The sequence below is a fragment of the Furipterus horrens genome, unplaced genomic scaffold (genome assembly GCF_987537825.1).
Source record: "Furipterus horrens unplaced genomic scaffold, mFurHor1.1.pri manual_scaffold_11, whole genome shotgun sequence".
Classification (NCBI taxonomy): domain Eukaryota; kingdom Metazoa; phylum Chordata; class Mammalia; order Chiroptera; family Furipteridae; genus Furipterus; species Furipterus horrens.
The window spans coordinates 50,015,626-50,122,602 of NW_028327181.1; the positions used below are offsets into that span (position 1 = coordinate 50,015,626).

A 106,977-nucleotide genomic window follows, 5' to 3' on the forward strand; every position below is an offset into this window, starting at 1 on the left:
TCCTCCCTTGTACTCGAGTGAGGATAAAAAAAGTTAAGTTGACAAAAATAAACAAATAAAAGAATTCAGGTGTTAGAGTCAGAGATCCAGGGCTTAAGTTTCTGCTCTGACTCCTCCATCCCGAGCAAGATTCTGAGCCTCAGTTTTGTCATCTGAAATGGGAGTAACAATAGTGTCTACTTCATAGAATTGCCTTGAGGGTGAAAGAAGAATAAAGAAATGCACTTAGCACACACATCGTGGGCAGATGTAAGCTGTTGTATCCATGAACATGAAGTGTCAGGCATTGTGACAGGTACTGACAGACAATTGTGGCAAGACGATCTAAATTGGAAGACTTGTTTCTAAGTGTTTCTCTTTCCCCAGTCTTTCCCATACTTTCAATTTAGTTTTCCTAAAAATAACAACTCTTGCTCCTCCCCCCCCCATATTTCACTGGTAAAGGACATGACTTCAGTCCCCTACCTGCAGTAACAAACACTACTGGCATGAACAGGCTTGGAAACAAACACTTCTGACACTTGGGAAACAAACAACCCAACTAGGGGACCCAGGTGAACAGGCAAACTAGAGCGGTGAGCCATTGTAAAATCCATGTAGTAAATTGTCACCCGCATTTTTTAAAAAATAGATAAAATATCAAAGGACATTACACATAGTCAAGTATTGTTTCAGGAAACGTTTGTTTCCATTACGTATACGAGTATGTGTGTGTGCTGGGGTCTTACTTGGGTACTGATTCCCCTGAACATGATATTCACTGTGCAAGAAGTCCCCCCCACACACACATATACACACACAGGCACACACTCAAACACACACATGCTTTACTTGGTTAATTCATTCTCTAGGTATCAGCTTTAAATGACTATTTTTGTTTCATAATTTTCTTGGATTAATTCATTATTGGTACCTTGATTCGTTAATATCCATCTCTCCCCACACACTAGATTTGAGCTCCAGGAGGTTAAGGACGCATCTGCTCTGTTGACTTCCATGACTCATTTTTAGCACAGTGTTTCATCTATCAGACACCAGTAGGTATTTGGAAAGATCCGAGAGGGAACATGGAGAAGGAGGCGGGCCAGGAGAGACCAGGGTGATGTTTGTTGGGGTGTTGATTTAGGTGGTGCAGAGCGCAGGAGGAGCTGGGCGGCCAGGAAGTGGTTAAACACACCTGTCTGGGAGAGGTGCAGGCTGAGCGGAGGCAGTGAGGTGCAGTGGTGAGAGGCATGGACCCTGGGCCCAGAGTGGCAGGTTTGTGTACACATACTAACTGCTACATAATGACTGTGGCAAACTGGGAACAAACACAACCTCTGCATACCCGAGTCTCCTCATCTAGTCTTAGGCTGCAAGGAGAGTCAAATGAGTTCATAATAATAAGGTGCTTGACTCAGGTTCTTGGTGCATGTAACTTGTCCCATGTGTGTTCAGGATTCTCACCATCCCGCGTGTGTTGGGGGCGCGGGGGGAGGTGGGGGCTGTAACCGAGGCCAGAGGGGTGGGTGTGATCACCCAGAGATGAAGAGGAGACTAAGGACAGAGCTTCGAGGAGCCCCTCAGCAACGGTGGCTGGAGGTTGGGGTGGGGCGGGCCAAACCAGATGAAGTTGGCACCAAGGAAACCGAGGGATGGAGTTCAAAAGAACTGAGTGGCCAGCGCGGCTCTGAGATCCAATAAAGGAGGGACAGGGAGCGGGGTGCTTTCTAAATGTCATAATTTTCCGCTCGTTTGGATGCTAAGGGGAGGGAGGCATTCGACTGGAGAGAGGGAAGAGGTCAATGAGCTGAGGGAGCGGAGGTGTGCTCCCAACTGTCCGCTCTTCCAGGATGCATTTTTAGGGGGTAGAACGGGGGGCGGCGAGCATGGGGAACATGAGCGCAAAGCTTTGTCTCAGGAAGGCAGAGGGTCAAGAGGGAAGTTTGAAACAAAACCTCCACGGGAACTCAGGCCCCCAGTTCTTTGTGACAAAACCTCTGAGACCTCCAAGCTGGGTGGGAGGGGTTCCCGAAGCGCCCGGAGCTGAGCAGAGAGGCGGCCCAAGTCCACTCAGCTGATGGAAGCCCAGGGCATGACCAAGTGCCACCAAGAGGGCAGGTCTGCCTGCCTCGTGGCCAGTGCAGTCACCAAGTGCCCCGGGCTTGGTCCATTAGCAGAGCCAGGCTGAGGCCACCATGGGCAGGACTTTCGACTATGACTCTTCATTTGCTATGTGACACTCGGCTTCAGGGCCTGCCACTGTGCACCACTGGTAAGTCACTCTCAAGTAGCAGTCACACAGAGGGACACTAGGTGGGTGGGAGTGCCCAGATGGAGCTCGGCAGGAAGCAGAGGCCCGAGGGTGAACACAGAGCTGCCGAGTGGAGAGGTGGTGTGCTGGCAGCCTCGCCCGACCTCTGCCCCCGCTGCAGCCCCAGCAGACCTCTCGAGGCCAGGCCTACCACTCAGTGCCCCTGCAACCTTGGGTGAGTGACCTCATCTCTCCCAGCCTCAGTTTCCAGGTCCAGCCAACAGAATGTGGACCCCTTCCTTCAGGGGCTGTGGGGAGGGGAGGGTGCGGTGAGAGCACGCAACAAGGTGTGGGGCTGCCCGACCTGCTCACCGAAAACCTCATGGGGACTCCCGCAGGTGCCAAGCACTGCTTCCGGCACAGGTGTGCAGACGGAAACAAGACAGACAACAGTTCTGTCTTCCGGAAGCTGACATTCTAGCACAGAAGAGAGGCAAGTCTTCAGGGTGAGAAGTGCTGATCAGGATGGAGAAGGAGCCACCCTCAGGTCCTGGGAGAAGAACATTCCAGGCAGAGAAGGACAAGTGCAAAGGTCTTGGGGAAAAATGAGATTTGGGCATTTGAGGAACAGAAGGAAGGTCTCTGCAGCCCCACTCTTGGGAGTAGCTTACCTGTCCCATTCCTAGGGCCTTCAAGGGTCCCTTCCACTGGTAATGCATGGCTATGCCATCAGCTCTTTTTAGAGAAGAAGTTCCTTCCGAGATCCAACCAAAGTTCCTGAGGTTGTTGCAACTGAAGGCTGAACCTTCTCTTTTAGTGCCTCCTGGACCCAGTGCAAACGGGTTCTTCCTGTGTTCTCCTCACTGGCTCCAAGATGGTCATCGTGGAGGGGAAACTTAATAAAACGCCAAATGACTTAAGCATCTTCCCATCAGCCCAAGACAACTAGACGAGCCTGTGTCATCAGTCCCGGGGACGCAGTGAGAGCAGCAAAGCCCTGGAAACGAGACTGGACTCCAGCCACCAAAGGGAGCCTGGGGAACGGGTCTGAGTGATTGCTCAAGTGGCCTGTGGGGGAGGGGGGACAGATGGGTCGTAGGAACGAAGGTGTTCAAGTCAGTGCCCAGAAACCAAGAGGAGAGGAGAGGGGAGCTTGGGGATCAAGTGAAACTTAGCTTCAGCACCCTAAGGTTTGGGGTATGTCCGATGGCTGTGGTTTGGGGTATGTCGGTGGCTGTGGTTTGGGGTATGTCTGGTGGCTCTCTCCCTTCCCCCCTCATCACCGGAATCACAGTCACCTTCCTCTCACTAGGTCTCCCTACTTCCACTCTTACCCCCCTCCCCCATAAGCCATTCTCTCTGTATTTTTAAAACTCTGTCACCCCGGCTTAAACTCCCCAGGGCTTGCTGATGCCCTTAAAACAAAGCAGAAACTCTTGCCAAGACCCCAGAGGCCTCCGTTTACCTCCCTGGTCCCATCTTGCCCGCTTCTCCCCTCACTTTCTCTCTGTCCTTTGAACACACCATGCTGATTCCTCCTCACAGACTTTGCACCTGTTGCTTCCTCCTGGGACACCAGCATGTAACCGCTCTCTTGCATCAGGACAGCACAGATGTCACCCGCCTTGGCCATCCACCACCCCAGCCCTTCTGTTCACTCTCCAGACCAGCGCTGTCCAGCAAGGCTTTCTGTGATAATGGAATATTCTCTTTGTGTGCCGCCCAGCACAGTACCTACCGTGTGGCCCTGACGAGCAGCAGGAATGTAGCTACTGAGCCTGGGCAACTTCTCATTTTACTTCATTGGAACTTAAATTGGCCAGTGGCTACCGTGTTAGACAGAGAGAGTCTAATGTACCACAGGGTGTACTTTTCTCCCCAAGCCCTAACAGGACTTGACATGATCTTATTTCTTTGTTTACTGTCTGTAAGCTCCGTGAGGGTAAGGGCTGTTCCTGTGGGGCCCACTGCTGCGTCCCAGGGCTTAGAACTGGGCCTGGTGTGTAGTGGATACGATTGAATAGCTCCTACGGACCGTGAACTCTGGAGCTACCCAGCACTCTGAAGAGAATGTGTTTTTCCCAGGACTTGCTGCGTGGCCTCAGGTGAGGACCTTGCTCTCTATGGGCTCAGTATCCTCATCTGTAAAAGAGGGGACTGGATCAGAGGTTGTCCAAGGGCCTCTCTGGCCCTAAGTCTCTGAGACTTCCTGCTTCTCCTACTCTGCCCAAGCTGCCCCCCATTTACCCATCTTCTTGATTTCCCCTGTCCCCCTATCCCCCCAGTTACAGCACAAGAATGGTGATGAGACTAGCTCCCTGTACCCAAAGCCTGTGTTTGGGGACCGATCAAATCAGGCTGGGTTCTGCTCATCTCCTATAAAGAAGTGGATGTGACATAGATTTGTGGGAGTTAATGAAGTGTGGCATGCTGTGGGGGCTGTGTCCTGGATCAAGTCTTTCTGGCCGGCCAGGGGCGAGGGCCCCCCAGGAGCTAGGTAGGCCAAGGCAGGCCGGCAGTTGCCCTGTATGTGCACCAGGAGTGAATTCCAGGCTCTCTAAGCCCAGACCCTGTAGCCAGTCCACTGCTCCCCTTTTCACCCGGCGGGTAGGGCTCAAAGGCTGGACCCTATGAGCTTTTTATGAGGACTTGCAGGAGCCAAGCACAGGGAATCAAGAAGCTGGTGCTAATTGTGAGTGGCTTGAACCCAGACCTCCCGGCCCCCAGCATCCAACACTCACACCCACAAACACTCACACACATACACTCAGCCAGACACATACACAGCTGCAGACACCGACATATACCCACAGAGGCGTGGTCACAACTAAACCGCCCATCTGTACAGCAGGCATGCAAGTAAACACAATACAACAATACACAGACAGATGCATTTGTACAATTCACACATTCCTTCATTCCATCACAGACCGATGGATAAACATGCCAATACACACATAGACAAATAACATGGTCATGCCTAGATATACACTTGAAGTCCTCCAGACCCTACCTGGATATGCACAGAAATCCCCAAAGAAGTTCTATATCCATAACACGCACATGCACGCACACACACACACACACACACACACACACACACACACACACGACAGCCCTGCAGTGATCTGGTGAATCTGAGGGTCAGAACCCAGGCATTCAGGCGCCAAGCAAACCCCACCTCCCAGCCTGGCAGCATGCAGATCTGCCGGCCAGAGGAGCTGCAACCTCTCCCTGCCCCCTGCTTTGGCTAGTGGGCCACCCTTCCAGTCCTGATGCAGGTGGTGGGGCCTGATGGGTGGAGTCCAGCTGGTGGCCTGTGATGCCTGCCCCTTTTAGACCAAGCCCTCTTTTCCTTCACCATGTGACCCTGAAGGCCTTCCTCCTTCAGCTTAGTGAGCCCTGGAAATTTGTGTAACAACCAGGATTTTTGATTTCTTTTGAAAAGAGAAATCTGCTGGGACTGGTGCCAAGGGCTACAGGTCTGCAAGAGGCTGGGACCACAAAAGCTGCTGCCCATTTTAGAAGGATCATGAACACCCCAGCTCACCAAAGCCACTGAGGTTCTCACCCACCTGGCTCCTGAAGGCTTCTGAGTCTGAGCCCCAGAAATATATGCTTCCAGACTTTGGCTTTCCTGCATGTGTATGTATATTTTCATGTGTACCTCATTGGTCTGCTCTGTTCTGTGCCAGTTTGCCGCAGCCTGCATAGGTCTGCTCTCCTCCCATGAGACATCTTCTGTGTTTCAGCTCCTAGGGAAACAGCCATCAGTCTCTGGTGGAAACAGAACACTTTCAGAGCCAGAGAGGAGCTGGCTTATATAGACAGAAGTCCCCACTCCTAGTTCCTGATTGGTCTCTCCTCATGCAAATGAGAATGCCAAATTCTTGCCGTTAGAGTGGTCCAAAAGGCACTTTTCTGATTGGTCAGAATGAAGCTGCTTTAATTGCTCAGTGCAGGTGTTGATTGGGTTAAGCTATGTAGCTCCAATTGAATGGGGAAAGCCTCAATCCTATTGATTAAAATGGGATTCCAGAAACTCCTTTACAAAGGCTGGCTCAGAGGGCAGAAACCCAGGCAGTTTGGTGCCGAGGCGGGTAGTTCAGTGCTGACTTCTCCATAAAGCGCAATTTGCATGGGAGGCCCTTGTGTAGAAATGGCTGCCGGACTGGTTTTTAAAAAATTTGAGCCCACTTAGGTACCAGGAGCCTTTCTTAGTAGGTATCTTCTTTCTTGGGGTCCACAGTATCTCTATATATTTAAAAATGATACTATATTTTTAAATAACTTTAGATTTAGAGCAAAGAGAGCACAAAGAATTCCAGTATATTCTTCATCCAGCTTCCCCTAATGTTAACATCTTACATAACCTTGGTACCTTTGCCAAACTAAAAATTAACATTAATAAAATATTAACTAAACTGCAGACTATATTAGGATTTTTCCAGTTCTTCCACAAATGTTATTTTTTCTGTTCCAGGACTGCATCCAGGACCCCACATGCATTCAGTCTAACTTGTTTCCTTCAGCTCCTCTGGTCTGTGACAGTATCTGAGTCTTTCCTTGTTTTTCATGACCTTGACAGCTTTGAAGAGCACTGCTCAGGTGTTTTGTAGAATGCCTCTCAATTTGAGTTTGTCTGATGTTTTTCTCATGATGAGACTGGGGTTACAGTTTATAGGGAAGACCACATTATATCAAGGGGTGCCTGATAGCCACATGATTTATCACTGCTGATGTTAAGGTAAGGGAGCATCTGTTGGGGTTCACCCTTGTAAACATACTATCCCCCTACCTTTCATTCTACATTCTTTGGACACCAATCATGAAGTCCACACCACACTCAAGGGGAGGGAGACTAAGCTCCACCTCATGTAGGGAGAGTATCTACATGTGTTATTACAACCTGATTTTAAATGACAGAACAAGACTCCCATTTCATGGATCTGCCTTCACTGATTTAGCCAGTATCTTAACATCATACATTTCTGTTGCTTCAGTTTTTCCTTTTAAAAACAAGGCTGCAAAGAATCTCAACTTCAGATTCAACAATATTTTTCAAGCCACTTCTCTGAAACAGGTACTGCACACTCCAGGGAACAGTGTCTGTGTGCCTCTTGCACTTTGTTTTCTTAGAACAAATTAATGGGTTAGGATTTCTGGATCAAAAGATAAGCACATTTTTTAAGGCTTTTGATAAGCATCACTAAACAAATCTCCAGGAAAGTACCAATCTACCCTCTGGATTGACACTTTTTCTTTTTCATTAAAAAAAAAAATTTACTTATTTATTTGTTTGTTTATTTATTTTTAGAGAGAGGGGAAAGAAGACAGAGAGGGAGAGAAACATCACTGTGTGGTTGCCTCTCACTCGTGCCTCCAACTGGGGACCTGACGTGCAACCTAGTCATGTGCCCTGACTGGGAATCGAACCAGCGACATTTGGTTCGCAGGCCGACACTCAATCCAGTGAGCCACAGCAGCCAGGGCTCATTTTTTTTCTTATCACAAAAATAATTCATGCTTTTATAAGATTACTGGAAATTACTTACTGGACATTTGATAATATTAAAGAATTATTGTGGGGGTTTTTTAGTGGTGATTATAGTATTGTGGCTACTTTTAAAAAATAGTCCTTATCTTTTAGAGACATGCACTGAAGTATTTATGAAAGAAATAATATGACTTGGAGATTTTCTTCGATATGATATGGAAGAGGACGGGTGGGTGGGGGTATGCCTGAAACGATACATGTCATAAGTTGATTATTAAATCTGGATAATAGGAATACAAACCTTCATCATGCAACTCTCTTTCTATTAATTAAAAAAAAAGTCTGTTAAAAATTTTAAACACAATATAAATCTATGGCTTGGGTGAGAGTCCCCATTCTTTTTCCTCCCAGAGTTAATTATAACAGTTGTATATGCCTCCAGTTTTTCCTATTTAAAAGCTAACTATGTGTATTGTAGAAACATACATACTTATAACAGGGATGAGCTATACCACTGTACACACCATTTTCTCACTAGCTTTTAAACTTCACTGTATTTTGCAGATGGTTGGCCACTTCAGCACTCTCTCATTCTTTAATAGCTTTGTGGCACTCCCCTGTATCAAAAAACCATAATTTATTTATCTGATCCCCTAATGGGGGACAGCTGGCACATCTCCAGATTTTTGCTGTTAAGAACAGTAATGCAGCGAACATCCTTGTACATAACATACTTTTGTGTACCCAGGTGGGCAATTCTACAGCCTGTCTTTCTACAAGTGCAATCACTAGCCCAAAGGGTATACAAATTTAACACTTTAATAGTATGGCTACATCGTCTTTCTGGTGGACTTTTTACGTCTAATGCCTGGCATGCTGTTGTGGTATACAGCTCAGGACTGTTATCACTTAGCACCCTGGAGTCAGAGCTGGAAGGGGCCTCTGAGGTCTTCTGATGTTGCTTCCTGTTTTTAGGCAGCCACCTTAGCCTCGAGGAAGGGCAGGGCCCAGGCTTCCAGCACTCCCAGCAGGCAAGCAGCATCCTTGGCTGCCGGCTGTGTAGGGCAGTGGTTATAAACATGCTGCCCATGTCTGAACCCAGGCTTATAATTTACTGGTTGTATAACTTAAATATGATACTTGTCCTCATCTGTAAACTGAGAATAATACTAATTCCGATGGCACTCAGGGAAGGGGTAGGTTTATTAATTAAGCACATATTAATTAAAATATATACCATTTAATTAAAGTATATGTTTATTTGGGGTAGCTTTGAGGAGACTGACAGAAGATGGGGGGAGGGTCCTAATGACCCCTATCAGGCACCACTTGGCACTGCCAGAGGTGACTTCGAATGTTGATAGTTGGATTTAGTGAGATCATATGTACTGGATACCCAGCAACCAGTACAGAGCCCAATATGCTGTCAGTGCTCCAGGGCCATGGAACTCCCCAAGAGCTGACATCTGGCTGACAGGGGCTAGACCACAATCAGGGAGACTGATCTTTCTGAGAGACTGGTTGGGAAAGGAAGGCCCGAGCAACAGGAGAAGAGGGGACCCAAGAGAAATGGCCAAATCTAGACCACTACTTGTTATTACAAAGCCAGTACAGAGCATATGGGGCTCTGTACTGGTTGCTGGGTATCCAGTACATATAATCTCACTAAACCCAACCATCACCATTTGAAGTCACACTCATTTATTTATGTATTGTCTATGAATGTTTCCATGTGACAATGGCAGAGGTGAGTAGTTGCAACAGAGACCGTTCAGCCTACAAAGTCTAAAATATTTACTCTCTTGCTCTTTACAAAAAAAATTTGCCAACCCGAACACAGGGATTATAGTTATAATAATAAATAATTTTTGAGTATTTACTATGTTTCAGGTACCATTATAAAAAGTTCTCATAAGGCCGTTTTTCGTTTGCACTGATGGCTGAGCGGGACTGTGGAGATTGGATTGAGGGGTCCCTACGAGCTGGAGCTCGCCATGAAGACAGAAACGGGGCAGGGACACATCTCAGTGACTCAGCTGATGGGGCAGCAGATAAGCAGGAAGGGGAGGAGGAGGAGGATGAAGAGAAAGGCACTTCATCTGGTGAGAGAGTAAGTGAGGATGCCTCCCGGGCGTCTGGCTTGGTCAACAGGACAGAAGGTCAGCGCAGCTTCGGGGGGGAGGTCTGAGAGGAAAGGAGCTGAACGGGGGCGGAGCCGGATGAAGTGTGAGCGCTGAGGGGAGAGCAAAGCTCCTTTCCTGGGGGCAGACCCAGAGGCCGGAACAGGGCACGCGCAGGGGCACTGGACTTTGCTTCGATCTGCACTTCCTATGTTGGAGGCAAGATCAGTTTCGGGGCGTGGGGCGTGGGACAGGGGCAGGGGCTGAGCAGGAGACTGGGAGACAGAGGGTCACGCCCAGCCTGCAGCTGACCGCTCTTCCCTGCGCCTCACCGTGGACGATGGCGATGGGGGGCGTGCAGGCGCGCGGCCCCTCTGCTTCCTCGGCTCATCCGTGCGATGCCACCATGCGAGCCATCTGCGTGAGAGCCACAGCTTGGTCCTCGTTTAACCTGTGCTCCTGGATCAGCTCGCCCGCTAACCGCAGTGCTGCTTCGAGGCTGGGCAGCTCACGTTTGGTGTTGGCAGCTGAGAAGGCTGGAGGGATAAATTTTCTTCTGTCCACTCTCTTGTTGCCAACTGCAGTGGATGAAGGCCTAATACAGATGCAGCAAACAAAACCAAAGGAAAAGGAGGGGCTTTTGAAATAGAATGCACAGCATCCAGTTGCGCGGTGGTGTGCTGGGGGCGCGCGAGCAGCTGTGGAGGAGGCCCGGCCTGCGGAGCTTCACCCCGAGATGGAACAGACAGGCTATGAGGGGACTCACCGCGGGAGGGGCCCCTCCAGGCACCTCGGCGCTGGGACTGAAAGGAAACCAGGATTTTAAAAATCCCTTCAGAAGTTGTATTTTTGCTGCTCTGGGAGAAATTAAAAGTTCTTGTTAACTAAATAAAAGTAATCAAATTTTGAGAAAACATGTACAAATACATGAAGCGTTTCCAGGGCTGGACACAGCTGAGAGGCGCCCACAAGACCCACCAGCTTACCTTTGCTGTACGTTGAAGAACTTTCCTTCCGACTCAGCTTGAGATAAAGTCTGCTCTTAGGTTCATTATAAAACTCAGGGTTTACAGTTGCAAACTTCTTCATTTTGCCATACTGTTTTCTTTGAAAATCAAATCCTTTTCTGCAAAATGAGTAAAAAGCAAAAATGAATTTGAATCTTAAGGTACCAATTTTTTAACCGAGACATAATGAGCATATATATACATTACATTAGTCCCAGGTGTGCAACATCATAATTCTATGCACGCAGTGACGTGATGCCCGCGGTGGGTCTGGTTAACACCCATCAGTACACAGTTACGGACTTTTCTTGTGAGAACTTTTAAGGTTTCCTCTCTGAGCGGCTTTCACATACACTCAACACAGTATCACTGACCACACTCGGCATTCTGGCCACCGCACTCCCAGGACTTGCTTTAGAACTGGAAGTTTGAAGGTACAATTGTTTTTAAAATCTTGTTTTAAAATACAGTAGGAAAAGAAAAGAACGAGGAGGTGCCTGTTTTCATATTCTTTCATACATATATACAAAACAAAAACATATTGTGTCCAAGGAAGAAGGCAGCAGCCCTCATAGAAGGGTGACCGTGTCAGAGACCGAGACAGCAAGAGCATCTAGAAGCACCTACGAAACTGAGCTGCCGCAGCGGTGACGGGAGTGACGAGCTAGCCCCGCACGGCCACCTCCTACAGGTCACAATGACGAACTAAGACACGCAAAGTGCTGGACCTGTGAGCTCCCAGCACGTGTCACCATTAAGTTACCAAGCAAGTGCTCGTTATATTTACTTTTTGGGTGATCCCACGTCTATGAGACGTGTTTCCAAAAACCAGCTCTTTTACCCCGAACACCTCGTCATTCGGCTCGTGCAAGGCGCCCCGTTATGCCGCCCTGACCCAAACCGCACGTGTGGTCTCTCCAGCAGGTTTCCCTTGGGACTGTGAGCGTGCACCAAAATGGCCAGAAGAGTCGCGGTCCCGCAGCCTCCCTGATACTGTGACACTGCTGACTCTCAGAGGACAGCTCCCCTTTGGAGCTTCTGTCTTTCACTGCTTTTAAAACTGACGATAGTTCTGTGATGTTACGATTTCCTGACATAAGTGGAGGCAATGATTTGTTTCCATAAAACGCACCTCACCAAAAGCTGGCATTCCTCATAGAGGGGCACTTGCTGGCTTCTCAAGTACATGCCAATGCTCTTGGCATCACTCAACACGGTGGCAGGCGGGGATTCTTCCTGTGATAAATGTCCTGAGGTCACTTGTTCGAGCCACTTAAAAAATTTACATTGGTCACCTTTGGGTGCATCACAGGTGTAAAAAAGACGACCCTAAGCGAAGAAGGTAATAAAATTTAGTGAGAAAAAAAAAAAAGTTCTCATAAAAGCTCTATGAAGTAGACACTATTTGCGGTAGCTAGTCTCAAAGATGGCCCCGGTGAACCATTCCTCCTGGGATTTGAACCCTGTGTAGTCCCCTCCTGCCTGGATTTGGGGGTCAGCCTTGTGCTGATTAAGAGAAAGCAGAAGAGATACTGCACTAATGTCAGGCCTAGCCTCTATGACAACTGGTAGCTTCTGCTTCCCACCTCTTGGAACACTCTGAGGAATGCTGAGGAGGGACTTAAGAGACTTGGGGAGAGCCCTGGCAGAGTGGTTGGAGTGTCCTCCAATACACCAAAAGGTTGTGGGTTCGATTCCTGGTCAGGGCACACCCCTTGACCAGTAGCAGGTTTGAACCTGGTTGGGGTGCATAGAGGGAGTGGCCAACTGATGTTTCCTTCTCACATCGATGTCTCACTTCTCTCTTTCTCTCTCCCTTCCTCTGTCTCTCAAATCAGTGAATGCATCCTTGGGTAAGGATTAATTGATTAATTAATTAAAGATACTTAAAACAGAGAGAGAGAGACTCAGGAAGAGACCATGGGGAAGGAGAAGCTCTGAGGAGCAGGGAAGGGAGCAGTTCAGCCTGGTCACCACCTGATTGCACGCGCATTAAAGAACCCCAAGCAGGACTCAACAGAACTGCTCAGCTGAACCCAGTCAACTCACAGAACCATGAGAGGCAAAAAAACAGTGGTTAAGCCACTGCTCTCAGTAGGGATGGGGTGGTTTTATGCAGCAACAGCTACCTGAGACGTGACCACCATTGGGATTATCCTGAGTCTGTGTGACCTCAAAGCCTTTTCCTCTCTACTGTCTCTTAATCACTGGACATCAGAATCTCCCAACCAAGAAGCTTTTTCCAGATGTCAATTAAATCAGAATGTCTGGGAATGGGGGCTTTGAGTAGATATTTTTTAAATCCCCCAGGATTTGAAGACCTTGGCTCCAATCACTGTTTCTAAAACTTACCTAAAGATAAGAAATCCTGCCTGGCACACTTATTAAAAAAAAAAAAAATCCTGGAAGTTCCGATTGTTTTGTTTTGAGATTAGTTGTGATCCTTTTTATGGTTGTGCGAGGAGGCGAAGTGTGTCTACCTATGCCTCCATCTTGGCTGGGAGCCTGAAATCACCAGTGCCTCATTGGGCCCGTGTGTTGCAATTGCCATGTTGCAGCCAACAATCAAAAATTTAAGAAAGAAATATTTATCCAGATGACCCCACAAAGTGATGAAACGGGTCACCCAGCACTGACAAATACCTAAGCTCTGCCCCTTACAACATAATAGGATGCCAAGTAGCTCTACTTAATACACAGGAACAAACACAGGGAGGCTGCCAAATTGAGGAGGCAAAGAAATACAGCCCAAATGAAAGAACAGATCAAAACTCCAGAAAAAGAACTAAGCAAAACAGAGACAGCCAACCAATCAAATGAAGAGTTCAAAACACTGGTAATCAGAGTGCTCAGAGAACTCATCGAGTACAGCAAATGCATAAGCGAAGAAATGAAGGCTACACTCAGAGAAACAAAGAAAAATCCATAGGGAACCAATAGCAAAGGGAAGGAATCTGTGGTTCAAATCAATGACTGAAACACAAGGAAGAAATAAACAGTCAACTAGTACAGAATGAATAGATAAGAATTCAAAAAACAAGAAGAGAATAAGAAGACTCTGGGACATCTCCAAAAGTGCCAACATCTGAATCATAGGTGCTAGAGGAGAAGAGCTTCCTCTTCAGCAAGAAATTGAAAACTTATTTAAAAAAATAATGAAAGAAAACTTCCCTAATTCAGCGAAGGAAATAGACATACAAGTCCAGGAAGCACAGAGTCCCAAACAAGTTGGACCCAAAGAGGACCACACCAAGACACATCATAATTAAAATGTCAAAGGTTAAAAAAGATAAAGAGAGAATCTTAAAAGCAGCAAGAGAAAAGAAGATAGTTACCTACAAAGGAGATTTCTCAAAAGCAACTTTGCAGGTAAGAAGAGACTGGCAAGAAGCATTCAAAGTGTTGAAAAGCAAGGACCTACAACCACAATTACTCTATCCAGCAAAGCTATCATTTAGAATGGAAGGGCAGATAAAGTGCTTCCCAGACAAGGTAAAGCTAAAGGAGTTCATTATCACCAAGGCATTATTACATGAAACATTAAAGGGGCTTATTTAAGAAAAGAAGATCAAAACTGTAAACAGTAAAATGTCAAAAAACTCACAAAATTTAAGAACTGAATCTGAAAAAATAAAAAACAAAACAAAGCAAACAACTAGAACAGGAACAGAACTGTAGATATGGAGATCATATAGATGGTTGTCAGCAGGGAGGGGGCATAGGCAAATAGGTGACAAGATGCAGGGATCAAGAAGTATAACTGGTAGGTACAAAATAGGGGGATGTTAAGAATAGTAAGGGAAATGGAGAAGCCAAAGAGCTTATATTGCACAACCCATGGACAGGAACTAAGGGGGTGGGATTGCTGGAGGGAAGAGGGTACTGGGAAGTGGGGAGGAAAAGGAAAAATAATTGGGACAACTGTAATAGCATAATCAATAAAATATACTTAAAAAAACTAGATTCCTGAGCTCCAAAAGATATACTGATTCAGAATTTCCATGAGAGGGCACTGGTAATCTATAGAGTTTACATGTGTGTCCCCCACCCCACACTCCTGCCTGGTGAATTTTATTATCAGTTATTAAAAGATAAAAGGTAAGAGGAGGTCCTGCTCTCAGGTTGGGAGAACTGTTTAGCAGTTTCCTATTAAGGTAAATATACATTTATGTTGACCCTGAGAATCAATGTACCTGTTAAGAAGGGCTTCTGGTGGCTGATTGGGTTCAAATTTAAAAACAGAGCCTAGCAGCCATTGCTAAAGACACTTGCAAATCACACTTCCAGGAGAAGCCTGCACTGAACTGCCTGCCTGCATGCACTGTGTTCCTGCCCTCTGAGCCAGCCCTTATAAAGGAATTTCTGGAATCTTATTTCAACCAATAGGACTGAGTCTTTCCCTGTCTAATGGGAGCTGTGCTACTATAAAAGTCTCATTAGCCTCTTCACCAACCAATTAGAGTGGCTCCATTCTGACCAATCAGGGCAGTGCTTTCTGGATCAAACTGTGAGGATTTGGAGTCCTTATTTGAATGAGAATGGATCAATCAAGGCCCAGGGCTGGAGATTTCTGTCTCCATAAGTAAACTCGCCTCTGGCTCAGAGAGCAAAGTCTCAATTCCTGTTGAAGACTATCTTCCAGGCTCTCACCCTTGCCAGGAATAGCCATGCTGTTCCATTATTGGGCTGTATCACAGTTGTGCTATTACATAGCCAAACTACATTACATTTGAGATGTTTTCAGGCAATAAAATCTCTCCCCCTTCACTGAATCCCAAACTGGGGACTCCTGTTGTTATTGAGTTGACAACTATGATCTTTGGTTGACACCAAACAACCCCACAATCCCCCTCTTGGGTGTTCCCAATGGAAATAAATACTTACGTCCACCAAAAGACATGTACAAGGATGGTCTGAGATCTTTATTCATAATGGCCCAAACTGGGAACATCCCAAACGGCCAACTACGGAAGCATGGATAGATGAATTGTAGTATGGTACTTCCACACAGTGGACTACGTGGCAGCATGAAGTACCAGCACACACAACACAGATGAATCTCACAGACCTACTGCTGAATGAGAAAAGCCAGACACAGAGAGTGAAGAGTCTACTGATAGAAAGTTCAAGAATAGACCAGACTAATATGTGGTGATGGAGATCAAATAGTGGCTACCTTTGTGGGTGTGTGCCTATGTATGTGTGGGGGGGTTCTATAGCTTTCTATGAGAGTGGGTACTCCTGTATGTAATTCTGCTCCCTCACAGGATGCAGGGACACTTTCCCGTGCAGCTGTCAGGTGCACAGAGCAGAATTTACCTGCATTTGGGGCCCACTTGAGAGGCCTTTGCATGTTTGTTTCTTTGTTTATTATTTTTTTGAGATGTACATTATACTCATACATTGAGATGTATACAATAGTGTGAACACACCTTAAGTGTACAGCCCATGAATATGTTCACGCTATTTGCCCTTGTGCATAGTGTTGTTCTAGGCCCCTGGAAATGGAACCCAAGACTATAAAACATAGACCCTTTTCCATGGATTTTATAATCTGGGATGGGAGATATGAGAATAAAAGACAGAACAGTAAGTTTTCATTTATTTACTTGTTGTGTACTTTTTGAGAGTCTACCCTGTGCCAGGTACTGAGTTCGGTACTAGAACTGCAGCAGAAAACTGGATCCAGTCCTGCCCTCATGGTGTTCATAGTATAGTCAAGTTTTGGAGATAGTACAGTAAAAGGTTAAATGTAGCTATTCCACCTCCTAAATATTTCCCACATTCATTCTCTTCTCCCACTGACCCTTTACTTAGTTCATGTCCCTACCTTCTCTACTCTCTGGGCTATTGTAGTAGTTTCCTGATTGATAGTGTTTCCAGTCTTCTGCCTCTGATTCATTCTCCAGAACAACAGCACTTATTATTTTTATCTTAAAAAAAAAAATGAGTTAATGGTCCTCCATTGCCCAGGCAACTCTGGTGTCAGCCTGTGAGGGTTTGAATCCTCACTTAAAAGGTCTATATTCTGACCACAGTTAAGTTCTTTAAATACCCTGAGCCTCATACGTGTTTTCTGTAAAATGGTGATAAAATAATAATTATACAATAATAACACCCATCTCCCTGAAGAAGCTGAGCTCTAATCTGCTAAACCTCCACATGCCTCATCTATTTAATCCTCCCAATCATTCTCATTGCTTGTTACTCTCATCTCTCTGCACTACCCAGTAATATCAAGGTGCTTGTATTCATGGACACACCCACTGCTTTCCAAGCCCTGAGCCTCTACCCTGAGCTCCTCTCTGGAATGCCTTCCCTCTCCCTCCTCCTGGCTGGATCTTACTCAGCCCAGGCACTGCCTCCTCCAAGGAGCTGTCCCTGAAGCCAAACGTGCACCTGGGTGCCCTTGTCTGGATAGCCGCAACACCCTGGATGGAATTTGTCTGCCTGCTGATTCTCCACTTGCTCAAGTTGAGCTCCTTCCAGGCTTGAATCAATTGCTTCTGTATACCCCCAGCTGTGGACCCGTGCTGTGCAGGGCAGGTGCTGGATGTGTCCACTGACTTGAGCAGAATATGCCAAGCATTTTCATAAGGGAAGTGGCCATTGAGTTGACCTTGAGGCATGGATACAACTTCTAAAAATCGTTTTAAAACAAGTCGTACATTCATACAACACCAAATCCAAAGGGAACAAAAGGGCTTACAGTGAGAATTAAAAGTAGGTCACCTCTCAACCACCCAGCTCCCCTCCCTAGAGGCCACCATTGGTATCGGTTTCTGAGTATTCTATACAGGCAAGAATTGTCTGTCTTCCCTGACACACACACACGCACACACTGCAAAAATTTAAACCAATAGAAAGTCACATTAATAGTACAATCAATACCCTTTTTCTAGATTCACAAATTTTCAAGCATTATATCAGGTGATGCTCAAAACAACCATACAATCATGCCAATTGTGTAGGCGAGGTAACTGAGGCGGTAGGCAGGAGAAGGGATTTACCAAGGCCACAGAGTTAGTGAGGGGCAGAGCTTTCTCCCTCAGCCTGCTCAAGACTTTGATCTAGCTTCCCTTAGTTCCCTTTGGAGGAAAGCATCTTACTAAATTGGAATCTGTCTCCTGAGATAGTCACCAGATGATCAGTGGAAAAGTACCAGCTCTGGAAGTGCTTGCTACCTCTCCTAGAACCTTCCCATTCCCCAAGCAACAGCTGCTGTCGCTGCCATTAACACATGCTTCAATGTCACCTCCTCTGTAAGGGCTCAGTTAGCTCACTCCCCCTGTTTAGATTCCCATGGTTGACTTGTGACTGTCAGCGCGACGACATTTATATGCCTTAGGTTGGAATCCAAGGCCCTGGGTGACCTGGCGGTCGTGAATCCTTTTAGCTTCAGCCTATCTACTCCTTTCTCCTCAGTCTCTCACCATCTGCATTAATTTCCCTACCTTCCTGAAGAGCCCCTATATTATCAAAGAGCTCATTTCCCCCTCTTTGGGCTCCTGACTCTTCTGCCTGTGCCTCCTTTACATTCTTCCCCAGGTGGTTCCGGAGACTGCACAAGTTAATTCGGGCGTCTGAGTCTTCATTCCCTCAAACACACAACCGGGATGAGAGTTCATACTTCAGTGTCTGGCGCAGAGTCAGCCCTCAATCATCTCCCACAATAGAACTCACAGCTCTAGGAGGCTGACATCTTCTTTTACTCATCCCCTGAAACCCTACCACCTATTTCTTAAATTCTCTGCCCCGCAGTTTCCTCGTATGTAAAATAGGGATGATAAGAGAGAGGCCGTGAAACTTTAATGCACATCAAGCACTTGGAATTGAGTATGAGTCATACGATGGAGGTGGGGAGGGCTGGCACATAGTAGGTGTTAAAGCAACGCTAGGCTTGTGTATCCAGATGGGGACGGAAAGGCTACGCTGGAAGTGAGAGGTCTGCAGAGAACCCGCCGGGAGGTCGGTTCCACCCCTTCCCTCGGTGGGCCCCCGCCCCCGCCCGCGCAGCTGTCAGTACTCTGCTGCCCGCGACACCAGTCCACCAAACCTGAACGTCCCATCCCCGCGCCCCACCTTCCTTCTTACACAACTTACCTTACTCCCTGCTGCCCTTTGTCCCCGCCCCTGGCTTCCATTGGCCGAGGGGTTTCTTTGTTAGCTGAAGATCGGCGCTGCCATTGGCCAACAGGGCCGCCGATCGCGTCGTGGGGGGGGGCGGCCACGCCCCGCGCGCTGCCCCTCTGGCTTCCTCCTCCCCCGCGCCCGCCCACCCGCCTACCCCGCCTCGGGAGTGCGTGAGGCTCCCGTACCATTTGCAGCGGCTCGCCGGGCGCCCGGGGCACTGGTGGCGGGCCGAGTGCAGGGACCCGCAGCGGGCCGGTACCTGAGAGGCGGGCCGAGCGCAGGTAGGCAGCGGGCCCAGGAGGCCGCGTCCATGGGCCCGCGACAGCGGGGCGGTGGCTGTACGGGCGGGCGACAGGGACCGCGCGCTCTGTTGGGGGCGCGGGGCCCGGCGCGGAGGTGCCCGGGCGCGCGGTGCATCGGAGCACCGTCGTGAGAGGAAAGGCCCGGGCCGAATCCCAGCGCTTGCGAAGCCACCCTGACCGCCGGGGGCGCGCTCCGGCCTACGTTCCCGGCCCGGCTCTGAGGCGGCGGCCGGCCGGGGCATGCCGCGGAGCCTGCGCTGAGCCCGGCCTCAGTCTCCCAGCCTTCCGTGTATGGTGCCGCTGCCCCTCTGGCCGCCGTCCGCCGCGCAGCGCGCCGGACCAGGCCGTCGGGCCTCGCCGCCGCGCCGACCTTGTCGGCGGCCAAGGAGAACCCGTGCAGGAAAGTCCAGGCCAACATCTTCAACAAGAGCAAGTGTCAGAACTGCTTCAAGCCGGGCGAGTCGCATCTGCTCAACGACGAGGACCTGACGCAGGTGAGCGGGCGGGGGGTCCCAGGGCTGCCCCAGAGACGGAGAGCCAGGCCCCGCGCAGTGCAGCCGCCGTCCCGGGCGTCCCCTTCGGGCTGTAAGTTCCCGGGCGCGGGCCACCCCGCTGAGGGTCTGGAGGGGCCGGCTGAGGCGGGCAGAGCGCCTCGCCCGGGGTGCAGGCGACCCCCCCCTCCCTGGTCCCGACGCCCGTGAGACCATAGTCCTGCTGTGGACAAGCGAGCGGACGTTGCCTTGTGCCCGAGGCGGGCGGAGGTGGGGGTGCATCTGAAGGAAATGGAAAAGGAGCAGAAAAAATGTGCGTGAGTCCTTGGGGGAGGGGGCGGGGGGAGGGCGAGAAGTGTATTGATAGACTCGGGACAAAGGGAAGATGCTCGAGTGTGCCGAGAAATAACATCCTTTCCCGTTCCCGTAGCCCTGCCGTGTGATTCGTGCTTCTTGGGTGACTCAGCAACGCCTGGTTTTTCTTAGTAGGAACAAGGCGCTTTAGGAGGTCTTGCTGCCTCACGGTCCCCCCCACCCCCCGAGTCTGACTTAGGGCCGCACTTAGACTTGTCCCCCAGCGGGCCCGGGGTGTCCCTCGTGTCAGACCCAGCCTGCCCTTGCTCCGCGTCATCGCCCCTGTCGGGGATTGCAGAGTTGAGGGGTCCTGAGGTCTGGGGGGAGGGCCTTGCTCTTGAACTTCACCTGGGGCTCCTCTTCTGCGCTTGGGGCCCAGCTCTCCAGTCACTTTCGAGGACTGAGGAGCCTGTGGGTCCTGGGAAGAGTCGTTCCCTTCCTGCTCTATCCGCCAGGCGAGGGCTTTAGGGGAGGCCAGTAGCTCCCAAACGTGCATCAGAGTCGCAGCCTTGAGGAATACAGAGCCCTGGGGCGATGTGGGACATGGGGCGTTTGTGTTGGTGGCAGCTCCCCAAGAAGTGGGGCTGTCGACCCCACTGGCCTTCGGGAGCCAGTGTCCTGGAGTCTCTGGACCCTGGGAGGGCTTTGGCACATGCTGATTTCTTGGGTTTCCTGATGCAGCCCCGTCTGTGTCCCCGTGGGGTGTGTCCTTGCCCTCTGCCCTGCCTGCATCCTCTTCAGAGATTTTTCTGCCACACCCCTGAATCAGCCCAGGGAGCTCCTTTCACATTCCGGGGAGTGTGGGGGCTGGTTTAGCCGCTGCTGTTCCAGAAGAACCCCTTCGAAGGAAGCCGCTGCTTTCAGGTGCACCCGCCTGGCTGTCTCGAGTGCTCCTTGAGTGCCCACAGGGCCGCGCGTGTTCACGGGGCTGAGGAGAGTGGAGGGTTGGGTGGAGGGCTCACGGCCTGGGACTTCGTGCCTCCCTCTGAGGTCAGGTTCCCACTGGCCAGGAAAAGACTCCTTTCATCTAAAACCAAAAAAATTAGAAACCAAAAAACCCAAAACAGAACTGCGTCAGCAGACACTGACCGCTGCAGTCACAGGGTTGTTAGGACCAAAGGGCCAGGTCCTCTCGGGAAGGCAGAGCTGCTTCCTGGTTAGGTGTTCGGGGCTGCGGGTAGGGTTTGCAAGGGAGATTCCCTCTTCTTGGCTGGATGCCTTTTTCTGAGAAGCAGTGGTGTGGTGATGAGGGTCCTGGGCCTGCAGTCAGGACACCTTGCTTCTAGTCTTGGCTGTCACTCGCAGCTGCGTGACCTTGAACAGTCCCCTTTGCCTCTGTATTGTTCATTTCTTTTTCTGTACATTGGGACTAGAGATCCCTGACTTACGTCACTCACCAGGCTGTGGTGAAAAGCAAGGGCTGATAACTTATCAGACTTTTTGTACAGTAAAAAAAGAATCACCTACAGAATAGTAAACTTGGATTTAGGAAATTCATTCCTGAGCTTGGCAAGCATTGTTCATATATATCTTTTTAGAGGGAGGGTTGATCCACTTATTGATGCATTTCATTCATTGGTTGATTCTGTATGCGCCCTGACCATGGATCAAACCTGCATCTTGGTGTATCAGGATGACGCTGTAACCAACCGAGCTACCCACCAGGGCAGCAAGGGTTATTCTGAGGGTTTCCTGGTTATTTCAGGCAACTACCAAAATTGGTAGATTGGGTCTTATTTTTTGATTCTTAAGTTTAGATAAACTAGAATGGAATCTGCATATTTGAGTTGAACCTGTTAAAAATTTTTGAAAAGTCTGTTAATTATTAATTTGATTCAAATGAGTGGGGTCACAAATTTAAAGTATGTTAGCTTTCACTGTATCGACCGTTGAATTGTGGGTTTTAAAACAGACCTGAGTTCCAGGGCACAACTGCAATGGTAGTTTCTGAAATAATGAGTGGGGTTATTTGTGGTGGGTGCGATTAAGTCAGCCCTCTGCCTTCTGGGATCTTTCAGGAAAAAACTGCTCTTGAAAAGAGGAGGGAGACTCAGGGATGTTGCCAACAGCCTTCGCTGCTTGCTGCTCTCTGCATCTGTTCCCCTTCCCACCCCTCCCCCTAGTTCTTCCTCTCATCCTCGTGGATCCTTTAGAAAAGCTCAGCCAATTGGTTCTCATCAGTCTCCTGCAAGCCCCTGCTTCCTGCTGCCTTCTCGGTCCTGAGTTTATTTTAGGCCATCAAGCCAGGCAGATAGAGCGGTGATAATTGAGGCCACCCCCTCTCTAAGAGGTGAGGGCACTGAGATCAGTGAGGCAGTGAGAAGGCCTTTTGCCCTGGGATGTCATCGTCCCAGGGGCAGACATTTCTCTGAGCCTTCTGCTCTGAGCTTATTTCCACAGCTGTGGGTTTTGTTTATTTTTCCCCCAGAGTGCTACAGAAACCTCTCCCAGGGACTGCATCCTAGCATCAGACCTGGAAGAGATTTGTGATCAGCTAAACCACTTTTAACCATGAGAAGACTGAACCCCAGAGAAGAGAGACCCTTGCCTGTACAGGGACACAGTTAGGATTCTTCAGCCACTGTTCTCTCCCCTACTCATATTAAGGGTCTGTAGTGGCCACCCCATAAACACATGGCGAGGAGAGTTGTGTCAAAGAGGATTATGTTACAAAAGGTGGCTCGGAGGGCAGGCTTCGGGGATCCCACCAGGGACCCTGAGATGACTGGTTTGGAGCAGAGGAGTTCCTGATTCTTTCCTCACCACTGGAATTCAGAGTGATCCAGGATAAGGAATAAGCAACGTCCTTTATTACTTGTCATGGCATCCTCCAGCCCCAGCCCCTGTTCACAGGGTGGCATTTATCCTTCAGGTCTCCTGTGCATTTCTCTGCACATATATGGATTTAAATGCACACTTAAAACCTTTTTTAACCTAACCTGTTGGTACGTATTTGCAACATTATTTTTTTCTGGATGGCAACATGTCTTACTTCTCTTTTTATGTTATTAAGTACAAATATACCAAGATCATTTGGTAGAGTGTACCACCAGGTATGTATTACAGTTTTGCTCTATTGGTGGCCAGCAAGGTTACTTCTCGGTTTTGCTGGCTTATAAACAGTGAATGCTTCAGTGAACAGCTTTCTAAATGCTTCTGGGTGCATTGTGCCTGCGTGAAAGCAAGTATTTCTCTGGGGGCAAATACTTAAAAAAAAAAAGACGGGGTTGACATCAAGTGCATTACATTTGTTTCTATTTTATTGATTATGATATTACAGTTGTCGTAATTTTTTCCCTTTGCCCCTTCTGCCCAGTACCTCCTTACTGTCCAGGAACTCCCCCCCTCCCTTAGTTCATGTCCATGGGTCGTGCATATAATTTCTTTGGCTTCTCCATTTCTTATACTGTTCCTAACGTCCCCTTGTTTATTTCGTACCTACCAGTTATGCTTCTCGATACCTGCACCTATTCCCCCATGATTCCCTTTCCCCCTCCCACTGACAGTCCTTCATATGATCTCCATATCTATGGTTGTGTTCCTGTCCTAGTGTTTGCTTTGTTTTTGTTTTTAGATTCATTTGTTGATAGTTATGAGTTTGTTGTCATTTTACCATTTATAGTTTTGATCATCTTTTTATTAAATGTGTCCCTTTAACATTTCATGTAATAAGGGCTTGGTGATGATGAACTGCTTTAGCTTTACCTTGTCTGGAAAGCACTTTATCTGCCCTTCCATTCTAAATGGTAGCTTTGCTGGCTAGAGTAATCGTGGTTGTAGGCCCTTGCTTTTCATCACTCTGAATGCTTCTTGCTGGTCCCTTCTTGCCTGCAAAGCTTCTTTTGAGAAATCAGCTAATAGTCTTATAGGCACCCCTTTGTAGGTAACTCTCTGCTTTTTTCTTGCTGCTTTTAAGGCTCTTTACCTTTCACCTTTGGCATTTTAATGATGACGTGCCTTGGTGTGGTCCTCTTTGGGTCTAGCTTGTTTGGGACTCCCTGTGCTTCCTTGACTTGTATGGCTACTTCCTTTGCCAAATTGCGAAGTTTTCCTTCGTTATATTTTTAAATAAGTTTTCAATTTCTTGCTCTTCCTCTTCTCCTTCTGGCACTCCTGTGATTTGGACGTTGATACTTTTAAAGTTGTCCCGGAGGTTCCTAAGCCTCTCCTTGTTTTTTTATATTCTTGTTTCTTGATTCTGTTCCTGTTGACTATTTATTTCTTCTTTATGTTCCAAATTGTTATAGATATCATCAAACTGCCTTTCTAAATGGCTGTGTCATACCATTGCCAGGATTGGATATTATCAAATGATTTAATTCTTTAGTATTTTCCCTAATCACTAGTGAGACTAAGCCTCTTTTTATAATATTTATTTAATATGTTTTATTTCTTTTGTGCATTGCCAGTTTGTATTGTTTGTCCATTTCTTCAGTCTAGTTAGTTTCCCTGCCCCTCGCCCCTGGTGATTTGTAGGAGCTTTCTGTATATACTCTAGGTCAGAGGTCCACAAACTTTTTCTGTATAAGGCCAGATAGTAAATATTCTAGCCTTTTAGGTCGTATAATCTTTGAGGCAACTGTGCAATTTTGCCATTATAGCACAAAAGCTGCTGTGCAAAGCCACCATGGACAATACAGTATTCCCTCACTTATCGTCGGTATTACGTTCTGGGCCCCCCCGCAATAGGTGAAAATCTGTGAAGTAGGAACCTTACATTTATTTTAGTATTTATATATATATATATATATATATATATATATATTTATATTTTTAAGGCTTTATAAACCCTTTCCACACACTTATAAACCGTTCCCAGTCCCTTATTAACCTTTCCCATTCCCTTAACCTTTTCACACTTTTATAAACACTACTTATGTTCTTAAACATATTCTGCACTCTTAAACCTACGTAATTTTAACAACATACATATACAATACTGCAATATCCGCGATATAGGGAAAAATCTGCGATAAATAATTATATATAATATTTTTTAAAAATCCCGCAATACAGTGAGACCGCGATAAGTGAACCGCAATATAGAGAAGGACGACTGTACATTAATGAAAAATGGCTATTTCTAATAAAACTATTTACAAAGTCAGGCAGTTGGCAGGATTTGGCCTGTGGGCTGTAGTTTGCTGACTCCTACTGTAGATATTAATGTGATACTTGTCTTTTAATTTTTATGTATTGTTATTTCTCTTTTCATATGGTAGTTTTAAGCATGAATGCTATTAAATTTCCATGTTTCCCTTTGTAGTTTGTAGTTTTAATCTCATGCTTACGAAGTTCTTCTTTCCAAGACTGTAAAACAAATGCTTTTATGCACATGCTCATAACAGCACCATTCACAGTAGCCAAAACATAGCAGCAACCCAGTGTTCACTGATGGATGAATGGATACATAAATTGTGGAATATTATTCAGTTATAAAGAGGAATGAAGTACTGAGACATGCTACAACATGATTGAACCTCAAAAATAAATGAGGTAAAGTGGAATAATCAGACACAGGGTTACATATTGTATGATTTAATTTATATGGGATATCCAGAATATGTAAATCCATAGAAACAGAAAGCATATTAGTGGTTGTCAAGGTTCTGGGGGAAGGTGGAATGAGGAGTGCCTGCTAATGGGATCAGATTCTATTTTAGTAGTGATGAAATGTTCTAGAACTAGATAGATGTTCCGGTTGCATAACATTATGAATGTACTAAATGCCACTGAATTGTTCACTTTAAAATGGTTAATTTTATGTTACATGAATTTTCCCTCAATAAAAAAATGTACAAAAATCAAGGGCATCCACATGAGCACACACACAAATTCCAATTCATTTGGAGTGAATATCTAATTGTTTCTGGAGTCTAGATCAGGGATTGACTTTTTCTTTTTTAAGTGCCTCGTAGTAGATACTATTTTAGACCAGTGGTCCCCAACCTTTTTGGCGGGAGGGACTGGTTTCATGCAAGACAATTTTTCCGCAGACTGGACAGTGAGGGGTAGGGAGACAGGAGATGCTTAGGTAGAAGTGGGAGGGAAGCTTCACTCACCTCCCTCTGTGCAGCCCGGTTCCTAACAGGCCTTGGGACCCGCACTGGTCAGTGGCCTGGAGGGTTGGGGACTTCTGTTTCAGCCTTTGTAGACTAACAGGCTACATCAAGGAGTTTACATAGGTACTTATACAGTATAACCATTTAGAAATGTAACAGCCATTTTTGATTTGGGGCCTTAAAAAGCCAGTGGGCTAGATTTGGCTTCCCAAACTTAGCTTGCCAACCCCTGGGTTAGACTAGCCACATAGATGTAATTAAAAATTTTTCCAGTTGCCATATTGAAAAAGTAAAGAGACACAGGTGAAGTTAATTCTATTTTATTTAACCTGACATATCCAAAATATTATCATTTCAACACGTAAAGAAGTTTTGTGCAATTTTCCCTTAATGGCAGCCTTCAGTTCAGACCAACCGCTTTCCAAGGGCTCCACAGCCACGAGAGGCTGGACCCTACAGTGTAAGACCAGGCAGCTGTAGCTGCAGCCGCCTGGCCACGGCTGGGCTCTTTAGGTCCCAGGGTGGGAAGGCTGTGCTTGCAGGTTTTTCTTCTCCGTGGCGGTGGTGTACAGACACTGGTTCTCTCAGTACTTCCTTTTGTGTCCCCCACCCTTTCAGTGTCTTTTCGCCAACTTTTAGGCTTCTTTCTTTGAATGTTAGATCATCTTTGGTGACTCTTTTTAGTGTGGTTGAAAGCTCTGGGCCCAAGCTGTCCTGCCCTATGGAGAGAGAGAACCTGGAGGGCTGGCTGGTGTGCCCCTCTAGGCTCGTTGCTGGATGTGGTGACTGCCTCTCACACAGCCCTTTGTCTTTGCTGAGTGTTTGCAGCTGTATCCTAGCTGCTTTTGCCCCCCCCCCCCCCCCCCCCCCCCCCCCCCCCCCCCGTGCTCTAGCCTGCTACTTGACCTTTGTCTCCAAATTCTTTTCCCCTTGCTACACAGGACTACAATGGAAGACCTATGTTCTATTCTTGGCACAAACTGTGCAGAGTGACCCAGGAAGGTCACTTACGTTCTCTGCACCTCGTTTTCTACCCATAAAGCGGGTGCCTACACATATTCTGTGTACAGGGAGTGGTGTTCTGTGCTAATGGAATGAAGGGAGGGTGTTGGCCAGGTCAGTGGAGGTCGCTGCATCCCCTTTGTGGTAATTAATATTCCAGGAAGCATCCTGAGGACCATTCCTGTAGGGATAGCCTTCCTTTGGGCTGTCTCCTGATTATTAGGACTCTGATGTTGATTAGCTGAAATAGGGAAATTTCACTTGGAATGTTTATCTTTAAATTGTTCCCAAGCTGCCATTCAGCCTTGAAAGAGAGGAGAGTGCGTTGCAGCCAGGGAAGAGACACAGGGAAGTAACTTCTACTGTGACACGCTAATGCTGTGTGGGAGGGAGGGTGGGTGGGCAGGGAGAGGTGTGGAGAGCACTGGATGCTAATTTGGAAGCATTCAACCTGAGAAAGCAGGCTCTTCATTTATCCTTGGAAACTCACTCTCTCTCCAAGCCTCACTTTCCTGTGTGAAATGACAAAGTTGAACCACGTCAGTGGTTTTCAAACTCTTATTACGTTTGGGAGCCTTTTACTCAAAGGAATTGCATGTGGAAATGCCATGTATTGAAACAAAAAGAGTGACACAGTTCTGGGCTACATGGGGTAGGAACCTGGAGCTTGGCTTCTTGGTTGGCCACCTCTTCTTCTCATCCCTGTGGCTTCCTGTCACTTCTCTAGATTTTGTGGTTCTTCCATTTTTAGCATTTGAGGTTTCTGTGAAATCACGCTAGGTGGTTTCACAGCTGCCCTGGGATGGACCCCCTGAATGCCCAGCTCCACTTCTCCCATCGTGTTATCACTTCCTTTGGGAGTGAGAGAGCCAGTGTGTTGATTCGCTAGCATTTTGTCTCTGTAGACTGAAACTGGGATCTTCCAGCGATTCACTGTTTTTTTTCAGTCAGGGTCATCCTAGTTCACACGAAACCACAGCCTAGTTTTTGCCTGGAGCTTGTAACCCTCTGGGTCCTTCATTCTCTCCAGCTCAGTTTGGCGTTTGCGTGTTGTGCTGGCGGGACAGTGGCCTGCCCAAGGCGTTGGGGCAGCTGGCAGTGAGAGTGAGCGTGTGGGCCTGTCGGATCCTCGTAGGCCTCCACTGCACTGAATCGAGTGTTGTACACCGTGATCTCGTTCTGCCCTTGGCAGCTGGGGAGGAGAGTAGGGCTGGTGGCAGGATGTCCGCCAGAGAAGTTGGGTAGCCTGCTCAAGGTCCCCGAGCTGCCTGGCTGTTTACTGTGATATAGAACTCGGGTCCATGAGGCCTCATGCCTGTCTGTGTCTCTGTGGCCAGGAATCTGTCCTCCCTTTCCTTGGGAAAGCCACTTTGACTTGTAAACTTGTACTGTTTCTATAGAAGGCTGAGGTATTGCAAAATAAATTAGAGCTATTTAATGGACTTCTAATTTCCAGCCATGGGAGCAGGGACCTGCAGGGGCTGGGTGATCTCTCTCCATTAAGCAAGTGAGGGATTGCCCCCAGTTAGCCAATGGAGCTGCTGAGGCTCAGAGAGATTCCACAACCGGCCTCGGCCACAGGAAGGCCAGGGAGGGTTTTTCCAAAGTCGTGTTTGTCTTCCCTGTCCGATAACCTTTGCTATCAAAAACAGGGCCTTACTCTGACTTGGCTTCCTTAGTTGCTGGGGTGTATGGGGGTACCTGTGGGGAGTCTGGCAGTTCAGGGCGTTTTGCAGTTCCTTGTGCAGGTCCTGAAATCTCTTCAGCCTTGGGGTATCCCGTATTCCCCAGACAGGCTGCTGGCCAGTGGCAGTGACCACACCTTTGGCATAGTCCCGAGCAGGAAGTATTGTTTTTCCCCCTGAAACAGGAATTCAGAATCAGGAAATAGTTGTATCCTTGATCTCTGTAGTTCCTAAAGCACAGGTTTTAACAGGCAGACCGGCAAGGCTCCTTGCGCACCTTCAGACCTGGTCTCTTACCTCCTGATAGTCCCGGCCTGTAGCTAAAGGGGCCGGGGACAGTGGCCGCTGAGAGTCCGATTTGAACCGCAGAAAGAGGCTGCATCTCTTAGGTCTCTGGGTGCCGCACCTAGAGCCTTTCTACTCAGGCTGCTGAGTGACCCGCGTTCCGGGAGCCTTGGGCTCAGTTGGGTTATCTTCTGTCTGGGGACCCACTCTGACCTAGAAATGTGACACAGTTCCACTTTTCATTTAAATGTGTTCAAGTAAGGGAGTGAAATTGGGGGCCGGGAGACTACCAGCACACAGATTTGGGTTAACCTCCTGGCTCCGTTTTAATGCTGATTGAGCAAGCTACTCAGAGTTTGTGTCTGTGTTCCTCCTCTGAAAATCATATTCCGGGTGCCCGTGAGGATGGTGGATGGTGCAAGAAATAGCAAATGCAGAATTTGTAAATACTTGGGTGTACAGTGGGTGCTCAGTGAATGGGGCTCGTTTTGCAAGCACTGCCCCAGGGAGGGACCTGCCTCTGTGCCTCTGTGGATGGCTGACTTTCATTCTCTTTCTGTCTACCCCACACCCATAGAACAAAGACCCTCCTCTCCCACTGTGTCGGTTGGCATCACCCTCGCAAGTTCCTCATGTTAGCCCCCAGGGATTGGAAGTTCCATAGTCATTTTACTTTTTGGGGTTTGATTTGTCACCATGTTTTTAAGTATTGGGTTGGCCAAAAAGCTGGTTTCGTTTTATCCATATGATGGCTGTGGTAGTGCTTAGTTGTCTTTCACTTCATTTGAAACAGTTTTGTTAGATTGTATTGTGACAGCTGTCATATCAGTGTGAATTAACAAAAGCTATTACCTGTCATATCAGTGTGGCTCAGTGGATTGAGTGCCGGCATTTGAACCAAAGAGTCACCGGTTCGATTCCCAGTCAGGGCACATGTTTGGGTTGTGGGCCAGGTCCCCAGTTGTGGGTGTGCGAGAGGCAGTCACACTTTGATGTTTTTTTCCCACCCTTTCCCTCTCTTTGAAGATAAATAAATGAATAAATAATCTTTAAAAAAATTAAAATTGATGAATTTTGGGGCAGCCATTTTAATATTGAAGATGGAAGAAAATATGCCACATTTTCAGTGTTTTGTGCTTTATTATTTCGAAAAAGGTGAAAACACAACCAAAACACAGAAAAAGATTTGTGCAGTGTGTGGAGAGGGTGCTGCGACTGATCGAACGTGTCAGAAGTGGTTTGCGAAGTTTAATGCTGGAGATTTCTCACTGGAGGATGCTCCACGGTCGGGTAGACCAGTTGAAGTTGATAGAGATCAAGCCGAGACGTTAATTGAGAACAGTCAGTGTTATACCACCCGGGAGATTGCCAGTGTACTCAAAATATCTAAATCAGTAAAGTTATGGGTGAAAATGAAAAACGTATCCTTTATTTTATGGAAAAAAACTAAATGACTTTTTGACCAACCCAGTGGAAGACTGAATTGGTTTTAAGAATTTTTAGTGGGCGGGAAATGAAGAGGACAAGTGCCACCCACCCAAGAGTTCACATTAGAGGGAGGTGCTGCTTCAGGATACAGTGGCTGCTGGCCAGCACAGCAGCCACCCCGAGCCCCTGTCAAGTCCAGGGAAGTGCACAGGTCCTATGAATAGCAGTGGCAGATCCCGATTTCAGAAGTCACTTTGACTGGAAGTGTCTTGAGTTACCATCAGCAAAGTGGGGGAATTAAGAGAAGCCGCTTATCCCACTGGTATCCCTGGGAGCAGTTGTCTAGGAATCAAAGTCCTTGTGCTGTGGGGCCTGGGTGAATTTGCTACATGAGGATAGAGAGCAGCCAGGTCCAGCCCCAAATCACTGGGCAGGTGGGCAGGAGATCTGGCCAAGATATGTCCTGGCCCTTTGGTCACCAGCGTTGATTTGGGCCAGCTAGCATGGCCATGAAGCCTTTTACGGTGCAGAGGTTTTGCCATATTTAAGTCAAAGGAGCAGTTGACATGCTCGGGAATATTCATTGAAATGGTGGTGCCATTCATAGCAAACTGTAATTGCTGTGTGCCAGGCCACTATTAACTCATTTATATTCACAGCAGCCTTATGAAGTAGAGAAATTAGAAAACTGAAATAGAAAGAGATCATTGTAACTTGCCCAAGGGAAGTATAATTAAGGGGTAGACCTAGGATGCAAACCCAGACGGTCTGACTCAGGGCCTCCACCTTCCACTGTTTCCCACGCTAACTGGAGTCAGATCAGGGGGCCTTTTTGGATGCTAGATCTCTGGCTGTGTGTGGCCCTTGGCCCCTCGTGTGCAGGGGCAGGGGCTGTCCTGCCAGAAGTGTGTGTGTGTGCTGGGAAGGGTGTGGTTGGAGGATGAGGCTTGGGCTGAACTTACTTAGATTTCTTGTCCCTTTTGTTCCTACCTGTTTTTAATGGAAGCACTGCTTTTTGAAGAACGGGGTGTGACCCTTTCATGCAAAGCTGTTGCCCCAGAAATTTGTCCCCACGCATTCTCTAGCATTCCTCCCTTTGCCACAAATGGCATCATGTTCCCAAAATCCCATGGCCATGGGCTCCTTGTCAGGACCAAACAGGGAAGAAGCTTTTTAAAATGTCACTTTCCCCCTTTTTCTTTAGCTGCTGCAGTCCAGAGTGGGGTAGCCTTAAGCAGGGCACGTGTGTGCGCAGAGGAGTGAGCGGGCAGCCGAGTTGGGGAGTGAGGGGAGCACGAAGAGCAAGCCAGCAGCTGTGTGTCTTTGCCCTCTCTGCGCCTGGGGCCTAGTGAGTTCTGTGGGGTGGGGGTAGGTGGAATTCATACAACATGAAAGTAACCATTTTAAGGAGGACAGTTCACTGTATTTAGCGCTTCACAGTGTTGTGCAAACACCACCACTCTAGTTTAAAACATTTCAGCACCCCAGAATAAATACCAGCAGCAATTCAGTGGTTACTCTCTGTTCCCCACTCCCAGTTTACAGCAACCACCAATCTGCTTACCGTCTATGGATTTACTTACTGTGGAAATTTCATCAAAATGGAATCATAGTATATCTGACCCTTTGTCTGGCTCCCTGCACAGCATGTTTTCAGAGTTTATCCATGTGGTAGCATGAGTCAGTACTCATTCATTGCATTTTATGGCTGACTAATAGTCTACTTTAAGGTACATTTTGTTTTTCTGTTCATCTGCCAATGGACATTTGGGGTGTTTCCACCTTTTGGTGTCAGTAGTGGTGCTGGGAACACCTACTGTCAGTTATTCTGGGTGCAGACCTGAGGTGCAGTTGCTGGGTCCGGTGGTAACTGCGTTAGTGCTGTGTTTTGAATCAGCGCTTCAAGCCAGGCATCAGCACTACATGCTGTTGTGTGGGAGGACAGTGGAGCAGGTGCAGGAGGGAGTGGTGGAACCTGGGTGGGGCTGCCCAGAGTTCAGTGCTCCTCATCTGGGGGGGTCCAAGATGGAGACGTGGGGCCCAGGGCCACCCTCAGGGGCGCAAGCACTGTGCGTGGCTTTGAGGTGGTGGCAGCTGTGGCTGTGCGCTGTGGCTGTGCGCAGGGGTGGCTGAGCCGCTCAGCTTCATCTCCTCCTTCTCTTTTTCTTTAATGTGAAGATCAGCTGAGCTGCCAACAGGGAGCTAAGTTGGGGCTTGATATTGTTGAGAACGGGGCTGAGGAGGAAGGGACTCGAAGGCCAGACAGCGTCGGGAGACTCTGGTGCACTGCAGAGGGGCGAGGTGCGCGGGGAGCTGCTGGTGAGAGGGCCGGTGGGGTCGGACAGAGGGAAGAGGCCGACTCTGGCCTGTTAGCCACTTCGTTACTGGTTTTCAAACTTTATTTCTCCAGCCGTAGAACGTGGGACCCCTGAGACGTGATGGGGAGCTCGTGTGTGTGAAAGCTGGGAGGAGGAGTGGCGCTGCCTGTGAGACCACCCATGCTCTGCCGTGGCCTTTGAAGCACAGCCCCTAAGAGTCTTCGCTGTTCGAGGAACACTGATGAACCCTTGCGTTAATAGTTTTTACTATAATGAAATATTTTACATGTACAGAAGAGCATTGAATAGCATATATGTACAATATATGTACAGTATTCCTGCAGAATGCCCAAGGTATTGGTGTTTCTGCCTTAGTAGCTGGGATCCAGGGGAGGGGCCCCACAAGCAGGTGTCACCTGCATAGAGTTTAGCCCCCTCTTGAGCCCGCCTCTCAACGGCAGAGGCTTGCTTTGTTGACAGGAAGGTTTCTCGGCTTGGTGTGTGGAGGAATCTGTTCATTTCTAGAGGGGCTGTGACACAGCTGCCGGGGGCAAGTCTGGTGTGAGATGTGGCCTTTTAAGGTAGTGCTGAGAAAGGACGCTGGGTGGGGACCTGGAGACTGACCTGAAGGCTCGTTTGTGTTTGGTCTGACAGAGAACCGGGGAAGTGGGATCAGGCTGGGGCAACCCTACTAATAGATCAGCGAGAGAAGCAGGGGTGTTGTGGGGGCAGGACAGGACAGGACAATTATGAACTGAGGATGAGCCACTGTGGGGGTGGGGCAGTTGCCTAGGTCAGTGGGTCTCCACTTTTTGTTCTCGGGACCCCTTTTAGTTCTTGATTATTGAGGCCTTCAAAAGGCTTTTGTTTATGTAATATGGTACTCACTACATTAGAAAGTCAAACTGAGAAATTAAAAATTTCTTAATTTATTTAAACATAACCTGCTACATGTTCACATATATAACAGTTGCATTCTGAAAAGTAGCTTTTCTGAAACAAATAAAATTTTCTTTGAGAAAAGTCATATTATTTTCCCTTTTTTCCAAATCTCTGCAACATCTGTCATAATGAAAGACGGCTGGATTCTCACATCATCTGCATTTAATCTGTTGCATTATCAAGTCCTATAGCCTCTGGAAACCCTACTCTATATTAGTGCAAGAATGAGAGTGAAAAAAGCAAATGATGACTTAGTACTTTTATAAAAATAGATTTGGCTCACAGACCCCAAGAGGGTCTCTGGGACTCGGGCCGTTTTCATGAAGGCCCGAATGCCTTGATAGGAGCCTCAGTGAGTATGCCTGTCATTTTGGAGTTGGTGCAAGTGCAGAGTCTGGGCTGACACCCGAGTGAGGTGTCACATGGAGAGTAACAAGGGGGCCACTGCGAGGAGTGCCTGCTGTCTCTGGCAGCCCACCCTTCCTACCACCAAGGACTGTCTGAGGCATAATGAAGTGCTAGGAAGGTGTAGAGCATGTGGTAGGGAGTCCATGTGCAAACAGTGGGGTAGCGTTTATTCTTCTGACGATTAGAGGCGTTTGAGACTTGGAAAAGGAAGTCGCTTTGCATAAAAGATATTTACCACTGTGCTCTGTAGCTTTCAGAAGGGAGGAGTCAGAGATGACTGGAATGTTTTAGGATGGAGGCTGGAGCAGCTACTGGGCCTGCCCGGTTGCCCATGTAGGGCTTGGGAGGCAGCTGAGGATTTACAGCCTGGGTCAGTCAGGCCCTTCTCCTGGCCCTGCCACTGATTTACTTCATGGCCAGAAGGCAAGATGACCCCAGTCTTTTCATCTGTTCACTGAGTGGTGCGTGATGATTTCTAAGCCCCATCCCAGTTGCTGACCTGGAGCTTGGTGTTTGGACACACGAGTAAGAGGCATGGAAGTAGCCAGGTGGAGTGCCCCTCTCCCTGGAGATAGAGGGTTGGGACTAGGGTCGGAAGTCACGGTGGAGGGGGAGATTTGGATTCCTTGGTCTAGGAGTGATGGTGGAGGCCTGCTCCCTCTAAACATGTGGCACAAAGTGGATTCAAAGGAATCTTGGAGAGGTGACACATTGGGATTTTTAATTCTATTTTTGGAGAAGCTTGGATCAACCCTGAGAATCTGCCTCGGGAAAATTGCCTGTTCTCTCTTTGGAATTAAAATGCTCCTTAAGTCCTGGCCCTTGGATTTGGTGACTGGACAGGAATTGTTATGTGTCTAATGTTAATGAGAACTATCCCCATGGAGTAGGATCTTTTAGTTACACTACTATTTTTGTTAAAGAAAACATATTTCCTACTCCTTCTTCCTTTCCTGTTCCTTCCTCCTGCCTCTGCAGCCCTTCCCCGTCCTTGTTTGTTTGGAAGTCTTTGTGGAAAGGCCTGTGTAGGTTTCCTCTGACAGGTTTTCAGCTTGAGCCTGGTCTGTGTAGCTGGAGCTGCCCAAACCCCAGGCTGCTTATAAGGAACCTCTCAGGACCCCCCTCCACCTTTCCAAACCCTCTTCAACCCTTTTTTCTTTTTTTGCTTTTGAGGAGCTAATTGTCCAAACTTCAGACTGAAAGTGGTGTTTACTTGTTTGGTTTCTTAATTAAAGGAGGTTTAAAAACAGTCAGCAAACTTAAAAGGATGTTAATAGCCACCAAAAGGGGGAAACAGCCCAATCTGCAGCAAGTGGGGAATGGATAAAAAATGAAAGTGTCACATCTGTGCAATGAAATATTATTTGGCCATAAAAAGGAATGAAATATTGACAGATGCTAGACATGGGTGAACCTTGAAAACATTATGCTTAATGAAATAAGCCAGTTGCAAAAGGCTGCATAGCTTCTGATTCCATTTACAGGAAATGTCCAGAAATTATCAAGCACCACTCAGCGAGTGAACAGAACTCTAGAGGCAGAAAGGAGATTAGTGGTTGCCAGGGACGAGGGTGGGGGTGGGGCACAGAGGGTTTGGGAAATGGTAGCTGAAGACTATAGGGTTCCTTTTTGAGGTGACGAAATGTTCTAAATTCATTGTTGTGATGGGTGCACCACAAACTATTGAATTGTACATTTTAAATGGGTGTGTCGTATGGTATGAGACTTATACCTCAAAAAATTTACAGCCCTAAATAGTTATTCCCCTCACCTCATTTTGGGTTTGTGCTCATGATTCACATTATGCCAGACTGGTACAGGAATAGCGCATTCTATTGCACTTCACTTTATCGTGCTTCCCAGAGACTGCATGTTTTCATAAATTAAGGCTGCAGCAAGCATGCATCAAGCAAGTCTATCGGTGCCACTTTCCCATTAGCATTTGCTAATTTCATGTCTCTGTCACATTTTGGTAATTCTTGCAAGATTTCAAACTTTATTATTATCATATTTGTTATAGTGATCTGTGATCAGTAATGTTACTACTGTAATTGCTTTGCAGCACCAGAAACTGCCCACATAGGATGGGGGATTTAATCAGTGAATATTTTGTGTGTTTGGTTGTTCTACCGACCTGCCGTTCACGCATTTCTCTTCTTCTTCATAGTTCTCCCTCAGTCTAGTAGTGATGGTTCAGTCCTGCTCCCTCTAAACATGTCTATAGGAAGGGGATTCAAGGGAATATTGGGTAGGTCTCAAGTGACACATTGGAATTCTAAATGTTGGTTTTTTGGGAAGCATCACACAACAATATTACAATTAGGCCAATATGTGTTCAGGTGAAAGGCAGAGTCACACGTCTCTCACTTTACAACAAAAGCTAGAAATGATTCAGCTTAGTGAGGAAGGCATGTTGAAAGCCAAGCGAGGCGAAAGCTAGGCCTCTGGTGCCCAACAGCCGGGTTGTGAGTGCAAAGGAAAAGGTCTTGCAGGAAATTAAAAAGTGCTACTCCAGTGAATACATGAATGATTAGAAATTGAAACAGCTTCATTTAAGCCAAGAGGGAGAAAGTTTTAGTGGTCTGGATAGAAAAGCAAACCAGCCCCAACATTCCCTGAAGCCAAAGCCTGGTCCAGAGCGAGGCGCTAACTCTCTTCAATTCTGGGAAGGCCGAGCGAGGGGAGGAAGCGGCAGAGGGAAGCTGGAAGCAGCGGAGCTGGTTCCTGAGGCCGAAGGAAGACGGCGTCTCTGTAACCTGATGGCGCAAGGGGAGGCGGCCGTACAGGTGCGGGAGCAGCGGCCCGGGAGCCAGAAGATGTGACTGGGGTCATTAGCGAGGGTGGTGACATGAACGGCGTATTTTCAATGCAGACAAAGAAGCCTTATACTAGAAGAAGACACCATCCAGGACTTTCATAGCCAGGCAGGAGAAGTCAAGGCCTGGCTTCAAAGCCTCAATGGACAGGCTGACTCTTTTGTTAGGGGCTAAAGCAGCTGGTGACTTTAAGTGGAAGCCAATGCTCACTTTCCGTTCTGAAAACCCTGGGACCCTTAGGAGTTATGCTAGCTCTGCTCTGCCTCTGCTCCGTAAATGAAACAGTGAAGCCTAGATGACAGCACAGCTGTCTACAACATGGTTTACTGAATCTTCTCAGCCCACTGTGGAGACTTCTGCCCAGGGAGACACTCCTTTCAATGTCTTACTGCTCAGTGACGACGCACCTGGTCCCCCAGGAGCTCGGACGGAGGGAGGAGGACAGTGAGATCAGTGTCGTTTTCACGCCTGCTAACACAACACCCACACTGCAGCCAGGGACCAAGGACTAATTTCAACTTCCATGTCTTATTATTTAAGAAATGCACTTTGTAAGGCTACAGCTGCCGTAGATAGTGATTCCTCTCATGCATCTGAGCAAAGTAATTGAAAAGCTCTGGAAAGGACTTACCATTCTAGATGCCTTTCAGATATTTGTGATTCATGGGAAGAGGCCAGAATGTCAACATTAACAGGAGTTTGGAAGACGTTGATGCCACCCCTCACGGATGACTTCGAGAGGCTCAAGACTTCGGTGGAGGAAGTAACACGTGGTGGAAAGAGCAAGAGAAGGAGAATTACAAGCGGAGCCTGGACACGTGACTGAGCTGCTGCAATCCCATGGTGGACCCTGAACGGGTGAGCAGTTGCTTCCTGTGGATGAGCAAAGGAAATGGTTTCTTGAGATGGAATCTGCTCCTGGTGAAGATTTTGTGAAGACTGTTGAAATGATAAAGGATTTAGAACATAATGTAAACTTAATTGATAAAATAGCGGTAGGATTTGAGAGGATTGACTCCAGTTGTTAAAGAAGTTCTCCTGTGGGTAAAATGCCATCAGGATAGTATTTCATGCTACAGAGAACTTGTTCATGAAAGAAAGAGTCAATCGATTCAGCAAACTTCATTCTTGTGTTCTTTTAAGAAATTGCCACCCCAGCACCCACCACCCTGATCAGGCAGCAGCCATCAGCATTGAGGCAACACCCTCCACCTGCAAACAGATTATGACTCATTGAAGGCTCAGGTGATGCCTAGCATTTTTTAGCAATAAAATATTTTTAAATTAAGGTATTATTAGCTATAATGCTGTTACACAGTTAATAGTTATGTAAACATAACTTTTCTATGCTCTGGGAAACCAAAATATTCAGGTGACTTGACAAATTCATTTCCCATCCCCATGTCTTTTCCTCTTTGGCATTTGGTGCCCATGTGTAGCTTACGCCACAGATGCTACCACCATTCTACTCTCTGTCTTGGTTACCGTGGGTCCCCAGGAACGTGCTGTGTGGGCCTGCACTCTCTCACACACACTTGTGCATGTGTACACGCGCGCGCGCGCACCCACACACAGCTCGGGGTTCAGGCATGGTCAGATGTGTGGCAGCATTGGTGGAACAGGTTCTGTGCCAAAACAAACAGGCCATCAGATAACATTACTTAGAGTTCTGGTCCTTGTTTCACCAAATATATATTGAGTATCTTTGTCTCCACGCCGTGCTGCTTTTGCTTGAGCAGAGGGGTGGGACTGTCAAGAGCTTGTTCTTCGGTTTGGGGCTTTTGTGGTAGCTCTGGAGGAGTGGGCCTTGAAGACACCAGGGCTTGTGGAGTTCTTGGGATGTGCCCTTCTTGGTATGTCTTTGAACCCCAGAGCCCTGACACACTGCCAGGTGGGGGCAGCACTGTGTGTAAAAGCTCTGCCACAGGCTCTGGAGGGCATTTCGAATCTCTCAATGTACCCGCTGACCTTGCGCTGGCTCTGTCGTGCTGCTTGTTCCTGGCTTTCATTTCTGAGGTTGGTCCTTTGCTCATTCCTCATGGAAGTCTCCCCCAGACCCTGCCTCTCAGTTCCATTGTGTGGAGTTCCTTTCCCTTTGCTGCACTTTTTGTGCCTTTGTTTCATCGTGGGTGTTATCAGTGGCTTTGTCATCTTTGTAGTACCAGTCTTTGGCAGCAAAGGTTGATAGTCTGCATTTCTTCAGAGTTCCAGGGCCGCATGTCCTGGCATAATTACTGGAGTCCCTGTTCATTCCCCCAAGTGTACCAATTTGGATCATAAATTTTAGGATTACCCTACTTATGAGGCTCTCCTTTCCCTGGGGTAGGGCAGAGGTGTGAGCCTATGCTCACACTTACATCTTTGTACAAGGAGGAGGCACTCCTTTTGGAAAAGAGCCCCACTGTCTCTGTCGGCTCCTTAACACCCGTGGGGACCGACCGGTCTGGGTGGGCAGCCCCATGGAAGGGTGGTCTGTGGTTGATGAGTTCCGTAGAGGGGCCACACACAGGCCGTAGGGCTCAGCTTCAAGGGGGCTGGGGACGGCTCTGAGTGATGTGCTTGTCAGGAGTGGACTGCCCAGGAGAACATTCCGCCTGGGAATGTACTTGCTGCTGGGATGGCTTGTGCCCTCACCGTCAGGAGTGGCTTACTGACGTTGAGAGGCCGTGTCGGGTATTAAGGGCCAGATATGGGACCAGGTGGCCTTGGTTCATACCCTGGCTCTGTGGCCGTAGGTGGCTTAATCTTTCTGTGCACCTCCGTTTCCTCGTATGTAGAATACAGTGATGTAGTAGTGGTATATACCCGATAGGTTTCTTGTGGAGATTGAAGAGTAAGTGATGTGAAGTATTGGGTTGTCCAAGAAGTCCGTAAAATGAAAGACACATTTTTCATTTTCACCAGTAACTTGATTGATTTGGATTTTTTGAGTATGTTGGTTGTCTCCCACTGTTGGCTTCTAGTGGGTAGGGGCCAAGGGTGCTGCTAAATATCTTCCAGTGCATAAGGCAGCCCCACAGCAAAGAATTATTTGGCCAAACTGTCAGTAGTACAAGAAACTTCACAAACCACTTTTGACACATTCGATTGGTCACAGCACCTTCTCCATGCACTGTACAGATCTTATTTCCTTTTTTGTGTTTCAGTTGCGTTTTTACCTTTGTTGAAATAATAAGCATAATACGCCAAAAATGTGTATTTTCTTCCATCTTCAATATTAGAATGACTACGCAAAAATTCATCAATTTTGTTGTTTTTTTTTAAATGCACACTGATATGACAGCTGTCAAAATATGATCTAACGAAATTGTTTCGAATGAAGTTAAAGTCCAATAAGTGCTGCTAGAGCCATCATATGGAAAAAACTAAACGAACTTTTTGGCCAGCCCAAAATGTGGAGCCTTATTAGCCATGGGTGTTAGCCGCTGACAGTGGGGTATAGGACAGATGTGACCGAGAGGGAACTAATGGGCATTTTAAACAGACTACCCAGCGTGCTCACTTAGATCAAGTGTGTGTTCTCTAGGGCACACACATGATGCTTTCTGCCAGCTGGCAAACGGTAGCCTTTTCTTACTGTGGAGGCTGGACTTTTCACTCTGGTCACATGGCTCTGGGTCCTGATCATGTTGAATCATTTGCAGAGGCCATGGCCTAATTATGAGCATCTTTGCGTTGGCCAGTTGTTCTCTGCTGACTTTTGGAGGCAGGTGACGGGCCCTGGAAACCTGTGTTAACAGATGGTGCCCGCATTGAGGGATATAGTTTGGGTTCAAAACAGAATGGTCAACAGGATGGTATTATCCAGGGCTTCAGATCCTCCAGCATGATTTGGTTCACATGGCACTGTGGGACAAGTTTGTGTGTGGCCTGTCAAAGAGTCTGTAGTGATGGTCAATGCTTATTGGCCCTGGCAGGTTTGTTCTAAAAGAGAAGTCCCAGTTTCCTGTGGCTCATGGCCCTAGTGGGCTTAGTCAAGGTGTGTGCTGACCACTGGTGTGGGAAAAACTTCCCTCCTCAGTGTACTTGGGCTTAGAACTGTCAGGTTCTCTTGCCCTCCTTCTGGGTGGCCACAGGACACAGCTAGGTCTCGGCAGGAGTGCAACCCAAGACTGGGCTTTGACATGTGCTCCCATCTCATTTTACTGACTTATATCTAAATGCCCCAGAATACAGGTGACCTTGAACTCTCCTGTGATTTACCAGCTTATAAAGACGGCCAGATGGCCGCTACCCAGGCATTGTTTCTCCTTTTGGAATCAAAATGTAGAAACTATTCAACAGCCTGCTTGCTGTGAGTGTGGAAACGTTTCCACAGAAACTCTTGGAAAAAAGGAAAGGGCAAGGAACAACCTCAAAACCATTGAAAATATATTACTTGTGATTTACACACATTCTTCCCGTAGATCTTTCAATGAACCCTCCACCCAAGGGCCATTGACCTCCTACTTAATGCTTGAGTGCAGCTGCCCAACCCCCACCTTTGGCCCAGAGAAACTTATTTGCCCCAACAATTTCCCTAGAGCTGGGATACTGGTCCCTTCTGGTATGGATCCTTCTTCAGGCCTGTGTGGGACTTTTCCTTTTGAAGAGCTTTCATGAGGACAGGTACTCCGCTTGGAATTCCGGCATTCAGGCTGGTGCGAGGCAGCTTGTGTGGGCTTTGCATGCTCTGCTCTTGCCCTTGGAGTCGGGAGCCCTGGGCTCCAGTCCCTCTGGATTGGCCTCTGCAGTCCTGTCCATCACACTGTCTGGGACCCCCACTTGCCATCTCCACAGTAAGACCCACTCCCCTGGACTCCGGTAGCCCCCAAGCCCTATTCCCAGATTGGTTTGAGCAGCAGCTGGGATGTATGTTTCTGATTCTGAGGCATTCGTGTATGACGTAGCTTTTAAAAATATGGAAAGGATGTGTGTATTTTTCTCTGTTGTAGATGATGAAACTGAGGTTCACAGGGATAATGCCTTGCATTGGGCCATATAACGGCTAAATCATAGAACCAGGACTTGAACTTGGGCCTCCTGGTTTCCAGGCCCGGTCTTGACACTACTGAGCTGCTAGGTCATGCCATTGGTGGAGAGTGGCGTATCGGGTGCCACGTAGCAGCATTACTTTATAAAAATCTGTAAAAATAAAAAGCCCTTGAGACTTGTTCATGATCCTGACAGTTAACACAATAGTTGTTTGCTTGTTGATTGTCAATCTTTCTCCATTTATATGCATTTTATAAACAGAGACCATGTTTTCACACTCCATCCTGGTTGCTTGTTCCCATGTCGGTCTTGACTAGACCTAGAGCCCCTTGGGAGAGGGGCTGTGTGCGCTTCATGTTATTATCTCTGATGCCTTGGTGAGTCCAGCTTCAGAGCAGCTCCTGGGGACATTCTGCCTAATAGCTCTAGAAGGTGCCTGTCACCCAGGAGAACGAAATCATCTGGCTCTGTGCAGGAAGCACTGGCTTGATGGAATCCTGTGGGCCATACTCTGGAGGGTTTCTTGAATTCCTTAGTTATTTATAATTAATAGCTGTGTAATTGAGTGAGTTTATAAATTACCATTCATTTAACCATTTTCCCTATGGGACATTGAGTTCCTCCCAAATCATGAGTGGAACTTTTTTCTTCTCTCTGTGGTGTTTCTTTAGGCTCAGTTTCTGGTCATGGGGTTACTAGGGCAGGAACATGGAAATGTCAGTGTTTTTGCCGCGCTGCTGCTCTCTAGGAGTGCCAGCTTTCCCACAGCGCTTCTGGTTTGCCTGGGCCAGCGTGGCGCACGTGCTGCTGTGACTGGGGGTTGGATTTAGGAAAGGGAGAAGTATAGTTGAAATTCCGCATGTCTTCTTGCTGGTTGTTCCTCGGTGCTGCCCAGTCTGTCTCCTAGTGATCTGGGAACTCCGTGTGTGGAAGTCAGAGGTGTGGTTCGGGCTCACCATCCTGGCTGGGAAGGCCTTGCCAACACCACTTGGACAATAGTTGGGGAGCAGTTCAGTTCTCAGCTGGGAGGTGGTGACTAATAAGTGTGTCCATTGAGTGATTCCTGTGTTCACTCGTTCAGTCACTGGAGCCCTTTCTGACACTGGGCACTTCACTGAACGAAGGTGAGGTTCTCGTCCACATGGAGCTGATGTGCTCTAAGAGAGAAGGAGCACAGACGGCTTGGGGTTGGGAGGTGAGACCTGGGAGGGTGGGCAGGGAGCTGCCAGCAGGATGGGATGAAGAGCCCACCACACAGAAAACTGCTTGTTCAAGCTCAGAAGCCTGAAACATATTTTTCATTCCCCGGGGAGGTGTAAGTGAAACAGAACAGTTCAGAGAAGAGGGAGGCAGGAGTGTCCTAGATTAATGGCAGCAGCGGTCACAGTAAGCCCTCAGTAAACAGTTAGCTTTGGGCCAGTTACTGTATTTGAAGGGGGCGTGAAATTTTGAGGGGGCCTTTCTGGGAGACAGTGAATCGCCCTTTTCCAAGTAGAAGGTATTTGTCTGTGGAGGTGAGCTTTGGACGGTGAGGGGGCACCCAATGATAGAGGGACTTCAGGACGATGGGATGTTTCCAGTGAGATGGGAAGGTGGGACCCTGTTTGCATTGATAACTTTGGGTCTCTCTTCTTTAGTTGCCATATTATGTGACATGTCTGACTGCTTGTGTCAATGCCACATGCTTCCTGAGGTTAAGTCAGGTTAAGCACCTGTTAGAAATCCATCACGGACTCCCCCCTCCCAGCTCTCTGAGCCACAGACAGAACACATGGAGCTGAGAGCCAAGTATGTGAAGTTCTGGATGCCTTGGAGCTGGTTGTGATTGGGTGGCTGCGTCCAGAGGTCTGTATGTTTCTGCAAAGCATCAGTGTGGCAGCTTGACAACGCTGTGAGAAGCAGACCGGGACGCCTGCTCCTTGTCTGCCCGCGGCCTGCCCGTTTGGCCTTTGTCGGAACAGCTGGAGCTCTCCTTGGTGCAACCCCGATCTGCCCGAGGAAAGCAAGAACCGTGCCGTGGTCAGGTAGACAGGCCTGAGAGAGGGTATGTGCGTAAACTTGTATGTAGTCTCCAGAAGCTGTTGGAAAGGCCCGGGGAACTCAGGCAGTGTAGCGGAGGGTCCTGGCAGGTAGCCCTCCTGGGCAAGACGCTGGCGGCCTCCAGTGGTTGCTGAGGCCTTAGTGGCTGGAACCTCTGGCTCTTAGGCTGTTGGAGGTCCCCCCTTCCAGTATAGTTTCTGTGTGTGTGAAAAGGAAGTTTTGGGGAAGTAACAAGTTTGATTTCTTTTTAATTAAACTTTTTATTTTGAGGTCATTGTAGCTGCCACTGCAGTTGTAAGAGACACTACCTAGATTTCCCCTGTGTCCTGCCCCGAGGCCCCCAGGCCTCACAGATTTACAGCAGGGCACCCCTGCCGCCCCAGGGCCCACCCAGCCACCTCCCGCCCTCCCAGCCCTGCGGCCTGCTCAGCTCGCTCCCGGCGGGGCCCACGTCTCAGGACTGGCGTGTTACCGGAGCCGCACGACCTGTAACCTTTGGGCGTTCTCTCGTTCCCTCCTCATGATTTGCTGGTGGTTCATTCAGGTTGCCTGTGCCGGTAGTTTGTTTCTTTTCATTGCTGAGTAGTATTCCAAGGCGTCCTGTCCCTCAGTTTGTTTAACGTTCGCCCATTGGCGGACATCTGCCTTGCTTCCGGTTTTTGGCTATTACAATAAAGCTGCTGTAATTATTTGTGTACAGTTTTTGTGTGAATGTAAGTTTTCATTTTTCTGGAATAAATACCGAGCAGTGCAGTTGCTGGGTTGTATGGTAGTTGCATGTTTAGTTTTTTAAGAAATTACACTTGTCCAGACTGGCATACCATTTTACATTCTTTCCAGCAATGTATGAGTGATACACAGTTGACCCTTGAATAATGTGGATGTTAGGGGTATCGACCCCAACCCTCCCCTCTGCACATTCAAAAAACCACATATAACTTTGGTTCTCTTAGAACTTATCTGTTTTTTTAGTATCCTCAGGGGGTTGTTTCTAAACCCCCCACCCCATACCACAATCGGAGGATGCTCAAGTCCCTTATATAAAGTGGCATAGAGGCTCCAGCCAAGATGGGGGCTAGGTAGACACACTTTGCCTCCTGGCACAACATTAAGGATTACAACTACCTGAAAACAAGGAAAACAACCAGAACTGCCAGAAAACCAAATTGTATGGAAGCCCAACAACCAAAGATTTAAAGGGGAAGTGTTCATCCAGTTGGATAGGGGTGGTGGAGCTGGGTAGCCAGGGCGGAGAGGACGCATGTGGGGGTGGTGGGCAGCGGTGGCAAGGCAGTGATTGCAGCTGGTGGTCAGGAGGGACACCTGGGGAATGATCCCAGCCCCAGGCCAGACTGCCCAGCTCATGGTTCCACTGCCAGGGAAAATAAAGCCTCATTGCCTCTGGCTGTGAAAACCAGTGGGGGTTGGGGCAGAGGAAGAAACTTCCGGTCTCTCAGCAGAGTTCATTTGTTGAGAGGGCCCCCACAATCCCAGAACATCTGCAAAGCCACCCACTCTGGGAACCACAGCCAGGGCAACAGCTAGAGCAGTGCCAGTTGCATACAGGAAGCGGGTGGAGTAACTGGAAAAGGGGCAAGTGCCAAGCAGGCAGCATTGTTCCCTCTCTGACCCCTGTCCTACATACAGAGCCACAAGGTAGTGAATGGGTCTTCCTGCACTGATGAATACCTGATGCTCTGATCCTTACAACATAACAGGTGCGGCTGCTCAGCCTAATACACAGAGGCAAACACCGGAAGACTGTCAGGTTGAGACAGGGAAGTACGGTCCAAATGAAAGAACAGAACAAAACTCCAGAAAAAACTAAGTGAAAAGCAGATTGCCAACCTGTCAGCTGCAGAGTTCAAAACACTTATAATAAGAATGCTCAGAAAAATGATTGAGTATGGCCACAAAATAAAGGAAGAAGTGAAGGTTATATAAAGTGAAGTAGAAAAGAATATGCAGGGGACTAGTAGTGATGGGAAGGAAGTCGAGATTCAAATCAACGATTTGTAACATACAGAAGAAATAAATATTCAACCAGGACAAAATGAAGAAACAAGAATTCAAAAACAAACAAACAAACAAAAAAACAAGGAAAGTTTAAGAAGACTGGGACATCTCCAATAGTGCCAACATCTGGATCAAAGGGGTGCCAGAAGGAGAAGAGAAACATCAAGAAATTGAAAACTTACTTGAAAAAATCATGAAAGAAAACTTCCCTAATCTGGGGAAGGAAACAGGCATACAAGTCCAGGAAACACAGAGTCCCAAACAAGTTGGACTCAAAGGGGACCACACCAAGGCACATCATAATTAAAATGCCAAAGGCTAAAAATAAAGAGAGAATCTTAAAAGCATCAAGAGAAAAGAGTTACCTACAAAGGAATTCCCATAAGGCTATCAGCTTGATTTCTGTAAAGAAACCCTGCAGGCTAGAAGGGACTGGCAAGAAGTATTCAATGTGATGAAAAGCAAGGACCTACAACCAAGATTACTCTAGCCAGCAAAGCTACCATTTGGAATGGAAGGGCAGATGAAGTGCTTCCTAGACAAGATAAAGCTAAAGGAGTTCATCATCACCAAGCCATTATTATACGAAATGTTAAAGGGACTTATTTAAGAAAAAGAAGATCAAAACTATGAACATTAAAAAGACAACAAGCTCACAACTACCAAAACTGAATCTAAAAAATAACAAAAACTAAAACTAAGCAAACAACCAGAACAGGAACAGAATCATAGATATCGTGATCATTTTAAGGGTTATCAGTGGAGAGAAGGAAGGGGGAGAATTTGGGAAATGGTGCAGGGATCAAGAAGCACAATTGATAGGAACAAAATAGACAGGGGGAAGTTAAGAATAATATAGGAAAGGGTAAAGCCAAAGAACTTATATGCACGACCCATGAGCATAAACTAAGGGTGAAGGGATTGCTGGAGGGAACAGGGGTACCGGGTGAGGGGGACAAAGGTGGAAAAATTGGGACCAATGTAAGAGCATAATCAATAAAATTACCTTAAAAAAATAAAGAAAATAAAAATAAATAAAATGGCATAGATCAATGCATACAGTCAGCCCTCCACATCTATAGACTCCCAACCACAGACTGAAAACTATGGGTATTTATTGAAAAAAAAAACAAAACAAAACAAAACACAAAACTGTGTGTAAGTGGATCTGTGCAGTTATAACCCATGTTCAGAGGTCAACTGTACTTTCTTCACATCCTTGCCAGCATTTGCTGTTCTCACTGTTTTGTTTTGTTTTGTTTTAATTTAAGCCCTTTTGATAGGTGTGTGGTTTCAATTTGCATTTTCCTAATGGGTAATGATGTAGAACATAATCTTTTCATGTGCTTATTTGCCAGGTATATATCTTCATATCTAATGATGTGAAATATCTTTTCATGTCTTTTGCCCAGTTCTAATTGGATGGTTTGTTTTTTTACTGTTGAGTTTTGAAAGGTTTTTATGTATTCTGTATATAAACTAGTCCTTTATTAGATATTGGTTTGCAAATTTTTTATCCCTACTTTGTAGCTTATCTTTTCACCCTCCTAAGAGGGTCTTTTGTAGAGCAAAAATGTTTAAATTTAATGAATTAATTTTTGTATAAGGTAAAGGTTTGCTTATTTGTTTTTTGGATCTCCATTTTTGCTGCAGCACTGTTTGTTGAAAGGCTGCCTTCTCTGTTGAATTGCTTTACTTAGCACCTTTGTCAAAAACTAAGTTTGGGCATGTTTGTGTGGGTCTGTTTCTCGTTCTCTTCTGTGTCAGTGATGTGATATGTCTAACCTTCCACTAATACTACACAGTCTTAATTACTGTGGATAATGAATAAATCTTGTAATTAGATGGGTTCCTCCCTTTATATTCTTCTTTAATTTTAAAAAATTATTCTAGTTTCTTTGCCTTCCAAAATGCATTTTAGAATAATCTTGTCTATATCTACAAAAAGTCTTGCTGAGCTTTTGATAGTAATTATGTTAAATCTGTATATCAATTTGGGGCAATTGTCATTTAGAATTTTCTACTCTATGAACACAATATGTTTCTCTCCATTTATTTAGATCTTCTTTAATTTCTTTCATAACGTTGTATAATTTTCAATGTGTAAATCCTGAACATGCTTTGTTAGATTTACAAGTATTTAACTTTTAAAAGTGATTATAAGTGGTATTATATTTTTAATTTTGGTGTCTGCATATTTATTGCTAGTATAGAAATGCAGTTGATTTTTTATACCAGTCATATCTATAGATTCTTTGTGGTTTTCTACATAGTTAATTATGCCATCTGTAAATATTTTATTTCTTCTTTCTGATCTGTATTCTATTTCCTTTCCTTGCCTTATTGCACTGGCTAGAAAGTCTAGCGCCGTGTTGAGTATGGGTCTGAGAGTGGGTGTCATTGTGCAGTAACTGGTCCTGGAGGGGAAGCACTGGCTCTCTCCCCACTGACCACTGTGTGCAGCACTGGCAGTCTCGTTGTTTTGTGGATGCTCATTATCAGTTGAGGAAGCTCCCTTTTATTTCTACTTTCAAAGATTTTTTGTTTGTTTTCTAAATCATGAATATGTGTTGAATTTCGTCAAATGCCTTTTCTGCATTAAACGATATGATCACAGAGTTTTTCTTCTGTAGGCTATTAATATGGTGGATTACGTTGAATTAAAAAAACAAAAACTAAAACTAAACCAGCCTTGCATCCCTGGAATAAACCCCATTTGATCATGGTATATAATTCTTTAAGTGTGTTGCTGAATTCTATTTTGCTAATACTATTGATTTTTGCATTTATATTTATGAGGAATATTGGTGTATAGGCCTTTTTCTTCCCCCTTTTTAGTACTGTGTCTGATTTTGATATCAGGTTAATAATAGCTTCATAAAGTGACTTGGAAACTATTTTTTATTCTTCTATTTTCTGGAAAAGACTGTCGAATTGGCATTAATTCTTCTTTAAACGTTTGGTAGACTTCTCCAATAAAACCCTTTCGGCCTGGAGATTTATTTGGGGGGAGTTTTAAAATTACATATCCAGTTTCCTTGACAGTGATAGGGTCATTCAAATTATGTGTTTTTTGGAGAAATTGGTGTATTTTATCTAAGTTGTCAAATTAATGTTTGTAGAATTGTTTGTAATATTCCCTTGTTATCCTTCTGACATCTGCAGGATCTATAGTGATAGATCCTGTTTCATTCCTAATTTTAATTTGTGTCTTCTTTCTTTTTCTTTGTCAGTTTTTCTTGAAGTTTATCACTTTCATTGATCTTTTCAAAGAATCAGTTTTCTATTTTGTTGATTTTACTCTATTATTTCAATTAATGGTAATTGGGTTTTGCTCTTTTGTTCTGGTTTTTGTTATATTTTGTACTCCTTTTTTGGGAGGGTCCTTGAGGTGGAAGCTTCTTGATGGGAAACCTTGGCTTTTTTTTAAACTAAGCATTTTACTGCTGCTGAAACATTGCCTCTCAGAACTGCTTAGTTGTGTCCCACAAATTTTGATATGTATATATATATATATATATATATATATATATATATTTTTTTTTTAAATTTCCTTTGGGATTTCCTCCTTGACCCATGGATTATTTAGAAGTGTATCTTTTAGTTTCCAAATGTTTGGAGATTTTCCTGTCATCTCTATCTTACTGATACCTAGTTTGATTTCATCGTGGTCAGAGAACATGCTCTATGATTTTAATTCTGTGAATCTATTGAGGTTTATTTTATGGCCCAGGATGTGATCTATCATGGCGTATATTCTATGGGACTGTTCTGCTAACTGTCAGCTAGATTCTGTTGGTTTATTTCTTTTATTTCCTTATTGATTTTCTGTCTAGTTGTTATATCAATTGTTGAGAGAGAGGTGTTGAAGTCTTCATCTGTAATTGGGGATTTTTTTGTTTCCTTTCAGTTCTGTTTTTCTTCATAGTACTTTGCAGCTTTGTTTCTTGGTGCATATTCATTGAGGATTGCTTTGACTTCCTGGTGAATTGCCCTGTTTATCATTGTATAATGTTCCTTTCTGTCTCTGGTCATTTTTTAAAATTTTGAAGTCTATTTTATCTGATGCTAATCTAACAACTCTGCTCTCCTTAGATTATTAATATTTGTGTGATGTAGTTTTTCTATTTCTTTACTTTCAACCTGCCTGTGAGTTTCTTCTAGGCACTATATAGTTGGATCATTGTTTGAAATCCACTTTGTCAGTCAATGTCTTTTAACTGGTGTATGTAGACCATTTACATGTAATCTAATCTTTGATATGTTAGGCCATAATTATTTTTGCTTCCTGTTCTCTGGCTTTTATTTCTCTTCCTGCTTGAACTTATTTTTTTAGAATTTTATCTTTTATGACAGATTTGATGACTTATAGTGATCTTTTTTCGATGTAGATTTTTTTAGGGGTTGCTCTAGGTGTTACATTGTACATACATAACTTATCACAGTCTACTGGTAGTGTCATTTTATCAGTTCAGTTAAAGGGAGTTCTTCCCTTAATACCCCTTTACCATTTCCTGTAGAAGTGTCTTAAGTATTTCCTCTGCATAATTTAGAACCACATTAGATAATGTTATTTCTAATTTTTGCTTCAGTTGTCAAGCATAATATATAAAATTGAAGGAAAGCCTGATTATATGTATTTTGGCTATGTCCCTGCATCCTCTATGACAGTCCAGGGTTCCTTCTTTCATTGTTTCCTTTCTGTTTAGAGACCTTTCCATAGCCATTTTTTAGGGTAGGTCTGCTAACAGATTCTTTTAGTTTTCCTTCATCTGAAAATGTCTTGATTTCACTTTTATTCCTAAAGGATATTTTCACTGGGTATATGATTCTCGGTTGACAGTTGTTTTCTTTCAGTATTTGAAAAGTATTGTACCACTTTCCTTAACCCTCCATGGTTCCTGATGAGAAATCCATTATATTTGTTTTTCTCCTATCAATAGCTGTTGTTTTTCTCTGGCTTTCTTCAAGATTTTTTTTTTTTTTAAGATTTTATTTATTTATGTTTAGAGAGAGGAGAAAGGAGGGAGAAGAAGAGGGAGAGAACCATCAATGTGAGAGATATAGCCATAGGTTGCCTCTTGCATGCCCCCAAATTGGGACCCGCCCGCAACCCAGGCATGTGCCCTGATGGGAATCAGACTGGCAACCTTTTGGTTCACAGGCTGGTACTCAATCCACTGAGCCCCAGCCAGGGCAAGATTTTTTCTTTGTCTTTGGTTTTTAGAAATTTAATTTTGATGTGTCTTGGTGTGACTTTCTTTCAGTTTATCCTTTGGCATCCCGCAGCTTCTTAAGTTATAGGTGGCTACTTTATGGGAATTTTCCAGCCATTCTTCCTTAAAGTGCTTTTTCTGCCCTACCTTCCTTCCTTCCTTCCTTCCAGGACTCTGGTGACACAAATGTTAGACCTTTTGTTACAGACCCACAGGTCTCCATGATTGTTCTTCTCTTACTTTTATGTTTTAGTCATTTCTCTCTGTTGTCTCATTGGGTAGGTTCTATTGTTTTGTCTTCCAGTTTGCTGATTCTTTCCTTGGTTCTCATTATTCTGCTGTTGAGCCTATCTGTTAAACTTTTTATTTTAGTTATTATATTATTTAGGTTAAAAATTTCCTTTTGGGTCTTATAGTTCCTGTTTCTTTGCTGAGGCTTCCTGTATCTTCATTTATTCTAAGCATGTTCATAATTTCTTCTATTAAGGTTGTATCTTTTTATTAAAATATATTTTATTGATTATGCTATTACAGTTGTCCCAGTTTTCCCCCCTTTGACTCCCTCTGCCCAGTACCCCCCCTTCCCTCCAGCAGTCTCCCCCTTAGTTGGTGTCCATGAGTCGTGCATATAAGTTCTTTGGCTTCTCCATTTCCTGTCTATTTTGTTCCTACCAATTATGCTTCTTAATCTCTGCACCATTTTCCCCATTCTCCCCCTTACCCCCTCCCTGCTGATCACCCTCCAAATGATCCCCACACCTATGATTCTGTTCCTGTTCTGGTTGTTTGCTTAGTTAATTTTTTAGATTCAGTTGTGGAATTTGTCATTTTAATGTTCATAGTTTTGATCTTATTTATTTTCTTATAATAAGGGCTTGGTGATGATGAACTCCTTTAGCTTTGCCTTGTCTGGGAAGCACTTTATCTGCCCTTCCATTCTAAATGATAGCTTTGCTGGGTAGAGTGATCTTGGTTGTAGGTCCTCGCTTTTCATCACTTTGAATATTTCTTGCCAGGTCCTTCTTGCCCACAAAATTTCTTCTGAGAAATCAAGCTGATAGTCTCATGGGAACTCCTCTATAGGTAACTCTCTGCTTTTCTCTTGCTACTTTTAAGATTCTCTCTTTATCTTTAACCTTTGGCATTTTAATTATGATGTGTCATGGTGTGGTCCTCATTGTGGTCAGTTTGTTTGGGACTCTTTGTGTTTCCTGTACTTGTATGTCTATTTCCTTCACCAATCTAGGAAAGTTTTCTTTCATGATTTTTTCAAGTAAGTTTTCAATTTCTTGCTGTTCCTCTTCTTCTTCTGGCATTACTATGATATGGATGTTGGTATATTTGGAGATGTTCCGGAGAGTGCTTATATGATCCTTATTTTTTCTTTGCGATTTTTTTCTTGCTGTTCTGGTTGAATGCTTATTTCTTCCTTATGTTCCAAATCATCGATTTGAATTCCAGCTTTCTCCCATCCACTGGTGGTTCCATGTAGATTTTACTTTATTTCACTTAGTGTAACCTTCATTTCTTCCTTTATGCTGTTGCTGTACTCAGTGAGTTATTTGAGCATCCTGATCACCAGCATGTTTTTAACTCTGCATCTGATAGGTTGGCTATCTCCATTTCATTTAGTTCTTTTTCTGGGGTTTTGTTCTGTTCTTTTTGGGGGGCCATATTTCTTTGCCTCTTCAACTTGGCAGCCCCCCTGTGTTTGTTTCTGTGTGTTAGGTAGAGCTGTTTTGACTCCCTGTCTTAGTAACATGGCCTATTGCAGAAAAGGCACCTGCAAATTGTGTGGGGTGGAGCCTTAAGTACTTGCCGGGGTGGAACAACCCGCTTCACGCTTTTGTGGCTCTGTGTCGAGGGAGGGCTTGAGAGGGTACTGTGCTTCTTCCTGGCATCTGGAGGTGCCCTGTTCCCAGTTACCTCACCGGGGGTGGGGAGGGCGGCGGCAGTTTACATACATTCTAGGTCCATGCAACCCAGTTTACATACATTCTAGGTCCATGCAACCCCTTTAAACGGAGGCTCCTGAAAATCTGGCAGTTACTTCTGCAGCTTCAGCTCCCACTGATTTTTACAGCCAGAAGTTACAGGGATTTATCTTCCTGTTGCTGGAACCCTGGGCTGTGCAGTCTGGCCTGGGGCTGGGATCGCTCGCTCCCAAGGTGTCCCTCCCGATTTTTATCCACCGCATGTGAATGTGGGACTGTTGGTTCCACCACCACCGCCGTCTCTCTGCACAAGACCACGTCTCTGCACCTTTCTGCCGGTTTCCACAGCTCTGCCCCTCCTTCTCACCTGGGTGAATGTGGCTTTTTTAAGTCCTTGATTGTCGGGCTTCCATACACCTTGACTTTCTGACAGTTCTGGGTGTTGTTTGTTTTAAGATTTAGTTATAATTCTTTCTACAGTTGCACTAGGAGATGAAGCGTGTCTACCTATGCCTCCATCTTGACCACACCATAATTTCTTAATGAAACATTTTAGCATGGCTACTTTAAAATTGTCATCAGATAATTCCGACACGTCGACCTCGGTATTGGTTTCTGTCAAATATTTTTGTTCATTCAGTTTACGACCTTAATGGTTCTTGGCATGATGGTGATCTTTCGATTGAAACATGGAAATTTTTGTGTTTTGTTAGGTGCCTCTGGATTGTGTTTGACACTTCTCTTTCAGTTGGATTTTTCTGACACTACTTTAGCAGGGGTAGGGGAGCCACAGCCTTTTTATTTTTAGGTAGAAGCACAGCTACCCCCACCCCCACTTGGCCTCCATTGACACTTTAGGTGGGAGGTGCCTTGTTACCGTGGGAGTGGAGGGGGAGTTCAGCACCCCACATGTCCTCTGACATTGCCCCAATAGGGAGAGGGAGGGGGCCTTGTTAATGCTGGGGGGTTGGAAGTCCTAGCTCCCTACCTGGCCTCCTGACACTTCCCTTGCAGAGTTGCTGGCCAGCAAGGTGGAAGTCTAGCCTTTGTTGTCATAGTGGGGGTCAGGCTGCACCTTTTCTGTGGCGTCTGCCTAGTGTAGGGTCGTTACTGTCTTAAGAGTTTTCTGTCTTGCTAGGTATCTCTTCCCTGGATCTTCAGCTCAAGAGAACAGGCTTTTGTTTTCTTGTCTGTGCTCATTGGCATTTCCAGGTTGCCTACTCCTCCAGGCCCCCGCCTGGGACAGTGAGGCAAAAATAAAAGCCAGGGCACATACTTCCTTGTTATTTCTTGGGTCCTGAAGTATCTCCATCCACTTTTCAGAATCTTCTCTGGTTTGTCTTATATACAGTGTCCAGGGTTTAATTTTTACTTAGGAGGAATAGGGAAAATTACATCTACCCCATATTCCAGGAAGCAGAAGTTTCAAGGAACCATATTTGGAAGGGCTTTGAGTTGAGGTGTCTGCCCAGACCACCAGCAGCCTCCTGGCAGAGACCAGCCAGCAAGAAGAGCAGCCTCTGCTTTCCTGGATCTGGGAGGGGAGACTGAGTTTCCTTGGAAGAGAAGCTTTCATGTGTTAGCCCCTACATGGGCTGTATAGGCTGTTGGGTTTTCTCCAGGGCAGCCAGCCTGAAATAGAACTCAGTTCCATTCTTTGGGTCCTTCCAGCCCAGCTTGGATCATCGATATTAACAACAGATACCTACTTCTCCTGAACACCACCCCCTCCAAAACCAAACAAAAAGCCAAGCCAGAAAACAAAAAAACTAGAGCATACTCCTGCATTGTCTGTTTCAGAGTTTGCGTTTCAGGTCGTTAGGGGTTCTCAGGAAGAGAATGCCTCCCAGCCTGCTGGAGGCCTTTCCCCAGGAAGAAAGGTGACAGTGGCTCTGCTTGGTGCTTCTGGACTTCCTGACACGGCTGGGTCTGGTCCTTCCTCACCGCCCCAGGGTGCAGTCACTCCTGCCCAGAGTCCTCTCTTCCCCAGGCCATCCTCCTGTGTGCACAGAGGGGTGGGGGAGCTCACCTCCTTCACGGTCATTTCTGCCTCCCAGTTTGCTCACTTTGGGTGGTAGTGCAGGGCGGCAGGTACCTTGCTGTCTCCTGGGATCCTGAAGTTGCACAGCAGAGGCCTGGTGGTTCTTGTCATTCAGCTGTAGGCACCGAGTCAGCCCCGTAGGTGCTTCTTGCTCTACTCTTACTCTGTCAGGACTGTGCCTGCCGCCTCTTGCTCCCCCTCCAGCGTCTGTGCCTGGCACGTCCCACCTCCCTTCCTACAAACTGATGGACCAGGTTATTGACCTTTGAAATCTTTGTCCCTGTCTCTCTGAATGAAGTTTCCCAAATGTCAAGGAGGAGGAAGGGGATGGGGCAGAGTCACTTGAAAATTTACAGCGACATGTTCCCTGGCCACTCCCCTGATATGGTCTTCTTAGGTGTGGGAAGAGGATTCATTAATTGACATTTCTTTTGGACTGTGAGGCTGTGAAGATAGGAGCAGTTTCTTATTTATCTCTGCTCTCCCATTGCCTGTCACAGTCCTTGGTAAGTGATTTTGTTTAACAGCTTTATTAAGATAATGTTCACATATCCTGCGATGGACCCAATTTGATGATTTTCAGTGTATTCCCAGAGGTGTGCAGCCATCACCACATCAATTTTAGAACATATTCATCATTCCAAAGGAAGCTTTGTACATCTTTGCTGTCACCCCCCCCCCCCCAAGTCCTTCTATCCCCTGGCCATTATCAGCCATTAACCTGCCTCCTGTCACTGTGACTTTGCCTTGGTAAATGTTCTTGATGGAACGGTACCTCCTTCCCAGCCTGCTGCTCCTCCCGGAGCACTTGTTCCTGGCCCTGTGCCCTCCATTGGCCCAGGCTTCCTGTCTTTCAGGACATCCCGCACCCCTGGAAGGGGCGATCTGATCTGTAGAAGGAGGTCATAGCCCAGCAGGGTGGGTGCAGGCAGGCCGTGGGGCTGTGCACACAGCACACTGAGGAGACATTTGTTGAGTGAGTGACACTGGTGGTGGCCAGGTTCTGAGGAAACGTGTGCCAGTCCCTCAGGTCTCCCACTGTCCCTTCAGGGACAGGTTAAGTAGATATAGCTGAGAATGTGAAGTTGCCCCACAGTGCTGCAGCCAGGGACTAGGAGGGTGGTGTCCAATGAAAGCTAGACCCAAGTGGAGGAGACATGACTGGACTAACCTCCTTATTTTCCAGGTTGGGGAACTGAAGGCTGATGGGCAAAGTGGGGTTCACCTGGCCCAGGATACCCACCCCAATGCTTTGTGCGGGCTTTTGTGGGGTCTGCCGAGTGTGCACATCCCTGAGTGATGTGGGAGAGAGACCGGGCGTGCTCGCTTGCCTGGGGATGGCTGTGCGCTGCTGGTGTTTACTGAAAAAGCAGGCCTCTACTCTCTTTGCTTCTGCTTTCTCAGGCAGAGTTTTATTCCCTGCTCAGACAGTGGCCTGCCTGAGTCGTGTCCCTCTAACCCCTGGTTCTCTGCCAGCACCCGTTTCCGTGTTTCATCAAAGCCAGCCACCCCCTTCCTTCCTTCTGCCCACTCCACACCCCTTGCCCACAGCCCCTCTTACCTGCCCTGTTCACGCTCATGGGGAGAAGCCGGTGTGCTTCCCCTGGGGTCCTTGAGGACCCTGCAGAAGCTAAGAAAAAAATGTTCTTGGCTCATCAAGATACTGTGTGACCTCTGTCATGTGACCTTCCTTCTCTGAGTCACAGATTCCTCCTCAATAAGCTGAGGTGGTGTGACAGCAGAACCCTTAAGGCTTACCCAGAGATCAATCCTTATGTGTAAGGTGGGGGTTTACTGCCCACCAAAGGGTAGTGGACAGATAGGCCTGCTTATGGCTTTCCCAAACCCCTTCTCACCGCCTGGGTGTGGCTAAAAAGGGAAGCAGGGCCAGAGTACCTGTCCGGATCTTTTAGTTCATGTTGAGCTCTTTACTGCCAGGGTCTTGGATGAGGGGGACTCTTTGAATATGAAAATATAATAGTAGCTAACATTTATTAAGCACTTACAGGCCAAACACTGTACTCAGTATATTTTTTCCTCAGTTTATTTTTAGATATAATTTACATAAAATTCGTCCTCTTAAAGTGTACAATTCAGTAGTTTTTAGCATATTCACAATGTCATGCTACCATTTCCACTATCTAATTTCAGAACATTTTCATCACCCCCCAAAGAACCCCCATATCTGTTAGTGTTCACTCTCCATCTCCTGTCCCCTCCCTGTCCTGGCAGCCACTAATCTGCTTTCTGTTTCTATGGATTTACCTGTTCATGTAGGTGGAATCATGCTGTACGTGGCCTTTTGTGTCTCTCTTCCCTCACTCGGCATAATGTCTTCAGGGTTCATCCGTGGTGTAGTGTATGTGTGTATCAGTACTTACGCCTTTTTTTTTTTTTAAGTATATTTTATTGATTATATTGTTACAATAGTTCCAATTTTTTCCTCCTTTACTCCCCTCTGCCCAGCACTCCCTTCCCCCAGCAATCCCACCCCTCTTAGTTCATGTCCATGGATCATGCATTTACGTTCCCCGGCTTCACCCTTTCCTATATTAGTCTTTTTTTAAAAAAATTAAGTACTTACACCTTCTTACTGCCGAGTAATATTTCATGGTATGGATGTGCCACAGTTTATCCATTCCTCTGTTGATGGTCGTTAGGTTGTGTTGCCTTTTGGTCATTGTTTATAGTGCTGCTGTGAACATTCATGTCTGGGTTTTTATTTGCGTACCTGCTTTAAGTGTTCTTGGGTGTATATAGCTAGGAGTGGAATTCTGGGGTGTATGAAATTCTACATTTAACCTTTTGAGGAACTGCCAAACTGGTGTCCACAGTGGCTACACCATTTACATTCCTTTGCATTATCTCCATCCTCACCTAAGTTTCATGAGGTGTAGATGTAATTATTATCCATACCCCTTTCAAATGGGAGAATTGAAGCTCAAGGGCATCTCAGCGCAAGGTCACACAGCTGGTCACTGGATGCTGCTTTGGCCGGTGCTGGCTGTGATCACTAAAGCCGGGTCTCTTCTCTCAGACCCTGTTTTTTACTGTCAGGATGAGGGCTTTGGACTGTGTTGTTCACGTGATACCTAGTGCCTAGCGCACATTGGCACTCACCTGGTTATTGAAGAAAATGCCGTTTTTCTGATCTTGGTGACTTGATCAGGAAGTTGAGAGAGGTGTCTGCTTTCTGAGGAGTTCCTGTACTCTGCAGTTTCTCCTCTTTCCCCTGGGCTTTGTGTTCCCATCTCTACACCAGACACTACAGGCCTCCCGTGGCCCCTTGCTGTCGCATCCTGGGGCTGGGGGAGGCGGTGTGTGGGGTGTGCTAGGCAGAGGGGATTTCTGTTTCTTGCAAGTGCTTATCCTGAATTTGACTGTTGAGACCTGTCTTTTCTCTGTGGTCCAAGGCCTCTGACGACCTGCCCTTTTCTCCTCCAGGCAAAACCCATTTATGGTGGCTGGCTGCTCCTGGCTCCAGATGGGACGGACTTTGACAACCCAGTACATCGGTCTCGGGTAAGGGAATCAGTCAACTCCTGGGGTGGGAGGGACCAGAGAGGGGCTCTGCTCAGGGCGAACTGACAGAAAGGAGGAAGGAGATGGGGAGTGGACAGGGGGCCACCGAATGGTAGGATCCGCAGGAGCGCTGTTCGGCAAACTCGTAGGACCCGTAGGCAGTCTCAGTTCTGTGTAGCTAAGCCTGGTGCTGCCTTCAAAATAAGCTCTCACATGGTGTTGCCTGTTTCAGGGGTCAACTTAACTCTAGAAATAGTTAAATGGAAAAGGCAAAAGTTCAGCAAATGTTTGCAATTATGCTAATTAGGCTCCTAGTTTCTTCAGTGCCAAGGCCCTGCCTCCTGCAGCTCCCTCTTCCCTCTTCACTTTCCTCCCCTCCCATCCTCCCCAGCTAGAGTCTCAGAAATAAGCGCTAAGGAAGGGATGAGGGTCTTGAGGACTCGCTTTTACTCCTGCTCCTGCTCCTGCCCCTGCTCTCCTGGGCACTCCAGCCCAAAGCGGTTCCTGCTGTGCACAGGCTGCTGGAGCCTTGTCCCTGACCAGTGGTTGCTTCCTCTGCCAGGGATCCCCTTTGGATTGGACTCCAGTGAAAACAGTGAGCTTCCTTTCTCCACTTTTCCAGGTGTTGTTGCCCACACCCTGCACATTGCTGCAGCTCTGCCCCTTCTTGTCCCCTGCTCGCCCAGAGAGCCTCTGACCTGCCTCTTGGTCTCTGCTGCCACCAGCCCGAATGCCACACTCCTGGGTGGGGGTGGCACCCCACAGACCTGGTGCTGTGTCTGGTCCTTTGGGATTCCTTCTGGGATGGGTTTTGTCTTTAAAGACTACAAATAGGGGCCTTGGAAATGTTTCCTGGGAAGAGCTTCCCCATGGACACCCAGTGTGGAACAGTCCTCTACAGGTCCTCTTGGTGAGGCCATTGGACTGTCCTGTTTCTGCCATCCATGCCAAGGACTGTGGTGCAGTGCCTGGGGTAACCAGTGGGCAGCTCCTTTCTAAATGTATTTAGATCATACAGGATTGCCATTCCCAGCTTCTCATGGGAAAGTCATTATTCTAAATGATGTAATTCTGGCCCAAAGCAAAGAGACATGATATTCTAGGTAGTTCTTGTGGCCTTATTGCCAGTAAAAGTATGAATTATGTTGGGTTTTTTTGAATGCTGAAAATAGGTCATGAGATCCTCATGAGGAAGGCACGTAGCCTCATGGTCTTTCTCCTTCTGCTGTCAGTGCCACTGGACCACCGATGGCCCCCAGCACCGGGCCGCGGCTTCCGAGCAGAGGGCAGGCACCCTGCCAGTCGCACACTCCCTGGCCATCGGAGTTACTCCCACTGGTCTCATACCTCCTCAGTTTCGGTTTTTGTTAGCTCGCTTCTCAGTGAGCGTTGGGGCTTGGCTGCCTTTTTCCCTCTCTCCCATTCCCTGTGGGTCATCATAACAACCTTTCACAGCAGTTTCCTAGATTTCTTCAGAAGCAGGGAATCAGTGCTTCCTATTCTCAGGTTATTCCATATCATGTCAGATGATTCATCAAATAAATATTGATACATGGTATGTGATAAGCTCTGTGCTGCGTACATCAAGTATACAAAAAGGTGACCAAGACACATCTGCTCCTGAGGAGCTTGCAAATTAAAATAAAGCAAGCATCTTGTTAAATCTCAATAACTTACATGGAAACACACTATGTGGCTTGGGCCTCTCCTCTGGTCCAATCCTGGGTAATAAATCACCATTCTTCCACATTGGGACCCTCTTTTCCTGCTCTCTAGCTCCGAAATGGAAGCTGTGGAACCAGCGTCCTTTAGCTAGAGGTTTGTCAGACTCAGGGACTGAACACATGGAGATCAGGGCCAGGACCCTCCTAAACACCTACTCTCGGTTCCTTTGCAGAAATGGCAGCGGCGGTTCTTTATCCTGTACGAGCACGGCCTCTTGCGCTACGCTCTGGATGAGATGGTGAGGCCCTCCTCTGCCCCCGCCCCACCTCTGTCTTCTCCAGGCCACTTTATGATGGCTGCGTTGGCATCATCTCTGAGCACAGCATCTGTGTACTCTCACTTGGGCTTCTCTTTGGGAGCCTTGTTCTCTTTTGAAGAACTTGTGGTGGTTGGTAGAGATTACTCTTACAACCCAGACCTCTGTTTTGAGATGTCTTCAGTGGTCACGGTTGAGAGTAAGTAGAGTAAGTAGTGAGGGAGGAAGTCACTTCCCTCCAAGGCTCATAGATGTTGGTCTTGGCCGTTGCACTCCCAACGAGACATGGAACAGGCTGGGGGCCAGCGGGGCAGGTGGGGGTGGGCCCTGGGTGTGCATGTGGAAGTTGAGCACACACGCCTCCACAGGCTGCAGTCCCAAGACTGCCTCTCACTTCCGTTGCTGTAACTGGCCTTGCTCATCCAGTGGATCTGCTGAGGCCTCCTGGTCATCGTTGTTCTTCTGGTCTCTAAGCCCGAGCACGCAGGTTCCTTCCTGCCACGCTGCCCGCCTGGTTTGCTTCTTGCTTCCTGGGCTGGGTGACTGTTTACTGCTCTTGGTCCAGAGGCAAACCTGAAAACCAAGCAGGCAGAATGTTCTGGCTTTTCTTTTTCCAACCCATTTTGTATCCTGATTTTTTTTCTCTAAAGGAGATTGGTCTCCTAACTAATCTGAGATATGACTGAATTCTAAACTTAATAAAGGGTTGAAGATGGAGGATTTGAGCATCTTTTCTGGTTCCATTTGAGTATGTATGTGAGCGTATGTGCATTCATTTGGACAGCATTTTAAAATAGGGATTATCCTAGAAAATCTGGTCACACCATGTAAAATATGTCGGCCCCATCCCACCCAGAGTTCATTTCTTTGCTTTAAGGGTGAAAGCAGACTCCAGAAGTGTGAGCAGAGATGCCTGTCCTCCCTAGGACCGCAGAGACTGTGTGCACTTGGAGTTTAGGGTAGTTATTAAAGCTCATAGGTGAATAGGCCCTAAGTGGATCCATTTCCACACGTATGTTCTAATTTTTGTGTTTTGATGCTTTCTCTTTTACTTCTGGGATAAATTAATGGGTCGACATCTAGGTATGGAATTAATAGGTATGACACCTAGCTCTTAATTGAGTATCACTTCATTGGTTCCTTCTTAAAAAGAATTTTTGTCTTGCTCCTTCCTGTGAGCATATTATACAGTGTGGATGGGCCACAGCGGTTTTTGCCACAAAAACATCTGTGGTCCAGAGTAGTTTGAGGTGACTGAGTTAGAGGTGTGTGCCAGTGGTGTGGTGGTGGTGAGAGCAGGGGGACTGATTTCACTGGGACCCTTGTTTCCTTTGAGGAAAGGAAACAGGCGTGGAGGCTAACCCAGGGCTGCTTCCATGTGTGATCCCAGCTTAGCTGTCATTTCTGCAGTAGCTCTAGGGGGAGAGCTGGGCTGCTAGGAGCCTTGAGGTTTGCTTGTCCTCCCTCTGCCTGACTGACCTGTTCTGAAGTCCTGCAAAGGCTGACAATTAGAGGAGGAGCCTCAGAGGTCAGTGGATTCTATTCAGGCTGGACTGAACTTCCCTTGAAGACCAGGTATTCTGGTCAGGAAATCTCTCTTTAGGTCTAACTGGAGTCCAGCACAATTCATTACTCCCCTCAGCTCAGCTGCACAGCACAGAGGGGGTGGCCGCTGGAGACGCCTTTGTGTGTGGGCACAAACGCGATGCACATGCTGCACCCCAAGGGCCATGGAGCCGTGAGAACTGACACCTCGAAGGACGTTCTGGTCTCCCAGCAACCTGGATGCTGGTTGGGTGTTATTTCATGCACTGCTAGGGCCAAAGTGGAGCTGTGCTCAGTGACACAAGACAAGAAAGAAGCTTCAAGAAAAACTTGGGACTGCAGGCAGGGCTTTGGGGGAATGCCCAGAGGTGAGAGTTTGGGGCCATGGGCCACTTTTTGGCAGATGACCTTGGAGCTTAAGAGTCTGACCCCATGAGGCAGTTAGTGCTGATCTGCCCAAACTGTGGGCGGTATAGGTACACGGCACCTTTTGGGAGTAAAGTCACATTACTTCTTTGAGTGAAAAACCAGTGGTGGTTGCTTTGAAATACCTTTAAAGCAACACTTAAGTGGGTAAGGATTTTCTTTTATGTATGGGGAAGGTTACAAGGAAGCATTAGGGTTACACTTGAGAAGAGGCTGGGTGAAGGGGGCAGTCGGATGCCAGCTGCCCAGTGGTCAGCATCAGGGCCTCTGCCGTGCAGCTTACAGGTGGGCTCCAGTTCCCCGGTGGTTTGCATGGGTCCTTGTCCTTCACGGCCACTCACGAGATGAGCACAACCTAGAACCCTAGAGCTCCAGCCCAGGGTCACCTTTCCCGAAGCTTCGACTCATGCCTCCACTTGGCCAGCAGGGTCCCGAGACCTGAAGCAGGAGAACTTTTTAGGCAGTCTGTGTGTGAACTGAATTCTAGCCATGCTGGAAGTCTTCTGTTTGAGTCTCTAAAGCTGTGGTCTTCAGTTGGGGCCCATGGTGCCTCCAAGGAATGGCACGGTCTGGAGTCATCTTTGATTCTCACAAGTGCGTGGGGTGGGGGGGGTTGCTACTGGCACCTGGTGGGTGGAGGTCAGGGATGGTGCTAACACACTGTGATGCACAGAACAAGCCACTCCGCCTACAGGACCATGATCGGGCTTCAGATGTCAGTGGTGCCAAGGCTTAGAAAACCTGCGAGACCTTGTCGGTAACTTTAAAATTTTCTTCAAGTGTTTTTAAAGTAAAATATGAGTTGTTATCATCCCTGTTCTTAAAAGGTACAGAAGGATTCAGTCATCAGATTTTCTGGGAATGAGAGAAGTGATAGGACAAGCTCAGCCTGCTGGCTGGTGTGGTAGGTGCCGGGCAGGGAACAGGGAGGGACGGTGTCTGGTGTGGAGGGGTTTCCACGGCGTATCCCCGCACATCAGACGGCCACAGGGCTAGCAGGACTGCGTCTGCATGGCTTTTTCCCAGGGAACACATGGGTACCCTTTACTGTGGCATGCTTGGACCATCGTGCCTGTGTAGTGGCCGCATCTTGGGGTTGGCCTCCCAGAGCAGCAGCCCTGAGCAGCCGGTTCCACCACCACCACCAGCTCCACCGCTCCTGCCCAGCTTCGCCCCAGCGCTCCCCTCTCCCCTGGGCCTCCCTAGCTAACCTGCGTGCAATAACTTTTGTAGCATTTTATGGCTAGACTTTTCCCTTAACACTTAGTCAAAATCTCTTTCACGTTGTTACTTGACTTTTATACAACATTACTATTTCTTTTAATTTGCTCAAATGTTATCTTAGCAACTAGATTTTTTTTTTTTCTTTTTTCTGTTTTATTGGGGGAGGCCCCTGACAATTCTTGGTATCTTTCTACATTGTCTGGCCTGGGGCTTAGATGGCAGAGGCCCAGTAAATATTTGGTCAGTGGAGCTAGCCATCCCTGTAAATGCATTGTTGCAGAATTTCTGCTTTCAGCTTGAGAAGGCCAGAGCTGGGAGAAGGTGGGAGAGGTATTAGGTGTGGTAAGGGGGTGCAGCTCCTCATGGTTCCTCAGCAGAGAGAACCAGACAGGGGGGTTGTGTGGGCCCCGTTCGCAAGGACCAAGAGGGGCATGGCAGTTGCTGTGCTTGTCAGGAGTCCCAGGAGGAGGAGGGGCCTTCGTCCCTGGGCACGGGCCTGCCTTGGGGGCTGCTTTGAGAGCCCTTTCTGCTTGGGCTCTTCTGCTAGGTTTGGGCCTTCTGGGGACTGACTGTTGCCTTTCTCGTCCATGCCGCTTTCAGTTAGGACTAACCTTTGGGAATCACTTTTTCTTTTTTGGGAAGTTTTTTGTTGTTGTTGCTACACCCACGTACCCTGTAACTGGTGGGTGTGGAGGAGAGGCAGTTTTCCCAAAAAAGGAAAAGAAATTTCCCAAATGTAAGCAGAGGCGTGGTAGGCTCAGGGCAGCCTCACAGGCAAGTGGGAGCCTGAGCAGCCCGGCTGGGCCTCTGGTTTCCCAGCAGTGGGCAGAGTGAGGAATCTAGAAACCCAGACTGCTGCTTCTCTCCTCTACTTTTGGTTTTCTTCCTACACCAAATTCTGCCACTTCTTTTTGAGCTTTTGGGAATGGATGGAAGGCTAAGGTGCTGGCATCAGCAGAACCCAAAGGCCACTTTAGAAGGCTTTCCCGGAGAGGCACCGAGCTCTGCGGGGAAGCAGAGTTCGAAGTTTTAGGCAGAATACAGTGGTCACTGAAGCTTTGGGGCCCTTGCTTTCATGTTCTCTTCCTTTTCCCTCCTGGAAGTAGGCAAAAAGATGGTCTAATGTTTGTTTCTAATTATGGTAAAATATAAGTAATTGAATTTACCATTTTAACCATTTTTAAGAGTACAGTTCTGTAGCATTAAGCACAGCCGCACTGTTGTGCAACCATCGTTCCATCCATCTGCAGAACTCCGTTCATCTTGCAGAACCGAAACGCTATCCCAGTGCAACACCCACTCCCCGGTTCCCTCCCCGCAGCCCCTGGCAACCCCGTTCTACTTTCTGTCTCTGGTTTTGACTTCTCCAAGTTCCTCATATAAGTGCTGTGTGCTTTTCTTGGGAGGCAGCTGTGGATTTGACAGTTCTAAAGGATGCAAAGGTCCAGCCGGAGAAGTTATTCTGGAATGTGTGTGCTCGTTTGTAAAGCTGTGAGCTTGGTCTGAACACTCTTCGGATGATGTCGCATCCTAACAGGTTAGGTTTCTGGCTCCTTGACAGTTTGCTTCCTTTAGGACAGAGGCCTAGAGGTTGTTTTGACATTTGGATCTTTGCCCACTTTATTCTTGACAAATTTAGGCTACTTCTGGCAGTGAGAACCCTGAGGAGGACGCAGATGCTCAAAGGCTGTAGAAGAGCGGGGAGGAGGAGCGTCACTGCTCAGCCCTACTGCTTTGAGGACCTGTCTTAGAGGTTCCCCGGCTCCTTTGCAGCTGAGCCCTGTATCTCCCCTGGTATCGTTGTGCAGACTTTCTCCCGCATGAGAATATCCTGAGGGCAGGCCCAAGTATCCACAGTTTAACCACTTCCTGTGATTTTTTAGGAAGCACCCAATATTGAGAACCCCTTTATTAAGCTCTGGCTTTGCTTCCCTCCACCTGGAGCTTTTCTAGACAGGCCAGTATGTGTGACTCATTGGTAACCATGGTGGCTGTTGTATCCAAAGCAAAGAGCTGCAGGGCACTGGCATGTGGCCAAAAGAAGGTCCCTCTCTTGGTGAAGCTCACAGACTTTTGAGACCCACATGTGCATGTGAAGATTAAATACCAAGCAAAACCATGATGTGCATGTTGTTCAAGGCAATATGTGATCTAGGGAGTCAGAGATGTCTTCTGGGAGGAAAGATGGGGTCTTGGCCTCCTTCCTGCTTGTTATGATGGCTGGGAAGGAGCAGTGTGCTCGGCTCAGTGCTCTGTGTTGGCTCTACAGGCACAATTTTTAGTGTGGTCCCCACCACAACGTGGATGGCACAGATGGAAAAGCCGAGGCCCAGGAGGTTCATGGGGTTGCTCAACTTATGAGTGACAGAACTGGGATTTGTAAACAGGTGAGATGCTTTCTGGGAGAGTGATGGGTCTTTTCCCCAGTGGTCCTGTTTGCTGGCTCAGCCAGCCTCTACTGTCCGAGCACAGGAGGAAAAGGGCACAGTGGCCCTGGCTGAGGGCCAGGCTGGGCTCTCAGTGTCTTGTCCACCCCCCACAGACTGGCAGTTACAGTCATTTCCCTTGGGTCTTCAAGGTTGTTGTCCTAATTTTAGACCTACTAGTCCCCGTGCCTGATTGAAAGACAGGGAAGCTTCCTCAGACACGGAGATCCTTCATGTTCAAAGGATGGGGCAAGATGGAGAATCAGAGAAGATATTTCACACATTAGTTTCATGTTTTTAGATTTGCTTTAAAGTCTGTCGTGTGTTGGGCCTTGCTTTGACCTTCGTACTTATTTCCTCATGGTTTCAGTCTCCAGGGCATGGAGGCAGGCCTGTTGTGGTAGGTGCCGGAAGCCCGGGGAGTGTAAACAGTCCAGGAAACGTGGGTTTTAACCAAGTCCGTCTGTTTCTGGCTGAGTGGCCTTGAGTAGGGTCCTCCTCCCTGCCTGTTCTCCCTCCATAGGAGGCTTGCAGCATTACCAGGCCTGCAGAGAGCCTGGGAGAACCTTCCAGTTCTTTGCTTGCTGTGATAATAATGGTAGTTTTAAAAAATTTATTTTGAACTCAGAAGTGTTTTCATCCTTGCACTAGTCCATGAGCAAGGTGGGGGTGGCTAAAGAGGGAGAGCAACCCCCACGTCCCTGTAGATGCACTGTGTTCCTTTGAGGTCTCTGGGGGCTGTCACACACAAGTCGGGAGGCTTCTGTCATGCAGAATTCTGCACCGAACCTTAATGCAAGTTTATCTTTTATGTTGATCATTTTTAGAGAGAAAGACAGACGCACAGAAACATCCATTTGCTGTTCCATTTATCGATGCATCATTGGTTGATTCTTGTCTGTGCCCTGACCAGGGATCGATCCTGTAACCTTTGTGCATTCCAAGCTTTAAAATGGATATAGTCTGGAGCTACTTGAGTTGAGGTTGTGAACTATTTCCAACCCCTCCGTCCCCATCCCCTCCGCAGTGCTGACAGTGTCCTCCTAGGGCAGGCTGTCCGTGTGCCTGTGTGGACAAGGCACCGCTCCCTGCGTGGATCATTTGATTAACCTACTTTGTCACAATAATTAACTTGTTTTTTGAACCTTCTAAAAGTAGTAAGTGCTTGCCAATGTTGGTTGGTGCGTGAACAGCAGTCTTCCTAGGTAACCTTTGAGGCCAGTGCAGGGGCTGATGTGTAGGGAAACGTGGAGAGGAGCTGGAAGACAGGCAGGGGCTACTGGCAACTACCTGCACCAGGGCCCAGTGTGCTGGCTGTCAAGGCCGGCACGATCTAGGGGTGGGTGTTCAGGAGTTGAGGACCAGCCACGGGTGTTCAGAAGGTGTTTGACCCCCGTCCACTTTAGTTTCCTTAGACCTGAGTCCCTCATCCCATCTTTCCTTAATCAGGACAACTAAAAATACTTTTTATCTCTCTGGGATGGGTGTTAGAATAATTTATTGCTTAATGACCCTTTGAGTATGTTAAAGATAAACTGGAATCTCTAAGTGTATGTTATGCATGCAAGGGCTTCCTTGGCTGGAAGGTGAGGGACCAGTGCAGTCCTTGTGGTGTTTGTGTGGCCATCTTGTGGCGGCAGGGAGCAGGTGGCGGGATGGGGGCTCTGTGCTGGGAGGGGCCCTGTGCTCAGCCTATGGGCTTCCTGCAGGCTGCTTCTCCTTAGAGCATCTTTAGGCCAACCGTCAGTTGTTTTGAAGTGTTAAAGTGAGAGGGTGAGGTATGGCATAGATGAACCCAGCGGCAGTGGGGAGCTCTTCAGAGCCTACAGACAGTGGAGTCCTGTTGTCGAAAGATCAGCGGTGAAGCTTCCATGTGCCACGTGCCTTTTTTCCCTAAGAGTATTCACTGGGATGGATGAGACTTTGCCCATTAGAATGAAGCTTGTAGATGCAGGGGCATTTTCTGTGTGTCTCTCTGGGATCTTCAGTAAACATGTTCTCTGGAACCTGGGAGTTGAATTGTTCCCTCCTCTCCCCTATTTTTAACCTGAGAGTTGGGTAGGAGCTTGGAGACATAGGCTTGTTAAGACGTTTGAGCCTGGTACCTATTAGAAAGTGCACCGTTCTGCGCTGGGATCTTTTTCTGGTCATTTACAACTCTGCATGCCCAACCAAGTGACATTTTCCACCTAGGGAACAGCTGGGGGATAGAAGCCACCAACGTTTAATAATGGGACTGTTTGGATAAAGAATAGAGCAGATTCTGGGGGTGAGATCAGGGGGCTTTCTAGAGGACCCTGTTCTAGACCTTTGTTTTGTGGGTGGGGAGACTCAGCACAGAGGGTCGCAGAGACTGGCCCATGGGGCCTCAGCTGATAGGTGTGGGGTGAGTAGCTGGGTTCCCTGTTGCTTGGTCCCCATCTAAGTAAGGAGTGGGCAGGAGGGAAGGGCTCACTGTTTCACATGCTGGAGCCTGAGTCTGGGGTGGTACAGACATTTGTACTTAGGGTGTTGGGATCTTTCACATGGGTGGCCTGAGTCTTGGAGAGGGAAGAGTTAGAGAAGGACATACAGGAGCAAGTGACTAAAGAGGGTCAGGGGAAAGGGAACAAGCTAATACCAGTCAGGTGGGGTAGGAGGGCTGTGCAGGTAACTGTGAACCATTCTCAAGAACCAAGAGAAGACCCAGGTCACACGTGACCTTCCTTCCTCTGTGCCTTATCCCCAGGACGCTCATCTCATGAGGGCCTCCCTCTACAGGACAGTGAGCACCTTGAGGCAGGGCCTGGTGTTGGCCTGCGTAGACAGGACATAGAGTAGCAGTCCAGGTGTGGGAGAAGCTCAGCACACTGCTGGAAGGCTGGTGAGTCATTCTGCCATTGTCCTTGGCTCTGGTGCTTGAGGCTGTTGTAAACATTTTAAGGTCTCCCCCTGAGAACCTGCCTTCTTTGACTTTCACATCACACTGAGAGGACTTGGCAACTCCGGGTTGCTCAGTGAGTGCCCTTCTGTCTCACTGGGACTGTCCCGTGTACTCAGCTTTCTTCTCAGTGACATAAGTGGTGAGTTGAAGACAGAAAGATAGTAATCACCTGCCTGCCTCTGTTAAGTGCCCATGAGCCATAATGAGATACCTGCGTTCTTCTCTCTGTCTTCCCCATTGTGCCTGCAGCTCCTGAGTGGGGAGACTTCTGGACACCTACGATTAACAGAGGCGGCTGACGAGAGCCTGGGAGAACCTTCCTGTCCTCCTCCGCTCAGCTCCTCTTCCCCAGTCCTTTGCTTGCTATGATAATAATGGTAGTTTTAAAAAATAAACTTTGAACTCAGAAGTGTTTTCATCCTTGCACTAGTCCATGAGCAAGGTGGGGGCTGCTAAAGAGGGAGAGCAACCCCCACGTCCCTGTGGATGCACCGTGTTCCCTTGAGGTCTCTAGGTGCCGTCACATGTCTTGTTGTCCATTTAGGTGCCATCTGTCCAGCTTTTTGAGTGTGCACAACTCTTTTAGTGTGGAACGAGATGAGAGGGTGGTTGGAGTAGCAGTTCTCTTGGGCTGGTGGAGGGATTTTTGCAGTGCACTGGGTTAGCAGCAGAGGATGGGCCTGCTGGGCACCCTTGTTGGAGATCTTCAGAGCTGTGAGTAGACTTCTCTGTGGCAGCTCTGACTGTGGCCTGCAGGCCAAGTGTTTGTGGTAATGGGCTGGGTGGTTCCCTCCCCACACAGAGAGAAATGACTTTAGGGATTAGGAAAGTAAACAGCTTGAAATAATGGGTTAGGAAACTAAGTAGCATCAGGGAAAGAACGGTTGGAAAGGTCATTTCATGGAAGTTAGCAACAAAAGACATTTGTGTTGAAAAACAGCCAGGTAAATAGTACATGTGTGTCTGTGTGTGCATGAAGTGCTCACACAGTCACAGACACGCTTGCCTTGGCAGCATGAAGCCAGGCTGCAGAGTCTTCCAGGGCCACGTCCCTGCACCCTTACTTCTCAGGCCCCTCACGCTCTACCGCCTCCTCAGGACCCCACCCTCAGGGCACCCAGCTCTTCCTGCCTGACCATGTCTTTTGCTTTGGACCTTCCTGGGAAGTGGGCAGTGCTAAAGTGTCTGATAAGCCAACCCACTTAAGGCATTAATTGTGTGTAGGCAGATTGCCCTCCCTCTACTCCACAAACACTTGTTCAGAAGAATCTTTTCTTTGGCAGGGAAGGGGATGTTCTTTATGGTGGGAAAGGTCTCTAAGCCCAGGGAATGATTCCTCGGGTGGAATCTCAGAAACAGTGGTAAGCAAGCGGGGCTTTATTAAGGAGGAGGGTGTCCTTTACATGTACTGACCTGTCCTGAAGGGCTGGCCCAGCCCATATGCGGGTGCAGATCCATGAGTCATTCATTCACTCACATCTGTTGAGTGCCTGAAGTATGTCAGAAGTGAACTTCAAGGTGGATACTGGATAGTACCCATTATAGTAGGTATATTAGTTTCCCGTGGCAGCTATAACGAATTGCCACTACCTAGAGGCTCCACACAACACCGATTTGTTCTCTTACAGGAGTGTAACATCAGGTTCACTGGGCTGGGCTCAAGTCAAGGTGCCTGCAGGGCTGGTTCCTTCCGGAGGCTCCAGGGGAGGACCTGGGCCCTTGCCTGCCTGCCTCCCTCCCTCGGCTCGTGGCCCCTAGCTCACATCCGCTCCGTCACTCCATCTCCCCCTCTTCCGTGTCAGATCTCCCTCTGCCTCTCTGTCATGAGGACATTTGCAATTGCATGTAGGCCCACCCAGATAAGCCAGAACAGTCTCCCCATCTCAAGATCCTTAATCACATCTGCAAAGTCCCTTTTGCCAACTAAGGTCACATTCACGGGTTCTGGAAACTGGGAAATGGGGATCTCTAGGGGCCATTTCTCAGCCAACATAAAGGGTGAGACCAGAGGAAGCCAACGCAAAGTGCTCTGGTAACAGAGTAGGGCTAGCAGACTGCCTGGAAGTTTGCAAGGAGGAGATGAACTGAGCCGGGTCTGAAGGGCTGGAGTGGTACCGCCTTGGACCAGGCTGGGAGATGAGTGGGAAGGGCTGGCCGCCTTCCTGGGAGAGGTGTGACTTCCATGTGGCCAGAGGGGGTGACTGCCCCTCTTCCTGCCATTGCCTTCTCTGGTTCTTTACGCACTCTCGTTTTGGGCAAGACTGATTAGTGGTCCTGGCTTCCGCTGCCAGGCCTGAGATGTAGGCACCAGACACAGGAAAGGCAGTGCATAGATGAGGGAGAGGGAGAAACAGGGGCCACCAACAGTGGTCCCTGACGGCTTAGTCCCACCAGGTGTTGCACATCCTTCCACAGCTGCTGGGTTGCCACAGTGTATCAGTCACAGCATGTCAGCGTAGGGAAGGACCTGAAAGGACCAGCCTCTCGTGCTAATGAAGGTGTTAGAGAAGCGAGTTAGCCCCCATCCTGTACCACGAAGCTCGGATGCTACTCCGACTTGAGTCAGCCTGTTGAGACAAGCCCCTCAAAGTGACAGGTGCTATAAGTAGCAGGGCCCAGGATCCTCTTCGAGGGGCCCCAGGGAGGTGAGGGAGGGGAAAGGGTCTTTGTGCTGTCCTTGAGGAGTCTGCGGTCCCGTTGGTGAGATGGGCTTTGTGTTTTATTTCTAACAAGGGTGGTGTGCTTACCGCGCCGTGAGACACTCAGGAGCATGAAGAGGACAGTGCAGGCGGCAGAGGACAGAAAGTCCTTGGACGCTATGAAGGCTTTGGAGGACCGTGCAGTGCCGATTATGACCCCCCTCCAGCCACATGGGAGCACCCCTGTCCTGGAGCAGAGGAGGGGAGTGTAGGAGGTGGATTCCAGCCCAGTGTTTACTGCACCTGCTCTCTGCCCCTCCTCAGGGAACCTTCCTTTTGGGCTTCACGGATGGGAGGGCAGAGGGCAGACTGCTCTTCAAAGTCTAATGTTGGTGCAAGTGATTCCTTTTCCTTCCCCTGAGCCCACTGGGGGGTTGCACCCATCTCCCTGTCAGCCAGTGAGGACGTGGTGGCCCAACAGTGCTTCGAGGCGCCCATGTTTCAGGTAGAAGGCAGTGCGTGAGGGTGCTTGTTAGTGGTATCAGGCTGTCTATTCAAGGGTGTGGTGGCTGTAGCTGGGACAGAAGCCTGAGGCTCACTTCCTCCAGGTAGCCATGCACTGTGTTTGGAACCAGCTTGCCTATATGGTAAATGTAGAGGTAAAAAGAAAGTACACACTGGGTTCACATTCGGTCTTTAAAATGGCCTTGTGGGGAGAGCGGTCACCTGCCTGAGGATAAGATGTCTTCCCTGCCAGGCTGGGATACTTGCATGGAGTCACAGGTCAGAGACCTGGACGGTGGAGCTGCTCTGGCTCAAGGACTCTGGAGCCTTGTGTGGTTAATGTTGGAAGATCTCTCACAGGGCAGGATAAACTGTCGCAGAAGTCTTGACCCCTTTGTGTGTGATTCGTGCTAAATCTGTTGGATTGCTGATACCTGTTGAGTGCCGCAGCATTCCCAGCTGGCACAGAGAAGTGACAAGGGGCAGTTAAAAGGCTAGGCTGCCTCTTTCCTCATTCCAGTGGGGTGAGGGGAGGTTTCACTTCCACCTGGGTGTGGAGGACGTGCCCAGCCCTACCGTCCGGTGTGTTCGCAGGAGCAGACCCACTCCGCTCCGTCACACGTTCTGGTCCCAGTGACGGAGGAGGCTGCCCCGGCTGTATCTGAAGGGGCTGGGGCATGGTAGATGTAGTGGGTTGGCAGGGTCCTTGGAGGCACCCTCTAGTCTAGCCCTCACCTTTGGCTGCTGAGGAAACTGAGACCCAGCGGGGAGGAGGGGCCTCCACAGTCACCTGTCAGTAGCTTTCCGAGACCCCTCTTCACTCCCTGGAGTGGTTCTCCCTGCCTGGATTCAGGTTGCACGAATAGGGCAGCGTCCTTTCTTAATAAGCTGTGAGTTCCTGAGAAACAGACACACCCATGTGTTCTGTGTGCCAGCAGGCCCTCATGTCGTCATTGTGGGTGGATCAGAACTCTGTTGCCCAGGGTCATCCAGCAGCTGTTGCAGCACCAGGATTGACAGCCCACCCTCCTCCAGGGCCCCTCCTCACTGGGCCCCACTGCTCAGCCTCCCTCCCTGCCCCACCTGGCTGACCTGCTGGGGCTCTCGCCCTCAGAAAAGTTGAGGAGGGAGGAGGAAAGTGTGATGCTGTGGTGGTGGGCGTGGGTTGGGGTGGGAGAGCGGAGGCATGTGTGTCGGGAGAACGCATCAGGGCTTCTTACCTTTGGGGGCCTCCTTTTCAAGGGAGGAAGGGAACACACTTCATGCTCTATGAGAAAAGGTTAGGAAAGCAGTCAGCCCTGCCCAGTGCACCCGGGCATGGCTGCTACCTAAGTGTTAACGTTTGGGAGTGTGAAGTGCAGTCAGAGTGTCACTGTAAGGAGTTACACTGTGTCATGGTGATGCTGTGGCAGCTTACACTGGAAGAGGGCGGGCGCTGGGGCTGAGCTTTAGATGACAGCCCTTAGCAGGAAACAGCCCCAATACCTCGCCTACTCCTACCTAGCCCTGTGCTCCCTCTGCTGTCCCAGGCACCTCTCCCCCTCCCCCACCCTCTCCCTTATTTTGAAATGCACATATTATCTCATTGCTTACCTCCAACATATTCTCTAAGGCATCCTCTCTCCCTCCTCCAAGCAAAGGCAGTGTTACAGTGTGATGTGTGTCAAACTTACTTCATCCCTGTAGCCAGGTTCAACTTGCTCTACTTCATATCCTGAGACTTGTTATAATAGTGTGGAAAGCTTGTATTATGTGATCAGGAAAAGAGTAACTGCTGTGCGTCTGAGTCAGATACACACTGGTTGTAATTTATTCAACACAAACAACAGCCCTGTCCTCAAGGATTGGGTTTAGAAAGGTACACATCTGTAATCCTTTGTCTTCTCTTTCTTTTTATGGTGGTGGGAATGGGGGAGGGGACGGCCAGAACATGGTTGATGGAATTCATGAAGGTACCCCTGATGCTCCTTTCTTTCTCTTCATTTGCTTCCCTTGGTCTGCTGGAGCAGGCCGCTGTTGCTGCCCAGGTACCTGAACTCTACCTTGTAAAGCAGGAAAGGAGGAAGAGCTTCCTCTGAGGTCACTCAGCATTTTTCCTGTGCTTTTTTATTCTGCGTGGGCCCTGTAGGGAAAGACACAAGCTCATGTAGGTGATGTTGGTGGACTTCACACTGTCTTCTTGGATGAGACCCTGCACCCTATCACTGGAGGGGGGTGGAGCATGCCGTCCCTGCTGCCCAGGGGGGAAAGGAAGGCCCCGCTATGTGCAGAAAGGAATGGACATGGAAACATGTGTCCATTCTGCTTGCTCAGGCATCAGCCATTTATGTGGAAGTCATGGGTGCTGGTTCTTCAGGGTGCTGTGAGGTAGGCCTGGGTAGTGAGGTGAGGGGTGGAGGGGGCGAGGTCTGCCGTGTAGAACTTTCAGGTTGGTGGTGTGTATGAGCATCTGAGAGCCTGGCAGCAGTTTGGGTCATGCTGATGTCCTCGTATGTTATTAGCCTCATCCTGTCGGAGAGAAAAGCATTTGCCTAATTTTCGAACACATTCAGTTATTTGGTTTAAACTTTATATTAAACCCCCAAATCAAGTGTTCAAACTGTAACAACCTGAGAAACTATCTTTGTAACTCCTTCAGGCAACACATAAACTTTCCTCCACCAAATGCCCTATTTGAGGTTATTGACTTAGGGGAAGGGTTCTTTATTTCTAATGGCTTTGCCCAGTAAAGAAAATAATACATGAACACATCCTAAAGAGAAGGAGCACCCAAAGCCAACTGCTCGTCTGAGGGCACAGGAGGTCAGTCTCTCAGACCTGTGAAGGTTAGTTTATATTCTCACTGACGTGACAGTTGGGCAGTATATTGGAGGGTTGTGGAATATATATCCGTCTCTCTTCCCATAGCTCAGTATTTACCTTGGGGTCTTACTCTGCTCCCAGACATACGGCAGGGCTGAAAATGGGCCACGTGGGAATTTAAACGCATCATTGGGGCTTCCCCCTCAAAATAATATAGGTGTGTATTTTACAGTCAAGTAATATAACCAGAGGCTTGTAATAGGAGTCCACTCCCCTGCCCTGTGCTTCCTTACTCCCAGGCCTGCTCCCAGAGGAAGTCACTTCCAACTCACGTAGCTAGAGAATTCTAGTACTTACCTCTGTGCTTGTAAATCATGTTTATACCGCTACTTCTTGAGTTTTTAAAGATAGGAATTAGTTAACACACACCTACATATGTGCAGACACATATGTATTGTTGCATCTTCTCTCAACCTTACTCTCTTCTACCAATGTAGTTAAATTAAATATTAGGATTGAATCAATAGTGTTTAAGTTATTATGACAATGTAGAAAATATGTACATTCAAGCCATGTAGGGAACTGTGATTATATTTCTTTTCACCTTTGGTTTCTCTTGCATTTAATAATCACCTCCTGCCCCCTTTTCATTGTTTGTCTGTTTCACCTTAATTGAACTCTTAACTTTTTGACAGAACTATAAAACATCTCTTAGTGTGGGCAAGTGCCTAGGACAATGATTCTTTCTTTCATGGTAACATCCTCATGAGGCCTTCGATCCTCTTGTTCCAGTTGGGCTGACTCTTCTCCAGACCTGCCGCAAAGCTCTTGACCTGGGTTTTGCCTTCCGCCTGGAAGTTCCCTTTCTTCTGGGTGCCTTCGATTGATTTCTTTCTTTGTTTACTTCTCCATTTGATGAAAGGCGCATGAGAAGAAAAAGTTTTGAGGGCTTGCATATCTGAAAACGCCTTTCTTACCCACACTCTTGATTGGTAGCTGGACTGGTTATGGAATGTTAGATTGGAAGTAATTTTCCTTGGGAATGTAAAGGTGTTCTTCTCTGTCTTTTAACTTCCACCATCACTGCTGTGACATTCATATACAACGGAGCTGATTCCTGATGCTTTGTAAATGAATGGAATTTTTTCTCTGAAAACTTTCAGGAGCTTCTTGAATTGAGTTCTAAAATTTCATGAAGATAAGCCTTGGCATGGGTCTGCTTTCTTACACTGAGCTAGAAGTCTGTGTATTTACCAGTGTAGGTACACATTCTGTCCTTCCGGTCCAGAAAACTTTCCTGTGTTTTTCCCTCTGGTAATTTCCTTTGCTTCGTTTTCCTAGAATTCCTATTATTTGGCTGTTGATTCTTTTGGAAAGAATCTCTAATTTTATTATCTTTTTGTATTGCTTTGTCTTGCCTGAGATTTCATTAACCTTGTGTTAAACCCTCTGTTTCTTATTCTAGCTACCATATTTCAATATTTTTATTCTGACTCTTATGCCAGCAATCATAATTTTAGAGCTCATATTTTGTCCTCTGTGTAATCCTTTTTATCTTTTTATAGCATCTTATTCATCTTTCATGGCTGCAATACTTTTAATTTCAGTTATTTTGAAGTTTTATTGTCTCTGGTCTGATTTTCTTTCTTCTTAGTTCCCTTTCTGCTTTTGGTCTTTCTTGGGCTGTCTGAAATGAGTGCTGACCCTTGGCTGAGAGCTTATGTTTAAGAAGGTGACTGCAGGGTGTATGTAGGAGTATTGACTGGTTGGCCTCGCCTTAGAAGGACAGGCAGGGAACTGGTGACTTTGGGGAGACCTTCAAATGTCTCCAGATACAGATCCTCTCATTTCTAGGCTATGGAGAAAGCCAGGTAGTGGTCTTTCTGATGGCTCTCTGGTTTCCCCGGACAAGGCCCTTTCACCTCCAGTCCACGGAGATGTGTGGGCAGCAGAAGGACGTGGAGTTGCGGGGGACCTCAACTCGCAGCAGGCGGATGTCTACCGAACTCCCGCTCCCTCCCCATAGCACTGCCTGCTGCTCCCTAGGCGAGAGCCTTTCCAGACAACCCCCCTCTGGTTGCTGTTGGTGGGCCTGGGGCCCTGGGGTGTGTGCTCCTCCCACAGGTGCCGACCAGTTCTTCAGCTCTCAGCCTCCCTGGTAGTCGGAGATGCCAGGCCTAAACCTTCCTAGTGGTCCAGGACAGTGCCAGCCTTTTTCCTCCTGGCGTCCCTCTGGAGGCTTCCTCTGCTCTCCTTAGTCACTTCCCATGCATGCAGCCACTTCCTACATTCCAAAACTTAATTAATATTCCCATATCTGCTGCTGTCTCCTCTCTAGTTTTTTTGCCCTTGAGAATTTATATCTTTAAAAAATTCATTTGTGGTCATTTTTATTAGGGTTTAGGCAGGGACTTGAACATGCTGTATTCATGCAGCCATGTTTACCTGGAGGTCCCACTCCTGCATTTCATGACTCAGCGTGCACACTGAGGGCACGTGCTGGTTGGTGTCCAGAGTGGGCATCTCCTTCCTGCCTCCCCACCCTGTTTCTGTGCTGCTGTTCCTTTCAGTTTTCTGTCCTTGTTCAGTCCTGTGTGGGTCACGTTCCTCTGGGTCTGTGTAGCTCTTTGTGTGTGCGTGGTGCTGGTGTGTGTGTTTCTGAGACTGAGTGCACACGTGCCTGCCAGGAGATGTGTGTATTTTCAGCTCCTGAATTAAATGTATTGTCTACACCTTTTATTGGGCAAGAGATACTTTCATAAACAGTTGAAATTATGGATTCTTCTGGGTCGAACCCAAGGGTTAATAATGACTGCTGTTCCAAAAAAGTGAAGAGAGACAGTTTATCTGATCTCCTCTGGTGAATAAGGCCCTTTACTGATGAGGCCCAGCCACCTACTTACACCAACAATAAGACCCTTGTTGTCATGGACCAGTCAGGCTCTGCAACTGATACTCTGGCTGCCTTGAGAAATGCCATCAGGGAGATCTGTGGCTTAGGCCCGTGCTTATCCCAGGGCCACACAGACAGGCCCACATAATGCTGTTGTACTTTCCTTCTTCCCACATGAAATGTTTTCCCTATGACTCTCTCCTGGGGACCTGTGGAAACCATGAGAGAGGTTGAATTCATTCATTCACTTGTTTCCTTGCTGTGTGCCATGGACAGGCTGGGAGTTGCAAAAATGAAGTTGAGAAAGGGTCCTTACCCTCCAGAACCTAATAGTCTATAGTCAGAAAAATGGAGAGGTCAGCTGTCATGGGGTACATTAAGTGCTGAGAGGTGGAGGGGAGAGATTGAAACACACACACACACACTCACACACACTCACTCACTCAGCCACAGGAGCCAGGCTGGTGAACTCTGGGGCTTCCCAGGAGGAACAAATTGGGGATCATCTGGAGGTGGAGAGGGAGGTGCTTCTAAGTAGAGGGAGTGTCCGATGCTGAAGGTGGGACCAGCCAAAGCACCGAGGTGGGGGGAGAAGATGGGGCTAAACAAATAGTGGTTTTTCACCCCTACTGCCAGAAATAAAGTATGTTCATGGTGAAAACTTTGGGAAACAAAAAGCATAGAGAAAACAAAGTTGCCTGTGTATCACCCAGAGATAAAAATCTGTTGATATCATGGTTTGTTTCTCCTCTTAGGGTGTCGTATACTTACATTTTTAATAGAACTGTTCCAGCACTCCCCACGTCACCCTTGGAAGCATTTGATAGCTACATGCTCTTCCATCAAACGGCTGTTTGCTGTAGTCCTTATTGTTGGGCGTTTGCTGTGGTTTCAAGTTTTCTCTTTTCTTTTTTTAATATAATTCTTCAGCACACACTCCTGGAAGTAGAACCGCTGGTCCAGAGCGTACATTTTGCAGGCAGTGCATAGCTGTGGCCAGATCGTGTTCTGGAAACGCCGCACTCCGTCAGTGGTGGGAGGGCGCCGTGGACGCTCGCTTTCCCCTCCGTCTCCTCGTCTGTGGGCCCCCCACCCTGGTTTGCGTAGCTCTTCGGGAGACTGAGGTGCCCCGCAGACCATGTTGTGGGCGTAAAGAGCTGAGGGAGCCTGACTCATCGGGAGCCCGCAGGTCATTGAAAATCCGTGTTTTGCATTTGATTCTTCCACTTCAACCCGAGTCAGCACGGAGGGCGCTGTGGGTACTGGCGCCTTACCCCACTCTCTTGTTACTCACTTCTGCTGAGGGCACCCTACACTGGGTGGGGGGGTGGTGCGCCCACCGTCCTGCCCTAACTCAGTGCCACCCAACACTGCTATGAAGTAGTGACATTTGCCCAGCTTTTATAAATGGTGAGACCGACTACAGGAGCAGCAATGAGAATGGAGTGGCCCGCAGGGAGCTCAGCTCAGCGCCTTTCTCCTTTTCCCTTAAGTCTTACCCTGCCCCTGCTACGCCCCAGGCCTCTCAGTCTCTTAAGCGCCTTTCAGAATTGGGATTGAAGCAAAGTCATTTCTGGCCCCAGAAGGTCTCTGCTCCCTTAATTCCCATGTCTCTAAAAATATCTGAACAGCTTCCTGCCCAGTCTCCTCCCTACAGAATCTGATTCTCCCCCCACCCCTCAACTTGGGGGAAGAAATAGGATCTCCCTCTCATTGCTCTCTCCGGGCTCAGAATGGAATAAATAAGAAATGTTGGGTTTCCACAATTAAAAGGGGGAGAACTGCTTTTGTTCCCATTTGGAGGGCTGCCACAGCGCCGGGATCCAGGTCTACATTGGAGGCTCCTTCCTCCTGCTCTAAGAAGAGATTCAAGGAGGAAGAAAGGGGACAAGAGCATGGACCCCTTTTGTCCTTCTGTGCATGGGGTGGCAGGGAGCCTGCAGTGAGTCTTGGTGTGGGAGTGAGGCTGGGCTCTCCGGCCCCTGGCCGTGTGCCTGTTTAACAGACCAAAAAGGAGTCTGTGGGAAGCTTCCAGCCTCTGAGCAGCTCCAGGCTTCCAGAGCTTTCTCAGGCATTTCTGCATTGGGACTGGGCCTTAGACCGCTGCCCTGCCCCACCCCCAGTCCTTGGATGCTTGCCTAATTGAGGCTTTATTTCCACATTTTCCCAGCTCTGTATAAAAACACAAGCAAGTGGGTAAGGCCTAGGGACACTAGTAAGAGTATGGGGGTGGAGTAAAGGGGTGGCTGGGGGGAGAGGAATACTCAAGAGTCTGCTTCCTTATTTCTGGAGAGCTATGGAAGGGAGGGGCAGGGAGGGGGAGCTAGGACAGAGCAGCTGCCAAGCAGGGCAGCTGTGGGAAGAATTTCTCCACCCCACCCCCACCCAAAAATAGCCATGTCAAAGGCTTAAGCCTTGCAAATTGGGATCCAGCTGAAAACTCTTTGCTTCTCCAGGCCCTCCCCTCTCCTCATCCCTCCTCCCTCCAGGCCCCTTCTTTCTAACCTTTTGCCAAGTCACAGAAGGAATGGGTCCCCCAGGACTGTGCCCTCCCTGGTTCATGCAGAGAACTCCCCAGTGTAACCAAGTCACATCTGAGTGCACTGACGGCACCATGTCCTTATGGGAAAAGCCATCCCTTCATTTGCTTTTCTTGTAACTCTGAATTTTCCTATTCAGATTTCTTAAAAGTGATGCAAACTTTTAGCTAAAATGTAGACAATTAAACAAATACATAAAGACTGGTTTGGATCTTGAAACTAAGGGCAGCACTCACATGCAAGAGAGTAAATGCCATAAAAACTGCTGCTTCTTCCAATTATAAAATTGACATATTTATTGTACAGACTTTGTAAAATCAGGAAAGCACAAAGATGAAAAGATAAACTGACTGTCCACAGAAATCCTCTGATGTGAACATTGTGGAGTTTAAATGATAACAGGCCCTGTTTTGGTTTACTTGTTTAGAGTTAGTCCCAGAGGAGAACTCCTTCCCAGAGTCACCCCTCTGACGTCAGCCCGTCATGTGAGCAGTCAACAGGGGGTGTACAGGAATGCACCAGCCTTCTCGAGGGGCTGTGTGTGTGCTCCTCTGGAGGCGGGGGGGGGGGGGGGGGTGCTGACTCTCTGAAGCTGTCCTAGTTCATATGGGCTTGTACAAGTACCATAGACTGAGTAGTTTATAAACAACAGCAATTTATTTTTATAGTCCTGAAGTCTGGAAGTCCTAGGTTAGATGTAGCATGTCACTTTCTGGGGAGGGTCCTCTTCCAGGCTGCAGGTGGCTGGCTCCTCTCCTCACCAAGCACAAAGCAGAGAGAGGTTGCCAGCTCTCTCCTGGCTCCTAGAAGGGTACTAATCCCATTCATAAGGGTTCCATACTCATGGCCTCATCTAATCCTAGTCACCTCCTAAAGACCCCACCTCCTAATACCCAAACAGAGTTTCAGCATAGGAATCTGGGGGAGAGACAGACGTTCAGTCCATCACAGAGGCCTTCGGTGACTCTGGCCAGGCTTTGCCTCTGCACAGCCGCGGTCCTGGGCAGAGCGTTGCAAGAATGGACACAAGAGTGGGCGGTAACAAGTTACCCTGGGAATCCGTACCTCACCAGCCCAGAGGGTTTCTGACTTGAGATCCATGTTGTCCAGAGGGCCTTGCTGCTGCTCCTGAATGCCCCAGGTAAACCTGGCCAGGACTGGAGTCTAGTGTGCACGCTGTCATTGGGAAGAGGGCACAGGCGCTTGGGCGGTCAGGGTGCACAGGTGGCCTCAGCCTCGACTTTTCCCCACTTGGAACCTGTCAAAGTGGAAGTAAATTGAATGAGAAACCTGTAGGAAATAATGGATTGAGATATGTGGGTTTGAATTCCAACTCTGCCATCTGCTAGCTGACCTTGAACACTTTCTTAACCTTTCCAAACCCCAATTTCCCCATCTGTGGAATGGGGCGAGTAATAACAGCTTTTTAGGATGATTGTGGACATTAAACGAGAACTCAGTGGAGCTGCATTTCCTCGCCACCCTTCTGTTTCATTGGGGGATTCACCTCAGATGCTAGGGAGATGGGAGGGAACTTGCGGTCACGTCCCGCTCTGCTCATCTTGGCCCTTCAAGCAGCAAAGGCCTGCTTACTGCAAGGGTGCGCCCTTCCTCGCAGGTTCAGGAGTGCCTGCCAAGTGGTTAACAAGCAGAGCTTAACATTTTGGTGGTAGTATATCCAGGTTTTTAAAAAACACGTTTTCACATGTTTTGTTAAAGCAAAAACTTAAGAAGCATCTTGACAATGCATAGACAACAGCAAGGACTCCAATTGTGCATATATTTTCCTATTTTTGGAAATTATTTCTTTGGGATAGACTTCTAGAACTAGAACTTAAAAAGGACCGAGGACGTTGATGCTTAGGGATTTTGATGCAAGTGTGTAAACTGCTCTGGCAGCGGCAGTGGGAGGGCCTGCCCAGGCCACCAGTCCCACAGCTGTGCCTTAGAGGGCCTGTGGGTGTGTCTCCCCCGCTGTCCCCTAGGAGGTTGGGGGCCTGGCCACCACAAGGATGGTCTACCTGGCTTTGCATGGCAGTCCTAGGAAGATGAGGCCTATAAAGGAAGGAGCCTCTGGTTGGGGATAATTATCTGAGAGGTATTTCTGGGTTTTCTCTCCCTATTCTGAAGGGCTGTTGGCCTTCACAAGGACCTGCCTTGTGTTCTGTTCTGTTCTGTGCCACATTACGGGAGACCCCAAAGAAATAAACCTCTGATGCTGCCCACTGCCTGGCCCCAAAATGCATGGGCCTCCAGAAGCGACGGTCTGGCTTTGCCTCTTTTCCATGCCTTTATGACAGGGCCAGTGAGTAGCCCAGGGTTGAGGCCTCATGTGTCAGCCCTGTGGGAAGGAGGAAGGACGTGTAGAGAAGGTGTGAGTGGCTCCATGTGTCACTCCTCTTCTGTGCACTGGTAACGTCCTCCACCGCAGGGCCCGAGGTGTCGAGATGGTTGATCGAGCACCCCACGTGCTGGGTGCACACATCTCTTTTGCTGAGGTGGCATCTGCTGGTGGCACACGCATCCTCCCTGTGTTCTGCATTTCCAACCCAGCTCCCAGGCACCTGTTGGTTGGGGCTGTGGCACCCAAGTCTCTGGGAGAAGCTTCTCTAGGGTTCGGGCATGCAGGGCAGCACAGCACACAGGCAGACATTCTGCACCATTGGTTCTGGGCTGACCCGTGGAAAGAGTTGGATGGGATTCTTCTTGCTGCCCTTACCCCACCAAGCCTCATGTTCTTTTGTGGCTTTACCTTACTAATGTATCCCTTTTGTAACCGTTCTGTCTAGCATGCACCCCTAGAGCTAGTATTGTAGAGCTGGTATCATTTTGGGCCTCACACACCTGAAGCAGCATGTGTGCATAATGCACCCTTGGCCATCTGTGGCTGGGAGTGCGCCCAGCTCCAGGTGCAGCCCGCCTCTCCCGTTCTGACTCCTGCGGGCCATCGTGGCCAGTTCTCTCTGTGGGCTGCTTCCTCTCTCCTTGCCCCGCCCGAAGGTGTTGAATCTGTTCCCTCCACCCCCATGAGGTCTTGTCTCCCTTCAGGCAGGTGGTGTGATAGAGCAAATACTGGACTGGGAGTCAGAAGTTCCGGTCACTCCAGGCAGCCACTGATTCACTTCTACTTCCTGACGCTTTGGTGAAAGTCTAGAGTAAAAGTTTTGGCAAAGTATAGAGCTAAGAAGTACTCACTGCCTCCTCTGGTCCAGTCAGCACCCATACAGAGGAGCCTGACACTGTGGCCCTACCCTGTCCTTGGCCCGGCTGTGTGGCAGCCCCGGGCTCTCGGTCCCTACTGCTGGAGGGACGCTCAGACTGGGTGCGTTCTGACCCCAGCGCAGCAGTGGCCTCATCTGTATCCAGCTGTCCTGTTTTGGAAGTGGTGCCTCTATTTTTAGTAAGCTGCCTAATTGGAGGCCATTCTGAACCTTAACGAGCTCACCACGTGTTGTAATCCAACTGTCTGTCCTTCTCTTTTTTTTGTGGGAAGAGTTGATGTTCATGCCCCAACCAAAACAAATCTGTTTTTGCTGGAGACAAAGGCTCTTGCTGTTGGAACCCTGCCCCTCCCTGGCCCCTGCTCTGTTTCTGAAGTAACTTCCCGTGGGTCGTCAGCACTGCTGCTGCCTCCTTCCAGACACGGTCCCTGTTGGTGAAGGGGCATCCCCTGCGCTTACCTTCAGGGTATCATGGGAGTGAAAAGCGTATTGAAAAATATGGAAGCATAATTTTCTGCAAGAAAACAGATTGATTTCAAGTATGATCTCCTTACATCCTGCCTCAGACAATGGCCCTTTGCACACCATTTCCCTCAGCTGTGATGCCCTCATTTTATTTTAAGCCGGAAGAATCAAATCTTTGAGTAAAGCGTCTTTGTTCCTTTTTAGCAACAGGACATCTCATAGGATGTGAGGCAGGGTGTTTTCTTGGGAACAGTCGTCATTTAGCTTTTCCCCTAAATAAAGGAACGTTTTATGACTTTGGCAGCTGTAAGAATGTAGAATATATTCACAACCTGAGTAAAGGGTTTCATCCTGCGACCCCAACACCATCTGGAATTGTGGGCCAGCGTTTCGGAGACAATTGAGGACATCCATCCAGTACCTTCCCCTGGCTTCTCAGCTCATCCCAAGTACAGAGTCCTGGGACTGACGTTAACGCAAGGCATTTAATGAGCTTCAGAGGAGAGGTGTGTAGCACGTGTGTTGTGCTAGTGAGGGGCACTTCACGTGTGCCTGGGAGCGTCATTAGCGGGTAAGAAGAACTTTAGAGGCAGCGAGACGGGAAGCGGTTTCCTCAGGACGCCTCCAGAGATTCATTGCTTGTGAGACAGCGTTGCTGTGTGGGTGTGGGGTTGCCAGTGAGACCAAGGGTCCTTGCCGCCTTCTTACCTTGCCCCCTCCTTTTCGCCCTGACAGCAGAGTCGTGCCTACTGTGCTGGTTGCTGTGAGGAGTACGTTGGAAAAGCTTCCCGGCGCAGCTCCCTCACTTGGGTATGACGGGGTGCACGCTGCATCACAGTGGCCGGCACCTGCTGCTGCTTGTGCCAAGTGTTCCAGAAGGTCAAAGACACAAATGACTCCTGTGAGGTGCTGGACCTGGCACACTGACCTGGGCGTCATAGCTCCCAGCCTCTTTCTAAAGGGCATTGTCTGGAAAGGGAGGCAAGTGAGGTTGTCTGGCCATTTCCTTGGGTGCTTTGTGTTTTGACAGCTGCCCTGAGGAGCACTGGGTAATACACCCCTGAGCTGCGCCCTCAGGCCCTTGACTCTTCTGTTGGAAAGGAGGTACCTGCTATTGGCTTGCTTGTTCTGCCACTGGTGATCTGTAAGCGTCTTACTTTGTTTCTGCTGTTTTTCTAGGAAACAGGAGGGGCCCTTCTTTCTGATCTCAGGGAGCTCAAGGCCTTGCTGGGGAGCAGGCACATGGACACTTGTAGAGGGAAGTGCTGCAGCCTGCTGGCAGATAACAGCTAGGGGGAGCTGAAGAGCTGGAGGTGTGGGGGACCCCTGAGGAGGTGAGGTCAGAGAGGCATGCACTGGAGAAGCAAAGGTGCTCAGGAGGAGAGATGGGAGTTTTCTCATCCGCAGAGTGAATTGACTAGGCTGCCCAGGGGAGCCGGTGTGAGGCAGGAAGGAGGTGGGGACTCCTTCCGGCCCCTGCTCTCTACATCCCAGATATTCCTGGTGTATGTAGCCCGTGGTGAGGGAGTGTGTGTGTGTTTTACACCTTCCTCCTCCCTGCCACCGTGTCCTAGATGAGAAGCAGGTTATATTTGGATGGCGAGGATACTGGTCCAAGGCCTGTGGGGGGGGAGTGGCTCTGCTGAAGCCTCCAGGAACAGGAATGAGGTTGGATGGATCGGTTGAGGTCAGGATCCTATGTTTGTTGGGAATGTGAACTCTCCCCATGGCAGACATAACACTGTTTGACTTTCTATTTGGCATGGGCTGCAGGAGTTCTTATAAACTCTGATACATGGAGGCACCCTGGCTGGTTTGGCTCAGTGGATTGAGCGTCGGCCTGCGAGCTAAGTGTCGCTGGTTCGATCTTCCAGTCAGGGCACATCAGAGAAAGAAAACTCTTGATTCCAAAAAACCTCCGCTGCCTTGCGGCATACCTCTTCAGGGGAAAGGCTAAGGGAGTAAACCCCGACAGAAAATCCGGAGCCGGAGTCCCTAAGGCGGTTTGACGTTGTAGTCAACACCGGCAACTCCTGCGGCGCACCTGAAGCCAAGCTGTATTGACTCCGTCTTTCCCTTGGACCCTTCAGCTGCGAAGAGAGGGGGGGTCTGCTGCATGGGCAACAGCAGACCCTCCATATCACCCTGCCCAGGCTCTGTAGCTTCAGCTTCACTGGAGAGGACACTCCAGCGTCATCGCAAGATGTCGATTCAACACGGGAGGAGACAGATACCGTGTCACTCCCGAGTCGGACTGCACAGCCATTCTCGGCGGTGCAGATAGACTCTTAAGAAGCTACACCATCGTCTCTCGAGACGGACGGCTGCCAACGAACATGGAGGTATCGGGGAAGTGAAGGGAAGTGAAGACCAGTATGCCCAGAACACCCAAGAATGAGGTCTGTGAGAGGCCACAGAGGGGCGGTGAGGGCTGTGAGGGGAGCAGGGACTCTTGACTGTCAGACCCTGGCTCAGCAACTTGCGAACTGTGTAGTTCAAGTAAAAAAAATGTTTTTGGTGACAGTTTTATTGAGATGTAACTCATACACTACACCATCTGCCCACCTACAGCAAATAAGTGGTTTCTGTGCAGCCGTCATCACAGTCAGTGCTGGAGTCCTTCCATCGCTCCAGCGAGAAACCCCACACCCTGTAGCGGGCACTCCCCATTTCCCTCCAGTGCCTCTGGCTTCAGGCCACCCTCTGCTCCCCGGGTTTGCCTGTTCTGGACATGTCATGTCAGTGGAATCTTGTACCATTGCGGCCTTCTGTGTCTGACTTTTCTCCCTGAGTGCATTGTTTTCTGGGGTCTCCCATGCCGTCACATGTATTAGAATGTCATTCCTTTTTAAGGCTGTTGTAGGGATAGACCACATTTTGCTTTCCATTCACCTGCTGGTGGACATTTGGGTGGTCTAGATTCAGTTGTTGATAGTTGTGAGTTTGTTGTCATTTTAGTGTTCATAGTTTTGATCTTCTTTTTCTTAAGTAAGTCCCTTTGACATTTCATATAATAACGGCTTGGTGATGCTGAACTCCTCTAGCTTTACCTTGTCTGGGAAGCACTTCATCTGCCCTTCCATTCCAAATGAGAGCTTTGCTGGATACAGTAGTCCTGGTTGCAGGTTGCCTTTCATCACATTGAATTCTGTTTGCCAGTCCCTTCCAGCCTGCAAAGTGTCCTCTGAGAAATCAGCTGAGAGTCCTATAGGCACCCCCCTATAGGCAACTCTCCGCCTCTCTCTTGCTGCCCCCAGGACTCTGTCTTTATCTTTCACCTTTGGCATCTCAGTCATGATGTGTCCTGGTGTGGTCCCCTCTGGGGACCCTCCGTGCTTCCCGGACCTGTATGTCCATCTCCTTTGCAAAATTTGGGAAGTTTTCCTCATTTTTTTCTGTTCTTCTTCATTCTGCACTGGTTGACTGTTTTTTTTCTTCCTTATGTTCCAAATCATTGATTTGAACCCCAGTTTCCTTCCCTTCACCACGGTTTTGTGTGGATTTTCTTTCATTTCACTTAGCACAGCCTTCGCTTCTTCTCTTATGCATTTGCCATACTCAGCATATCTGTCAAGCCTGAGAGCATCTTTATCACCGGTGTTTGGAATTCTGCATCTGTTAGGTTGTCTTATCTCCTTATCTGTTAGGTTGGCTATCTCCTTGTCGCTTAGTTGTCCTCATTCTGACAGGCTCCTGTATTTGTTTGCCTTCGCGTCTGAGGTAGAGCTGTCAATCCTGTTACGTTGTAAGGGGCGGAGCCTTAAGGATTCGTCAGTACAGGGCGACCTGTTTCACCACGTTGTGGCGCTGTATGTGGGGGAGGGTCTGAGAGGGAACAATGCCACCTGCCCAGCACTCGCCCCTTTTCCAGGCACCTCTCCCACTTCCGCACCAGACTGGTGCCTCTCTAGCTGCTGCCCTGGCCGTCGTTCCCAGAGTGGGTGGGTCTGCGGATATTCTAGGACCATGGGGGGCCCTTTAAACGAGCGGATTCTGCTGAGACCGTCAGTTTCTGCCTCCACCCCAACCCCCACTGGTCTGCACAGTCAGAACCAATGAGGCTTGATTTTTCCCGGTGCTGGGACCGTGAGCTGCTAGGTCTGGTGAGGAGCTGGGCACGCTCCCCAGGTGTCCCTCCTGACTTTAAAACATGTGACTGTGATTTCTGCCGGCCTGCCACTCCTGCCACCACCACACCTCGTCCTCTCCGCCCCGGCTCTGCCCCTCCTACCTGTCTGGATGAGTATTTCTTCTTTATATCTTTGTTTGCAGACTTCCATGCAGTTTAATTTTCTGGAACTTCTGGTTGTTTCTAGTTTTGAGGTAGTTGTATTCCTTCTTAGTTGTAGCGGGAGATGCAGTGTGTCTGTCTAGGCCTCCATCTTGGCTGGAAGCCCCCCCCTTTTTTTTTCTTTGCTGTTGCATTGTAAGACTTCTTTATATATTCTGTATATGAATCCCTTTATCACATATGTGAGTTGCGAATATTTTCTCCCATTCTTTGGATTGCCTTTTCACTCTCTTGATAGTGTCCTTAAATGCACAAAAGTTTTAAATTTTTATGAAGTCCAATTTATCCATTTTTTTTGTTGTTGCTTATGATTTCAGTGTCATATCCAATCACTGTCAAATTCAGTGTTATAAAGCTGTTGCCATTGATCTTCTAAGAGTTTTATAGTTTTCACTCTTAACATTTAGGTCTAGGTTGAGTTCATTGTTGTGCATGGTGTAATGGGCACTTGGTTCTTGTGAAGTTCTGCTACCATGCTGGTTGGGTCCAGTGAGGAGGTGGAAAGCGATTCTTCCCTGCATGACTCTCTCTTGGCTGGGTGGTGAAAGCTTCCCTGGCAGCGGGTCCTTCGCTGCTTGGTGGGAACCTGGGCATCTTGCTGCCCAGCCAGCTGTCTGAGCCAGCAAGCCAGTCTGGCACAGCAGGTACAGAAAGCAGCTTCCTGGTCCTGGCAATAAGCAAAAAGGGTCCTTGTTGTGTTCTTTTTTTCTTTAAAAAATAAGTTTAGCTGACCCTAACAACCCCAGGAATGCAGGGAGTTTGGCTGGCTGATAAAGCCCTGAATGGGTCACTTCTGTCTGGAACATGGGGTTGGGGGGAAGGGGCATTAAGCACCCTTCCAGCCCTGGGTTGGAGGCAGCAGCAGCGAGTGTTCTTCCCCACAGGAAACTGACTGGAGCTGCACAGGCTTCTCTGAAAGGCTGGCCTACTGGCTGCCATACCCACCTTAGTTATTTTCTGTATCTGTGCGATATTTTATTTTTGAGAATACGCGTCATTGTCTTTAAATGTAGTCACAGGGTTTTACAGTCATCACTACAATCTAATTTTAGAACATTTTTTCATCCCCCCACCCCCAAGAAATCCTGCATTCCTTAGTTATCACCTCATAATTCTCCCTCAGCCCCTGGCAACCACTAATCAATCTACTTTCTGTTTCTATTCACTTACCTGTTTTGGACATGTAATATAAACGGAATTATGCAGTATCGCTACACCCACCTCTTGCCTTTCACCTTGATTATCCGCTAGCTGCTACAGTCCTGGCTCCAGGTGTGGCTGCAGAGCGGTACCGTGAGCCCCTCGAGGTGGGATTTGCTTTTTGGGACCGGCCTCTCCTTCACATCAGTTCCTCCATCTCATGCCTCTCAGGTAGTGGGAGCCTTGTTACTGCCAGGCCTTTGCACAAGTATCAGCTTGCTATTTGCTTAACAAGTGTGGGGTTTGGTAAGGCTGGGTATTCCTATTTTATAAATAAAACATCTTCATAAATAGAGTATTTATTATATATCGTATTATAAAATATTTAGGAATAAAGCATAAATATTTGTTATAAATGAATCTGCAATATAATTTTAGAGGGTTTGTTTGTCCAGATATCATTCAAAATATATACTGAAGTTCATTTTGGGCAGTGCCAACATAGGTGTATAGAGGAAAATCAAATTAGTTTTATCAAGGACCTCACAGTCCAGCATGGAGAACAGATGGACAGTCTCATAAATGAAGTAGGGACTACATGTACCGGCGTCTCCTTCAGAGAGGACAGGGTGACTATCCAGGAGGTGAGGGATGTGAGGCAGGCATCTCTGGCAGGGGCAGGTATAAAGGAGGTCAGCCTGTTTAGCAAGCAGCTATGGGTCTCCCAATTCTGTGAGCAGGGGCAGGAGGAGAAGCCGGGATGGTTGAAGGCCCCAAACACAGGGCCTCTTGGTTCCCCTCCACTCCTCTGCAGTGTCAGAAAGCATAGGAGGGGTGCCGTGTGGATCTGTAATCACTTGGCACTTACACTGCTCTTTGCTGGTCAGTGGAGAGACAGCAGGCCTTCGGCTCCCAGGGTGCCTGCTGGTTTCTCTCCGTTGCTGTAACTTTCCTCATAATAACATCATTTCTGGGCGTCCAGGGCCTCGTGCCAAGATACCAGAACTCAATGGCTTGTTATTCCTCATGACTCTGGGGTTTGGCTGGGACTGGTTGTGCTCAGCTGCCTCAGCTACAGGCGGCTTGGCTCTGCGTGTCTCCCATCTTCCTCCTGGGTCAGTGGCCCGGCAAGGTGGTCATGGTGGCAGGAGCAGAAGCGGCAGAAAATGCGAGGCCTCCCGAGGCCTAGGCTGGGAACTTGCATCACCTCATGGCTTCTGTGTTCTGATACTCAAGTCGCAAAGCCAGCCAGATTCAAGGAGGGGCAAATAGATGCCACCTCTGGCAGGGAGAAGAGGCAAACACTTTGTAGCCATGGTGAGTTTGTTGTGGGTTTTAATCCAGCACAGCCTCTTTCTTGTGGGAGGAACTGCCGGTCCCCGTGCGGCAGGCATCGGTACAGGGGTGATGAGCTGAAGCATGAAGGCAGGCGCCGCACCCACTGCCCCGTGTCTGGTGACCTGTATGCCTGCCCTGCGGTTGGTGACATATCTGATTCTTCCAGCTGAACCTTGAACCTTCCCACCTCTGATGCAACAGATTCCCAATTGGATCAATCCTACCCGCTTTTCAGATCAAGCAACCGAGTCTCAAAATGTGACGCCACTTGCTGCGAGCTGCACAGCGAAGCCATGTGGAGCTGGGATTCAGGCTCAGTCTATGGGTTCAGAGCTTCCCCGCTCTGAGAGCAAAATCCCAGAGCAGCGTCCATGGAGGCCACTCCCCGAAGCTGGCCTGCTGCCCATGGGACACACGTCACCATTCCTGTTTGTGACCACCACCACCCCAAGGCCCATCCTTGGAGGGCACTGGGTGGAAGCTGGGAGCCTCATTTTGGTTCTAGGGATGGATCGTCCAGTAGAAGGGGTCGTGTAAGAACATGTTGGGGAGAGGGGTATGTGAGCGTGGCCATGCCTGAGCCTGCACCAGCGCTCCCCTCCTCCCGTGGCCTGGCTGTGCGACACCATGAGCCCTCATGGAGCCCCCAGCTCCCTGTCCCGCTGTGTCTGCCCTACTCTCGGTATCTCCACAGTTCCGGGGCTTAGGTCCGTTCTGCTCTCTCCTCGGACTGGCAGGGCAGCAGCTGGGATTGGTATAGACTGTAAACAGAAGTACGAGGCCTCATGCCCAGGTGAGGGGTCAGGTCTGGATCTGTTTGAGGGCAGGGACTGCAGGACACTATGTGACCAGGCTGTGTCCAGCTGCACACACTGGTGGAGCTGATCTGTCCCTTGTCTTACTTGTGGGTTCCCCAAATCCTGCCACCCCCACTCACTCCTCACCAGCTCAACCCTGCATCAGGTGGCTCATGCGTCTTCTCAGACTGTCATTCCTTTGTCAGGCTCATAACTGCAGAGGGCATAATGTGCATGGGGGAGGTGGCCTGAGCAAGGCCGATCTTGTCTCTGACCCCACGAAGTCACAGTCTGATGGGACAAAGAAGATGGACCAGACTCATGCAAATGATAAGTTAATCTCTGTGCGTGGTGGTGCTTCCTTGCCCCCATCACAGCCCAGGCAGACTGGGTGATGGCTGGGTGTTGGGACCCAGCTCCACGCCTCAGGGACTGTGTGACCTAGGACAAGTTACTTCACCTCTCTGAGCCTTAGCTCTGTGAGACTGAGGTCATGTGACTTTATGGAGTTGTGAGGATTTTAAGAGATTAGTCCGTGACAGTCAGTGAGAGCCCAAACAGCAGATAGTAACTGCCCTTTTAAAAAGAAAACGTGTGTTTAAGGGACAAGGTGGAGGAAGAGTGTTCCAGGCAGAGGGAACAGCCTGTACAAGTGCGATGAGGGGTAAAGGCACTGAGCCACGGAGGACTGGCCAGAGCTTTGTGCTCGACACTGGGGATCTGAGGAGAAGGAGACTAAACCCGGCATCAGGGCGTCCCAGGCTGAGGGAGCGTGATGGCCACTCTGCGAAAGCAGGAGGGGCCCCCACCAGAATTTGGGGTGCTTTGGCTACTGAGACTGATGATGCCATACGCTGGCCCAGAGGGCGTGGAAGGCTGCGCTCCACGATGAGGCTGTCAGCGGGGACAGCAGGGCCGGCCCCCAAGCTTGTCTGCGGTGTGTGGTGGCTGGGGCGGGCGAGCGAGTGTTCCCCTGTGAGGGCGGGCCTGCGCAGCTTGGATCTGCCACGGGCACCCAAGGGCGGAGCACGCAGGCTTTCCTTCCAGCCTTCCCAGGCGTGGGCCGGACGGGGAAGCCTCGAACACCAGACGCAGGGTCGACTGCTTACTCCAAGGAGATAGATGGGTGCGTGACCCCAGGCCCACAAGATGAGCTCCCTGCCAGGGGTCGGGGACATGGAGGGAGCCCCTGCCTCTCCCTGAGGAGGCTGCAGGGCTGCGCCCCGCAGCAGGCGCGCCGTGGTCAGGAGCAGAGGGCTGAGACAGCAGGCAAGCTTTCTGGGCGGTCGGTGAGGGCCCTGGGAGGGGTCAGATGCCAGACGCCACAGGGACCTGCCTGCCGGACCCAGACCGGGGAGACAGCGCGCTCCTGGAGTCAGGAGCGCGGCCCTGGGACAAGAGGCTGAGCTGGGCTGTATGGAGAACCCCTGACCCCCAGGAGACAGAGTAGCCACGCAGCAGGGACCCTGTGAGAGGCCGCTTCTGGCCAGAATGAGGCCGCAGATGACAATGACCTGGACTGGAGGCAGAGGGGCAGGGGCTTGGCGGGACGGAAGGGCCCTCGTGTTGGGCCAGCGCTGCGGGTGTTGCGCCGCGGCACCTTGGCCCATAAACCTTGGAATAATGTTCTGAAGTGCATCAAACACAACACACAGGGTTACAGATAAACCAGTGATGTTTAGATACTGAAAAAATGGCACCTCAAAATATTAAACCAAATTAAATATTAAATAATTGCCCAAAGGTTGCCCAAATTACAGTATCAGAGGGAATGCCTGAGTGTCTCCATCAATGCACCGAGGAACCCGATGGAGCAGTGCACTGGGCGATAGACAGCAGGGACTCCACAAGCACAGGTGACACTTGGGGGAGCCCAAAGTCGCTGCGGGAAGATGTGAAAATGTCTGTGACTCTGCTGGTGACAGGGGCACGGTCACAGCTCAGAGTGGGCCCTGGGGCCTCTGCTCACCTCAGAAGCAAAGGCTAACTTTCAGGTGGGCACCAGTGAATGTGAAGATCTGCTTTTCTTACCCAAGGCCCCAGAGCCCCCAGACGCTCCCCAGGGGCCCTGGAGTCCCAGGGCCTGAGCTCTGGGTAGGGGTGCGAGCCAGCCCTCAGCAGCCCCACCTCCTGGGCAGCCCACTCGTGCCTCAGTGTCCACAGGAGTCCCACGAGGCCTGAATCCCTCTGGGTTTTGAGAGCGCAGGACAGCGTCCGGCATGTACTGGGGCCTGGAAACACAAACCTGCTCTCTCACGGTTCTGGAGGCCAGACGTCTGCGGAAGCTCTGGGGGACGATTCTTCCCGCCTCTTCCAGCTCCTGCTGACTCCAGCCGTTCCTTGGAGTGGTCCCCTCACCCAGTCTCTGCCTCTCACATCACATGGCCTCTCCTGTGTGTCTCTGTCTGTCTTCTCTCCTCTTCTTCCCTCCCAAGGGCATTGGTCACTGAATTGAGGGCCCAGCCTAATCCAGGGCAATCTCATCTCCAGACCGTTAACTTAGTTACACCTGCAAAGGCTCTTTTTTCCAAATAACGTTGTATTTGCAGGTTATGGGGGGCATATCTTCGGGGTATGGGGGTTGGGTACCATTCAGCCCATTATGCTCATTACATGGAGTAAGGAGGCGGGAACCCAGGAGCTCTCTGAGTCAGGCCCTCTCATGGGAGGGTGACGCCAGCTGTGGGGGCAGCCACACAGGTTATAGACCTGGGGAGGGTCTCACCGGGTGAACTTGGACTTCACAGGCCTAGAAGATGGCCGTGGAATGGAAAAGGTTACCCAGGGACCCACGTGTGAGGAGAGGAAGGACTGAGGTGGAAACCCTATATGGGGGGTCTGCATCTGAGGGTCAGGAGAGGGTCCGCAGAGGGCCTGGGACGGAGAGGAGCCTGGAGGTCCGTGTGTCCATGAAGACAAACCAGGAGGAAAGTGCTTGCAGGAGTTGGTCACACCACAGAGAAGGGTGCAAATGTCCATCAGGTCTGGCCACAAGGAGGTCAGGGGACCCTGTGAAGGGCCATTTTCAGGTGTCCTTGGGTGGCGGTGGCTCCTGACCAGAGAGAATGGGCAGGGGCACTGGGTTCTCTACCCCCACCCCCCCACAAACACACAGGGATCCTCTTTCTGACGACCCCTGAGGCCACGGGCCAGGCCTCTTTCTCTCCTCTTCCCCATTTAGCTTCATCACCTATCAGTCCCTAAATGTGCTTGGTCCATTTTCACCCATTTCTACCAGATCAGAAGGTGCAGGGCAGGGCCCTGCTGGCCCCACTGTTCTCCGGGCAGTTCAGAGTGCCCAGCCTGCGCCCAGAGCCCCACGGGTGATTGCAGGCAGTGGGGCTGAAGCCAGAGAAGGGGCGTGAGGAGCTGGGGTCAGCAGTGATCTGGGCAGCGGGCACGGGGGTGGGGCGGGGAGGGGAGCAAGGCGGCCAGGGTGGGCAGGCGGGGTCCCCAGCATGGTAGGCATGCAAAGCAAACCACAAGGACCAAGGTTAGCTGGTCTGCATGCCATCTGCGCAGGGCGGGAGGTGGCTGTCTTCTTGCTGAGGTCTCATCCAGAAAAGGCAGGGATCAGCATTGCAGGGTCAGGGACAATGTTGCTTTTGTCCTAGGAATTGTGAGAGGTTTCCTTTCATCTGGGAACTGGAGCTAAACCAGGCACTCACTCTGCTGCTGGCTTTAGCTTATCTCAGGGTGTGAGCCACTGTCTCTCTGTCGCCTCCCTTCCTGTGCTCCCGCACCCTGACTTCAGCGTGTGATGTTGGCGAGGCAGCCCCACCCCCCTTTGCCTTCCAGGGCTGACCAGTGAAATCCGCTTGTCGAAAGAGAAGCCAGAGAGCGGAGGGTGAACAAGGCGGGGGCGGTGTGCAGAAAAGGAGGCGACTCTGGGGAAGGCAGGCTGTGGAGGGAGAGCTGGCAAGGGCAGGAGCTGGGGTTGCACTAGGGGGCACTTCCTTTGTTACCTACAGGACCTTGGACCCCTGGGAAGGCCGGATGAACCTCGAAAACATGCCAAGTGAAAGAAGCCAGACACACAGGTCACCTGTAGTCTGATTCCATTCACATGAAATGTCCAGGACAGGCAAATCCCCAGGGACAGAGAGCAGCGCAGGCATTACCAAGGGCCCCGGGAGGGTTCAGGCAGTGGCCGCTAGTGGGTCCTGGGGGAAGCAGATGTCCACAAAGGAGGTAACGGTGACGGCTGTGTGGCCTCGTGAGCGCACCATGAGCCACTGAGGTGAGCACTTTTAAACAGTGAACTGATGGTGTGTGAATTATATCTCAGTTTTTATAACGGATCATCAGTCCTCCTTCCCGGGAGCAGGGGGACTGAGGGAGCTGCTGCAGGAAGTGTCTGCACACAGTAGAGCTTACAGGAGGCCCCGATAATGAGTGTGTTACATACACGTTAGATTATCTCGGGTTCACCTGCCCTTCTATTCTGGGGCCAAGAAGGCGCCCCAGTTCCGGAGCCCAGGAAAAGCCTGGATTTCGGAGAGATGTCAAGGGGGAGGCCTTTGGCCCTGGGCTGAGTCTTCCTCTGGTCCCTAGAGCAGAGCTTCGAGGGCCTGAAAGGTAGGGTGGCCAGTGCCCCACCTTCCAGGGCTCTCCTGCTTCACACCTGCTGTCCAGACTCAGCGGCAACTGTACCTGGCTCACTGCCGTGGGGTGTGCTCCCCACTTCTCCTTGGAGGTAGGTGCAGGTCAGGGCAGACAAAGACTCCCCCCCCAGACTACCGTCCGTTCATTTGTCCAGTCACTTGTCCATCTGCCTCTGGCAACGCCCCACTCCACACGCTCACAGCAAGTGGAGACAGCCAAGAGGCCCAGCTTGAGAGGCGCCCTTTCTGAGGACCTGGAAGAAGCCGCTCTCAGCCTGGGGTAGAGAGGGTCAGTGTCGTGCAGGGTCCGGGAGCACGCCAGCCAGGTCTCAGGGCAAGGCAGGGGTCCACCTCCAGCAGCCAGGCAGGCCCACTGCAGGAGGTGGCGGGGGCTCTGCTTGGCCCGAATGAGGGAAAAGAAAGACTGTGGGGCAGAGGCACCCATCTAAAAGCGGGGACACTTCAGAGAAGGGTCCTGGGCAGTGACCCTCCTAAACTCAGGTCTCACTGGTATCTTGCAGCTGCCCCAGGGCTGAAGCTGAGTGCTGACCAGCTGGCCCCGGTCTACAGCAGCCTGGGCCTCTGCCTGGGCCTCTGCCTGGGCGCTGTCCTCTGCTGCTTCCTCTTTGCTGTGGCCTGCTTCCTCAAGACAAGGGGGGACTGCCCCTCCTGCTCGTGCACCGCAGGACTGTGCTGCACCCCGGCCAAGTCTTCCAAGGGTGAGCATGAAAAGGGGGTCTTCCCCTCCCACTGCTTGTGGGACAGTGGCCAACCAGTGCTCTGTCCTGGCACCGCCTCTGCTTCTAGTGGAGAGCATGTGGCCAGCTCTTCCTGGGAGAGGGCTGAGGCCCTGCAGTCTTTTCCCTTTGTTGGTGAGATCAGTTCCAATAGGAGGCAAGAAGAGACGGGGCACCTGAGGAAGAGGGGGTGTAGGGTGAGGTCATGGGCTTGGCAGGGGCCTGGGCAACATTGGGAGGAGGTGGATGGTCTTCTTGGGGGCTTGGGGGCAGAATGTCAGCCAAGGAGTGAAAGCCTGCTCCTGCACAGGCCCCAAGCAGAGGGGGGCTGGCCCTGGCAGCTGGCCCTGTGGACATGGGTGCTGTGGGGTACAGGGTGGCTCACTGTCTGGGGGAAGCATTTCATTCTCCCAACAGCCCAGCTGGCTGTCCCTGGGGTATCGGCCTGAGGAGGAGAGGTTGGGGCCGAGGTCAAGGCCAAGGCCCTCTTCCCTTCCCACACAGATCACAGGATGGAAGCTGGGAGCACAGCGGCCAGGCTGCAGGAGCCAGTGGAGACCTGCGGCTTCTTCCCCAAGTGCGGGGTGCCCACCCCGGAGAGCGCGGGCCAGCCGGGGGCTCCCAGACCCTCACACACTGGGAGGTATGGGTGCCCCAGCCCTACAGAGGCTGGGAGGGCCTGCACCGAGTCCCTGTCCCCAGAGGGCAACCTTGAGGCTGTGTGCTGGCCTGCCCAGGAGGGGGACCCGGCTGCGTGAAAGGGAGGGGAGGGAGATGGGATGAAGGGAGGAGAAGAAAGAGAGGGAGGGTAGGAGGGAGACAGAGAGGGAGGGAGAGACGGGGAGAGACAGCCAAAGACGGGTTGGTGAGGGAGGGATGGGGGGAGAAAGAGGAAGGGGCGGGAAGAGAGAGGCAGGAAGGGCCATAGACAGGGGGACTGAAGTGGGGGGGTGGGGGGTCCAGGGTAGGAGACCTTCACTGTCTGCATCCCTGGTCTCCACTGTGAGTCCCCATCATCTAAACGTGTCTGCAATAAAGTCATCTGTGCTTGCTGGACTCAAGTCTCACTGTGGTCCCGTCGTCCCCTGAGATGATTCTGAAAGGTCCCACCTCTCCAGCTGCCTCCCTTGGCTCACGGCCCCAGCACAGCGCAGCGGCAGCCCCCTGGTTTCCCAGGACCTGCATACTCGCCGCCCACCACGCCCGGAGAGGGCCCGCTGAGGTGCGGGGCTGGGCGGCACCCGCTGCCGAGAGGGCGAGCGGAAGAACTGCCGGCGGAGCGTGTGCGCCTGCAGCTGCGCCCGGAGCCCGGGGCTGGGCCGCCTCTGCTGGTTTTACAAAACGGCTCCCCACCGTGCGTCCTCAGGAAGGGCAGAAAGCAGTGCGCGCGTGTCAGTGTGCATGTGTGTGCCGGGGCGAGTGTGCGCGCGTGGGGTGCGCGGGGCATGCGGGCTGAGCTCAGCCGCGCTTTCATGGCACCGGCCTTTGTCCGTCCCTACCCCCAGCCTGCACTGCTGGTTGCTTAATACTGTTTTCTCCCCTAACTCACCTTTTCTTCTAGACCTACTCTAATTTCAAGCTGAATTTCATGGACTCTGACTGAAAACAATAAGCAACTCACAATTTAGATGCTACCTTTGTTTTATCTATATTCTCATTAGCATTGAAACCTATATTTTAGTAGCATTGAAACCTTAAAATACATAGCTATTCTTAGAAACATTTTCTTAGTAAGATAAATACCTGATTATGTAAATTAAAAGTATCCTGTGCCACCCCAAGTTACCTTGCGCACCTACATGCACCAAAGGCTCACATAACACACTGGGGGGGGGGGGTGTAGACAGGAAACCCGAGGCCCCGTCTGCTCACACTCCACGGGCTGGCGAGCCGTTTTCACTTCCTAGGGTGGCGGCAACAAAGTACCACACATGGGCGGGCGATTTAAACCGCAGACTCTTACTGCCTCCCAGTTCTGGAGGTGAGCTGTCTGAAATCGGGACGCCAGGGCTGGTTCCCTCGGAGGACTGGGCGGAGGACCTGTTCCAGGCCTTGCTCCTTGGCCTGTGTCTCTCCCAGTGCGTCTGTTTCTAAATTATTTCTTTTCATAAGGACACCAGTCGTTAGGTTAGGCCCACCCCCATGACCTCATTTTAACTTGGTCACCTCTGTAAAGACTGTCTGCAAACAAGGTGTGTTGAGGTTCTGGGGTTAGGACTTCAGCACGTGAATTTTGAGGGGCACAGTTCAGAGCCCACCCCTGCTTCATCGCTGCAGGCAAGTTGGCTTCTGAGGACTGTGTCTGAGTGAGACGTGTGTCTGCCGCGGAGTGCAGCCTGCCCAGCGGGCAAATGGGGGCGTGCTGGCTGCAATGCTTCCCACCATGATGCCCAGTGCAAGAAGCTTCTTATGGTCTTACAAGGTAGGCCTAAAACCCCATACCAGGTGCAGACAGTAGGTGGGTGCCGCCCAGCATTGGTGCCGCCTAGAACATGAAGGCTCGTCAGAAAGGCCCGCGGCCGTCTGTTCTTCCTGTAGTTTTCCAGTTCTGCTCATTGGAACCTGGAGGAGGCCCAGCTCTGCCTTCCATCAGGCAAAAGTAATCTGGGTTGTTCTTTTGGTCAGTTTTTTAATTGCTCTTTTAGGTTTATGTTTTTTGTTTGCTTGTTTTTTTAAGACAGGGATCCATCCCTTGCCAGAAAGTCTATCTGAAACTGTCAATACTGACCTCCTTATCCATGCTCTGTGTCTGTTGGTTCTCTCTCCAAAATACACTCTGACTCCTGCCCCTCATTGCAGCCACTGGAGGCTGAGCTCCCGTCACTTCCCACCCACGACTGCACCAGCCCCCAAGGAAAAGGACAAGAGAGAAAATGTCTTGGACTCTGGACCACATGGTCCCCTCTGCGGTGCCCGCACAATCAGTCCCATCAGCCATGGTGGAGCCAGCACAGCTTGAGATGACAAGGAAACAAGCAGGGTGACCGCTGCTCAGATAGAACTGCTCAGGAAGACAGTGGCGTCTGGACTGTGGGCCATGGCTTGTCAACCCTGCCCTACTTGGTGGCTTTCTCGAGACATAATGGACACATAATGTTGTGTAAGTTTAAGCTGTTGTTTGGATATTTAAGTTGCAAAATGATACCACCAGAGCATCAGCTATTCACTTAGCACCTTTCAAATATATAATGGAACATTATTAGCTATACTCACCATGCTGTACAGAGACCCCAGAATTTCTTATTCTTGTACTTGTAACCTTGTGCATTTGACCACCATCTCTCCTCCCCCAACCCCTGGTAACCAACACTCTACTCTCTGTTTCTCTGAACACTGATCTTTTACTCATGCATCTAAATGTTCAATGGTTAACAACAGACGTCTTTAATCACAGTCAACCCTCAGATCCTAACACTTCACGCAGCATGAGAACCTTGCAGCAGCATCGTCCCAGCGCCATCCTCGTGCTGCTGTGGCCATGCATTTCGCCCTTACAGGCCACAAAAGGATTGAGAACACCCTGCTTTTGTGCACCCCCCCTAGCCGGGGCCTGGGGGCCCTCGGTGTGGGGCCAGGCTTCCCTCAGCAGGACGCTTCCCTGCTCTCAGGGCGGTGAGCAGGCTGTGGCCAGGGCAGAAGCAGGAGTCTGCTCCCCAGGTGTCCCGCTCCACCGCTGGTGAGTGGTGTCTCAGGGCCACCGCGTCTGTGGGGCTGCGTGGGGCTGGCTGGAGGGCTGGACCGGAACGGCTGCTCCTTCTCCGGCCTGGAGGCTGCGGCAGCCCCTCGTGCTAGAATGTCCACGGGACATCACCTGGGTCCACCCGCTCACGATAGGAGCGCAGGCGGGCAGGATGGTGTGGCTGAGTGGGTGGGCGGGCAGGTGGGCGGATGAAGGAGTAAAAGAAACTCATGCTGAGTCAGCACCTCCCTCCCCCAGCCACGCGAGGGCTGAAAGCTGCTCTTTGTTGCTTAGGTTTACCTTTCAGGCCAGAAATTGAGTCTTTCACAGGAAACACAGGGAACCACTCACTACAAAGGTGAATGGAAAATAGATTTATTTGTAAAAATGAACCTGTTCTTGGAAATAGAATCGAGGGCGCGGCGGGTCTGCAGGCTGGTGCTCCGGAGCTCCGGCCTCCTCCCACGGAGCTCTGTGCCCGTTCCAGTCCCAGGACTTTCTCCCTCCAGACTTCGGACGATGCTACCGATGCAACCGATGGACGTGTCGCCCCAACTCCCTTATTATACGGGGTTCCAAGGTCTGTCTTCTCACCACCGGGCGGCAGAGGCCGGGAGACCACCGGTTAAGTTTGTGATGACAGGAGTGCAGGTCTGTCTCTGCGTCTGTGGGGGTGACCACAGCACCAGCGTGGCGGAGAGCCGACGGTGGCCTCTGGGGTGCACCCTGCGGGGGCCCCCGCTCACCCTCAGCGCGTCTTCTCCTGGACTCTCCACCACCTTCCCTGGTCCTTCGACTGCAAGCTCTGGTTTCTCTGAGATCTTAGGTTCCTCTCCCCCCATGTGCTGTATGGAAGCTTCCCAGAAAGGGGTGGTTTTCAGGGGAAACTGGTGAGAGGAAAAGAGAAAAACTGAGCCGGCTTCCCCCACGTGGTGGAGCACGGGGGTCATGTCCCCCAGGCCCCCGCCAGCCAGAGACGGGTGTTCCCTCCGCAGTTCAGGAGCTGACCCGGCGGCCATGGCTACAGCGTCAGGGTAGGAGCAGGGTCCAGAGAGGAGCAGGGCGGGGAGAAGAGAGGGAAGGGTCCCCAGGAGCCACCCCTCTGGCTGCGACAGCCCCTCTCCCATCCAGCTCTCTGAGCCCGTCCTGTCCCGGCAGCGGAGCCGTGCTGAGACTCACCGCCGTCAGAACAGAGCCGAGGTGCACGCAGGAAGCCCACCCGCACACCGCCGTGCCGGTCACCCGTCCAGTTCTGACTTCCGTCCCCAGTCACCACGCTGCTGCTTTCTTCCCGAATCCGGGGACACTGCCTTCTGTGTTCTGTCCCGAGCTCGTGGTGCTCATCGGTGGAGGGGCGGCTGGCTGTGGAGCTGCTCCACGTCGGTGGCTCCAGAATGAGGTGCTCTCTGTCATCAAGAAGAAGAAAAAAGGGGGGAGAAAGTGAGTCTGGACAGTGAGCCGACTGTCGCTGGAAACGAGTGGACAGTGTTGTCTTTACTCACGGGCCTCGGAAGGGCTGCGTTGGTTGGCGTGACGTCCCGTTCTCTCATTCCTCTCCCCGGTCACGCCTCCTGGAGGAGGCGGACGGAGTCGGCCGCAGGGACAGGGACAGGAAGACAGGCGGCCGTCCCGGGTGCGCAGACGCACGGGGGTCGTGCTGTCCTGCATCTCCCAGGCCGCCCGCCCTGCGGTCCAGGTCCGCCCAGAGGCGGGACCGGAGGGAGCAGCCCTCCCGGGCCTTCCTCCCACTGCCGGTCCGTGGGGCCTGCATGCCGCTGGTCCGTGGGCCTCGCCAGCTGAGTGTGGAGGGGCAGCCAGCCTCCGGGGCCCTCGCTGCAGCCGCAGAGCCGAGACGCCCCGCGTCCCTGAGTCACTGTGTGGAGAGGATGAGCCGCGGGGGCTCCCTGGCCCACATCATGGGACACGAGGAGCAGGGGGATTTCACTGGGTTCAGACACTGAAAGCCCATCGTCACAGCCTGACGTTGTCACCCTCACCAAGGGAGCCTTTGATGGGAAGTTAGACTCCCTCTGGCTTGACGGCTGAGTCCGTGTTGGACTTCGGACGAGTCACGTTCTGTCTCTCAGGTTCCTTTAAGCCCTGCCTAAGGCGGTGCGTTGATTTCACTCACGGGCGTTCTGTATCTCTCCTCACCGCCGAGTGCAGAGAGGAACCCGAGCATCTCTGGAAGGGGGATGCATATGAAACCAGGTATTATTACCACAATTTTGAGCACCGTTCTGCCCAGTACACAGAGAAAAGTTATGAACTATCCCTTACCTTACACTGAGAGGAAGTACCGTCTGTGTGGCTATGACGTGCAGGCGGTGCCGCTTCTGTCGGATGACCGTGAGCCCCGGAGTGGCGTCACTCACGGGCTCGGTGCCTGGAGCTGCCGGGACCCGCCCTTGGCGCCGAGGTCTTCTACGTACTTGGTGAGGTTTCTTCCTGGGTTTGCTGTTGTCTTTTGATGCAGTTGTCAGTGGGGTTGTTCTCTTGGTTTCTTTTTCTGGTAGTTCGTTGTTGGTGCCTAAGGATGCAACCGATTTCTGGCTGTTTGGTTTGTATCCGGCTCCTTGACTGGATGCGTCCATCAGTTCTGGGAGTGTTGGGAGAGACCTCGAGGCTCTCTGTGCACAGAATCTGCAAATAGCGACCGCGTCACCTCCTCCTGCCCAGTGAGGATGCCTTTAATCTCTCTCTTCTCCTCGCCCGGTCGCTGTGGCTAGGACGGCTGGTGCCGTGTCGGATAAGAGCGGTGAGAGCGGACATCCCCGTCTTGTTCCGGATCTGCAGGGAGGCGCTCTGAGTTGTTGCCACTGAGTATGTTACTGGCTGTGCGCTGGTCACATCGGGCCTTCATGCTGAGGTGTGTTCCCTCTCGTAGCCCTTTGCTGAGACATGTTACCGGCACTGGGCGTTGTATTTTATTAGATGGTTTTTCTTCACCTGTTGATATGATCACGTGACTTAATACTTGATTTTGTTTCTGTGGCGGATCGCGTTTATTGATTTGCGGATACTGTACCAACCTTGCACCCCTGGGATAATGAAATAATAAAGCCCTCTCTCTGATTAAGGTGCATAATTTTTTGTTGTTGTTGTTGATAGTCTTTTCAAGGTATTGCTGGATGTGGTTTGCTAGAATTTTGCTGAGGACTGTACATCTATATTCATCAGGGATAATGAACCCAAAAAGCAAATTATCAAGTAGCTTTGCATCATTGTCCATCCTTCCCAAGACCCACACGTTCCCGACTGACAGACATACAGATGGACACCTCAAAAGTGATGCTTACTTGGGGGTACCTGTGGGTAGTCACCGAATCTTTAATTTTTGTCCAGCTTTACACATTGAATCTTATTCTTCTTCTCCACTCATGTCCTACTAGACACTTCTCATACTAGACTCTTAGAATGACTGAAACATCCAAGTTTTTCATTTTAACACACTTTGAAATTACAACACATGAACACCAGTTGGAGGTAACTTGGCCCATTATTATAATTTGGCTCATGTTTTATTTGCAAACGTGCTACCAAGACTCAAGCTAAATAAGCCTTTTCTTTAAATATGATATCATTTTTGGTTTCTATGTTCTTCCAGAACATTCTCAGAAGGCCTTGGTTTACAGATTCAGGTGGTCCTTGAAAACCTACAAAGTTCTAGAAGGGCTGATACAGGCTAGCATCTCAGACCAGGCCCATTGGAGGTGCTAAGCTTTAAAATATGTCACAGTTTATTCTTATGAAGCCAGGAAGGAGCAGAAATCACTACTTTTATCACTGACTATGATAAGAATAGGGTAATTTGGATAATTCCAAGGTTACTACATCTTTATAATGGCAAAAATTTAGAGGTGATCAAAATGAACAAAAGTAAGTACCTTACTAAAAAACAATTATACGAAGAACATACAAACATATACCAAAACAGTGTGTCCATTTAAAATTATATCTCAGAAGACTATTTAATCATTGGAAAGGTATGCACAATATAATGTTGAGTGGCTAAAGCAGGTCAAAAATGTGCACAATATGACCTTGTTTTTTGAAAATATGCATTTTTAAAACTATGATAAAAACAAAACTATAAAATAACAGGTGATTTTTATTTTCTTATTTATAGTTTCTCTATTTTCTTTATGTTTGACAGAAAAATAAGTGTATGACTTTTAAAAAAAGAGAAAAATTGTTTGAATAACTGGTCCCAATGTATCTCCCATTGGGGTTACGAAGAGAGGCTACAGCTTGCAAGACATTCTTGTATTCATGTCAGAATAGAAGGTGGCAAGAGGTGACCCAGGAAGCCCGTGGTGGCCCAGCACTAAAGTGCTACAGGAAAACCACAGACCTACCAGTTACTCTCAGGAGCTCAGAGTCTGCTACCCAGCTGGCCAAAAGCTAAAGCCCCACACATGAGGAGGTGGGGGGCTGGGGCAAGGGCTTCCCCTTCTCCTGTCCCCCGAGTGGTACCTGTGCCCAGGACATGAACCTTGCTGAAGTCTCCTGGGATCAGGTACAGCTGGAGCAGCCTGGGCCTCAGGCAGAGCCTGGAGCTGCTCCTCATGTGTGCACCCCACCAGGCAGCCCACTGCACTGCCCTCTGTCGCCCACCTGCTCTGCTGTCTGTCCCTTGCCTTCTCCCCCTCCTCAGGTCTCTTTCCACCACTCCCAAAGAAGACCTGCTTGCTCCACCCCAGACTGTTGTTAATGCTAGAGAGTTTCCTGCTCTTTTCAGGGCCATGTCCCAGGACGACAGAAATGCACCCAATGTTCCACGCTTTTCTGGGGGAGGGAGTCCCTGGAGTCTGAGCAGATGGGGAGCTCCAGTGGGGCACACGTGGGTGCATTTCTGGGAGGAAGCCGGGCACCACCCGCTCTTACTAGCTGCCATCCAGCGTTTTCTTCCCCCAGTGAGTCTCTTAATTTTGCTCATTTATCTTAAAGAGCTCTGTGATCGAGAGCGCCGGGGGCTCTGGTGGGGGCCGCACTGGGGCTCCGACACCGACCCCCACGCGGCCTCCCAGAGGAGCCATCTGGCGTGGACCAAATCTCATTTTCCTACAAATAGTTTGTCAGAAGCAGCAGGGCAAGTAATAAATCACCAAGAGCGAGAGCTGAGGGGAGGGGAAGAGAGAGAGGGGAGGCTGGGGGCGCAGACAGAGAACCCGGCAGGGAGGGGCACCAGGGGAGGAAAGCAAACAGAAAAGGAGGGAAGGAGATAAATAAAAGAGACAAAGAGAAGAGGAGGAGGGAAGGCTCTGCGATGCTGTGTAAGAGGAACAAAAGAACTTAAGACGACTAACTAACCAGCCAGCCCACCACCCTGGACTCTACAAGTGTGTGTTTGCAGAGCAGACACCTAAAGAGAACGTCCCTTTCCAACCCAGACTTACTCGCCTGGACAAGCTGGACAGGTGATTTTAAGCAAGTGAGAGAACGTAAGTTCTAATGAAGGAATAGGTTCAAAGCTTTAGTAAAGAAAGTATATAGTTATGCTTTCTGTTTTAAATTTATGTTTCACAGAAATAAACATGTTAGAATTATGTAAGGTTGCTAGTCACCTAAATAAACATAAAATTATGTTTTTCTTTAAATAAGTTTCCTTGGACTTCCCATGCTTCTCACACTGGGACACCCCTGGGTACGTGTGACCCACAGGCCGCGGCTCCTGAGCTCGCAGACGACTGGCTAGGAGTGCTGCCGAGGCATCGGCGCTGTCCAGCGGCAGCCGATTTGAAACTGTATTTAGGAGTTAAAACAAGCAGACTATTTGCTTACAATGGTGTAAACCAGAGAAAGCCAGATATCAAGATCTCCCTCCCGCTAAGATATAAACAGCAAAAACGCTTTTTAAAGGCAAATAAGCTGGTACCAATAAATACAAAAAGGGCTGGCTGTCAAGAGAGAGCCCGCTCGGTGTTGCTCTGTATAGCCCCTAACTGTCCAAGAAGCTCTAAGAAAGAAATTTAC

At 49.1% G+C, this 106,977-nt stretch overlaps 1 protein-coding gene and 3 long non-coding RNA genes across 6 annotated transcripts; 2 read left to right on the forward strand and 2 right to left on the reverse strand.

The window, feature by feature from the left end:
- Positions 1-10,599: 10,599 nt before the first annotated feature.
- LOC149997545 (uncharacterized) lies at positions 10,600-17,111 on the reverse strand. The gene is made up of 4 exons (XR_016513994.1): positions 16,688-17,111; positions 11,990-12,186; positions 10,837-10,976; positions 10,600-10,653 (listed from the first exon to the last, which is right to left on the reverse strand). It is a non-coding gene; the product is annotated as an uncharacterized LOC149997545 (long non-coding RNA).
- Positions 17,112-19,300: 2,189 nt separating this feature from the next.
- On the forward strand, positions 19,301-98,168 carry LOC149997546 (uncharacterized). Its single transcript, XM_090257484.1, has 7 exons — positions 19,301-19,328; positions 19,515-19,786; positions 58,749-58,826; positions 60,724-60,789; positions 93,726-93,837; positions 97,107-97,304; positions 97,827-98,168. The coding sequence occupies exons 1-7, from the start codon at positions 19,301-19,303 to the stop codon at positions 98,078-98,080; spliced, it is 1,008 nt and encodes a 335-aa protein (XP_090113610.1). The 3' UTR covers positions 98,081-98,168.
- LOC149997547 (uncharacterized) lies at positions 65,251-69,760 on the forward strand. 3 transcript variants are annotated; one of them, XR_016513991.1, is made up of 5 exons: positions 65,251-65,539; positions 65,642-65,796; positions 66,272-66,389; positions 69,157-69,291; positions 69,601-69,760. It is a non-coding gene; the product is annotated as an uncharacterized LOC149997547 (long non-coding RNA). The 3 variants fall into 3 exon arrangements; XR_016513990.1 differs by lacking the exon at positions 66,272-66,389 and having other exon boundaries at positions 65,262-65,539; XR_016513992.1 differs by lacking the exons at positions 65,642-65,796; positions 66,272-66,389 and having other exon boundaries at positions 65,282-65,539.
- Positions 98,169-101,360: 3,192 nt separating the features above from the next.
- LOC149997548 (uncharacterized) lies at positions 101,361-102,003 on the reverse strand. Its single transcript, XR_016514073.1, has 2 exons — positions 101,748-102,003; positions 101,361-101,666 (listed from the first exon to the last, which is right to left on the reverse strand). It is a non-coding gene; the product is annotated as an uncharacterized LOC149997548 (long non-coding RNA).
- Positions 102,004-106,977: the final 4,974 nt, after the last annotated feature.

Bases quoted from the DNA above. Each gene is read 5' to 3' on its own strand.
- LOC149997546 (XM_090257484.1), top strand. From the start codon at position 19,301: ATGGGCCCGCGACAGCGGGGCGGTGGCT. The intron at 19,787-58,748 runs GTGAGCGGGCGG...TTTCTCCTCCAG, and splicing joins ACGACGAGGACCTGACGCAG to GCAAAACCCATTTATGGTGG. The intron at 93,838-97,106 runs GTGACACTTGGG...GGTATCTTGCAG, and splicing joins CAGGGACTCCACAAGCACAG to CTGCCCCAGGGCTGAAGCTG.